Below are 126,587 nucleotides of genomic sequence, written 5' to 3' on the forward strand. Positions count from 1 at the left end.
TATGTCATTATTTTGTAAGTGAAACGGTCGATACAATGACCTTGTCAGCAAATACAATTTATCACTGAGTCAAATGCTGACTGACGTTTTAAAATTTCATACATGTACTTATTGTTAGTCCATTATTTATACACTGAATTGATGACGGATTTTCCCGTTATTTTCCGATCATGAGAAGGAGCACATGGCGGTTGTGACCCGTCTGTACAGGATGCTTACTCCTCTATGGTACTTGATCCAAGTTCTGATGTTTTGGAGGTCCTTGTTTGCTGTGCTTCATTTTGTATTGTTTTATGGACTTTTGATCTTGAATACTGTTCGTTATCTCAATATGTTTCATGTACAAATCTATGAAGGATTCATGTTTTCTATACATACACATCCATATATTGGAGTGTAATGTTTTAATCCAATATTTTATTTGTAAAAAGTTTACAAAACATTGCTGAAAAAATCAATTAAAACTATATTTGTGTAAAAATATCTTCTTTATCTATTGGCCTAAATAAAGAAAGTAGGCTTGAGCTTGATCTAAATTTTAAACACTATGAAAAAGTTTCTTCCACGTCATTTACTTAATTTAAATTTTCTCCAATAACACATAAAAAAGGATCTCATTGTTGGTATCTTTATACCGTTGTAATTTCGCAATAAAACTTCTCAGATGCAATGTTACGGTAAGAATCTGTTCTTGTAGAATGGATTGTATTTTCATCTAAACCATCTTTCATCGTTGGATTATACCTGCTCTCCTTGTTAGGTAGATTGTTGCAAATATGTATTACTTCTTCGGAATGAGACTGTACAAATTGTGCTTTTGTGCATACGCATACCAGGAAGTGTGTTTAATCAAAGATAGAAAAAATATATAATTGTAAAACTTTTTTTTCTGTTTAACAGAAGCTTAATTTAACTTCTAAAATGTAGATTTAAAGTAAATATCTATTTTCCTAAACAACATCAGTCCTAATCAAAGTATATTCAGATAAGAGTATCTTTTGGCATTAATTTTAGTAAAATCAACAAATTAATACAAAATTTCCCAATCTAAGCTTACAAATAGTATTTATGTAACCCTAGTGATCTGGCTAGACTACCGCAAAAGTTGAAATATAACAAACAATGTATACTGAGTGAGAATTGTCATTTATTAAATGACAATAAGTATATAACACAGATAAAGTTAAGGAGAGATCACCGGGATATTTCCTGAGTACAAAGAACAATAAATTTGGCAACGGTATCTCCCCTGTTGCAAAGAAACATTACTTTGGCAAAAATATTTTGACAAAAGTAAAAATCAACAAGACTAAAAAAAAACCAGTCAATGTCGTTATAGAATATTATAGAATGTATACTGACAGAATGGATTGGAAATTTGGATTCTCATCTATACCTTATTCCATAATTATGGTCTTCCGTTTTAAACGGAAGACCTTCTACTGATTCTGAAGATTAAGATTATTCTTATTATTCTTTTTTTGTTTTCTTCCTAGACGCCACCTTTGAGGCCTCATATCTCACTCAATTCTCAATGGATTTTGCTCAAATTTTCAGACATTATAGACGGTAACAAACTCTATCAGAATGCTGTCGATAATTTCAAAAAGTCACTTCCGGTTTTGAGTTATTTCCCTTTAAACGCAAAATTATAGGCTTTCATTTCCAGATAAAGGCTCAGAGACCACTAGAGCTGGAGCAGAAATTTTACTGGTTTTAGATAACAGAAGGATTGAAGTTGTGCACATCAGTTTTTGTTTTTCGATTTCTCTATTCAAAATGGCGCTATACAGGGGTCAAAAAATAGAACGCCTAAAAGAGCGAAAATTTACACATGTTTTCCTTTTTATCTTGAAAACTAAAAATATTTTGTTAAGACATGTTGAACAAAAGTTGTGCATAATTGCAAGGGCTTTCATATCATACTATTCAAAAGGAGCTGGTCCCTATGATTAGGGATTTAGGGAGCTTGAAAGTTTTTGCTTTATAACTCAAAAACGGTAAATATTTCGATCTGGATTATACGAACAAAATTGTTCTTTGACACCTTTTTAATCTGATGAAAATGTTATGTGTTCGATTATACCGGGGGTATTGCGTAATACGTAGTTGAAAGCAGGCCAGGTAAACAGGTAGCGTTTTTCATTCGGAAAGGAAATCAGACCTCTTCACGTGTATAATTTACACAACCTTCCTATCAGTAATAAACCCTATGGTATTTAATGTTAATTTTCTTCTAAATAGGGCTTTATACGTGCTTTACGGTTCACTATTAAATTGTTTATAACGATTATAGTCTTTCGTTTTTATTTAATATTAATTAGTTTTATAGTGAATACGTCTTCATAAACAGAATATATTAAATCTATCTTTCTACATTGATTATTATAACAATTAAAGTTATTTTAACTTTATGCATCGAATAATTCACGATCATTAGTTGCATATATTTGGCGATCTCCAAGATCGCCTAGATGTTTGCAACAGTTATGTAATCCAACACCCGAATCCTACGCTGTCGATCTAGGTCACTAGTGTACCAGCCACCTGTCGTAAACAATGCAAGTGTCTGTGATCGTGTTTAAAATCCATTGTGTACAAAGACCTATCAATTTATAGAAAATCATGTTTTTAATTTATCGAATCGATAAGAATACTTCATCGATCTTTCATTTAATCGTAATTCGAAACACTGGTGCATAAAACATTTTGAATTGTGATCGCTTTCTTTGGCCTGTTCACGCAAAAATTATTTCTCTATTCCGTGTTAATGTATTTTATTTAAATTGTAATTAAAAAGGGGCTTCGGCAAATAATTATAGTTAGTGATGGAAGTCTTGTGATACGTAATGTACTATTATGTACGTTTTATTTTTACCATCACTCTTTTGTTTCTCCATTATTTTTTTGAATATCAATAAACATTGAACGTTAAAAAATTACCTTAAAATATACTATTATTCACGTATTTGTAATAAACAGTTTACATCCAGCTTTGTCGCTTTGTGTCTAAAATTTTGTAGCCCAGTCCTCATTTACAAGCACGTGTCCGCAGATAGCAGCGGGTAGGTCGACTTGAAAATCCGTTGTGTACTCCGATAGTTACAAATGGAAAATTGGGTTTGAAATCATGATCATGTCGACTCCTTTCATATCATTCAATTTCACTCTATTTCAGCTTGTTATAATCAATCGTAATCGCTTGTGCATTTATTCATTTCAAGTTTGATGCCTTTTGATAGCCGAAAAAAAAAAAACACGAGCTAGGTTTACACCATTTTCCCCTGTATTTATCGAAGTGGTAATTGTTTTATGAATCTTAAACTACATGTACGCATGCAGGATAATTGTAAGTGGAGTTAACGTTTCTAATTCACAGGGGGAAATCCAACATGAAATTAAGCACTTTTGAGTTTGCAGTTATTGCTACTAAACTTAAAATGATATTGTACAGAATGGTATACTATTTCGTCCAATAAACAGAATATTTTACGTGCCTGTACATGTACAATGTCAGTACGAATTTAATTGATGCAAAGCATCAAATTGGCTGCAAAGCAAAACAATTCTTTCACATGCAGGAAAGCACGTCAAGATATTCAAAGCTGAAATAGTTTTTCAATTCTATTTCAGGCTGTTTTCAAAGGAAAATAAAAAATAATTTTACCGCATTTGCTCATAAATAGATTTATCGATGTTAATAAAAAATCATGTTCATTGATGTATAAGAAGAATTTATTGTCATCAAAATGAAGGTGTAGGCAATGTCCGAGCCTCGATACCCTGGATCTTGATTACGTGATAATGCTCATGGTTTCTGCAGAGCAGGCTGTGCTGCAAACCGCAGTGCAAAATTAAAAAAAAATATATCTTCATGATCTTTGTGTCATTTGTAGATGTAGAGCAAATTCAAAACAATTTTTACTAGAAGTTGAAAAACTAATTTTTTTTATTCACCATGCACTTTAACCACATCATCATTATCCGGAAAATCTAGAGATTTCTTTTCAAATTTTACACACTCTCAGGCTGGGGAGTATCTGATGTAAACTGTTTTTATTTGACCATAAATTATTGATGATCATGAGATATTAATGACAATGAAATTGAAATATATTTCAACATTTAATATTAAGTTTAAGCAAGTTTTAAAAATATTTTACGCATTATTTTTACTTGTTATAATTTACGAATTATTCTATTGAAGTAATAAAAAAAAAAACACGTCTCATTTCCCCATGTGCACTCTCTAACACAATCACATAAAGATTGGCCACTACCGCAGCCGATAATAATTACATATACATCCAGAGCTTTCAGAATACGATTTTACAAAATTAGAAAATTCGTTATTGCCTATTTATCATAAAATATAAATTAAATTCTTTCCTTAATTTTTGAATTCCTATGTATTTAACTAGGTACTTAAATTATCGATTCGCTCTGATATTTGGTTGTATAATGATTACAATGTATATGGTCAGTCATTGTTGCTTGACGACGTCTTGTTTTCTCCTCTCACATTGGTAGCGCGTATGAACAGAGGTATGAACACAAGCTTGTAAACAAAATAAACGGCAATTCACTAAAAAGGAAAACAGAAAAAAAAATTGGCTGTGTAGATGAAAAACACAACTCATTAATTTGTTTTTGAACGACCCCATAAGTTTTTTTCTTTCTCCCACACTATGCATTTCGACTATACGGAAAAAAGATCACTAGAACCTTTGGTTATATTAAAAGAAAGGTGTTGGACCTTCAAACGGCACTATATCCGAACAGCTATTATACAGCCTTTCAAATATATCACGGCGTCAATAAAAGAATTATTTAGATATTTCAAAAAATACTAATTTCATTCTAAGAAAAGCCACGCAGATGTATACAGACATTCCAAAATAATGTTTCATTGACCGACTGGTTGTTAAATTCCTCTCATCACTATAAGTACCCCATCCCTTAAACTGAATACAATGTCTTCCTTCTAAGCAGAGAATGTCAGTCGGTTGATTTGTTTTTGTACATGCATATATACATGTAGTTTAGGGGTTGAATTCCGAGACTGAAAGTTACGACCTATTTTTATGTAAACCAATAATCATACATGACATGTTATGCCCTGCCATATGCATGAATATGGCCAAGGCATTTGGTGTTTGTCGGACGTCTTCCATCCTTCCTACTTTCTGTCCTTCCGTCTCTCCTTCTGTCACACATTGCCTGTAGCTCAGTTCAAAGTTCAGTTTCAAACAAACTATCCAAGATATTTTTATCAATCTTTATATACTGATAGAAATTAATTAGAGTTATGCAATTGCATTAACATTTTTTTAAACTTGACATTATGTGATACATGTACATGTATATACCTTACTTTTCTTAAATAAGTGTTTAGCTCAGTTTTAAACATACCATTCAAAATGGTGTTATCAAACTTCAATTGTTGATGCATACTGATGACAGCTATTTAATGGCATCACCATTTTTGAGCTTGGCCTTTCTTTTGACCTTGACCTAACTCTTTTTATCTCAATTTTAGCTCTAACGATAGTTAGTTATTGCTTAGCACAAGGTCAATTAGAAAGATCAAGTTCACACGTACTAGTATTCCTTTACAGTCTTTTTCCTAGCGAAACATTGTAAGTTGCTTCTCTTACAAGGTTTTTTACTTGTATATCTTTAGTATGTGGCTTTTGACCTCGACTCAAGGTTACGTCTTCTAGTCCGTAGCTCCAACGGAAGACCTATTCGTTGCTTTGCAACGAGCTCGGCTCTAGTTGGTTTATACCTGCTCTTCTCGTTAGTTAAACTGTTGCATGTTGAAAATACTGCATCAGAACGGGACTGTACAAATTGTGCTTTAAAAAATAACCCATATTCAAGCAACGTCAAGGAATACGGGATTTTATCTCAGTGATACATGTGCATTGCCCATTTTAGACTGAGTATGTGCTTCGCGGAATAATCCGGATTGCGAATACCAGAGGTTTTTTTTTAGAAACACCACAGAGACTATATATACATGGTACGAGACGTAATTTCCTCCTTTCTAAGACAGCAGACGAGCACATGGGTAGGTTGGTTCAGGTGATAGAAAAATTTTAGTTTTGGATTGATATCTTTAAAAAACCCACCCACCCACCGCATTCTTATGCAGTTCACTGTTGAAAATTATAAGTGTGTTTTTATAATCATGATACTGCCGTGTCTTTGCATTATATATTTCAGGAAACGTCTAGACGCACGCAACACAGTGGTCATCCGTCTACAGATATCTTTCTAACAGGATTGTGCCCTGAAGATGATGTTAGTGCATTATCGTCAACCCCACCTCACTTGAACGAGTGCTGTTGTTAACTCGTATGACATCTTGTGCGCAGCACAGTTAAGGTTAAAGTAAGGAGGTGGGGCCTCATTTGTACGGGAAATGTTTATTATGATGTCACACACAATATAAGGTCTTCAAAATACCACGAAATGGTATTTTTTGCTATTTCAGATAGCTGGACAGCTATATACCACATACAAACCTACTATTACATGCAGTTTTGTCGTTTGTTAAATCCTTCACAACCGTATATAATCGATGCATCGATCGCAATGCACTTGTCAATGTGACGTCATCATGCAAAAGTGACTCAGTTTGTACACAGTGAGGAGGCTGATCAAGTCATAATTGTACAATGAAAAATGTCTTTTGTTCTCAAATAAAATATCGTTTGCAATTAAATAAAAGGCCATTAGCTTGGATGCGATGTTTATTTTAGTATTTTATTCATAAACTGTCCGTACATTCTCCAGACAAGTGATACTGTCGTGTCTTTTTATGCAGAATCAATGAAAAGTAATTGAAGGGCCCGTATAAATCGATTTATTGCAAGGGCATACCCTCGATGAATCTTGCCAAGTTTTTATCAATAAACTCAAGAAGCATAAGATATTTGAAAAGTGCTGCGAACCTCATGAATTCTTGCAAATAAATTAATCATAGCTATATTTAATGTAGTTGAGCAGCAATATATTCAACCTGTCGTCCAACAATTTAATTTTTAGCAATTAAAAAGGGAATCTATGTAGGTTTGCAGCACTTTTCACAAACAACATACGAGGGCTGTTCGATAAATAATGTCCTGAGCTCTATGACATACAATATAGAAATTATATGACATTAAGCTTGACTTTCTCTCATGAAAGAATCTTTCATGAATTGATTACAGTTTATGTGACCACTTTTCATCACGTAGTTTCATTGTGAGAAGCTGGAAAACAATGGCTATTCGAGACACTGCATTAAAAATGAATGGTAAACTATAGTGAAATTAAACGCTTCATCAAAGCTGCTGTAAAACTCGTTAAGAATTCCAAAGAACTATTTTCTCTAATACGTGAAATTTACAGCAACTAATGTATGTTTTATAAACACATAAATGGGTGGATTTCAATGAACAAAAATGATATAATTGGTATCAAAAATGGGTACCGTCCATGGCGACAAATACTTACAACAACCAATGTAATGTCTGCGAAAATTCAACAAATAATCACTGATGATATTTGATTTAATTTAAGACACATAGCAAAATTAATAGGCCTCAATTTGGGGGTAGTTTACAACATTTTAACGAAACATTTGAAAGTAAAAAATCTTAGTACCCTATGGTCACCCTATTTCTTGAAAAATGAGTGAAAACAACAGCGTGTAAGAATATATAAACAAGTATTTTTAAAAAATCAAAATTGAAGTTATCCACCTTTGTCTGAACTTCAAATAGAAAATGAAATTGATTTCATTGCCTCAAAACCCTCAAAACAAATTTACAATAAAATGCACTTGACAAAAACAACCAAGGTCTCAAAAAAGCAACGAATTTTAAAAACACAAAAATAGTTTTAAATGTCATTTTCTTAAATATTAGTAGTCTTGTCGTTCAAATTCTTATTCGGGGAGGCAGTTCAATATCTGGAGAAGTCTAGAAAGCAATTTTTTGCAAAAAAATCGAAAGGATTATGAGAGGATGGAACCAGAATCAAGAATCCACTACTTTAACTTTCGTCATGACGGCGTCCAAACCCACAGGCCGTGAAGAGTAAAGAAGTTTTGGGGATAAACAGACAGTTAATGTTTTGTCAAACCAACAATATTCGCCAGTTCTTTCATCCTTTCACTTGTTTCAATTTCCAAACTTGAAAAAAAAACACCATTGATTCAGAAAGAAGAAACAAGTCAAGGAATCATAGGATCTGCCATATTCCAGTATACGAAGGGCAATACTCAAAAACGTGTTTTAAAAATCAGAAATTGAATAAGAATGTTACGGACATGTGTTTCAATAAAAAGAAAATATTCAAGTAAAAGCATTAAGGCTAAATCCTTGAAAAGAGCTTTTAGTTGCTTTCCGAGCACTAAGGACATTTTTCATTGAACAGCCCTCGTATAGTGTTGAAAAGGATTACAAATTAAACTAAGATTTTTAACTTGGTTATGCCCTTGCAATATTGGAATTTATAGATGTCCTCTAAACTGCCAGTATAATTGCTAAACTCATGTGACGTCGACATCACGTAACAAGTCTAAATAAAAAATCTAAATGTCCCCAACATGTTGATTGAAACCACATTACATTTTTTTTTATATCAGCGAAGTTCTAAAAATAATCGCCCATCCTAATAAAGTATGTATTTTTTATCTTAAAAAAATCGCCGATATTTCCATTTGTAACCTTAACTGTGCTGCGTGGCGCTATTTGCACATTTACTTTGATTTTAAACACTGATAAATCCAATTTCAAAATTTTTATTACCTGGATATGTTGATGGGATATTGGCCCATTGAACGATATTGTATTTCACATTGCTTACATTGTTGATGGGATATTGGTCCATTGTATCATTTTGTATTGATTTGATATTATAAAATTTTTGATGGGATATTGGCCCATTCATTTGACATGGATACTATTTAAATGGGATATTGGCTCATTGTATCCATTTTGCGTGGCGTTGTGCATTCGCGAAATTTACCCATTGCACAATATTTAGCCCATTTGGGGTCGCTACATTTGTTGTTGATTGTTTGGGAGACGACCCGGCGGCTGCTCCCAAATTTGTCATATGTCACCGCGACCAACTTCAAATAATCCTATCAACAAATTAAGAGTTATTTTATATAATAACATCTGAGATAATGTGTTCTAATATGTCCAATATTTGTCCATACACAAAACATTAAGTTAATTTAATCAAAGAGAGAAAAAAGAGAAATGATTGTAAAGCATTTTTTAATGAAAAGAAGCTAAAGAGCAAGAGCCATCTTATGCATAAAATTTCCCTGTACTTATATCAATCAATTAACAATCACCCTCTTTCCCATTTCATATATCAAAATAAAATAGACACTTGGTGCTTTCATTTACTATAATAAAATTTCGTTTTGAGAATCCAGATTGGAAAACAGGTGAGAAATTGCAATGTTCTTGAAATTTGCTGAAAACATGCATATTTGACTACCTTCAGCAAAGAATTAAAATATGAGAACAGCCCACGATCCAAAAAATAAAACATTTTTTTAATCTTCAGAAACAGAGCTTTCATTATGTACTTGCATATTTTGGATCAGAGGTTAAATTGTGCTCTATATGAAATATTGAAAAAATGCTTCAACTTTTGGTCTTTTTCAGAGGAATTTACAGGATATGAGGAAAAGGACGCATTTTATGACCTCAGAATGCATTGACGAGATGGAAAATTACGTCACGATTAATAGATACGTGGTCACCAACAGTCCAAGTGATAAATACTGCATTTGCAACCTAAACTCAGCGGTTTTGATTTCTCAGAAATTCTCAGGGCCAAAAAAAGGCCCAAAATAGCTTTTTCTCTTTAACTTCTAAAATGTAGAATTAAAGCAATGTTCCAATGTTTCCGTCATTTTAAGTCTTTATGAAAGTTAAGTCATACTAGAAAACCTGTTTGTCCTAAATGAATTAAAATCCACTGAAAACAAGATTTCCAAATCCAAGCTTTTCAAAAGAAATTAGAAAAATCAAAAAGATTTTTAAAATGTTATTATCGTCTTATATTTATTATTTCTGACTATTGAAAGTGGAAATCTTCCTCCAATTCTGTAGATTATAAATCATCTGATCCAGGAACTTCATTTGAATTCATGTACATGTACAACATAACATGGAAACCATATCGTATAATGTTAAAGTTAAATGAAGGCATTCAAGACTGTCTCATAACTGTTAATGAAATCACACAACTGAGATAATGTGAAAAACAAGCAACTATTTTTTTTTTATAAAATGCAAAGTAACAAATAAAACTTCAATTGAATGCTAAAAAGTAAAATACAATTGATTATACATCATAGGTCTATCACAGGTTGTGTTATATGTTCGTAATATCTATCAGGAAACGATGTGTATTGATTTTATAATTGTCTGTTAATTATGCATAGGATTTTAATGGTTCGTCTGTAAAACACGTAATTATATTTTCCCCAAAATAGTGTGTAATTATTATTCGAAATTTCATCGATTACACTATTCTTAATAACAATGAAACAAACCATATATTTTAAATGATAAATAAGAAAGTACAAACTAATAAGTTTTATTTCTAAAATGTACCATGCCGCAGATAAAAAATCATAGAATGGGGTTTGACTGACTTCTAGTTGAAATTCAGGGAAATAGGAATAAGATATTTATAATTTTTTAAAACTATTTTCAAGCTTTTACTCTTTCCTCGCTAATGACAGAAATGGTTGGGAGAATTTTTTTCTCTTTGAGATTTTAAATAATATGTCTCTAATTTATTTGCTTTGCTTCTTGAAAATCTAAACGACTATTTTCCATTCTTACTGTAGTTACTGAACATTTTCTATATATGACGCGTTTAGTTATTTTTAAATCTTAATAGAAGGTAAATAAATCCAAATTGAATATACAATATCTAGCTTCTTATGATATATTCATTTTTACACAATTGGTGCGGATTTTTCCTGAGATCTTTAATGCTACATTGTAACTTTCTTACCTGTCAATTTTGATCTTCGGAACATAAATAGTATTGACAAATATCTAGATGACAGAGTTGGCCGTATTGTTGTCAAACCATATGTTGACATTTCAGCTTCCGTTTGAAATGTCAAAAATGTTTTGGTTGGTGTTGTAGAAATGGTTGTTATTTTTTGTGCTGTTGATGCAGTTCTTGATGCAGGAGTGGTTGTCAATTTTGTTGTTGATTTAGATGGATATATTTTAATTGATGTCTTTGAAAGGGTTGTTGTCCTAATCTTGGTAACTTTTGGTTGTGGTGTTTGTGGTGAAGCGACTAAAATAAATGAAATGTGACGGACAAAAAAGTCAATGCAGCTACATATACACAAACCTTGGGCCCGTTTCATCAAAGGTCGTACACCCAGTCGTAGCGCTACGCCGGCGTAAAGTCGGGATTAGCACGAAGATTTGCATTTCATTAAAGAGCGTATCGTTACGCCTGACTAAATATAGGCCAAAATTTTACGTCTACTCATAGTAGGCGTAAGTTTGGGCGTAAAGTTAAAATAAAGCCTTTTTATTGATTTTTAAACAATTTAGCGAGTTCTAAAGAAAAAGTACAGTTCTTAGAAGAATTTAAAATACAAACAATGCATTATTTAATTATATATACTATGAAAAGTTAGAGGGGGTACAACCGCTTGGGGACGTAGTTGGTTCGAGTTATAACGTACTTAATATTTAAATAAATTTCTGCTGAGAAGAAAATATTGTCTATTAGAGATTTCTTTCATCACCATTTCTTACGTTTTGACAACGCATTCATACACATTTGACTGTGGTATTATATGTATAAGTTATTGTAAATCAACTATATATACATATATAACTATATTTCTACACCCTGCTTGAAAAGTGGGAGGGTATATACTACAGTGTATATAGCAATCAGTATGTCCGTCCGTCCTTCTGTTACGCCTTGGGGGTACCCACACCAGAGTATTCGCAACTCCTCTCATACAAATGATTGAAATTTGATGAAACTTTCACAGATTCTTTATTACATATTTCCATTGTGCCTTATTGTACTTTTTTGATCCGACACATATTTTGTGTTTCCCATTGCAAAACATGGACACTGCCATTATAATCAAATGGGAGGCGGGGGGGGGGGGGCTACCTTTTATTGAACTCATTGCTCACGGTACCTCTAGTTTTATTTTCGGTTTCATTCACTAAAAAGAGACCCATTAAAATTGTCGATTTTGAAAGAAAATATTTCCCCAGCACAGTAATCCTCTTTCTGGTAATATTCTACATTTAAGAAAAAAATTCTAAAATTATAACCTATCTTAAAACCGAATAATTTGTTAACCATGTTTGAAGAGTCCATTTCTTGTTAACTCCTCGTCCACATGCGTGGATCTAGAGGGGGTCGGAGAGAGGTTTCAGATCAGGACGAAATTAATTAATTTTTTTAGGAATCTGGGACAAGTGAAGTTCCTGTCGAATCTAAGACGGAACCCATGGAGGGGGATCTGATTAACAATAAGAGATTTTTAAAATGGGGTAATATGTTATTGCGTTTACAATATCGATGTAAGACGGTGATAATTACACAGTTAAGTTCAAGAATGAATTACATAAAAGTCGGAACCAGGGGGTGGGGATGGGGGCTAAGGGCCCCCCCCCACTTTTTTTTTCCCAAATATATACTTAGTATAGACATTGAACATTGCTTCGTAGGTTTAGCCTCCCCCCCCCCACTTTCCACAGACACGTCGCAGTATAGGTTAAAAATGGGAAAAGTGGTGGTTTTGGCAAAAAATTTTGGTACTGAAGTTAGAACCCCTCCCCCCCCACCCCCCACCCCACCCACGAAATATGATTTTCTTTTTGGGGAAAAGGACATTTTCTTTTTTTTCTTTTTGTTTGCTTGTCAGGTTTTTTTTTTTTTGAACGTATAATTTTTTTTTTTTTTACACTTAGCCCCCTCCACTTTCAATTTGCTTCCGACGCCAATTAATTATTCCTAAAACAAATTTCTCAGACAAACATTGACATCTTTAATTTTCATGATTTTGTCTTAGGGTAAAACTTATATTATATAGTATAAGTTAATCTGAGCGCATATAAAGCACATATAAGATGAAAATATACGTTTTTGATTTCCCGCATAACTTACATTTTTAATGAAAACAAAATAAAGAGTAACTCAGTGTAACTTAATTTTAAAGACAATGACCACACAAGCAGAAGAATTTTTATAAGAATATCTTTGTAGTAACTGTCTCTCTCTCTCTCTCTCTCTCTCTCTCTCTCTCTCTCTCTCTCTCTCTCTCTCTCTCTCTCTCTCTCTCTGCGTACTTTTATTAATAATAAAACGGAACATTACATTTAATCTGCAGACAGTAAAGCATTTTTTTCTATAACTGCACGACCTAGAGTCTAGTATTTCGTAATTATATTATGAACCTTTGTGTCATTCTAATAAACAATAACAATATTATAATGAATCATTTGAAATGACAAAAATTCAATAACTTTAGAGAGGATTATTTTACATGAAAAGTGTAAAATTTATTTCTTGACTCAAAATATGTACATATGTCAGCCGTTTGCATTTTTTATTCATTATTTTTGCTTGCATATACATTTCTTATGAAAACAAATAAATAAATCAAACTTAATTATTAGTATTTATCAGTAGAATCAGTATTTATCGAATCATGAAATTTATTATCAAAGGCGAAGTCATTAACCTGTATCAATTTCTGGAAAGGGAGGGGGGGGGCTGTAATTAAAATTCCAAAATAAATAATTTAGCTTAATTCTGAAATACATGTACATGTACGGTCCTTTTATTCCTTTCAATTTATAACACTTTTTATTATTGAAATGTTGTAAAAAAAAAATTAAATAGATTTCTTATAAGATACACAGTCTCCTACATGACTATAAATCCATGCATGTTTTATATAGTGCAAGTATTCATTTATCTATAATTTGCGTCATTCTGCACTTTGACGTGCTACAATTTAAGTACGCATTGGGTAGTGTTTATGTTTTTGCGCTTGCGCAATGTAACGTTGTCAAGGACTTAGTCCTGTGACTAAGCATATCTTTTAAGACTAGACTTACGCCACTAGGTGAAACGCAAATTACACCCGACTAAATTTTGGCGTAAGCTCCGGATGTACGCCTAAGTTAAGGCTTAAATTTACGACTTTTGATGAAACGGGCCCCAGGTATCTAAAGAGTTTTATACCTGTCCAAGAAAGATTAAATCCTTTTGCATTCAGAATTCTGTCAGATATAAACGACACTCTTATCTGATTCCCTCTCGTGTAAAAGGCCATGTTCTTTAATTCACCACATCTTTTAAATACGGTAAAGCAGCATGGCTCGACCTCTTTAACCTGCAAAGACACTGGGTATGGTATTTTAATAAAAACACATAAAAATTAAAATTGCAGAGAAGGGGGAGACTTAATCGTAATTGTTACAATTTTCTTTCCTTATTATGCCTAATTCTAGGTATTCAATTTAAGATAAAAAATCAATAAATGGGGAAATTCACTTCGAGATAGTCGTCACAAGGATTTGTGTTTATAATATTCATATCATGAATTCTGAATATCACGTTAGCTGCAGTGTACCCGGTTCTTATTATCCAGGTGAAGATTGCATTGTCCGGATAGTTGCCGGGGTATCCAGGTGAGGTAAACTGACCCTTCTTTTTTTCCAAGTGAATACTTGATGTCAATCCATAATCTGAAAAATATGCATAAATATAACATGACAAAATCCAGTTGAAATTTAAGAATGATTTCTCATTTTTTTTTCCTTTACCAAAGCATAGGACAGTTATCAAGGGGATAAATAAAATATTCATCCTTCTTATTTGTTTTATTTTGTAAAGTAGATAACAGGAAAGAAATAATATTTTAAATTCATGGTCCTCGAACGGAAATTTCACAAGGAAAAACTTAATTTCCTGAAAAAATATGTGATATATTAAATCTATAAAGTTTTATCAGGAACTAGTTAAAAATATTTTTATCCATAATTGACAATGTTCGAATCCCAACATTCCAATATAGCATGCTTCCATGTATATTCCATTAGTATGCATTTCCTCCGTTCATGTAATTTACCATTGTTAACCTCCTGAGCCCTCCATCTTATACATATTCATACATGACACAGAAACAATAAGTTATGTTGCACTCTGCCACCACTGTGACTTTATTAATAACCCAAATGTTAATTACATAAAATGATAAAATGATGTAAATCTCATTAAATGGTTATGTAATCATAACCTAATTAAAATTTGATATACAATTATGAATATTTGATTATTTACCCCAATAATATTTTAATGAATATTAATTAATTATTATAATTCCCATTAATTTTCCCATTAATGATGTAAATGATTACATAATTTTAAAGCAACCTATACCTTGTGGTCTGAAACCGCCATGTACTTGATTTAATCCCATAAATCAAGTTCAGACCCCAAGGAAAAATATTTTTGTTAAAATGACAATTTTGTAATTTAATGGTTCTAAAACTCTTTTACCCGTCTGATTTCGGGAATGTGACCCAGTTATTCTATTGCAAGATGAATTTAATTTTAAATCAGACGTCTCTGTCGAGACTGAACCTATACTAGTTTGTACTTATAACAAAGGAAGAGAAAAGTAGCATTTTGTCTTGAAAATTTGCAATAGTAATAAGTAAAATAACTAGAAAAGAAACTCGTTGCGAGCAACGAGAGGTCTTCCGTCCGATTCAGAAAAAAAAACGTAAAATCAAACTGAAAAAAGTGATTTTGAAAATTGGATACAAGGGGGGTCGAACCCGGGTCGCCAGCGTGAAAATCCATTGCGGTACCCATTACACCTTTGGGAATCCGCTTCAAATTTAACATTCGAATATCGCGAGATTGGTTTTCTCTTTGATTCCAACATACATTACATTTTTTTAAAAATTCAGTTTGGAATTGTAAAATGACAGTCAGCTTGCTAAACTTTGCTCAAGATGATCACATCGGAATTTGTTACTTGAGTTTTAACAGTAATTTTTAGGATAGATATTCTATTATTGATGAACAGATGATACTGTTTTCTTTCCTTTTTTCGATATGTATTCAACTTTTTTTTCCATGCAACTCCATATACCGGCATGCCAATGTTATATATTTCTGCACTATTGTCGCCATTTGTCTACTACTTAAGTCGGGTAACGATACATTATTTCTTGCCAAACGTCACAAGTAGTTTTTAACGCTATTCCTTTGAAATGTTTGATCTATTGAATGGATGAGATAACTTCAATGAAAATTAGAAATGTATGTTCATATAACCGGAATTTCAAGCGTTAGAAAGTATATTTATCACAAATATAATATCGTATACGGCCAAATGACACTAAAGCAGTGAATTCGGTAAAATTTTCTACGAATTTTGTATCCTGTTTACAAGTTTTCCCTGGTGCAAAACCAAAGGTTGAAGTCGTCGTATTTCCACTTGTAGTCATGTTGTATTCTACTTTGAGATACAAACAAAAGCAATTTCAATAAACGTTTGAGGAAACCTGATATTAAAACTATACTCAATGCAACGTAATTGCAACGTGGCAATACAAAGAATCCTTTACGTTTCATAAATATTTTTGGTAGAAGTTTCGTTCATCTAAACGCTCAGCTGACCTTCTAGAACCCGACTTGCTTAATGGCGGAGTTCACGGAGACGCCCCGCCATCTTGGACACGCTTCAGATTTTTAAATGCGAATATCTAGTGTGTGGATTGATCAATTCTAAAATAAATTATATATTAGGCCTTTCCAGTACGATCTCCATTAACATTAATTATATCAAAGAAAAATATTGAAAAACAAAAAAAGTTGAAAAACTGCACATTTTGAATTCACTTCCTGTAGCGACCGGAAGTACTGACGACACAAACGAAGGCAAAATTGCACATCTATAACTCATGGTCTATCATCCCTTACAAGTCTCCAGTTAATATCTTGAGCCGTTTTCGAGAACATTCGAAGACAAAATTGCATTTTAAAATCAGGAAATTGCCCATAACTTGGCACTGGTAGCGAATTTTCCAACAAACGGAATTTTATATAAAATTCATATAGTGACCTATTATTCCTGAAATTTTCAATCAATTCCACCGAATAGTTTACGAGAAATCGCCTGCACAAAATTTTGTCTAAAAAAAAAAAGAATAATAATAATAATAACTAGATGAGAAACTCGTTGCGAGCAACGAGAGGTCTTCCGTCCGATTCCGAAAAGAAGACGTTAAATCGAGCTGAAAAAGTAAAAAAAAAAAAAAAGATTTGCACACAAGGGGGATTGAACCCAAGTCGTTAGCATGAAATTCCAACTCACTAAATATTACGCTATCGGGACCTCTACTCTAAATCTACTTGTATATATTAACGAATATGCTTCTCTCTTAAAATTATGAAAGGCAGGTCACTATTCAAAATTTAGCGCCAAACGCCACGAGTTAGTCTTCGCGCTTTTTCTTTAGAATGTTCTATTAAATAGGTGTGATAGCTTCAATGAAATTAAAAAAAAGAACGTTCTTGTAGCCTAAGATTCGAGATTTAGAAAGTATGTTAATTCCATATTGTATGTATGCATGTAACACTAAAGCGGTGAAACGGTTTGAATTTTTTTCAATTTCCTGTTTATCCCCAAAGTGAACTATCCCGATTAGTTAATCGAAAAAGGTTGAAACGTTTCGCGCGAAAACATGGCTCGCCCTTCGATGGTCAAAGAATCAGATATCTTTTATGCTCTGTAACTTGAATCAGCGTCTTTGAGACAAGAATGCTTAAATAAACTCCATGAAGCGATCTTTAAAAAAAATCTTTTTCTTATTTTTGTCTTCTTTATTAGTTTAATATGACACAAGTGTGCATAGGAAAAACAGTGGTTACGATTAATACTGACAATATTAATTGATATTCTTTTTTGAGAAAGTATTACTCATAAGTATGATTTAAGATCTGTTTTTCCGTGATGCACAAAAGATATTAGGTATCGAATTTCATTAGCACATTTAGTCTTTTCTTTTTCTACTTTGAAAACCAGCCAAAACTATTTACAGAAGACGTTAGTTTGACACAGAACTGTAACGAAACTACGACGTGACAATCCAAGTATTCCTTTACATTTCATTTATTCTTATGTTACTTTCGTTAAAGCAAACGCTCGGCTGCATCCGTAAACCACTATTGCGAAATGTCGGCGTTGACAGAGACAGCCGCCATATTGGACCCGCTTCAGATTTTTGAATGCTTATATCTAGATTTTAGATTTATCAACATTCAAACAAATTAAATAGTAAGCATTATAAGAAGGGTCTCTATATACATACCAAAAATAAATGAAAAATACTGAAAAACAAAAAAGTTAGAAAATACGATTATTTTAAATTTGCATATCGTTACGACCGGAAGTACTGACGACGCACGAAAAGGCGATTCTGCAAACCAGAAAGTCATGATCTATCATCTCCAATAAGTCTCCATATCATATACTTAGCCATTTTCGATAAAAGTGCGCGACAAAATCGCATTTTAAAATCAGGAAATTGTCCATAACTTGGCACCAGAAGCGAATTTTCCAAATTTCTCTTTGGATGTAACAACTTCATATAATGACACATATTTTGTGAAAGTTTCATGAGAAAGCGCTGAATAGTTTTCGAGAAATCGCCTGCACAAAATTTTGTCAAAAAAAAAAAAAATAATAATAATAATAAGAATAATAAGAAACAGTAGAATCACTGTAAGGTCTTCCGTGAAGACGTAAGACCTTAATAAGAAACAATAGAATCACTATAAGGTCTTCCGTGAAGACGGAAGACCTTAATGATCCATAACTTTGTTGTATTGAATCAGACCAAAACTGTAGGAGGGTTACTGAAAAAGTTCTTATTTTAAATTTAGAAGAAAAAGATGAAAGAGAAGTGCAATTAATCCCTTGAGATTAATTATCTAGCCTGCTGCAGGAAATTTAGTAGACTTATCTTTATCTGTCACTTTAAGATTAATGAAAACCTTTGTCTGCAACTGCTGTTTTTTTTTAAGTTAAGGTCAAGCCTTCATGATATTCTCATTCATTGAAGGCTGGCATTTTACATTACACAAGCTTCATTATTGTTTAAATATACATTCAATGTTGAGTTGTTCTTTACTGCCTAATGTAAGTACTAGGATATTATTTACAGGTTTTTGGATATTCAGGAATTACCGTACAGCGGGTGTTTTTGGCAGGTTGTAAAATTTGGCCTTTTGCTCGCTCAAAGATATGCAAATAATTTCGGAGTAATTTATTTTAGCGGACGCACGGTCTCAGCTCTTTGTAGATAGACACAAAGCGGACTATCATCAAAACGCCAAAATAAGCAAAAATTAGCACCCCGCTAAAATAACCCACTATACGGTATCTTGAAATACAGTTGCTGTTGCTCAATTATTCTTCATATATTTTTTAATCTTTCCGTAAGCTGCATCCTTATAATTCTACCCCATCGCGGGGCCCTTGCTGACTGGTCAGTTTTCCAGTTAAATTATCTAAAACATTTTTGTATCAATTTACTGCGAATTTCCAGTAATGAGGTCTGGGAAAGTATTCAATTCATCATTCTGAAACTACAGCATCCCCGTTTCTTTTTTTAATTTAATGAAAGTAAGTAGAAGATTATAATAAATGTTTTGAAAAATACATACTCATTCAGTTTTTCTGTTCAGTGATTCTGTCGTTTGAGTTATTAAATTACAGATCCCTTTAGCTATCTGTCGACACTTAATACCTTCACTGTTATTCTCGCCCCAGTGTTTCTCATGGACAATCCTCAAGTTGCCGTTGAATAATGATGTTAAGAGTTTTAAATGCTTTTAAATATGTTTCTTAACATAAACACAATTTAATGTACACGATTACACGCTTCCTTGTACGTGGATGTAATATCATTTATTATGACCAATGGAACAGGAGAATTACCTCATGATGAATAATTACTCTTGTAAGTGTTTTCATTCTGAACAATGCATAAGGTATGCTACATAAGGGGTTTTGATTTTCTAATTGAGAGGTGTATGGTTAGATAGGTCATTAATGTATTTGATAATCCTAAGTTTATTAGGTACATTTATATTAGATCATATTAGATTTTATTAGATTATATTAGACCTAGGTACAGTTTCAAATCTGGCCCTGATTTTTTCTTTTTAAATAATGAAGTGATGTAAGGAATAAAAAAAAATTCGTCCTTTCTGAATCAAAGCAAGTCCTTGCAGTATGAATATACAAATTACAGTAAAACTCGGTTATAACGAAGTCACTTGGACCTAAGAAAGTACTTCTCTATATCCGTTATTTGTTATATTGATTTCGTATAAGAAATTCATTGAATTTATAGAGTTGGGGATCCATAGTGACGTCGCTATATCCATGAATTCGCAATATCCGTGTTCGAACTAAACGAGTTTTACTGCACTTTTTTCATAGGATCTCCAAGATGGTAATCGTGACGTCATGAACTTGTACATTAATTCTTAAAAGTAATGGAAGACATCAATTTTCAGTGGAATTTGCTTTCAGATGAAAAAGCATATGTATCGCCCACAAAGATTTTGAAAAATGTGATTTCTCTGAATGGATTTTGTACAACATTGGAAAAGTGAAGTGGGTGACGGCTTCAGATACTGTATACCCCTAAAATGAGTCATTCTGAAGTTTTTTGTGAAAAATTAAAATGTACAAAGTTTAAAGCACCATATTTCCAAAACAGTCCTCCTTTAAGTAATATTTTTTCATTATTTATCAAATTCATATACTCAGTTCATATATGACCCACTTTTTGAAAACATATTTTTAGGGGCACATTAAAGACCAAACTGTACCTTCTTCCATTTGTACGTGTACATTTATCTAATTAAAATATATTTATATCAAATGAAGATAAAACAACGATAACAGATATTTAAAGCGCTTGGTTTTATGCAGGTCATTATTCTTGTAGATCGCCTTTCTGTAAACGCATTAGCGTTTTCGAATCCAGAGTCTTGGCTTCAGTATTTTAAAGGATGAAGAGGTGCTCGTATATGCATAATTACTCTAAATGTCGTCAATCAAATACTGCTTATAAAAAAAATTAATGAGTCGCTTAATTAGTTTCTATTAGAATTCAGAAAAAAATACCAAGTACATTTGTACACATCTAAGCAGGATTCATGTTCTTGCATACATGAGAATTGATATGGTGTAATGCATGCTTTAATATCCTCCAAGATTTGCTTTGTAAAAATGTTACAAAACGTTGCTTTAAGATAACAAAAAAAAATCTTTATGTAGCAATATCCTCTTTATCTCTTAGCCTTAATAAAGAAATTATAAAGTAGCTAACTCTCAATTTTAACATTATGAAGTTTCTACGACGTCATTTATTTAATGTTGTAAGTTACAAATAAAACTTCTTAGGTGATATGTGCACTTGTAGAATGGATAGGATTCTTATCTATGCCATATTCCATTGTTGGTTTATACTTGGAGTTGAATTTTTGCATGTAGGTAATACTGCATCGGAATGGAACTGTACAAATTGCACTTTGAATCATTTCTTAAAATAATTAGGTTAAATATTGGAGCAAACGCATACCATGAAGTTTATTTAATCAATGATAGATAAAAGATATGATCGTAAAGCATATTTATATCCACAAATTTTCCTGTACTGTAATGAGAGAGGACAATTCTCGCTATTCGCAGCTTGTTTTTGCTTAACCTCTTGTATAAATTATTAAAACACGATTTATTTATTTTTCTATTAAAAAGAAGCTTCGATAACTTTTAAAATGTAGATTTAAAGTAAAGTTCTTATTCTACATGTATGAGCAATTTCAGTTTTCATCAAAGTATAATAAGATTCGAATATCTTTTCGTCTGAATCATTGTAAAATCCACTTAATACATGATTTTCAAATGTAAGCTTAAAGAAAGTATTCAGTAGATATCAAACAGACTTTTAAAAAGTTATTGTCGTTCTAGATCTATTATGTGTTAAATGTAATATCTTAAAGGATAATTATGATATGCATTGTTTTTCATAATTATATGTTTATTATGCAATGTTGCAACCACTTTTGAAATAATGATCACAACTGAAATACTAGGAATTATTTTAATAGTGGTTGAGTGTGCATTTCAATAAAAAAACATAGGTTACAACCACTATTGAAATACGACCACTATTGAAATAATTATTTCAATAGTAATTGAGTGTGCATTTCAATAACAAGCATAGGTTGCAACCACTATTTGAATACGACCACTATTGAAATGAGTATTTCAATAGTGGTTGAGAGTACATTTCAGTAACAAACAAAGGTTGCAACCACTATTGAAATAAGTATTTCAATAGTGGTTGAGTGCATTTCAATACCAACAATAGGTTGTAACCACTATTGAAATAATGTTAACTTTTGAAATATCAAAATGATTATTTTTATAGTTGATGGCAATGACCTCAATACCAAAACCACATTGCAGGCTTTATAAAAGTATGCCGACTATTGAAACAAATATAAGGATAAATTACGCATTCTGTTCTCTAACACATTAAACTAATTTATTGAGTTTAAAATATGATAACAAAAGTTGCTTTATGTTTATCTTTTTTGTAGAAATTTTAGTACAGGGACAGTTTTTATTGAATTGCCTTACCTATAATTCCAATATGTATGCAAATGTTATAATCAAGTTCCCGCTGAATTTCGCTGAATCGGCGAAAAACAACAGACAATCAATTAATAATATGCAATTTTGAAATACTTTTGTTATATAAAGTATATTTTTGTCATTGATTTTGAATGGAAAGGATCATTAAAATAATTAGATGTAGAAATTAGAATATCTAGATAACATTGAAAAGAAAATAATTTTGTATACAAACTTCCTGATGTAAATATGGTTATTTTTAACAAAAAGTGTATATAGAAGAGAACTAAATTGTCGCTCATATTCATGGGATTACCTACACTACAAATATGGATAGTAAATCCAATGTCTACTCGTCAATACATTAAAAGCTAAATTTCTAGGGAAATTAGTATTATGTAAATTACAATGGGACGAGCTATTTCAATAGTGATTCAGTGTGAAAATGACATTTGAATTTCACAAAAAGTGTATAATTATTCTTCTAAGTTTCATCGCCTGCACTTCTTTAATAAAATGGAAACGTGCTATGTTTTCCACAATCGGAAATCCTCCGCTACGCCCCATTCAAACCTCGCATGTGATAGGTGGAGGAATGCGCACCAGGTCGATACATTTCTATGCCGGAAATTGCCTTGTTAATCATTTCATGTTTCGCTCTCCATAATATACTTCGAAGAGTTTTTTTTTTTTTTTTTTACATTTGTCTAAATCATCATTGTAAATAGGTGTGCATGATTACACCCTTATGTTAGTTCCGAATTCTGGTGTTAAATTTATACCAGTTTCAGGAAGAGTTTTGAAAATATCTTTTGTTCCTACTTACTTTGGCCTGTTATAATAGTTGCATAGGATTACTCATACAATATCCTCCCTTCATTGAAATATGGTTATATTGATTTATTTATTTTCTCTATGTTTTGAATATACTAGTATTTTAAATTTTGTTTTATTCATAATGAATATTTCCTGGGTTTAGGTTTATTATAATTTATTGACGCTTTTTTTAATTTTTTTAATATGTATCTCTTTCTTTCTTTTTAACAAGTGGGCTCCAATCAATGGGCCTTTGCCTTATTTATATAATGGGCTTTCTGTAATGAAAGTTAATCCTTGTTTAAATTTTCCCCAAATATTTATTTCATTAACTTCTTTCAAATTTAAAGGATTGGTTTTCATTTCCAATGAACATTTTCTTGATATGCCCTGTTGAGTTATTCTTAATTCCGAAAAGAAGGTCAATAAATCAAAATTTAATACAATGCATAATTCTATTATTTCCAAGCTCTATGACAAACATGATGACTTTAATTTTTCAATCGTCAAATTCCCTTATCTGTGCAGCAATATAACTTTATTATACCTTCATACGGAGTTTATATTTCTGAACTTTGATTCGATAAGCAAGAGCATGCTCTACAAATGAAAAAAAATCTACAACAAGGTAAATTGTTGACAAACAAATTGATGAAACAAAAATATCAACAGTCTCGTTGAAGTCACCATTTCGTAAGTTCTTTCGTCGATACAAAGACCTTGTCAGCAAATACAATTTATCATTGAGTCAAATGCTGACTGACGTTTTTAATACTTATTTCTAGTCCTTTATTTATACACTGCATTGACGACGAATTTTTCATTATAACCCGATCATGATAAGGAGCACACGGCGGGTGTGACCGGTTGGCAGGGGATGCTTACTCCTCTATGGCACCTGATCCCACCTCTGACGTTTTGGAGGTCCGTGCTTGCTCTGCTCCTATTTGCATTGTTTCATGGTCTTTTGATCTTGAATACTGTGCGTTATCTCCATATGTTTTATTATATATTTTATATATATTCCTTTTTACACATTTGGTGAGGTTTATTTTTCTTAAATAGAAATGTTGCTCTATTTTAACGTTCTTACCTGGTAGTTTTGAGCTTCCTGACATAAATGTTGCTGACAAATGTCTCTGTGACAGAGTTGGCCTTATTGTTGACATATCATATGTTTTCATTTTTGCTTCTGTTAGGGATGTTGTCAAATTTGTTGTGATTGTCATAATTATTTGTTGTTGTTGAAGTTGTTGTTGTAGAAGTTCTTGGAGTTGTTGACAAAACTTTTATTGCTTTGAAAATGATTGTCAAATCTTGTGCTGATGAAGCAGTTCTTGATGTAGTAGTAGTTGTCAATTTTGTTGATTTAGAGTGATATACTCTTACTGACGTCTTTACAGGGGCAATTGTCGTAATCTTTGTACCTTCTGGGTGTGTAGTTGGTGGTAAAGTGACTAAAAGAAATGAAAAATGATCAAGTGTCTGAAAAAAAGTCAATGTTACATGTACACACATGGTACGTTAAGAATTTTACCTGTCCAAGAAAGATTAAATCCTTTTGCATTCAGAATTATGTCCGAAATAAATGATACTCTTATTTCATTCCCTCTTATGTTAACGTCAAAATTATTTAATTCACCACATCTATTAAATGCATTCAAGCAGCATGGCTCGACCCTTTTAATCTGCAAAGGAACAAGTAAGAAATATGGGATTTTAATAAACAACACATAAAAATTCCAAAGAGAGATAAAGAGAGGGAAGGAAGGAAAATTTTAAACGTAATTGTTATATCTATTATATCATTCTTATTTTTAATCATTTTTATTACAGGTATGCCACTTTTGAGTAATCAATTTCAGATAAAAATTAAATAAAAGGTGAATTTTACCTCGAGATAGTCGTCACAGGCATATGTGTGCTTAATAGCCATGTCATGAGTTCTAAATTTTATATTAGCTGCAGTGTGCCCAGTCCTTATTATCCAAGTATAGTTTGCATTGTTTGGGTAGTTTCCGGGGTATCCAGGTGAGGTAAACTGTCCTTTGTTTGTGTTAATTATTTCCATGTGAATATATGATTCCAATCCATATTCTAAAAAATACGCTAAAATATAACATTGCAAATTCAAGTGGAAATAAACAAATTATTTTTCAAAGTTTTATCCTTTACCAAAATATAGGACAATTATCAATAGGGTCAATAGAATGTGCATCATTCTCTTTCAGTCAATGTTTCAAAGTGACTTGCACTAAAGGAATAATACTATTTTTTCTGTCCTGGAAAGGAAATCATATACTGTACAAGGAAAGACATTTTCCTGACTAATACGAGGGTTGTCCCAGAAAAACATGAACATTTTCAACATTGTTTGTTTCACTAATATCATAAAGCTTAAAATTAGTATACATCATAATCAACATTTGTTACATAATTCACAGAAATTTCAATAATAATTTTTTTTTTTCTCTGACCAATGAATCATTCAAAAAAGCAGTAGGTGCAAGACCGACGACTTCAAAACGTCACTCGTGGAGTTTTTGAATTTGTTCAGGAAAACAAATTTAAAAAATTGTTCGAAGCATAAATTCGATGCAGCATTTGATTTTCTTTCAGTTATCGAGTTATCCATTTCACAAATGTTACAGTTCAAAATAAATCAAGGAATTAATTCTTTTAATAAACAATTTTCCAATCATAAATCTAACTGCTCGCATAGTTAGCGGCGATCTCCACTTATGACGTCCAGCTCTACATCTTTTAGTTGTCATTATTTGTAGGTCTACTAAAGGCTTCTTTGAAACTCTTTTACAAACCAGTTTTCGATACATCTATTGTGTCGTTCCCTAGTCCTTTCTAGTATGAACAGGGGCCATACCCCCCGCTTCACATAACACTGAATCATTATGATAATTTGGTGTGTCGCATTATTACCCGACGTCGCCGTTTTTGACAATATCTAATAGTGTTAGTGCATATAACGTCATATGTTTCTTATTTATGATGTTATGATCAAATCAAGAGTATTTATTTTTTCCACACAAGAACTCTAGATTATACAGTTTCTAAGGATTTAATTTTAATAACATTATATTTCTAAGGAAAACTTCATTATTGCAAAATTTTCAAGAATTTAACATTATATTTAACACCGTTTAAATGTTGTAAACAATAAAATGCTTTCTTTGTTTGTTGTTCGGATAATGCAGAAAAAAACATAACCCGCGTAACGGGTTATGTAAATCAATTGTCAATGCAAAGAAACATTTTATTGTTTATATTTATATTGTTTAAATAATCAATTAAAGTGGGATTAAAAAGATTAATTATTGTATTAATTGCGAACGTCTTTATACGTTTCATTGATGGAACAGCCACTGATTCAGAAATCTGTACAGGCGACCTGCCTACTTTAAGAAATAAAGGAGAAAATATTCAGTGGATGTAAATATAAATGCATATTAGATCACAACCTTTTATTATTTAACAAATTATTTAACCAAAATAACGAAAATATCATTTTCCAACACTGTGCCAAAATTGAATAATTTTGGTCCGATAGTTTTTGAAATATTTCCTGGGACAACCCTCGTAAATGATACATGATTATATCTATAAAGTCGTATCAGGAAGTGGTTTCATTAACTGTTGTAGAAGACACTAGTTGTAATAAAATTTGTAATAAAAAGGATTAATTTATTTTTTTATTACAGAAATGAACACAGGTATTTTTTAATGTGTATGTGTATTTACATCTAGATAAATGAAATCATATGAAATCAAATCTCCTACCTCTTTATGAATTTTAGCTATCGATTTGTAGCACATTATTTTACAATATACCATCCAGAAAAAATATCTCCGCTCTATAAAATTTTGGAAAATTTTGAGCTAAACTTTAATTTTCTTTTAAATACACTGTTTAAAGGAGCTTAAAAAAGTCCATAGTAATACGTTCTACAGAATAGAAGCTACGGAGTTTGTAATTATAAATTTTGTCCAGCACGGGCTTTCCAAGATCATATTTATATCGGAAAAATAGATGATTCTGACTCAACCCCTCGGTTTCTTAAACTAAAAATTACTAACTCAGGGATTAATAAATTCTTGGAACATTAAAGTAAAATTCTTGATCTTAAAAATGATCAGTTTTGAAATCCACGATTTGTTTCGGCCTCCCACGTGACGCAGTAGTAAGAGCGTCTGCTCTAGAGTCGCAAAGTAAGGAGTTGATCCTTACGTCACGGGTTCCAATTCCACTGTGGAACATGGATACCAGTCCTTCGGATGAGACCGTACATGTATAAAATGAGATCCCGTGTCGCAGTAGCTGCTGGCACGAAAAGATCCCTCACTCTCAATGGCTCTTAGTGCCGAGTACAGGACAAAATTTGAAGCTCTCCACCGGCAAGTGGTGGCGTCTCCATATGAGTGAAAAATTCTCTCGAGGGACGTTAAACAATATACAATCAATCAATCTCAATTTTGTTTTGCATTCCCAAATTGGTCTAGATCGTTCATTTACAAGAGTTATTTTTTAAACTGTTAATTCTTACATTTTTCATTTTAAACATACCGTAACGTGCATATATATTGAATATCTAAATCAAATCCTCTTTATTCTTCTTTAAACTACACTTCTGTTCGTCACGTCATCCCTGATGTTAAAACACGTGAACATAAAGATCTGAAAGCTATAATGAAAAACATATACTAAGATAACAAACAGTACTCAAGCTAATAGGCAATTACAAAATAGAAGCAGAGCAAACACGAACCTTAAAAACATCAGAGGTGGGATCGGTTGCCTTTGAGGAGTGAGCATCAACTGTCGACCTGACGGACCTGCCATATGCTTCTTGTCATGATCGGGAAATAACGAATATCCATCGTTGATTCAGTGTTTGTTTAAGGTTTTAATTACTTAAGTCTTAGCTACAGAACTGTAGTTCTCTGGTAGAGAAAATTCGGACATATGAAGCTGAGATCTGTCCGAATTTTCTCAAGCAGAGAGCTACAGTTCTACACTACTGAAATCTCAGATCTCTCAGTTGACACCTTTATAAGAATCGATCAGGTATTTGACATGTACATTCAAAAACCGTATGGAGTAAAAGACAACATGCAAATCTTTTATTTATATGACATGTCATTCGTTGCAATATTCAATCTTTTCCATTTGTACTTTATACTAGTAACTTTTATTTGTATTCTATAATTTTCCATTTGCATTGTAAAGTTTTCCATTTATATTTGTATGTATAGAACAGAGATAAAAAAAATTATACATATAATTCAAATGGAAAATTAAAGAATATAAATAGAAACTTAGAGAATACAAATAAAAAATATACAATACAAAAGAAAAACTATTCAATACAAATGAAAAATTGTACATTACAAATGGAAAATTGATATTACAAATGGAAAAGATCAATTTTTGCATCGTTTGAAATGCCTTTTATCCTATTGTTTTCAATACATTAGAGGTTAAAAAAATTAAATGAGTACGATTGTATAGTTTTCCAGCAAACAAGGCTTTTAACAATATTATTTTCAGTATAACCGTATTTTTAGAACTTCAAATCTACGTCCAAGGAGCATTAAGTCAAGTTCAATTTTTAAGGAAGAAAGTCTTCAAATCGCATTTAGGGTTTTACTTTATTCATCCCAGTAAATGTTGAGAAGTTGTGTTCTTCTTACACTGAATTCGATGTCAAGCTTCATACGAAAGTATATTGCTGGGTTCAGTTACATGTAATCCTTTACAAGTCCCTATCTTTAATTTTTACTTAGTTACAACTTAGTTGATGCATAGGCGTCGGGTGGGAGTGGGGGAGTGGGCTCGGGGGAGGGAGCATATATAGTCTCCACAACTTTTTTGCAATGATAGATATATAGAGGATATCTATATTGTGTGATCTGATATTGGCTTTATCCAACGAGTTGAAATGGTGTATATATTCGCGAGGCTTGCCAAGCGGATATACACCATTTCAACTCGTTGGCCAATATCAAATCACACAATTATAGATGTTCTATTTATCACACACGAATTTTGTTTTAACAAAACTTTGATACTTCTCCTGCAAAACTACATGAATTATTGCTAATTCAAATTGATGACGTATAACTTAATGACGTAGCACCGTTGATGTTGACATGCCTAGAAAGAAAGTATATCGTGTTCAAAATTTAGAATTTTTGCTATCTGCGTCTTTGAAAACATTATGTGACAATTGCTGGAGCTTTACATCAAACGAACAACTGACTGAAAGTTGTAAGGACCATGGGATCGTGAAAAAGAACTCTTAGGACGATTGCAGTACAAAACGTGTTACATGTAGGCAAGGCTAGGGGCCTACTTGTAGATTAATTGTTGATCCATGGTAAGTTGCACCTACATTACTAGGTAGGCATACGTAGTATACTATAAGAAAGCATTATTGAAGATGTTAAAGAAATCTTATAACAACAACTTAACTGCTGTGCTTTACTTAATATTTCTCCGAAAACGATTTAAAGGGGGGAGGGGGGGGTAACATCCGTCTTCAAGTAGCCAATACAGGTTCCTTAATAAAATAAGACACTTTTTTGACATATACGAGTCTTCTTCTTGCTTTAAACGATATCATTTGCTTTTTATCGTTCATTTTATCAGGTCAATAATTTTCACAAATAACAATTTCTATAGAATGAAATCTTAAAACAAGGGATCGTGTCAAAACCGGAAGTGGTATTGATAAAGCATCTACCCGTGGATAAAGCAAAAGTTTATCTAATGGGCTGTATCACCAACACGTATGAGATGAAATAATGGCATTGAAGATTGGGGCGAAGGTTTAAACCCCCCCCCTCCACTTTCAACAGGTACATGTACGTTGCAGTGTAGTCAAAGAAGGGTAGGTGGTAGTGTTTTGGGAAAAAAATTGGTATTTTAAAAAGTTCGAACTAATCCCCCCCCCCCCCAAAAAAAATGATTTTTCAGGTTTGGACAATGGTCAAATTTTCCCTTTCCTTTTTTTTTTTCTTGTCAAGGTTTTTATCAGGTTTGAAATGTCTTTCTTTTTGAATTACCCCCCCCCCCCTTCCAATTTGCTACAGCGCCAATGTAATGTAAAGGAGAAACTTCAGTCGTTCTGTGATATACTAGTAGCAAATTCTAGAGGTGATATAATTAATTAAATGTGGATAAATTATTGATATTAATTAACTGTGGATGAATTATTGACATTAATTAAATGTGGATAAATTATTGATATTAATTAAATGTGGTTTCAAAAAATAGGTTAATCTTAATCTTGCAGGTTATGTTCATATTTTCACGATGTCAAAAAACACAATTCATTGTAAAAGGTACGTAACAAGTCATACACCTGTTGGAACCTATGAACAAGCTATCTTGTTTTTATTCATGACATAACCTTTGGATGAGTATATATTGGACTTTCGTGTTGAGAGTCCGTGTTTGCTCTGCTCCTGATTTGTGTTGTTTAATGGACGTCTGAGCTTGAATACTGATTGTTATCTCCATATATATTTTAACGTACATGTATTCAATGTATAATGAAGGGATTCTGAATGATTTTAAATAATATTAAATGAGTTAAAAACATATTGCTAGATAACGATACAAGTGAAATGAACCAAATTCACAAGACTGATAAACATGTACGGAGACGGTGATTTTGCACATTAAAAGTTTTTAAAAAGTTATCTGCCCTTGATGAATAGAGGAAAATTCTTGATTTCTCAAAATTTCTGCAGAAAATAATTCATTTTATTTCATACTTTAATAAAGAGGGAATTTATGCATATTATTGTCAAGAGATTTGCATGTGCTGCCCATAGACTTCAATGTAAAATTCAAGGTGAAATTAATTGGACAATAATCATAATTTTGTAAATTCCTTTGGTGGAGCATTTTTATTTGATAACATCTTCAAAATGCTACCCTGATTAAAAATACTGGACCATTCATTTATCAGGTACAAAATATGGTCATTATACATTGAATACCTTAAAATTGACAATTTCTCTCCAAATTTGCTCTGATTATTGACACCTTAGTAATGCAAAACTTTTCTTCCAAAATTTAAACATTGAAAATATATTAAGAATGAAAGAAAAGTGTGTTCAATTTTGCCATATCTTTAACATGACCCATCCAAATGTACAAATGACTATTGATCTGTAACCTTGATCTTGAAGTTTGAATAAAAAAAATCAGAGAAATTTTATATTGGTTTACAAATTTTAAAATTTTATGACTGAATGACAGAAAGTAAGACAGGAAAATTAGTATCAATGTCATCTCACATAAGTGTATGGGTGGGCAGTATTTGAACCAGTAACGAAAAGTATTATGTGCCTTACCAGTGACATATTTTGGGATACAGGATCTGCGAAAGATGTTAAAATCAAAAAAAGCGTAAGATTAGGGTATTTAAGAGTATATTAGGTAAATAACAAACATTGATTTATGTGATCAACCAAAGGCAGGCCCCGATGTGGTCGCAGTCAAGCTATGACTGTAATCAGCAACTGTCATATCTGTCAAACAATAAGACAAATATACAATTGAATTAATTTTCAAAAAATTAAGAACACTAATGTCAAGAGAAAGAAAGAATAATATAGATAACTATTTTTAACTAGTACCTTTTTAATCATAAATTATACTTCTAGTCTAATGTAATTGTTCGATGGCCATTCAAAAATATTTACTAATCGAATTAACGAGGCCCAATCTAATTTGAAATTACGAAAACGGAATGATAAAAAAATTAATTCTTGGAAATATATTCGTATGTATTATGCTAAGAAAAATTAGAATGAAATTTTGTTACCTTGCCTTTATTGGAGTTAAATTGGGGCACTTTCAAGATATGGACCATTTTTCGTGCTTTTATACATAATTACATTCTAAAACTCTCAAATAAACAAAGGAATTGACAAATCAAAAAAAATAAATGATGAAATGTTTTGTTTTTCATATATATCATACAATTTTCGTTCCTCTTTTGAAAAATAAAAGGAGAATTGGAGGTAGCCTTTATTGTAGTGAAAAGGGGGCATATCAAAACACAAAAAGAAGTTTTATTTTATCCAACTAGATATTTTATAGGTCGCAATGAGTTTACATTTTATCAAAAAAACGATTGTAACACTGTATTAAGTTCTAAAAATTAAATAATTCTTACATTATGAAATGATTTTCTCTCGATGCTTTATTTTTACTTAACAGACGTTGTTTTACATGGGAAAAGGGGGATCGGGGGAGGGGTTAAAGGCGTCAAAATTACGAATTTTACTAATATCATGTAATATATAGAATAACAAAATATTTTGGGGGTTGCATTTAAATGATTCATAGACTTTTTTTTTAACTCGAGCTAATCCATGCATATTTAAGTCCTAAATACAAAAGGGTGTGTATAAACAGTTCCACATGTTTAAGGAGAAAGACAAAAATCGTTTACTTTAATTTCTGTTGCAGTGTTTGTTTAATTTTTTTCTAACTCACAAACTGAAATAAAATAAGATAAAAGCAATGAATGTGTACCAAGAAATTGATACCTCAAAATAAATTATGTTCAAGAGTCGTTTATTATTTAAAAAAATATTTTTAAAAAAACATGTAAAGAATAGAAATAACAGAATGAACCAGCTTTCAACATGCACAGGCACAGACCAGAGAGCTAAAAGCGAAACATTATTGCGCAATTTGACGTCATTTTAATTGTGACGTCATTGTACTCAATTGTGACGGTAGTCATGGGTATTATGCCGTGCCTGAGTCGACGCTGCGTTAAAACGTATACGCAGATCAAGTAGATTGGGCCTCGTTAAATCGAGTTTATATGCATTACATTTGTAGGGGAAAAAAACCAGGTAAGTATTTATTTTTATTTTATATGAACTGTTTTAGTGTTCCCATGATTTCAATGCAAAATTACCAAAACAAACTTAAAATAACAACAGATATTCAATAAACAAGGCGGAAAAAGCCACCCATTCCAATTCTAAGTATACATGCTCATCCATGCACTCATCCACTAACCCCCATTTACATTCTCTTCATCTTTGTTGTGAGGCATCAACAATTAAAGAAGACGGTAACCAATATTTTTTTTTTTCAAACTTGTGACACCTACTTTTCCTGAGGTCAAAACAGTCAGCAGCATTACACCTGTCTCCCTTACAACAAGCATCACATATTCGCGTTCCTATATCACCATAAATAACTCTTCCACGTCTTCCGTGAATGGTCGAATGTGCCATCTCATTTTCTACCATGGCAAGACACGCCTTCACAAAATTAAAAAAATATATATTTTAATTTTCATATCTCTGAGTTTCAAAATTTACAAATGTAAGTATAAACTTATATTTCATCCTTTAAAATTTTCAATTCATTCGAAAGAAAAAGATTAAATTACTAAGAAAGGGCTGGAGACAGATAATTTTTTTTTTTTTGATAATTCTTCATTTTTAGGTTTGAAAAAAAATTCAATAATATGAATCAAATAAGCTTTAAATTTCTTAAAGTCAACAACAACATTCTTTAATGCATAACAAAAAACATCAGTTGTGTTTCTAAACATCGACCCGAGCTTTGTTAATGTTTCGGTTTTATTTGGAATTGTTTAATTTGTTCATTGAGCGCAAAATGAAATATATGGAGGTAACAAAGAGTATTTGAGCCAAAATTTCCATTAAACAATGTAGAATAGAATTGATTGTATGTTGTTTAAAATCCCTCTCGAGAATTCTTCACTCATGTGGAGACGCCACCACTTGCAGGTGGAGAGCTAAAAAATTTGGCCTATTCTCAGCATTCGGGGTCATTGAGCAGGAAAGGTTTTTTTCTTCGTGCCAATACCTACTAATTACACAGGGCCTCGGTTTATAGTTCCATCCAGAGGACCGGTCTCCATGTCCCACAGTAAGATTCAACTCCTTCCTTCGCGACTCCAGAGCAGATGCCCTAACCATTTCGCCGCGCGCTGTAGAATAGGGGAGAGACACCAAACAAAGACACTCCAAAACATCAGAGGTGAGATTAGGTGCCAAGGGGGAGTGAGCATCCCTGCGGACCTTGCCATGCTCTCTTTGTCGTGATCTGAAAACTGGAAATTAAGGGAAAATTCGTCGACAATTAATTCAGTATATATAATTGCGTAACAAATAGTATGAAAAACGTCAGTCAGTATTTGACTACATGATCAATTGTATTTGTTATTAAGGTCATTGATTCGATCATACTTACGAAAATTAATGATGACTTTAAAAGAGACTGTTTATATTCTTGTTTCACCAACTTGTGTGTCAATAACTTACCTCGTTATAAATATTTTTAAAACGTAGAGCAGACTCTTGCGTATCGAATCAAGTGAAAGATATAAACCCCGTATCTAGATGACGATGGGTACATGTATATTGCTGCATAAGTAATGGAAGTTGACGATTGAGAAGTTAAATCATTTTGTTTGTCATGAAGCTTGGTTGTATGATTACCTTTCATGTCTTTTTCAAGTCAAATATTTAAACATGAAAGAGATGTGTCAAAATTTAAAAACTAGTACTGGTGAGTTGGTGTGCTTTTGCACATTTCTAAACTGAATTCTTTAATTCCCAATTTGATGTTTTTCGTTTATTAATCTCAAAATACAGCCTCAACCTAACACCAGAACCCTTAATCTAGGGGCGTAAAAATTCAGAATTTTAGAAGATACATGCTTGCTCAACATTACTATGTATCCAGATTATCGGCTTAACGATCTAGTTTGAAATTACGAAAACGGAATGAAAAAAAAATTAGTTCTTGGAAATATATGAGGGGTTATCAAAAAGTTCGTGGACTGAGGCTATAGAATTAGTACTATGATGTCTGGGCTTATAAAAGTTATAAGAAATATAAAACAACAAAAAATAAAGAAATGTTGATAATTTTAGCTTGATACGTTCTTTATTTCCCAAATTATTATAAAATAAAAACGACATTATATGATCACCCGGCGCCGTCGCCGCTTTGTTTCATGATGTCCGACAACGTCATTACTTTTCAATACCCGCGTCTTCTACCTCGTACACTTATTTTGATGAGATTCCCTAGAGCTGAGTAAGTACTTCAACCCGTCTTGTCTTCAAGAAGCTTTAAATACATATATTATTGCAAATGGATTTATACATTGCGAGAGATCCTCGCTTGATTTTGCCAGCATATTTTGTTTTTTTGAAATTTAATATAGCTAAAATACATGATCAACGTCATTATTTGACGTAATAGACTTTTCAAACCTTGACTACAAATCAACATTAACTTTGCATCCCTTTTCTCTCTGAATCTATTTTGGCATTAAAAAACAAGAAATCTGGATGCATATTATTTCTCTGTGGCCAGTTTAAACATTTCCTAGGTGTATACCAGTTTTTCCAGGGGCAATACTTTATAGAGTGTTGAAAAATGAAACCCCTCCCCCCTTTTGACGTCATTTTCAAGGCAATGTTTGTTTCGATACTCCATGTAAAGTTTACAATAAAATTTCACAGAACATCCAGAATTAGGTAAAAATTCCATATTTTATGGAACAATAGTGTCCCAACAAATACCTGAATTAACGGGATTTTGGATGTCAAATGTTCATATCAAAATAGTTTATCTAATAGTTACACTGACGTCATCATTTGAATTGTGACGTTATTGTAGTCAGTTGTGACGGCAGTCAAGGGTACTGTGATGTAACTGAGTCGACGTTGCGTTAAAACGCATGCGCAGATCAAATAGATCGGTCCTCCTTAATAACCAAGGAACAGAGAAGATTTTCGAGGAAAAAATGTATTTTCACTATACTGCAGCTGTATAACCATTAGAGCCCCGCAAAAACACCAGAACCCTGACCCAGATCCAATAGTAACTATGTACCTAGATCATTGGTTTAGTTACCCATGAACATTCCACTTTTCGGAAAAGAAATGCATTTTCATTATACATGTATAATCAATAGCGTCCCGCCTTAAAACCAGAACCCCTTGGCCTGAAGCAGGGGCCATAAAATCTACAATTTTGAAAGAGGCAGTTTGCACATCATGACTCTGCGTCTAGTTTCATAGGCAAAGAAGAGGATTTTTAAGTGAAATAATGCATTTTTACTATATATTCAACAAAGGCCAATCCTAGCATCAGAAACCCTGACCCTGAGGACATGAATTACAGATTTAATTGTACATTTTAGAGATAAATATGTAAAAGTTACAGATCAAAGTGTGAAATTTACAGATTATGGAAAATGAAATTTAAAAAAAATGAAAGTAACAGCATAATGTGTAATACTCTGAAGTCAAAATCAGGCATTAAAGTGTATTATATACTTTTGAACGTGTATAATTTACAGATAAAGGATTTAAGTGCAAAATGAAAATGAAATTTAATTTTACAAAAAAAATTACAAGTGTGAAATTTACAACAAAAAAATAATGTGTAATTCTCTGAAGTCGACATCAAAAAGATGCTTGGGTTTCTTATTGGCAATATCTATGTTGTTTTGGAGACAAGGTCTTCCAACAATCTGTTGGAATTCTCATGGGTAATAACTGCATCCCGTTATTAGCAGACCTGTTTTTGTATTCATATGAAGCAGAATTTGTACAAAATCTTATGCATGAAAAGAAGAAAACACTTGCTGTGGCCTTCAGCTCTACATTTACATATATCGACGACGTATTGTCAATTAACAATTGTAGTTTCCATTCCTATGTCGATACGATATATGCTGGTGAACTTGAGATACAAGATACCACAGAGTCTGACACATCTGTTTCATACTTGGATATTTTACTTGAAAAAGACGTTAATGATAATCTAACAACCAAGCTATATATATATGATAAATGTGATGACTTTAACTTTTCTATCGTCAACTTTCCTTACTTATGCAGCAATATACCTTCATCAACTTCAAACGGAGTTAATGTATCACAGTTGATTCGATATGCAAGAGCATGCTCCATGTATGAACAATTTCTAAAACGAGGTATATTATTGAAAAACACGTTGATGAAACAAGAATATATACGGTCTCATTTAAAGTCATCATTTCATAAGTTCTATGGTCGATACAATGACCTTGTCAGCAAATATAATTTATCATTGAGTCAAATGCTGCCTGACGTTTTTCATACTTATTATTAGTCCATTATTTACACACTTATTGACGACAGATTTTTCCGTTATTTCCCGATCATGACAAGGACCACATGGCGGGTGTGATCGGTCGGCAGGGAAAGTTCACTCATCCATGGCACCTGATCCCACCTCTGATGTTTTGGAGGTCCGTGTTTGCTCTGCTCCTGTTGTGTATTTTTTTTTATGAACTTTTGATCTTGAATACTGTTCGTTATATCCATGTTTCACGTAACCGCTTCCGTAGCAATGGTATTTTTTTTTAATATCAAGCATTACAAAATAACCAACTTACACGTTCATCATAGCAACCAAAAACATATCGAATAGCCGTGCCAACAATGCGGATTCCAGTAAAACAAACCTGTAATGATAATTTAAATCTATCGGAATTAACATTACTGTTTGTATTATAATGATATAAGTAGGATTTACCTGTATGTGTAGTTTTTCCACTCATATTTTATTATTTTATTTTTCAGGTATTGATGAAAAAAGATTATATATAATGGTCCTTCTTTCCCGGACTTCTTCGAAATTATTATCCCTGAATGCACAGATCTAGAAGGGGGGGGGGGGTCAGGACCCCCCCCCCCCCCCCCCTGGAATTTACCAGGTTAAAAAATGTATATACTAAAACAAGAAAAAAATTACCATGGAAACCCCCCTTTTTTTTTATTTGCTTGTCAAGAAATTTCTGGGATTGGATTTTTTTTTTTGACTGGAAAAAATTTCTGGATCCGCGCCTGCCCTGCCTTGTTTATTTTTTATTACATACTAGACATTCTAGACTAATTACTATGCTAACGAAAGAGTAGGGTTTTTCTTGTTTTAAACCAAAAATAAATGGTTATATGGTTATAAATGATTCAAAAGTAAATCGACCCGCTTCTATTTGAGTTTCCGTCATTCCACTTATAAACTTTCTAGACATGATATCTTAAGCTTATAAACTTTCTAGACTTACCTCATTGGGAGGACAGAGAGCAACGGAAGAACAAGCACCAACGCTACTGTGTACTCCTTGACAGACAATACAACCATAGTTCTCCCTTGTAGGAGCTAAGATAAAATAAAATACTGTAAAATTACAGATTTTCTTGGGGGGGGGGGGGGCGATTTTAAAGGCTTGAGTAAAATATGATTGACATGTTGGTCCTGTAAATGTATTATAATTGGCGTGTACGATATTTGGCGGAAATTAAATCTTCAACCAGTTAGCGTAGATTTGATATAGCGTTATCTGAATGTGCTAGATATACCTGTATGATTTACAATGCATTTAGCGATGTACTTGATTTAGCGGACTCTGCTTACCGCCAAAATCGCTCATTAGAATACACCGCTAAATGTAATACGTTTACAGTATTTCATGGTTGACGAAGTGTTCAGTGAATTTTAAATTTTATGTTTTGTGGTGGTCATAAATTTGTGGGTCTCTCTTCATAAACAACGAAAATTAGACAAACACGAAATATGTGATTTCACAGTACATTTTATCGCCTTATTTATTTAATCCATCGGATATTATGCAAAGTCAGCACATTACTTAGAAACTTCTTATAATATAGTAAACTATAGAAAACATGCCTACAGTACTTTATATTGTGTCCCTATATAGATTTTTTTTTTTAGAAAAATTATTGCTTTGCTGGTTTTCTTGTTCATCAAGGAATTTTTTTTTGATTGTGCCCAGTCATCCCCACAACAGTTAACTGGAAATATTTCGTTGCTCCCCTATTCAATCTGAAAAATTATATTTCTAGTAAACCAAGTACCATTGTACAAATACTGAATTACTTAATATTATTGTATGATTTTGCGAATTAAGGAACCTTCATCGAAGAAAAATGTCATTCAAAAGGACAGACTGGAGATATTCCCAAATATTAAAGCACTGTTATTGCCCAGGTCTCACTGCAAATGTTTCATCTGTCAGATGTTGAGCATATTTATCAATATATATTTATAATATATAACAAATCAGTTTGAATGAAGGAAAGTCATGTCAACCTTACTACAAAGTTAACATTTTTTCTATTTTCAATATTTGATGGTAATATCTTTTGCTCTAAATAATTATATTAGACAAGAGTGGAACGTTTCAAATTTCTAATATGGTCATTGTAAATTTTTAACATGCAGTTTTATTCATTGTATTATTCATAAATGACAATACCACTGTCTAATAAACTGAACAAAACGCTGGGTTTGTGGGTCTTTTCCCGTTGCTTTTGTTGCTTTTATATCTAAACATTATTTCACTTTTGAGCGTTTACTACATGTAATTCAAGAATTATGTCAATTTTACACCGAATGTTAAAATGACTCTTGACTGTGATATGATAAAATAATTCCATGTTTTTTGTCCTTACTACATTCCAAATACATGTATAGAGAATTTAAACTTTTCAGCTCTCGGTTAAACATTATGTATGCTTAGAGGTGGAGCTAACATCGTAAGAATATTAGACTACATAAACAATAATGTCATCTATAAAAGCACGAGATTACGCTTTCCCATCACTCTTTTATTAATAGCACAAGTACACTATTAACAAAAGATTCAAATCTAAATTAACAGTATAAGCACGTCCATTTAAGTAAAGCATATTTGTCGATGCCTGACAAACTTACGACTTTTTGACATTACATATATACAAGTAATCACACGAAAAATTCAAGGACTAGCTATAGGCTTTTTGACACCATTGATAGTTGCTTGTTAAATAAAAATGGAACTCGTCTGTTTACTTACCTTGTAATTGGTCATTTGCAAAATTACTTTGTTAAAATAACAATCTCATTGTACACACAAGTACTCTAAAGTTGATATAAAAAGACGCTCGAGTTTCTGATTGACAATATTTATGTGGCTTTTGGGTACCAGATCTTCGAACAATATACCGGGTATTCGAATTCCAATGGGTAGCAATTGTGCCCCCTAATTAGCAGATCTATTTTTGTAATCATTTGAAACAGAATTTGTTTAAAATCCTTTACGTTAAAAGAAAACACCACCATAGGTGTTCAATTCGACATTGAGAATTATCGACGACGTATTTTCAATTAACATACTAATTTCGATTTTTATGTCGAAAAAAACATATCCCAGTAAGCTTGAAATAAAATATACCACAGAATGTTTCACACATCTGTTTCACATTTTGGATATTTTTCTAGATGCTATTGGTTACATGTACCTAACAACAAATCTTTATGATAAACATGATTTTTCAATCGTCAACTTCCCTTACTCATGCAGCAAGTACCTTTGTCACCTTCATACGAAGTATATATCTCTCAATTGATTCGATGTTCTACATACGAAAAACTTCTAAAACGATGTAGGTTATTTACAAACAAATTGATGAAGCAAAAATATGAACTGTAACAAAATGAAAATTCAGTTAAACTGGCCTTGAAAGGGTCATTCCATGACCTTTATAATGATCTTGTCAGCAAATACACTTTTTAAAGTCATACTGATAAATAAAAGACTATTATTTATAATTACAGACTGAGTTGTCGTCGGATTTTTTCGAGTTTTTTTTTTCGAACATGACAATGAGCACACGGCGGGTGTGACCGATTGGCAGGGGATGCTCAATCCTCAATGGCACCTGATCCCAACTTTGATTTATTAGATGTCCGTATTTGCTCTGCTTCAATTTTGTATTGTTAGATGGACGTTGAGCTTAAATACTGTTCGTTATATCCATATTTTAATTAGCGCAAAACATGCTACGTTACACGTCACGTGGCGTAGTATTCACAAAGTTAACAAAGTTAACTGAGGTAAGAAATCACATTGTAAATTATGATATTAAGCATGCCACAACCACAGGGGCATCTTATACACTCTGTTTTCTACATCACATGTGTATTTTTTGTATATGTGAAGTAGAGAACAGATTGGATCAGATGCCCCTGTGCCACAACCCTTGATTACAAGAGAGAGAGCGAATGTTAGAAGAAGCAGTTTTTCCTCTTTTAAACCATGAGCGCATCATTGTTTGTTAATCTCCTTTTGATACAAGATTATTAATGCAAATATACAACTATTGTTACATGAAATCGGAGAACAAAAGACAAACATGCGCTAACTATGTGTGAAGTCAATGAAAAAGTGGGCATCCTCATTATCGCACAGAAAATGAAGAAATTGTGATGTTAGTTGTGATGATCCCCGCTTTTAATCATAGCTTCTTACCTCGTTAATAAATACTAGTACTTTCATTTCATGTAATTATGTAAAGTTTAGACTATGTTGACCATGTCTGCAATTTAATGAAAAAACATTGTTTTAAAAGTTTATTTTGTCGCAATTTTTACAGGTTCTTATGTGCAATCAACCTTTAAATTCCTATCTTTGTGGGTATTGTAACACTGTCAAAACTTTTGCATCTTTCTTCTTAGTGAGACATGACATGTTGGGATATTTAAAAATAAAGTTATAAAATAACAAAATAATTAATTTTTATACAGTGTAAACCGTCTAATCTGACAGTAGTTCAATCCTTTATACTGTGAATACCGACGTTCAATTTCTTTAACATTTCACTATTTTTCATGTGTTATACACTGTCAAAACCGACATCCTGTCCATTCTGACACAAAATTTGTCATCCAAGATTAGACCTATTTCATATATTCATGAGAAAGCAATTTTAAAAACAAAATGCAGGTCATCAAGAATCTATTTCAATGGAAATGAATAAGGCTGTCTCCTTCTTCATGTTCTTTTTTATCTTATATTTTAACAAGATATGTGCAATATGTCTCTGACATATTCAACTGAACTTGATTAAATTAAACTGGAAATCTTTAAACTTTATGATATAACCACAATGGCAAAAATAAAATTATTCCGTCTCTTGTGTAAGGTACTTAGAAATGCAACGTTCGTATTGTTCTCTCGCCTACCTCCAAGTCAATTTCTAAAACTTAACGTATTTCAATAGGTTTTATCAGAGATGTTTATATAAATTAATTTTCATAAAACAGTACTTATTTGGGAAAACAAAGAGAGCTGAGGACAAAGTTACATTATGGTTACATTATGGTAAAATTAATCTTGTGTTAAATACGCAAAAAAAATCCCTCCCCCCCGGTAAAACGAAAAAAAACTATTTACAGGAAATATGGGTTCTTGTTGCACAATTTCATACCAACACTTTTTGTGTTTCATAAGGGGAACATCACTTAATCACTTAATCACTACTAATATCTACATGTTCGTTATACTTACTAAGACCACACAGTTTAGAATTACATGGACCATAAATGTCCGGAGCATCAGAGCAACAATCGGTACAGATAACTAGTTGTCGTCTTCTCCTAGCATGACTACCACCACACACCTACAACGATAGTCTCATACTTAAGAGAGGTCTGAAACAGGCTAGCTTATCATTTACTGAACACATAAAACTAAACTCCAAAATTACCATTACCATTTGTTTTTAATTGTTTTGAACTGGAAGTGCACAAGTGCGTACAGAGATACATATATTCATGACTCTAAAAGGACAGCAATTCATGTACAAACCTGTTTCGAACGACAGCCTGCATCATATCTTGTAATCATATCGACCCCCAGGTATTTATCCAAATAACAATCCTAAATAAGATAAACAAAAATATATTTTTCAATTATGACATAATTTCACTGCTTATATCAAGGGATATGCATTGAAAAGAAAATCAAGCTTTAAGAAGTGAGATAGAAGTAAAATAATGCTTCATGTAATTATTTAGTCCCAACTCTATAAATCTTACCTCGTTAACACCACAAACGGCACGTTTCGTACATTCTGATATATCTGTTGCTCCAATACAATGCGTACATGTTTTAGCGTAGAGTGATCCTATTGTAAAAACTAGAGGTAATGTGAGCAATGAGCTCACTAAATGATACCCCACCCCCCCGCCTTCTATATGGCTATAATGGCAAAGTCCATGTTTTGCTGTGGCTGGGAAACCCAAAATATGTGTCGGGTCGTACAGTAAAATAGGAGGTGCACAATGGCAATATGTAATAAAGATTCTGTGAAAATTTCATCAAATTTCACTCAGTGGTATAAGAGGAGTTGCGGATAAGAGATAGGTACCCCAAAGCGTAACAGACAGACGGACGGACGGACGTACAGAAAGACGGACTGACGGACTTACCGATTACAGTATACCCTCCCACTTTTCAAGCGGGGGGTATAATAATTGTTAATAGTGTCGTGTATGTGTCTCTTTTCAAAATTGCAAAGGATGTGAATTTAATGTCGGCAAAAAATATAAAGTTATACACAACTTACCAAATATGGAAACGAAACAAAGGAAAACTAAAAGTCAAAAATATAAGAAACTATATGAATGTAAAAAGGATTCAAATTTGATTCTAAAAATTGAATACTAAAAATTGATAAAGTTAATTACTCACATATTGGTGATGTCATATCGTGAAAAATATCTGATATAAAAAAAAAAGAGGAAATACATGTAAATGGCACTTCATTCATCACGATTTCTTCCTGATTTTGCAGATTTATAAAAAAAATTTATAAACTCATACGCTTGAGATTGATGATTTCAACATTTTTATTGTCAACTTTGCAAAATCATTTTAGGCAGTCTCTGACAGCAAATTTCAAATTTTCAGATGCTTATTTAAATGTCGACTTCTCAATGTTTATCTCTACTTGTTAAAATTTTATTTTAGCGCAAAAATAATTTCGACTGTGTCACATGAAAATAATTCGGACTAGGCACTCAAGCAAGTTTATGCTAAATCGGACATCTACTTATCACCAAAACATCTGACAAGTAGGTATATTAAATACAAGTATAATTATCTAACAAGTCGACAAATTTGACTGACATGAAGAGATGATTTTCTGAAAATTCTGCATATTATTTTTCTGGATATCAACATAATTATCTGACAAGCTGACACATTCATCTGGCAAGTCGTTGTCTGACCTGTCAAATGCTATGCTACCTGTCAGTTAATGATGTGGACTTGTAATAAGCTATCATAATGTGGACCTGTCAAATGATATGTCGACTTGTTACATGTAGATAATTAGAAAAGCTTGACTATGTCAGATAATTTTGTCGATTTGTCAAGCTTTAAAAGGCTTACCGCATTCAGATTAGCAAGCAACAAATATCTTCAGAAGTATGCAGTAAAAAATGAAAATTAAATAAGAAAGTTCAATCTTCGCAACAATTAAATGCAGCTTTCGTTTTACTCTTGCTCTTACTGTTCCTGGAGAGATATGTCTATATTCATTGTTGTAAATCACCAATTTTTGCTTTTTATTTCCGATTTATTTTCCCTTGGAGTGGAGCATGTTTCCTCGTTTGAAAACATGATAATAATGTTGTGGATATCTTCCATGAAAATTAAGGAAAACAGACTGAAAATGTCTTACTTGAACTATATTCCTTTTATCGGCTAACTAGTAGTGTTTGATTTATTTCGGCTGTCACATTAAATGCCTCGTGGAATATTATCTGAATGAAAATGTTATCTCAAACGTCCATCGAAGGACCGAAAGGTGTGTATCAAAACAATTTGGAGATCTACACTGTTTGTGGTTCCAACTTTCATCTCTATCATAATTATGTCAAAATAAAATGACAACTCAGATCATATTTTGCGCACCTGTTTCATATTTTTCATTTTATAAAATATACTAAAATTACACTGTAATGGCATACCAAAAAGTAACTGATAATTTTAACTTTTTTTCATGTAAAATTGACTTGTTTATGTAACAATATTTCGATCCCATAAACCATGGGGTCGGAGGTCCCATACATTAAAAATGGTTTACTACAAATCACATTTACCATTGATAAAATATTGATTTTCAAAGGTTATTCACACTTTCTGACAAAATTTTTAGTGACTACATGTATTACATGTTTTTCAAATGTGTTAACGAGAGAAACAGCTTAAAATATTATTGTAAGAAATAAGAACTTAGGTTCTGCTGTCTCTTGATGGAGTGATACATCTTTAAAAAATTGCTCAAAGGTTGTAGTAGTTTCCGCCGGTAATAAATCATTGGTTAAACAGTGTGCATGTATTTATTATTATCCTTAAATCCACCAAAAACTATATGAACGTGATTTTACATGTGTAAAGTGAAAAAAATGACCATAAGGTTAATCTTTTAAGAAAAATTACATACTGTAAAATCACACATTTTCGTGGAGTCAAATTTTCGTGGTTTGAGGAAAAACTCTTGGTTCGTGGGGATTTGATTTCGTGGATGTAGAATTGTTGAGTAGTTTATATGTCACATTTTACATTTCGTGGTGGACATGAATTCGTGAGTCTCTTCACACCTCGAAAACAACAAAAATTAAACCCCCATGAAAATTTGTGATTAAGTTCTAAACAAAAATATAAATATGAACATTTTTAACAGTTTAATATGTAAGTTTTTAAATAAATACAGAATTAAAAAAAGGTAAAGGCATAAAAATATTGATTACATAACATAACATCCATCATATAAACAATCATAGCTATGTTGGAAAAATCAGCAATGTATACATTAAATACTTGGTTAGCCAATATATGTAGTAAATCTGGAACAATTTTTACGACATTTAATTTGAATTTCCAAAGAAACCGAGTCCCTTCACATCTGTGAAATTGGCTTCAATTCAATTTCAACAATTATTGCTTATAAAAAAAACTGTAACTGGTATACATGTAGATTTCAATCTCTGAAAAGCTAACATAACGGAATAAAATATAACGCATTTGAAATTAAAGTATCTTGATGAAAACTGAAATCTCAAATACAATGGATATGTTGAAATGATTTGAAATTCTCAAAAGCTTAATCTTTAAATAATTTTTCCTGGATATCTCAAATCCTCAGATATCTGTAAGTATTTTCTTCTCAGTTCCATCCAGTTTTACAAATAAAGGTTCAACTGTATAATAGTTTGAACCCTTTCTTCAAGTGTTCTGCCATGCATGCAAGGACCCGTCCGTCGCAGCTGATAAAATTACATCCTCTATTGGGTGACTTAGATGAGTTACAACCTTAACAACCAAAGGGTCATCACTACAATTTCTAACATGTCCTTCATGAACAAATATTGGGGATGATGATTCTTTTGAATACAGGTAAACATTTCCATCAAACCCTGTAAATATTGGAATTGTATGTCTTTATTTGTAACACTTTGAAAAAAAAATGAATTATTTGGAGAGACTTTTGAAAAGTGTATATATATTCCAAAGAAAGTTAAATTTTAGAAGATAAAGCAAAACAAACTCTTTTCTTTAAAAGGGACTTTTCCTAAGAATAATTATACATTGTATTTGTTTATCTAGTTGAACTCTCACAAAGGATTTCTGATACAGATATTCTGTATGTTCACATTTTTGATGGACTGAAGAAAAAGTTTATGATATCTGATGGTTTTGGGTATAGAAGTTGAATAATATATAAAGGAGAACTAAAAGTTTGAAAAATCTGATGGTTTGGGCATAGATGTTGAATAATAATAAATATAAATGACTCTCTAAAACTTTGAGGTATCCTTTGATTGCAGATATACAGTAAAATACATTCAGTGAATTTACTCTTACAGTGAAGTATTTTCACTCCGCTAATGATTTTACCAAATTATGTTTATAATGAAGATTTATCTATCCTGGAACCTTATTATAAACGTGTATTACTTCAAATCTGCATGAGCTTTGAAGGACTGATTAAAACGTTCAGACATCAATTGGTTCAATTAGTTAAAAATTTTCAGTTTGTATTATAGATATCATTCATTCAATAAATATTTACTGCCAAATTAAAATCTGCTTATGAACTTTGAAGGTAGCCCAATTGCAAATTTAAATAAGATTTTTTGATAAAATAAAAGTTGTAAATGCAAGTTGAATATTTCCACTATTTACATGTTTTATAGACATCATTCATTTTCTTCCAGTTTAGTACTTAAACATCACTGCGGTAGCCATTTTTTAATGAGACTTGACGTTTTAAAATCAAAGATCTATAATGCCTACAATGCCCACACATGGATTATCCATATATAAATCAAACCTTTTGATCAGATAAGAAAGTTTGGGAAATATATCTATATACAAAGGATTTTTAACATTATTTTATAGAAAATTCCAGTTTTAACAAAATTGCTTCCCTTATCTACTTTATAACCAATAAAATGATTATAAAAAAGAGCCTCCCAACCGCATTTTTGTTGGAGAAAATTTATCTGAGAACCAGAGAAGTGAATTTATGCATTGTAGCCTTACCTGAAACTGAGTACTGCATAAGGTGATCATTCTCCTTCTGAGAAGAGATAAATTCACAAATATACATGTTATTAAAAATTGTCAGTTTTCTACGCACTCAAAAGTCTTATTTACAATTTGCTTTAAAATAGAACTGGAGCTGCATTAATATGAACATATAATACATAAGATATATCATATGTTATATAAAATAAAAATGAAGTTCCATATAATACATAACTCGATATATCATATGTTATATAAAATAAAAATTTTATTCAGGGCGCATACATCTGGTTATATTATTTGAACTATGAAAAAACAGTTTTTACAACTCAGTGTGCCTTATTTTTGTAATGATTTATACATGAATTTCTTAGATTTGAAATACAAATTATTGCACCGAAAGTCATTGATAAATCTAAATTTGACTAACAGTTGTTTCCCCAAAAAAGTATGAAGGAACTTGCAATTAACTTACCTTTAAACAAATTCTGAGGTTCTCTACATCTATAGATGTTAAGCCAATATTACTGGAGCTTATCTTCTGGTCAGGTTTCCTGACATCAAGGAAATGAACACGACCCATACATGATAACTGAACTACATCATTCCCTTTAAGATCTAGAGTCCAGTTAGAAGACTGTTCAGAACTAGTGTCAAGAACAACTGGTAATTTCTCCCTCCTGTCCCATTTAAGTAATTTTCCATTTATAAGACAACAAAACACAGTATGTGAGTCCGATTTTCTGATGCTTGTAATTTTGCCAGCATTTGAAAATTCTGGAGAAAAAATTAAATAAAAAAATTCTATTTTCAAAATGTAAAGGTGCCAAAAAGTAACCTGCTCTGTGAGCCATATTTAGCTGTATACTATTATAAGATCATCAGAAACAACCACATCTCTGCAGATTTATTGGAAAATATGTATATTTTTTAACATGCAGAGTTTACTGATTTCATGCAAATAGTGCAAAAAATTAGACCAGGATTAGAACTAAGAGACACCCCATGCAGATGTACTTTGTCATGACTGGACTCCTACTAGACTAGTATAATAAGGACTAAGTACAGCAAGAAAGAATAAAATTATGAAGAAAAAAAATTATTTTTTCAATGGAGTGAAATAAAAGTTATACATACCACTAGTGCCTTGTACAATAGAATGGGCTATGATGTCTGTGCAACAAAGGTTATCTCCATGAGAACCAAAAGTCACATGATCCTGATTTTGTACTGCTATTAATGACCATGATCTGTAATTAATCATTAGCTGACCAATTAATTTATAGCTGCATGAAGTCATAGATATTCATACTTATATGAATGCAAGTTTTTGTCATTTTTATTTTTCGTAAGAACTTCATTTTGAGTAATTATCAAGAGTCTGCCTGCTTGTAAAAACATTTTCTCACATATCTCTGTTTCATTAATGATTATATACAAAAATGACCACAGCTTGAATGTGAAAAATTTTGTCTTGCTCATAAATGCGATATAGCTACCTCGCAAAATTTAAGTGTTGCAAATTCTAGTGATCTACAGTATATTAAAAATCCATGCATCTTTGAGATGACATGGCAAAGGTAGGTGTATTAGATTAAGGCATATAATGAATTTGAAATCAGAAATCTAATAAATTTACAGTTTAATAATACTCACCCTCTTGGTTTTATGTTCTTCAACTTTCTGTCTACTTTAATCAGATCTGAAATATCAGCAATATCAATATAAATGTACCTTCCAATGTAATTTCCAAAAAAATAATCATTTTTTTCAGTTTTTTACTGAAACATGAGGAACAATATTAATAATTGTAAGACATTAATAAATACCAGCAATCATTAGAAAAAAAATAACAGTGATATATAAATTTTTTATTGCTTTATAAATGATAAACATTATGAATAAAGGACTATAGTGTGAAAATATGCAATAGACGGGTGAACTTTAAATAATTCATAGTCTAAACTTTTTCAAGCAAACATTATCTCAAAAGCTATGTACAGATGAATCTCATTACACAAGATTTGTATTTCATACATTATTGCAGTACAAATTAATTTTATCAAAAAAAATTTACCCCAGTAATACATACCTGTATCATGAGATCCTAAATTCCATATAACCAGCTGACCTTCGGCATTGACAGCACTTGTGCAAATTAATCTGTCAGTACAAATTACAGTTTGATATTATCAGAAGGAATCAAAAAATCTAAACCTTATTCAAAAGTACCGGGTATTAAAGTGCAGTATTATTCATTTTTGATCATTTATGAAACATGAATACATAGATCCTCTTTCCATCCAAAAAAACCTATTTTTTCAGAACAATGTTAGATATTGTAAAAGTTGTAAGGGTGTACTTGAATGCTAACCTTGTTCCCAGGATGTGCTTGATATCCCTGATCTCTGTGGAACTGAACCCACCCGTAAGAACCTGGAAATCTCTGTTCTTTGACAATGCCTATAACATTCATCATGAAAATAAAATCTTATCAGCTCACAGCTCTTGTATTAACATGATTAAGGTTCATAAATCCTCTGCTCACTCATATAAAATGTTACTTGAACCTTAATGATTTTCCAAAAGAAATGTATTTTATAAGTAAAATACCGACAAGTGTAGCAAAGCTTGCGGTGCAAATTTGGACAAAAAAGACACTTCATCTTGGCAAATCTATAAAGGAATAATAGACATCTATGTCATTATATAAATGGTGCCTGTTTTGGAGGGTAACAGTTGAAACTGACACCCCAAGGAAAACCATTGTCAACCGACGCGTCAGCGGAGGTTGACAATGGTTTTCCGAGGGGTGTCAATTTCAACTGTTACCCTCCAAAACAGGCACCATTCATTTTATTATACTGAATGTATTGTTGATTTAGGATGTCAGCAAAAAAATCATCGATCGTCTTTACGTTCACGTTTAGAAAACTTTGAAACTCCCTGCTACTTCGAAAAAGATTTACTGACCTCTTTATTGTTTGTTTGATACCCTAAAAGTCCTTTATCATCTAAAGTTTCGTTATTTCTGCACTTGCAAGCATGTTTCGTCTGTCGTTTGTTGTTTTCAAGTAAGCTACATCGGACGCAAGCTTTTATTGACATTAGGTTTATTCCGGTTCTTTCAAACGCGCAACTGACGCTTTTAGAATTCTACGGTGAACCGCATGTGGCATTACCGTTGTGTTACCCGTTGTCACGTGTGTTGCTATGGCTGAGGGTAATAGAACGGATTGTTAACTGCGTCTAAACCAATCAGATTTTAGTATTTAACATGAAAGTATAATAATAAGAGTTATCTCTCTTATCAGAGTATCAATGACCCTTAAGAAATCCAAAGGTTTGAATTAACTTGCTTTTGCATTATTTGTATTTTTTTAACTTCATAATCATTTTTCTTGGGGAAGGGGAGGTCGAGTTGCTTTGTAAGCTTTGAAAGTAATGATTAACTCGTACTTTATAGTATATATATTTTTATTTTTTTAAATTATCATATGAGTACACATCAACTGCATACTTCAATACTTTAAAATATTGCTTTCTTTGGTTCTAAAAATTGTCAGATATTTTAAATTTAATTTAAACTTGATAAAAAAAAATCTTACCATATCTTCAGCTGAACATAGTTTATCTGGAAGGCTAAGTTCAGTTACTTCATGTTTATACATCCCTCTTGTTGCAACACAGCTACCTATTAGTTAAACATGTACATAAAACAGCCTGGAAATTTTCATATCATTATGGAAATTACGTTTTGTACATGAACTAAAATAGAGAAAATGTGATGAAGCAGATCAGTTCTCAAGAATCCTTGACAAACAATTCTACATCAATCTGCCAGTCTTTCACAGATTGAATTTAATTAAAAAAAATTACTCTACTAATTATGATAATGATAAATGTTTAAATGTACACAGGGGCTCGTTATGATTTATTTGTCTCTTTTAATTTGACCACTCCTTTAATTTAGGGGTGGGCAATAAAATCGAGAGGTTGACAAATAAATCGCGACAAGCCTCTGTGATCTGTGTACAAACCGTTTGTGTCAATCCATTCTAATGCTGTCACTGGATATTGTAGATCGTACATGTGCAGATGTTTGTATCTACAAAAAGGAATTTAAGAATCAAATTATTAGAAAGCTATATACAAACAGCATTTACTTATTTAAATAAATAATAACAATATTAAAGTAAGCAGGTAAGTACTCATGTCAGCTGTTGCTGCTGAAAGTAAGGTGCCGTTGAAAACAGTAGAGTCGCTTTGTTTCACACAAAGTTACAAAAAGTATTTTACCTTGTAACCGAATCAAATAGCCAATCGTCATCCTCAGTACCAGTATCTGTCATTTTTCAGCACAAGTATAACAACACGTGTGTGTGGTGCTCTTACTTTCACTTTCGTATAATAAACGAACCCGATCGAAATGAAAAATGGTATTCAATATACAAAGAGCCCGCCATACAATATTTAAAGGCATTCTATTGCGTTATGAAAGGGAAAATACAGTACGTATTTCTACACGTCAGTCATCCTGAAACAAGACAAGAAATTTTGTCATTTACTGAACCTTATACCCTGTTAAACAAATACCAGCCTGATAACAAATACTGACGTACACCCAGTTCTTGGCCATACAGGTAAGAAATTTATATATACATATGTCTGTATTCAAGCATGCAGTATTTCGTTATTAGTGAACTACTTTTCAGTTATATTCCATAACTGCACCGCCGAGCATTATTGGTGTACATACTGCAGGCCCTACATGGTTATGATATTTGACATTTCTCAGATTATCCAGCCGCTTGTATGGCGGCCTATACGTTTTGAAATTCTCGGTCAGAATTTTTTTCTTCATATTCTGCATTATAGGCCCTTGGATCGCTTACAAAAAATAATGGTGGTGTTAAAAAAAAGTGTGGAAATCTTTACATAGGCCGGGTGCCCACTTTGGCCAATAAAATTCTTTTAGATCAATTGCTTTAATTCTACAATTTTACTTTCTATCCATATCAATATATATTTTATAAACAATCTTCATTCGCCTGCTAACAAAATTCATTCCGAAATTCCGTATACTTCCCGATATATTCTGAAACAAAGTCCAAACTTGGCCTTAGTTTTTTGTTTTTTTTTTATTTTTTTTTTTTTTTTTTTTTTTTTTTTTTTTTTTTTTTTTTTAAATCAACATCAGCTTGGGCTGATTGTTGAATTGTTCATTGCAGTTTTCTAATTATTTTTTCGCGAAAGGAATTATTACAGACTTAACCTTACGATCTTCTATTTATATATAAGTAGAAGGACAAAAATAAGAATTTATAACAGTTGCGTACTATCTGTCCTACTCTATGGGTCACAATGCTGGAGAATGACAGAAGGAGACATATGCAAACTCTCTAGTTTCCACAATGGATGCCTCAGAAAGATCATGAGGATTTTCTGGCCAAACAAAATTACAAATTTGGAACTACATGAGAAGGCCAGCACAGACAACATGCGAACTTTGTTGACTAAACGGAGATGGCGATGGATAGGGCATGTGTTGACAACATCACCCAAGTAGCCCTTAGATGGACACCGGAAAGGAAGAAGAAACCTGGTCGGCCAAAGACCACCTGGCGAAGGACAGTTGAAAAAGAAATGAGGGACCACAAGCTAACATGGGGAGAGCTAGAAAGAAATGCTTAAGATAGAGAGAAGTGGAGAAATCTAGTCCTTGCCCTATGTGCCCACGGACATAACAAGGACTAGGTAGGTAGGTAGGTAACCTTACGATCTGGAGTAAGAAATCAACTGTTGAAAGATTGTGCAAATACATGTACTATGCATCTCTTCACTGCATTTCAAACAATGGCTGTGAATGATCAGGGGCCCAAACTATAATTTCGATTTTAAAAAAGTAGGTCAGTTTTGTAATTGATTTCAGAATATCTCAGGAAGTACAGTATCTGGAATTTCGCAATGAATTTTGATAGTAGTGAAGATTGTTTATGTATATGTAAGGAGTTCTATACTTTTATCTTTTTTATACATCTCATTTTTTTTTTTTTTTTTTTTTTTTTTGGTTTGAACATATTATATTTTATTGAAGAATCAAATGGATTAGAAACAAGTTCTTACAACTTCTTACAACTTACTGGTTCCTCTCCATAAACAATAACATAGCAATATGTCATGCAAATAATACATTGAAATGTAATATTTATAATATTTTCAAGTGATATAAGTTAATAACAATTCAATTTAAAATTTATACGTTTCAGTAATAAACAATGGACAGCAGCAAAAATATTATTTTTAGTTGAATACTTGAAACAGGCAAACCTCTATCACCCCATAATAACAGATTAGTGTCCAGCCAATTCTTCAGTCATGAACAGGTGGTTAAAAAGATTGTTTCTAGCATTTGCATACTTTCTACAAGCAAAAAAATAATGATAAACATCTTCATACTTTCCACATGAACAATAAGAGGACTTTTGATTATATTGCGTTTATAAAGATCATAATTAGGTAATCAGTTGTGTCTTAGTTTAGTATAAAGTATACGGATTTCAGCGATCTAAAGGTCTGTGTTCTGCATCAATGATAAGTGACATGCGTATAATCAAACAATTATATAGTTCCGAAATTTCTCACGTTTTCCACGCCTTTTTATGATTTTAATGGATATATTTTTAGTGCTTATCACATAAATTTCAAAATTCTAAAAACGTCAGACATTTCGGACCATAATAATTATCGTGCACATTTCATTATATTATAAAAAAGTATTATTTATGATATTTTTTTATATAGACAGATACAGTACATTAAAGACCACCGGGAGAATTCTTCGTACAATTCAATATGGCCTGCCTTTTCGAGGGAAGTCTCGTATTTGGCGTTGGAATTTTAGCAATTCTGACGTACAGGTTTTTCATTATTCCAATGCCACCACCAGCGGAGGAAATAATGAAGAGGCGGATTTTACTGCTCATGTGGTGGATCATGGGAAGAGTGGTAAGATATTTAGACAGTATTAACAGTTCTTTTGCAGGTATACTTATCTTTTAATTTTTTGTAAAGTTATAAATAATCTATTTTTTTCGTACGTTTAAAAATCATTTAATTTGTTTGTTCCATTTTTAAGTAGATTGTTATTTGCCGACTTTTGCGTTCGTTTTCTCATTTTATTTCCAAGGGTTTGGCTAAATGTCTAAATACTTACTAAAAACGATGTCTGCAAGGTCAATACGGCTTTTTATTTCTGCATTTATAATTTGGGTTTATTCCCCGAACGTCTAAAACCTATATAAACAGTATAATTATCACACTCAATTAAGAGGCCCTCTGAGGGGCACAGGTAGAGTTTACCTGTGTTATCTTGATTTAATATTCTAAATCAAATATATCTATTTTTCTGAGAAAGTTATCTTGATTTAATATTCTAAATCAAATATATTTATTTTTCTGAGAAAGAATATGAACCAAACCATAATTTATTTGATTAAATAACTATATTTCAAGACACCAAACAAGTGTTTTTTCATATGAATATTTTTATTTCAGTACATTTCTTTACAAGCACTATGACACAATGTATGTAAAGTGATGACAAGTTTATTATTTACAAATATTTAATTTTTAAAATTCATGAAACACTTTGAGCACTCTTCATTAAAATCACATTTTAAGTACTATTTAATATGCTTTTCATATCTTATATTAATATGGGAAGCAGAGTTTATATCACTTCAGTTCTATACATTTATTAGCACTTTTTTCACATTTATTGGGTTTAATCTCTCATCTCATAAGCTCAGATTTTGAGGCTGGGACAGGTGTAAAATGAGCCATCACAGAAAAAGTCTTATCTAACTTTCAAAGTGAACTGATCTAACCAGTCTCAATACCAATTATTCATAATTTATGTTGTTAGTTGAAATTATATTCAAAATTCACAGTAGTGATTTGTTTTCAAATTATTGAATGCTACATGTATGCTTCTTTGTACATTTTCACAAATGCATAAAATAAAATTAATAGTCTTAAGATTTAAGTTTTATCATGGAGACTTAAAACGATTTTGAAAATGATAAATTGTTATTACATTAAATGTATTCAGAGTAAATGCTTACAACTTAAGCTAAAAACGGACATGAAAATTATTAAGTACTATAAAAAAATAAAAGAATTCAACGGATGTATTGAAAAAAATTAAATAAAATATATCTACAATGTCAAGATCAATTAGCACAATAAAATAAACTTTTTTCTAATTTAAATGAAGGTAGTTTTATGCTACAAAATTAAAATAAATACTTTAAAAATTTGAGTAGAAAAATATTTTTAACATTTGAAAAACATTTAATTCAATTTATAGGAATTATTGGTAAGATTTTTGAAACATTGATTAATATAGATTGACTAAAATACCTAGTAAATACTTTGAACATTTGAGTAAAAAATATTTAAAAAATTGAACAACATTTAATTCATTTTATAGGACTTATCGCTAAGATTTTACCAATATAACTTACAAGTCTTTGAAACAGTCATATAAATGCAGGTAGTTTATTCATACAGTTTAAGACACAGGTAACACAGGTAAACTCTACCTGTGCCCCTCAGAGGGCCTCTTAACGTTCGGGGAACACACCATAATTTGACTGGTTCATCGATAGGCGCGGTTTAAAAAATCACGTGCGGGGCGGGACAAATAGAGACAGAAGCGGGGCTTAGAGCACGTTGGTTTGCGGAATCGAGAGCATGTACATGTAAATATAAGGAATAACTGTCAGATTTTTTTGATTTCATGACCGTCACGATGATCAATCGATTGGCTTGCGCAATTATTTTATGCATAAACGCCTTTATGCAAGTTATCAAGCAAGCCAATCGATTGATCACATCATGAAACCAAAAAACTAGACAGTTATTCCTTAAATATTTACATTTCCAATGTCTGTTCGAGATAAAATTACAAATAGTTAATGTACTTTATTCCTCCATCGATGTATTGGTTCATCGATAGGCGCGGTTTAAAAAAATCACGTGCAGGGCGGGACAAATAGAGACAAGAAGCGGGGCTTGTAGCACGTGGATTGGTGGAATCAATAGCATGTAAATATAAGGAATAACTGTCAGATTTTTCGATTTCATGACGATGATCAATCGATTGGCTTGCGTGATAATTTTACGCATGCAAATTATCACGCAAGTCAATCGATTGATCACATCATGAAATCGAAAAATTAGACAGTTATTCCATAATTCTGTAACTAGTAAAGTATAAAACATTATTTTTACGGCAGACTAAGTTAAGAATGTGGTTAGGAAGAGGCCATGAAGTCGTGTTACTTCGACTAGAACCCCCACCCAAACAACACACGGGGGACACTGTAATAGTAAGTTTTATAATTATACTTTTATGTATAGAACCTAAAAAATATGCACATATACATGTAATATGAACTTCAAATTATGAGCATGCTTTTTATTATTGTTCAAAACCTAAAACTCTAGATATTTTTTAAGTGTAAATTTTTATATATATATATATATATATATATATATATATATATATATATATATATATATATATATATATATATATATATATATATATACATTTGATTAGTACAAGTTAAAAGATTATTACACAGATTCCTTCATATTTCTCCCTTTGTAAGTCTAGAATATATAAATTATGCATTTTTTGTCTTGTTTGAGTATCCCGAAGCTTATATATTGAATATTCGCATATCCGTCACTGTTTTTAAAGTGTAGATCAAGACATTGATCTAAGAACATTTTAACATATTTTCATTATAAGTTTATTTCGTTAATTCGGTGAGAAATTATGTAAAAATAAATAACAAAGTAAACATATCTTACACCCAGACAGAAAACACGGTATTAGGAGGCATTCCTGTCCGGATATTTCGCCCGGTAGGAACAAATACCAGTGACGAGAAACTCCCCGGAGTGATATATTTTCACGGAGGAGGGTGGTGCTGGGAAGTGTGGGGTGAGTTATATCAGTAATAAAATACGACGAAAGTTGAAAAAAAACTAAATGAAAATCAGTTTTTGGGTGTTTCCATGATTATTACATGATAGGAATGTCATAAATGAATTAAAAATTTTATTCTTCGAATCTGCAATTTTCCAGCCATTTTTTCACAATTTTATACTTTGCATGTTCTTTCAGCATTATCTTTTCTTTACATCTACCATTTTGTAAAGAATAAAAGAGAAAAAAAGATTGCGATTTGTGGAAAATTATTTAATGTACTTCTTCATTTTTATTTTTCGTAGAGGGATATGACTCGGTGCTTAGAATTTTGGTACGATTGAGGAAAATGGTTATTGTATCAGTTCGGTAAGTAAACAAAAGATAAGGCGAAGATCTTTTTTTTCTCTCTTTCTTTTTTAAATTATGAGACCTCAGTTAAGATTTTTGATTTGTCCGTTTATTTCCTGTCACGACCTCTTGAATACATATGTATGTGTCGAACTTTCAAACATTTCAAGATCGTAGAAAAACAGCATTTTAAATATATTTCTTAATTGTAAACAAACAGTTTTGAGTCATTGGTAACATTTCTAACCTTAGCATCACAGGCATCACTAAATGTCTGTATTGAATAATGAAGACTGAATAAACAGTTGAAAAATTTACGGAGTGTTTACTGCATTACAGTACATAAAACTTTTAAAATATCTTTTCTTATCAAGAGATATAAGAAAAATGACACTTTGATCATTGAGAATAATTCGTCAGTTCAAAATTTCTAATCTTAGATTGCTACCACTTCAGTTTTACATTTGATATGTATTACCACAAAGCCTTCAGACAACTTTTTTGAAATCATATAGATTAATTAATTTTTCATGATGCCTTCAACTCCACAAGATAACATTTAATAAGTACAATTTTGAGGTTTTGCCATATTTATGTCTAAAATAATTATTTAAAAAATTATTTAATTATCTGATTATTAAAAAAAAGCGAAATAGACCAATGATTGTTTTAACATCCATCATTTCAATAAAAATATTCAAAATCTTCAACATTACAGTTATCGCCTCGCTCCAGAAAACCCATTTCCGGCTGCACCGGACGATTGTTTTGCCGTTACTCGTTATGTTTTAGAAAACAGAGAATCTCTTGGAATAGACCAGAACAATGTCACATTGATGGGTATGTTTCCACAGTAATGTTAATAAACACAGAAAAGTGCCATTTTTTTTTCTTTTGTATTTACATTTATGCAAGTCATGCTTAGAAATTTCTTTTTCCACATCGAGTGTCCGAAACCATTGTTATCAGAGAAGTATGATGTCTGTAGATTGAAAACTGAATTCTTCGCAAAACTCGGACTTTTACTTCGAGGATACTTGTTATGTTTTGTTTATACCTCTTAAAGGGACATGGATACCGTTTCAGCTTAAAATTTTCAATTTTTCCATTTTTGCAAATATTCAACTAAGAACTTTCTTTTGATCATAAAAAAACTTCAGTTGTCGGGTACAAAGCAGATTAAGAGTTCCAAACCTTTGTTATGTAAACAGAGTGTTGTCATGTTTTTGTTTACAATATATGTTCATTCAAAGCAGATAATTTCAATTAAGAAGTTAGTTCTAAATACGATTAGACAGTTTCTAGTGATTTGCTGAAAGTCATTTTGTTATAAATATGACATTTTCTATACTTGAACAAAAACAAGGAACGAGCCTTGTTTACATTGTGAAGAACTTCAACTTTATGTTCCGTATCTTGTTTGTTTATCAACAAATGATGTTCAAATTTTGCTGATCATGCATTAGAATTGCCTTAATTAGAAATTGTAAACAATAAAATTGGTTAAAAAAAATTCACTTGAAACTGTGTCCATGTCCATTTAACTTGTAGAATACTAGAAACTAATTTCTATTTATATTTTTAAAAGGAGATAGTGCTGGTGGAAATTTAGCCATGGCTATGATGACAAAGTTACTGTCTCCCTCAGTAGTAAGAGAAAACCTTCCAAAAATTAGGAACTTGGTTCTCATATATCCTGCATTACAAGCAGTGAATTTCCGCACGCCATCTTACCAAAAATACAGAGGATCAAATGTTCCAACTATTCTTTCTTCTGAACTAATGATGAAATTTTACGTAGCTTATGCTTTAGGAATGGAAATTGTAAATATTGATGAACTTCTAGAGAATAGTCACTGGACAAAAGAGGTAGAAGAAAAGGCTATTTGGTTAGAGAATGACAACTTGCCAGCCCAGATTCGTGAGGGCGCGAATAATTCATCCAAACCTAGACTAGAAAATCCAACTTTAGCGAAGAAATTGAACAAATACCTTCTTGATCCGCTGTTTTCTCCTCTACTAGCAGACGACAGTGTTTTGAAGAGGTTTCCTGAAACATACATTTTGTCTGCAGAAATGGATCCCCTTAGGGATGATAGTTTCTTATTAGTAAACAGACTTGACCGACTTGGAATTAATGTTAGACATCGCCACTGGAAGGGCATGGATCATGCCTTTGTTGGTATTCCAGATCTCTATTCAAACTCCCAGAAAGCTCTAGTAGAGATCGTAGAATATCTTAAGGAACATTCTTAGAAAAGTATTATGACGATGTACGATTTCTGAGAAAACCAACTTACAAATCATTTGACCCCAAAAGGTTGTTTGATTATGCTTTTTTGTATATTTAGGTATCAATGTCATATACGTATACATGTATATAAGTATAATTACGAGTATGTTCAATAATTTATTTGTTTACAAATAGTTTTCTTTTTTAGTGAACATAAAAAAGTTACATATATAAATAATTCCATACGCTATTAACCCAGAGAATATTTTTTCCTTGGTTTTTCAAATGTTATCAAGATTTGTTACAAAGAGTGCATTATTCCTGTGGCAATCAATGCCCATTGGTTTCTTTTTCAATATAATTGCAATTAAGTGAACAATTATTATAAAACTGAAAAGCGTTGTTGTGAATTACATGTTAATATTCATGTAGATGCATGTTGCAGTGATTAAACCTTTGTCTAAAAGTTTCCTTTGAAAAGAACTTGCCTTTAGTTCTACGTATTCTGGAAATCCAAATTATACTCTTAGTGTACTTTTAAGAATTACATTCTTCAAAATCATGCTTCAGTGTTGAATACTTTTAACTTCCAAATCAATCAAAGTGTGTTCCATCTATCATACCTACATATACATGTATATTGGACAAGTTAACTTTCTAAGAATCTTTACTCCTTTCAAAATTATTAACTGCTGTTACGGAGAAACTACAGACGGACGTCACTACAGACTTCACTACAGTGTATTCTTAGTGAATAAATAATTTGTTGAACTGCACAACAATAAAAATATTCTATCAATATGAAAAAAATTCTTTAACGTAATTTCATTAAACATATAAGAAATAAATTGATTTTTCATAATTTGCTTATAATTATATGAAATTCAACTAAATTGTCACTCTTTTGAATTTTCGTGTTTTGTGCTACAATACATGTAAAGTTTTATCACAAATTGCATATATTAAACGTTTGAGAAATACAAAAATTCAAATTGATTAATTACATAGAATGCAGTAATGTAAATTCAATCATAATATAAATGCAATTGAACGAGGGTTTTATTTTTTAAATTTTGGATTCGGTGCATCTTTTTTCCTCTGGTATTGCATACTGAGAGAAGAGAATTTCCTTAACATTTTCGTTGCGCTCCTTTGCCAGAACCAGTCTTCTTTGAAGCGAGAGTTCTGGATTATTTACAAGAGTGAAGGCGAGCAGCCATTTCCATTTCGCCTTCCGTCGTTTCTGATCTTTCATTTCCTCTTTCTCATCTACAAAGATATTTAACGAATCTTTGTACAAAAAAAGGTTATATACCTTCTTTATGCGGGAAGTGTTTTATTAACCTCACTGAAATTTAATCGTCACCATTTTTATATGCATTAATATTTTTTTTATGTTCAATCCTTAAGTAAACATTTATTAATTTGTACCTTTTAAGGATGAGATCATTATTTCTGTATACATTTAGTTTAGGAAGGGCTAGTGTACATTTATGACATGAGGTTGGATGTCAAGGTGTTCAAACTGTTAATAAAGTTAGATGAACATTGCTTTGAACTTTTAAAAGTGAAACATATTTTAAAGTTTTAAAATATATTTTAAATACTCTTTTGTGCTTTTTATTATATCAGCAACATACCTATATCTGAAAGTTAAAAAAATATGTAAATGAATATTCATTTTGAACTCTTCGTTATTAAAAAGGAAAGAGGGTGGAAAATGTTAGATGCTGTTTTCTCTAAATAGCGTTTTTCAATGTCGTTTAATATACATTATAGTATATTTTACTTTTTCTACTAACTTGATCATGTTGATGGATATTTGATAAAAAAAAAAAAAGATAAGTTAAATATTTGGGTGTTTTTATTATTTGAAGGATAAAACTATTTAAACAAATTCATAGTTGATGGAGTTTGCGTGATACATCGCAGATGATTTAGTATATTCAACTTACCCATTGGGGTACAATCAACATCATTTAATTTGTTTCTTTTCAAGGTAGTCAATGATTCTGCTTGTAAAATACTGATGAAAACCATAGCAACAGGGTTCGTATGTGTACTTTCCACGTGAATAAAACCACAATATGCATCAAAACCTGTGTATAAAAAAATAAATTTAAGGTATGTCACTCGTCAGCTTTTTAGAAAAGTTCACGTAGAACCTCTTACTTCAAAACTATTTATCAAAATTCAATTTTTATAACATATTTAATTTCAACAATGTTAATGTTTTAACATTCAACAAAAAACTTGTAAAAAAAAGCTACAAAGAAGCAAGATTTATGGGGGACTATTTTTTGTGGTGGAAGGATATTTAGCAGATAATTCTGCAAATCTGCACATTTATTAAATTAAATATCTTGGACTTTCAGCCTCACATACTTTTACTCGGAGAATATTTTCCATGATATTGATTTAAAGCAATTGCTAGGAAATATTTAATATAGGCAATTTCTTTAATATATAATTTTAGAAGAAATATTTTTCAACCGAATATACCATTATTTGAACAAACAATTTTGCTTCAATCAAAAAATAACATTTTCAGCAAATATGAACAACAGAAGTTTATAAATGATTTATTTTTCTGTCATTAAATTAGTTAATTACAAAATTACATGCAGCTCATTTTAATTGTCTTAATTTATGAAAATCACCTTCCTCGAACAAACTTTGCCAAAAAATGAAGATATGTCAAATAAGTCAATATAAAATTAACACCATTTTTTGCCTGAAAATCACATATTTTGACCATTACTTCAAAAATAACATCACTGACCCCAACTTTTTCTTTCATTATTTTAAAGTACTCGATACTTGTGACTGATCAACACTTCAATCTTAAAAAGCTTGATTTAAGAAAACGTTTTATTGCCTTTTTAGTTTTTTTAATACCCCAAAATATGTTACTTTTTAGTGCAGAAAGGTCACACAATAATTTACGCGCATTAATTTGCAAGATTTTTTTCAATGATAAATATTATTCAAAATATTTTACGTAAAATAAGATATTTTTTGCCATGGTTACATCTGATAAAATGAAATAAAGGTTTAAGTAATTTACCAAAGAGTTAAAATTTAAGTGCAGAAAGGTCAACTTCATTGTACCGTAGATCAGTAAGTTGAACACTGACCCCCTATTTTCTCTACGATTTTGAGTCACTCTATATGAGTATTATCTAAAATATACTTCTCAACAAATCCTTGATTTAACAAATTTCACGAGTGACATACCATAAAATAGTAAAATAACTACGATGTATGTTCAGAACGCTCAAGAAACATAATTATTTCAAAGAAATCTTAAAAATCCAAATACATTATTGGACTCTTATTTAAAATATAAACAACAAAATAAGATGTTTTGGTTGTTCAACTTGTTAAATTAATAATAGATGTAGTGTTCATGAATGCAATTAATAACTACGAATTACTGTAGTACTAGTGCATTTACGAATTTGGAGGGTTTACACCAAGGTCTAGTTATAATTACCTGGGTCAAATTGTTGGAATTTTCTGGGCAGCACGCTATGGTCCAGACGAGGAAGGAATAGTGATCCTAGAATTATGGACTTCAGAATCCTCATCAGACACGAGAATATACCAATGAAGATGTTGTAGAAGAATAAAAAGTAGGTCACAACGAAGAACAATCGTCTACAAAAAAAGAATTAGCGTTCTTTTAACCCCAAAGACATGTGTTATTCATTATATACACTACATGTTATGTTTTGCAAATTATCAAGTATTGTTCATTATTGCAAACATACAATGTCATGTATCTATAATAAAATAGAAAGTCGCATGAAATTGAATTAATGTATTTGATATGAAGATAAGTAACAACAATAAATTTTTGACATCGTGGTACCTATTATCCATAGCTAATATATCTCCTTTCTCCTGCAGAAATAAGAATTTGGCCAACAACAGCTGTCCGATGTTTAACAGTATAGAAGTCAGTAGCACAGGCCTGGAATAGTAAATTAACAGATTGCTCATTTTACATATATAAAAAAAGAACTTTTAAGATTATATTAGTTAACATGAAATATAATTGCCTGGCTAAATAAACAACAGCATCTAGGGCATGTACGAGGGTTGATCCAAAAGTTCGTGGAATTTCTTCATATTTTATTTATTTTAAAGTGGAATTGGTTGAAAATTACACACTTGAGGAATATTTCAAATTAAAATATATATTGAATATCTTTGATTGTAACTCTATGGCAGTTGCCATAGAAACGGTTGTTTGGAAACCAAGGATTATCATTTTCATATAATACGTGAAATGTTAAACCGCCCAGTGTGGTATATAAAACAAAAATTATTTCATTGTTACAATCTTTTAAAAGCAGAGTTTTACTGGTATTACTGGATATTTTGTTTATAAGTTGATGATTTATTCCTTTAAAAATAAAAAATAATTTAAGTTTTGTGAAAATCGGGATAACATATTCCAATGTTATGACAAATTGGGGAAATGCATTTAATTACTGGTTTTTCAATGGCATAAGAAGAAACATAGAACTTCCATGACGTTGATTAAAGGTGTGGTCGTTTTTTGGAAGCTCTGTTTTAAGTGCATATTAGACAAATTTCATATATTGACATCGCTTCTGAAAAAACATGCATTTTTAAAACTTGAAAAAAAACAAGGCTTTTCTTGAGAAAAGAAATGGAGAAAAGGCCAGCATTTTTAATTTTCATTGGGGTGAGATGTAAACGTGACGTGACATATCTAACTAGACAAAATTTTCTATCCATTTTCAGAACGCAGAAGGTAATGGAAACTGATGAAACATATAAGATTATGACTCTATATTATGAATATGCCTGTTGTTTGCTTTCATCAAATCAAGATAAAATTTTAGAAAGAAATTCCACGAACTTTTGGATCAACCCTCGTACACATTAAGAATACACACCAAATCCTCATAACCTGTGATACTAGGAAGTCACCAAGGATGTCCCATATAATTATTGTTGTTGCTATTCCAAAAGACACAATCAAAAGCAAGAGCAGCTGGATGAAAAATCCTTTAAAAATAAAAAATAATTTACTGCTCTAACATATTCCAAATATTGTGCATGTGTAATCATGAAGCAATATTGAATGAATGCATTAATTTCATATAAGCAAAAAAACATGCATTTTTAAAACTTAAGAAAATAATTACGAATAAACAATTTAATTTGCAAGTCAGTAAATTTAGTCTACAGAAATTTTCTCTATGCAGAAAATTTTCCTAAAAGAGGGAGATGCAATATACCCTACTTGATAACCGGCATATCGCATGCTTCCGACCTGAAAATAATAATTATCAAAAGTAGATCAAACTCTATTCCTTTAATGTAATTGCAATAAAATTTACTTATATGAAGTATTCCCAGTAAATTTTCCTAAAAGAGAGAGAGGGGGAGGAAAGAGAGAGAGGGGAGGGAAAGGAGAGAGAGGGGGGAAGGGAGAGAAGGAGAGAGAGGGAAATCGAGAGAGGGGGAAGGAGTGAAAGAGGGAGGGGGAAGGAGAAAGAGAGGGAGGGAAGGAGAGAGAGAGGGAGAGATCTGTACACACCATCAGGCTTGAATTGGATTTTTCGGCCCTAGGAGTGAGATGTCTGGACTGCCCTTTATATAGTGAAAGTAAATTTTGTCTACAAAATAAACATAATTTTCTGACTAAACATCGTTTTTATTTTTTAGCACTTTTTATTGTATATGATCCTTGGAAAAACTTTTTTTAATTTTTAAAATACAAATTAGAGACACTTATGAAAGAAAGAAATAAGTTATAATATTACCTGTAAGATGTCAAATAATGAAACAGAAAGACAAAGTTTATGAGGAAAGCAAATGACAAGGAGGTCACTGTACAACCTGAAACAGAATGAAGGTATTCTTATTAATATTAAATGACACACCGGAAATGAGAAAAAACAATTGTTCTCTTTAATAAATAATTAAAAAGCATGATGTTCAACTACATATGTATATTTTATTTCAAATACATCATGGCTCCTTCTCCATTGGTTCCTGATGGAACATAAAACCTAGTTCACAGTACAAGTACATGGTTCAGGACAATGTTTAAAGTGATATAAAAGAGGCTGGGTGGTCGTTGCCATTTTTAGACTATTTCGATCTCCTTTAGAAGAAGAACTCCATATAAAGATATACAAAAATGATCAAATTTTAAAACTAAAATGTATGAAATTTTTCTTTGTCAAATGATAGTTGACAGCTAAAGATATCATATCTAAAAATTTAAGTTATATCTGGTGGTTAATTTCTTGTTAATTTGTTGACCCCCAACCTCCTTAAAGGGTTGCAGGGAAAAACTATTGAAATTCATTTTCATTGTGTTTTGTTTAATCAGCATAGATTTTTCAAAGTTTTGTTAATGCAAACCAATCATTTTCTAATTGTTCGGCGTTTAAGTACGATGGATCCTCATGTACATGTCAAAAAATAACAACATTCTAATATGTTTCATGAGTATAATTTTCATGACATACATGTACTTTAGAAAAATTGTCATTTCAGCATGATTATTTCGTCTCTGACTCACCTCTGAAAGATCTGACAAAGTAATAAGCTATATATAATCCTTCTCTTATTGTTTCTATAGAGGCTGCTTCTCCTGGTTGAGCGGTCCATCCAATGGATTCAAACTGTGCGATCAGACCATTCTCCAAATAATCAAAAACCTCGTACACTATAACTAAGGACTCCAAAGAAATCTATGTGAACAAAAACCAATTTGCTTTAACAGACGCTCAAGACTATATTTCAAATACAGTATAGAAAATGTTACTTTTACATATGATGTCTCTGACATTTTCTACCGGGTATTTATCAATAAGATATGCCTTAAGACTACTTTCATAATGTATATTTTTATTGATAAATAGAAAATATGTCAGAAAGACTATAGGTGTGTTTCAATTTAATTTAATATTGAACATTGATAAAAAATGAAAAATAAAGTGAACACCTGGCTAACTTTTTATGTTGATGAAACAAAATTTACCTTATACAGCAGAACGAATCCTACAGCCATTAAAGATATCATTCTAGCTGAATATCTGAATCCTGAAAAAAATTATATTAAAAGTATCTTAATTCAAGAAAACATGAAAAACATTTCTTTTAAACACTTGAAATAAATATTTTTAGATAGTGAATCACATAATAATAAGGATTAAAACAGTGACATCTACATTGTTTACCTAAACGATATAAAATATACAATTGAATAAAGAACATTATTTTAACAACACACACTTTCAATGCATACTATGCATACTAACCTTTCTCCCTTCTGTAGAATATTTTTTCGGAGAGAGATTTCAAACGCAAAATGATTTTATTCTTCATACCCTCAGGGGGCCTGCATTTGAAAATAAAATATATATATATATATATATATATATTCGACGCTACTTATATACATATCCTGTTAATAATGTATTCATTTGAAAACATATGAAAACATTCTCAAATAGGGGGAAAATGAAGATTTTTTCATCTATTAGAAAAAATTAATCTTTACAAAGGAGACGTTCAAAATCCATTGAAAATTGTTAATTAAGAAAAATTACTTGAACAAAAGAAACTCCTTATATTTATCAAGAAATAAGGTCATCAATCAAGTAAAAACCAAAACAAACAAAGAAAAGAAAAATTATCAAAACTCACGGTGGAGGGGGATCTGGTTTAATGAACAGTTTCCTAACATGATTGCCCTGATACGATTTCCTTATGGATTCATAAAGATCATCACTGCTTTCAAAGTCAACAGCAAGTTTTATTTTTTTCCTCGGTTTGACGATGGAAATAATAAATCTGGCGGGTAGGCTAAAGGTAAGGTACAGATAGCAGATAATTTCCGGCAGCAGCCCGATAATTAGGACCAAATAGGAAATCTGAAAAGGAAGATTTTAATATGCATTTACGTACATCTATCAAGATAATAACACTAATTTTACTATCTAAAAGATTTATGAATATATATATTAGCATACAAGTTTTCATATTTGAAATTCCTTTCTTAAATAAAAAAAAAAAGGTAATTTACTGTGAATGGTTGTTTACAAAAGGAAGTGATGAAGAAATCAGCCGTGAAAACCCATGCAAATATTGTAGCAATGAAGTATCCTATTGGACGCTCTGCAGTAATTCCAGCAAACAACGGATAGTAGCCAAGACCGTATATAAACATCGAGGTAAGTGCAACAAACACTGAAAAAGAAAAGTACAGCATGCTTCTATACTGCAGATTTTAAAAAGACATGCATCAGATATGCAATTGAATGAACAGGTAATTGTGGGCTTCTTTCAATTCAACCATGGGGCTGGTTAAACTTCTTTTCACAAATTATATTTATTAATGTTATTTATCATAATATGTAACATAGGAATAAATTGGTAAAACCTCAAAACAATCGTTCCACTTAAAAATTACCCCACTGCATGATATGTGAAGAGATTATTTGAGGGTTTTACCGATTTTTTATTCCATAGTACACATGATAATATGAATAAGTGTAATAAATATATGATTAATGAAAACAAAACAAGCCCCGGGGTAGAATATCGTGGAGGAGGGTTGATTGTATTTGGTTGAGAAATCAATTATTATTTTGTATAAACATTGCGTTTAATTACATTGTAATTTGCATGTAAGCATAAATTCGACTTTTCTGCACATTAGCAACTACATTTTATAATGTTCAAAATCATTGGTGATTCTAATATAATGTCTTTAATATTCAACTGAAAAATACATAAATTGAGTAAAGCAACGTATTATTCATGTTATGTGATGACAACTTCTACCATTTGATTAAATATGAACGGTGTATGTTTTTAATATTTATCTTCAAAAGCTCTTTTCATCGTTAACCGTAAAGTGTGACTATGAGAGAACTCGACAAAGTCATGAGAAAGATTTTGGTGTTCAGTAATGGTTATGAAGATTTCTTTATTCCCCACTCAAACTTGATTTTATACGTTCCCAAAATTTTGGATATCAAATGTATTTTTAAAAAGATTTAGAAAAAGAGCATAATTATAATTGATTGATTGCTTGTATGTTGTTTAACGTCCCTCTCGGGAATGTTTCGCTCATATGGAGAAGCCATCACTTGCCGGTGGAGAGCTGCAAATTTTGTCTTATACTCGGCACTTAGGGCCATTGAGCAGGAAGGGATCTTTTTCGTGCCAGCACCTACTGCGACACGGGACCTCAATTTATACGGCCTCATCCGAAGAACCGATATCCATGTGCCACAGTGCGATGCAAAACCACGACATGAGAATCAACTCCTTACTTGGCGACTCTAGAGCAAACGCTCTAACCACTGCGCCACGCAGACGACAAATAAAAGTAAAATGTTATCTAACAAACCTTTAAGGTATATTGGACCGTTATAGTTGAATGCATATTTAGCACTGAATACAATATCGGAACAGAGACGTGCGAGGGTTCCAAATGCAGCAGCATAGGAAAATCTGTGAGATCTCTTGAGAATGTCCATAGGGCTGAAAAAAAGAAACTTTAGGAAATCAGTTTGGCTGCGTTAGGATTTCAAACGTGTTGCTTTATATTTTTATTATTTACATTTGTACGTTTGGGGTATAAAAAAAACACCACCTTTCACCAATGGTATAAAAAAGGATAAAGATCGATAAACTGTCAAAATAATAAGTTTACACCGTTGTTTGTATTTTATTTGATGTACTTACAATACAATTCCAGGTCGTCCATTTAACACGTGCAGTTTGTGTTTGGTTCTATGTGTTAAAAATGCCAACACTAATGTGGCAATAGCCTGCAATCGAAATATGTAAAGCAATGACATATTCATGAAAAACATGTTAGACATCTTTAACAATTTTTTCCATAACCAAATTGATTTGTTCAGAGAACAATCTAAGATTACAAATTGATAAATTTATTCATATATAATCCTATTATTATCGTATTTCATATACATATTTCTGAATTATGATTTTTTTTCTTCCTGAAAAAGTAATAGTTACCGCTGGAAGAAGTAAGGCTACCCTGAAATTTTGATGGGAATAAAGCACCGGACATATTTCCCTAAAAATAAGTAAATATTTGTTTTAAAAAGAAGCATACAGTTACAAGCAAAGTCACTAGGAAACTACATGTAATGGTTAAGTCTTGCAAATAGTTATTTTTAATAAAATTATATGAATCACAAAATAAATCACAAAATTCACATATTGCTATTGATAAAATATCATACAGTGTATACTTACACATAGGATACGTCATTTGTAAAATTTCAAACGGGGCGAATTCAAAGAATAGCATTGATATAATTTCTTAAACAAAACTTATTGGTTCTATATTTGTATGTTGCGAATTAAAAGAATTGGGGCAAAATTGACAAAATATATCAATAAGTGTGAAAATCTTTGAATTTTAAAAACAATTGAAAAGTTGATTTAAAGCGAAAATAACCCTGTATACAGTATTGCTATTGATAAAATAACATACAGTGTAATACAATTTTACACAAATAATTAAATTTGTTTGGCCATCCCACTAAATAAAAACACTCTAATGCTAAGATCACGTCTCACATACATGTATATACGAAATACAGATTAAACCATTGAGACCAAGGCCTCTGTGTCCATTTAATGAAAATTGATCATGAAAAGGGGATAGCATTGATGCCATGGTAGCTTTCTGAAACCAGAAATAATGATTAAACAATTTTATTAAAAGGTTGAACTTTAAAAGTTATATTTGTATGTTGTTATCTGTTTGGTGCATGGTTGAAGATTTAGCATTCATTAAAATGACAAAAAATATCATTAGCTCATACATCTAATTATTGACTTTGAATTTTAAAAATAATTGAAAAGTTGATTTAAAGAGTATGAAGACATACTCACCGTTGGAATATAGTATCTATAACGTGTGTTTCAGTTTCAAGATCACGACATTTAAACCAATGCGTCGAACAAATAAGCAATTTTAATCTACAAATTATTAAATTTGTTTGGTCATCTCACTAAATAAAAGAGTCTAATGCTAAGATCACGTCCCACATATATACGAATTACAGATTAAACCATTGAGACCAAGGCCTCTGTGTCCATTTAATGAAAATGGATCATGAAAAGGGTTTAAGAAGATTATTGCAATTTGATTCGCCCGAATGGTTAGTTTACTACAGTACATTCAGAGACGCGTGACAGAATAATTAATTACACAGTTTCATTTAAAGGTCAAACTTTCAAACTTAGTTTGAAATTTGCCTGTCTGTCTGTCTAGCTGTGTTTCAGGGTATCAAATTTAAGCACTCTGTAGCCCCAATGAAGACTCAATATTGTATGTGTATTTAAATGTCGAAAAAGCATGTTTTAAAACTTACATTCCAAGAGCAGGTTCATTTAATTAGTTGCTATGATTATATGTACATGTAGTGAATACTTGTATCCGATTTATGCTCTGTCGTATGCATGGATTCATCTAATTATAGCATACATAAGGAGTGATTGTAACTGATGGACACAAACACTTTTGTTTTTCTGAAGTTCCTTTATTCAAAAAAGAAATGGTCTTATAATTTTGTGTAGATCTGTGCTTTTGGCATATCTGGCTTTTTTTCCCTATACCAAAATAATACATATAATTTGATTTAAAGTAAAAGATAGGTAGAAGTATAAATATATATATTGTTAAATACTGAATATTTTTATCGCAGAAAAAGTGTTTTAAGAAATAATTTGTTAAACTGTAGTAATTAAAAATGAAATATCTTTAAGTATTAATTGTATATGTACATAAAAAACGACAGAACAATAGACAATTTGAAATTTTTATTGGTCAAATAAATGTATGATAAAATACAAATAAAAGAAAATAAATGTAAAATAAAATACAAATAAAAGGGGGAAAATCTACTTAAGGGTTTTGTAAAAGGTGTTCTTAAGATACTTTAAATAAAAAAAGTGAAAACATTCAAATAAATTGTCTATAATTTGATATGCAACGATAGTTGATTTTTCTATTATCGTGACAAAGTTTAATTTATAAATTTGGTACTTTCTATTACAGTTAAATATAAACTTATTACGTGAAAATAAATCAAAATGGTACGTTTGTTCTGACATGGAAAGCTCTAAAAAAAATCAGATCTTATTCCTTTTGTTAAAAATTAAAGCATACCAAGATAAAACACTCCGTGGATATCACAGGAAATTGTATAAATCACTGTTTAATTCACTGGTTGTAAAGTGGCATTCAAAAAAATAATAAAAACAAAAACTTGAAATAAAATCATTATAAAATCGGTAGAATGAAATTTTCATTCTTCAGAATAAAAATAGAATAACAGATATCCTAAAATGATTGCAAATGCTCTTTTCGATGAAAAGTACAATACTGATTATAAATACGTACATAAATGTTTAAAGAAACATGTAATACATATTGCATATTTTTAATGCCAGAATCGAATTTTTCATAAATAAATTGCAGGAAATCTACAAGTACGTAGTTTACCCTGTTACTACTTTCAAAGAGTACCTGAGACACAATTGAATATCTAAGTATCAAGATAAATGTTCATCAGATCAATGTATTTCTGTTTTTGAGATACGTACGTACATGTATACATGTATACAAGGGAAAAAATTAACAAGCCCATTATTTTCTTTTAAAATTTAGTTTCAATACCTCCGCTATCAACGCTATCAACGGGTATTGCATACGTGGAAAAGAGAATTTCCTTGACATTTTCGTTGCGCTCCTTTGCAAGGACCAGTCTTCGTTGTAGCGAGAGTTCTGGATTGTTTACAAGAGTGAAAGCAAGTAACCACTTCCACCTTGCCTTACGTCGTTTTTTGTCTATCATTTCCTGTTTTTCGTCTGTAAAAATAATAATAAACAAGAATGTTACATCAATAAAAATTTTTGATCTTTTAAGCAAAATAAAGTTCTTTTACAGACACAGGGGAAATTAATTCAATATATTACATGAAAAGAATTAGTTAATAATTGATTTTGATACATCAGATTTGTTTAACATTTTGTTTCATTAGATATAGCTATATATCTACTTATTTTTAGAATTTTTCATAAAACACTTCATATTTGGAAAAGCAAACGAGAGATAATATTACGATTTTGGTGAAATTTGTGGTATCATGTTAGATACCCCCTGTGAAAAAAAGTCCTTTTTACAGGTAATATGGATTGTTATTTCAAAAAGCATACAATGCATTTTTCTGTTTAATGGAGGGCCACATATGTTTATAGACAAAACAGTAAAAAATTATTATTTCATAAATCAATTTCGAATGACAATGCAAATTTAAAAAAAATGTATTTTATTATAAATGTATTACTTTGAATTTTTATATAATGTTGACAGAAGGTAAGATTTAAATGTCAATCATTCATCTATGTGCATATTTGCAATGTTGATGATGTTTCAAAATCTGGTTGTAATGAATAAATTTTCTACCACGCTAATGAAAAAACATAGCGATTTCCTTTTTTGACGCTATTTTACAAATTATAAATCATTTTCTTATGATTTCCTTTTTACATTCAAAACATTTAAATGGTCAAAATATATATTCATACTGAAGGTGGGGGTGAAATGTAGGCGGGAATCGAGAACTAGTGTGCATAGTTCTTTGAATTACCTTGCAGGTGGTGTAATTCTATCATCCACTACATATTTGCTACTACTATGATTATATGACCTATATAACATACATTTATAATGTCACTAATATATACTTTCACTAAATAATAGGTTTAACATACACGAAGTTCAGACCAACTATTGTTGTTCTATAGAAAAATCTCTATTTATTTATATATATTAAGACCTGACATGGATACGTGGTGTCGATACAAACAAACAGTCATTACACATGTTGCTGTTTTTCTAGCAACTAAATGATATATTCTATTACACTATTGTACATTCACGACAGGATCAAGATAAACTAATTACTGCGTTGTTCAAAGCTGGGAGAGAGCTAGCCAAACTAGAGGCGTCAGAATATATGAAATCTTATACATAGACTGCACTCACCTTTTACTGCAATTAAGATATAAAGGAATGAAATACAATGTTTAATTTTAAACATGTAACTATATTTTCAGGAGCGAACTGGAGAAAATCGCAAACACATGCGCACTGCTGTAAAATTAGGGGTATAAAATATAAAATCACTAATAATTTGATTTACGTAAAAATATTAAACAAATATTGTATTGCAACTGTATGCAATTTTTGTAAACATATAAGTATGAATTGTTTGTACAAAGTGTGCTAAAGTATGACAAATATTAACATGTATGTTAAACCTTTTACACATGTCACCATTAATACTTAGTTCAGGTTTTAAACATGTGGGACTTACCGAAAGGTATGGCATCGATGTCATTCATTTTCTTTCTTTTTAAAGCCGTCAGCGATTCCGCTTGCAAAATACTGATGAAAACCATAGCAACCGGATTTGTGTGTGTACTCTCAATATGCATAAAACCACAGTATGCATCAAAACCTGCAAAATAATAACAATTTGAAATTGAAAAAGAAAATATTAGAGAAGAATATGCAAGCTACCCAATTATAATATAACACGATGTCTTCTATGCAGTATTTCTCCAGCTGCGATTGACAAAAGTCAATAAAAGGAGTTACAACTGTTCCTTTGCCAAACGCTCGACACTCTAAGTTAAAGTTGCAGATCTTTCAGATGAGACGTTTAATACCAAGACCCCAGGTCAGGCAAGGTGTTGGCACGATAAAGATCCCACCTGCTTAATACCCCTGAGTGTCGAGTAAAGGACTTAATTCACCCTCTTATATGTGATGTTTCTATATTTGTCAAAATTTCGCAAATGGGACGTGGAATAATGTACAATAAATTAAACATTTTCCTTATAATGAGAAGGACTGTGATTTTTACCTGGGTCAAATTGCTGAAACTTTCTAGGCAGCACGCTGTGGTCTAGGCGTGGGAGGAAGAGGGCGCCTAGAATAATGGACTTTATGATCCTCATCAGACAGGAAATAAGTCCAATGAAAACGTTGTAGAAGAACATGAAGTAGGTAAAAATGAAGAATAGTCGTCTGCAAATATAAATACACACAGTTTGTATAAAATTTTCAAAGGTTACAAAGTCTTAAAACACGAAATATATAGTCATAGTGAACAGTTTTCAAGTTCAAAAGTTCATTAAACAATATAAAATAAATGCAGAGTAAACACGATATTATTAAACATTATATGTGGCATCAGGTGCCATGGAGAAGTAAGCATCTCTCATCAGTTATAAAATGATCCATGATTTGAACTTGTACTTTTTGTTTTTAAAAACTCATTTACTAGTATTCTTGCAAAAAAAGTGGACATCAGGAATTACTGGTATTGCTTTATAACAACATTAAAATACCAAGTAATTAGCATTCAATTACCTTCTTGTAACTGGAGTTTTAAATAACTTTTCATCAAATTTAAATATTGTTGTTTTGTTTATATGCATATTCTTGTGTATTACAAAATATAAGGAAAGTCCAAATTTATAAATGTGAAAACTATTTCACTTTCGAGCAGTATTTCATTAACAATTGTCATATTATTTGCTTCAATTTACCTATTTTCCATAGCTAAAATATTGCCATTTTCTTGTAGAAAAACAAACTTGGATAATAAAAGCTGGGCGAAGTTTAAAACCAATGACGTCAGTAAAACAGGCCTGAAAGACAATTTATCAACTGAAAGCATAAAATTTTTTATTGAAATTTCCATTTTCCTTTAATCTTGTCCAAAAAAAACAATTTTAGAGAATATATTTTATCTTTTTTATGACAAATCGAATATATTGTAGTCAGAGCAAATCTCTCGAACAATAAATTGGTAACTGCTTACCAAAGTCTCATGATAGTTGATATGATGAAGTCCTTAAGAAATTCCCATAAAGTAATTACTGTTGCTATCGATATTGATACGAGCAAAAGCACGAGAAACTGGATGAAAAACCCTGAAAAAATGAAGAAAAAATAATTAAACTGTGATAAAATATAGTTCGGCGTCTTTCAGACTCGATTTTATTTCTTTGGTTTGAGAAGGTTGGAATAATTGATATTTTGACCCGTTACGGAATGTCCATATGATATATATGGATTTTAGTGTCAAAACTAATTTCAAAAATTGTTTTATTATTCTGTACACCATATTTTTTTAAAATAATACCAGAAGGACGTACCCCATCCTATGTATCCCACCTGATAGCCAGCATATCGTACACTCCCAACCTGAAATTACACATCACAGTAAGAGTGTGGGTCTAAAGTGAAATGCAAGTTCTGGAAAAGGGCAAAGTAATCAAAAGAAATAGAAATAGAGAAAGTCATGATAAATATTTGTAAAAATCATTAATATTGTGTTTAATTGGCCATTGTACAGCTTTAATGTTAAAAGATTTGAATAACAATACTTTGATGAAGATTGACAATATAATAATAAATTCACACATATGTTGTCCCACTCTGATTTTGTGTTTATGTGTATTCAGTATCCATGAAAATAAGGAGCAATATCGCTAATAGAGATGAGATACGGTGTCTGAGAGATTGATAAAAAGAGTTGAAAAAGCATTAAACACACCATAAGACTCGCATTGGATTTTTCATTCCTAGGTGTAAGATGTTTAGGTTTTCCTTTGTACAAATTCATTAAACACCTCCTACAAAATTCATATTATACTTTGAAAATTTAAGATCCAAAGTTTTTGCATTTCGAATCAATAAAATTAGTTCAATCTATTTTATTTTAGTTTTAGTTTTTAAATTCGAAATTTGAAATTAATTCGAAATCTTTTCTGAGATTTTACACAGAAAAATCTTCTTTATAAGCAATTTATCATAAAAGATATCTATTTAATCAGTAAATTATATGTCAAATACCGATAAGATGTCAAATAATGAAACAGAAAGACTGCGTTGATGAGAAAAGCAACCGTTAGAGACGCCAGAAAGCAACCTAAAACAGAATTAAAAAAAAAAATCATTATCACAAGTTAATAAATAGTAAAAAAAAGTTATGCGTTTTATCTAATAACTTTCTTATTGCTTTGTTAATCCATTATCACATTTGTTCAGCGAGGAAATGTGCAAACGTGAATTCAAGTAAGATAATACTCACCTCCAAAAGATATTACGAAATAATAACCAAAGTATAGTCCTTCTCGAATCGCTGTTATAGCAGGTGATTCCCCTGGCTGCTCATCATATCCTATCACATCAAACTGAGCGATTATTCCATCTTCCAAATATTCGAAGACTTGGTAGAGACCCAGAAATAAATCTAGAAAAACCTTTTTTCAAAAAATTTAAAAGGAGAATATTAATAGGCTTCCAAAATAAAATAGCTATACTATAAATGGAAGGAATTACACGTATTGATGAATCAAAAACTGACTGACTTTTAATATGCTTTGAAGCTTTGGCAAACGTTGAAGAAAAGAAAGAGAAAGGAGGTGAGTGGATAATTCTAGACTTACTGTGTAGAGTAAGACAAATCCTACGGCGACAACTGTAACCATTCTAGCTGAGTATCGAAATCCTAAAAATTTAACATTAAAAAATGATATAGATGACACACACAAAGAGAGCTTGTTTTCTATTTTGGGGCTAACGTATATGCATAAAATTATCAAAGCATTTTTTAATGCAAAATCAAATTTCTTTTTCTTTTCCTTTTTTTATTTGAAAATAAAATTCCTCTGCATATTGCGGGGGACTGTTGAAAACCATGTTTTTCATATTACAAATGAAACATATTCTAAAATTTGAAGATACAAAATCAGACTGCAAAAAAGGGGGATCCAGCATTCATCTGTTACGTTAATTATATCCTTTCCACATTTTTTTTTTTACTTTTCAAGTCGACTTACCTTTAGATCTTATTAATATCCGTATCTGTTTGCAGTTTGTTTCAATCTTCATTGGTTAAAGTATAAAATATGTTTGTAAAAGTCCTTAATTACAGTGAAGAGTAAATATACCTTTTTTACGTCTGTAGAATATTTTCTGAGACAGAGATTTCAGAAGAAAAATTATTTTGTCCTTTTTTCCTTCGGGTGGTCTGCATTCGAAAATAAAAGTAGAGAGAAAATTTTGTTTAGGAGGAGGAGGAGGAAAAAGTTGTCTTAAACTCGTCATACAAATACAATTTCTAAATAAAACTCTGAATTGGAAAATGTTAATTGGGGACATCTTTGTCTACTTGTTTACATATATTTTCTACTTGCCATATTCTTTCCCCTAAAAATTATGCAAAAAAATGATCTTTCGTAAAAATCTTTAACGTTTTTACTGAATGATTATGGTAAGTACTTAAAAAAATTAAATATATAGAAATATATATGAACTCACGGTGGTGGGGATTCTGGTTTTGTGAACAACTTTCTAACATGATTGCCCTGGTATGATTTTCTGATTGATTCATACAGATCATCGCTGCTTTCAAAGTCAACAGCAAATTTGTTCTTTTTCCTTGGTTTAACAATAGAAAGGATAAATCTAGCCGGAAGACTGAAGGTAAGATAGAGGTAGCAGACGATTTCCGGTAACAACTTGACAATTAAAATCAAATAGGAAACCTGAAACAAATTAGTAATAATATAGCATTAGGTAAGAAAGAACTCTTTCAACATGATCATTTAATTAGGTACCATAATGCATGAAAAAGGTTTTATGCGAAAAGACTGATATAATAGTGTCATAATTATTTTTAAATTTTAGATGAATAATCAAATATAAAATACATACGTTCATATTTTGTTCACAGAAGGAGTTGGCGAAGAAATTCGCTGTGAAGGCCCAGGCAAACAGAGTAGCAATAAGATAACCTATAGGACTCTCTGTGGTGATTCCAGCAAACAACGGATAGTAACCAAGGCCGTATATGAACATCGATGCAAGTGCAATGAACACTGAAAGCAACAAAAAAATTTTCTACACGATACATTAATTTAAAATCTATAAAAATCATAGGAATATGCTAAGATCGTGCATTATTTGATTAACATGACTTAAAATTTCAAAAATGATAAGTGTATCTAGAACTAGCGTCATTTAGAAATTCAAATTTGGCCTTCTAATATTTTTCTATTAAAAAGGTGAGGTAAATAGGTTTTTGAATTTGTTTCCCCACTACCCTAATCTTGTTCATGTGGCTTCAAAACCAAAAACTGTAGACTTCAATCTAGTTTTCAAATCAGTATAACTTTTGATAACTTAACAAATTTTTATTGTGTTTTTGTATTTGAATAACGCACAAAACTTTACATGTTTGAACACACGTGTGATTAAATCAAGATTGTCAATTTCACAATTTTGACTTCTATCCTCCTTTTATGGTCTTGAGACCTAATTTTGATACAATGCTCCGTAACTTGTCCTTACATAAAAAATTGAAAAGTGAAATAAAATCCTTTTTTTTTTTGCAATATGATGAATTTTCATTTGGCTTCATGTAATACTTAAAAAAGACTTGGTTTCTTAGACTTCATAATTTTTTCGCATGTGTTCTTTAAAATGTGTCAAATCAACTTTGTTCGAGTAATTTCTTAAAAAATGGAATATTACACAAATCTTGATAGAATAATTGTCAATACGGAATACCGAATCCGAAGTTGTCTTTTTGATATATACGAGACTGAAAAACTGTGAAGAAAACTGTGAACAAAAATTTAAGAATAAAGTTTTATAAAGATATCATAGAGAATATTAATTCATTAACCAACACACCTTTAAAGTATGTGGGACCGTCATAGTTGAATGCATATTTAGCTTCAAACACTATATCGGAGCAGAGACGGGCGAGGGTTCCAAATGCTGCAGCATAGGAAAATCTATGAGACCGCTTGAGAATGTCCATTGGGCTGAAAAGAAATATTTCCATCATTTTCTTAGACAATATCTAATAAGCGGTGTTTAAGTCTAAATCACCTGTCAAAGTTAAATTTCTTAGTCCAAAGGCATTTCTTTTTTAAATTGTACAGGTATGCATTTTTCCGAATGCATTATCAACAATTAATCAAGACCCAATTACCAAAATGTAAGTCAACCTTCAAATTTAAATCTAAAATTCGGAAACACTTTTTTTCCATATTCCTATAATAAAAGGTTTTATAGGACAAATTTTTAATGCCTCTTGCTAAACAGACAGTGAGAATATTGAGAAAAATCATATTAAGAAACATGTTTTTAAACTCGAGAGAAAAACGACGTTGGTCTTTTTAATTAGTGGAATAGTGTTCAATCACACAATTATGTTTTAATATTGTTGAAAGGATGTCAGAGAAAAAAAACATTTATTCAAACAAATTGATTTTATTGAAATTAATTAATTAAATATTATGATTTGATGTGAATTTGGTGTGTATAATTTTTCAACGGTTTTTACAATTTCTGAAGAAACTACGAGAAATTGAAAACCACAGTGTAATTTATTGAAAGTAGATATATAAAAAAATATTTTTCTTAAAATCTTGTTTAAGGCAACTTAAGTTACTTCAACTTTTTTTAGAGATTGCAGATCTTTTATCGTGTTTTTATTTTTTCTTCAATTCAGTGCAATTTGTAAAAGAAACCACGATGTTTAAAATATTTTGTTTCTAATTGATTCTGGAAACAAGTCTCTCCTTAAATTGGCCAACCTATTCTAAAATCTTATTAGCTGACTTTATTCAAGATTTCTGGGTGAAATTAAGGTATTGCTGTGGCCTTTGATATGACACAAGATATTTCTACCATGTTTTATCCATTATCATGTGGACTCAATATAGCCAGTGAGCTCAATATGCTGTCCTTCCTTCCGTCTGTCTGTACGTCTGTCTGTTACGCTTTGGGGTACCCATCTCTTACCCGCAACTCCTCTCATACTACTGAATGAAATTTGATGAAACTTTCGGAGAATCTTTATTACATATTGCCATTGTGCACCTCCTATTTTACTTTTTGATCCGACACATATTTTGGGTTTATAAAAGGTAGCAAAACATGGACACTGCCATCATATACATATGGGAGGAGGGGGTATCATTTAGTGAGCTCATTGCTCAAAGTACCTCTAGTTTCATACCAGTTTTAGGTTACTGTTTTCTTACGAATTCTAATTTTAGTTTAATTTGTGCTCCGTTGATCTGATCAACCTCGCTTGAAATATATTTCATATTTTTAAAAGAATATCGGGTAATTGCAATGACAGAGGGATGGATGGGTAGCGTGGGGATTGGGTGCTAGGTCAATCCCACGGCACTGTACTATTCAAGGCTTTGTTGAGAACTACACAGCTTCCTAGCATTATAATAAATGTTGACTTGATTTTCCTCTCAATTTATGGTCTTTGTGGACTATTCTTCATTTTGTATTGCTCTTGGAATTTACAGTGTATGATATTTTTTTAAATTGTCTTTGCTATTTAGATTCCTTGAACTTTGGGGTAAAATATCTGTAAATACACATATACATCTAAATTGTATTTCTTCTGATTCTCAAGCTTCACAAAAGTATGTTGTTTTCTTCAATGCAAAGTATACTCACAATATAAGTCCCGGTCTTCCATTTAACAGATGTAGTTTTTGCTTCGTTCGTCGGGTTAAAAATGACAAAATCAATGTGCAAATAGCCTGAAATGTAAAGTGTAAATAAAAACAGCTGCTTTGGCGGTATTATTTTCATACCAAGTTTAAGATTGCTCACTTTGTTAGACACTTATGTTTGAACTTTGTAAATGTTTCAAGATTAATCTAATGAATAAATAAAGTTTCAAAAGAATTTTAGTGCAGAAAAAGTGAAGTCAGGGCAACTTACAACTGTACTTTACACGAGTATGTCTTTTATAGGTATTTGGAAACAATAAATCGCAGGAGTTCTTTCAAAAGAAACACTTGTTTGTAACGGTTTTCTAAACCAATAAATAAATCAACTTTTAAGTCAATGTAGCAAACGAATGATATTATAATATTTATTTCAGAAATATTTGGTATCAGAGTAACTTTTCTACCGTTGCATTCTGCGACTCTGGGGCCATAAAACTTCGACGAGTTCATTTTTGATCTCAGTCTTACTTTTCCAATGTTTATTCCTTTACGAAAGTGAGCTTGTCTAAGGTTTATGGCCCCGTCAACGGTGGCATATTTTTGTTCCCTATCTGCAAGTTATTTTGGTTACGTGGACATGTAAAGTAGCTTTGTCTTAACATTACATAATATGTAATCGACCAAAACTAGATAACCCTCAGGCTGGTAATTAGGTCGTTTGATTAAATTATAGCGCTTGACTTTTCATATAAAAAGTCCACCTTTGCACAATATGCACAAATTGAATTATATATCTTTTTAAATTCTATTTTCATCTTAACAAAGCTATTTTACATATCAACATTATACATAATATTAACTTTGTTTCTTTTTGTGTTTGCATTTTAACTTATGATGCATGTTCATGTAATGTATGCATGTTTAAACAGAAAAAGAGCTAGTGTCTCGTACATTGAATTTCGTTATTGTTTACTAGTATTTGTAATAATATTGTTCAATTCGTTATTATAGTCACACATATGTCATGTTCTAAATTTTTGAATTTCTAAATTTTGTATTTACTCCCACACAGTAAATTCAAAATTTAGAACATGACACATAGATTAGGAATATGAAAAGCGAAAACAAAATCTGCTAAATGAACAAAATAAGGTTTACCGCCGGGAGGAGCAAGGAGAGCCTGAATTCTTGATGTGGTATAACTGTAGGACAATCTTCTCTAAATGAAAACAAAAATATTAAAATTAACATTGTTGTTTTTGTTTTTCAAATTAATAATATTGTCAAGAGAAACCAGTCCCCAGTAACACGGGGCATTCTGAAGTCAATGTTTTCAGTTTCTAACTATTATGTATTTTATGATAACTGAAATTTTCTCCAAGTCTAGGCATTTTCGTGATTTTTGAGGGGTAGTTCTTTACTAAGTGCTTCGTCAACGAATATTTCAATCATGATTTCTTTATTTTTATAGGATTACTGTCCATTGCATACATAGTGCTCCTGCCATGTCAGATAACAAATTCCCTTGATACAATGACCTTGTCAGCAAATACAAATGAATTTATTATTGTTTCAAATTTTGACTGGCTTTTTTCATACTTTTTGTTAGTCCATTATTTATACACTGAATTGACGACGAATTTTTCCGTTATTTCCCGATCATAGTAAGGAGCATATAGTGGGTGCAGTCGGCAGGGGATGCTAACTTCTCCATGGCAGCTGATCATACTTCTGATGTTTTGGAGGTCCGTGTTTGCTCTGCTCCTATTTTGATTTGTTTTATTGACTTTTGATCTTGAATACATGTATCGTTCGTTATCTCCGTATGATTCATTATTAACTATCTAAATTACTTGGGATTACTAGGATAATTTTTTCAGTATTTGTTAATAATCTTGTTACATGTACCGGTACATGTAAGAATTACTAGTATTTAATCTGAGTTAGAAAGTTTTAAAATAGTGTCTCGAGTAAATTTTTCTTCTGTAGCTTAGACTTTGCTGTACTCAGAGTCTTGGTTAATATTTATAGAGCTCTAATAACTGTAACATTAAGTTTTCACCTAGGCTGGTGACAAAAAATAGACAATGTAAAAAGACAATGAATGATATCTTCTGTTTTTAACTTTGGTAAAACTATATATACAATGACATGTACCTTATTCACAGTAGCAAAAGAAAATCTAAAATTATTTGGTTTGAACCCTAATTAATTATATTAGAATATTTTTAGAACGGGTACTATATACTCATGAAACTTTTTAGTTTTAACTTTGCTTCGTTTATTTACTGACAAATCGCTTAAACCATTCTGCAAACACAGCGGATTGTGTTTATTTATTCAAAATATTTTCTAAAGGCGGTTTAAACTCTAACCGAAAATTTGTTGTATATATTGATCATTGAATGACACTATAATAAGCTTTTGTTTGCAATTTATTTTTACCCATTAAGATAATAATAAATTTTAAAAATGTGTTTAACATTTAAACCATAAAAGCATTCATTTAACATACGATACTCGAGATTTATGTTATTTAAAATTGTAAAAGAGTCTGAAAGGTTTAGTTATTGCTAAATCAGATATCACAGTTTTCTAATCAAGCTATCCTTATTTTTGCATAAATCCAAAATCAATTTTTAGTATCTATATTAAAACTCGTAGCTAATACATGAAGAAATTTAAATTTTCCCAAAGCTGATAAGCAATTATTATATTTCACCATGTAAGTGACAAATAAATCTAAAAAAAAAATAATAATGAAACCCACAATAAATAAAACAAAAACTATGATAAATACTTTGCAAGCGCTCGCCAAATTCCATAATATACCTTCAATACAAATGTTCTCGGGCGCTTGTTCTGTTGAACAGGCCTCTTATTCGGGGAATCGAAATTCACAATTATCGAGATGACTCAGTAAAAAACAATTAAATCATGTGTCTCAAATAAAGAGATAAAATCGAACTGCTTAATACTTAAAATTCATTTTTTATGTATATGAAATATATTTAAAAATAGGGAAAATGTGAATATAGAATTGTAAAACATATATAACTAAAAATAAATAAATAAAAACATTTTTGCAGCAAATGTGGTACTGACATATTATAATTGTTTAAAAATAATTATTATATACTCATTATCGTTGGCATCTGGTACAGTGTAGATAATCATACGTCATCAAGGGAATTTGTAATCTGGCATGACAGGGACACTATGTATGCAACGGCTAGTGTTTAATCTATTTAGCTTTATCCAGTCAGAATTAAGTACTCTTGTACTGAAATCTTATCTTGACTATAGAACTTTGTATTATTAGCGGTCGGGCGAAGAACTTGTTCCGTTTTTAGCTCACCTCGACGGCATTAGAGTCGGTGTCTCGGTTAATGTTTTAGGAGCAGGTCCATTCCCAAGTAACTATATGCCCTACCCAGACCAAACTTGCACGAATGATGCATCTACGGATGGACATTACCAGACTTGCTTCGGATGCTGCATCTGACCTACACTTTCCAGATGAGTGACTAGGTTAAAGTTTTGGGAGCAGGTCCATTCCCAAGTAACTATAGGCCCTACCCGGACTAAACTTGCATGGATGATGCATCTAGGGATGGACACTACCAGACTTTGTTCGGATGCTGGATCTGACCTACAATTTCCAGATGAGTGACCAGGTTAAAGTTTTTGGAGCAGGTCCATTCCCAAGTAACTATAGGCCCTATCTGGACTAAACTTCTATGGATGATGCATCTAGGGTTGGACATTACCAGACTTGCTTCAGATGCAGGATCTGACCTACAATTTTCAGATGAGTGACTAGGTTAAAATTTTTGGAGTAGGTCCTTTCCCAAGTAACTATAAGCCTTACCCAGACCAAACTTGCATGGATGATGCATCTAGGGATGGACACTACCAAACTTGCTTCGGATGCTGGATCTGACCTACATTTTCCAGATGAGTAACCAGGTTAACGTTTTTGGAGCAGGTCCATTCCCAAGTAACTATATGCTCTACCAAGACCAAACTTGCATGGATGATGCATCTAGAGATGGACACTAGCAGACTTGCTTCGGATGCTGGATCTGACCTACATTTTATCCAGTCAGAATTAAGTACTCTTGTACTGAAATCTTATCTTGACTATATAACTTTGTATTATTAGCGGTCGGGCGAAGAACTTGTTCCGTTTTTAGCTCACCTCGACGGCGTTAGAGTCGGTGTCTCGGTTAAAGTTTTAGGAGCAGGTTCATTCCCAAGTAACTGTAAGCCCTACCTGGACCAAAATTGCATGGATAATGCATCTAGGGATGGACACTACCAGACTTACTTCGGATGCTGGATCTGACCTATTTTCCAGATTAGTGACCAGGTTATTCCCAATAAACTATAAACCCCAACTGGACCAAACTTGCATGGATGATGCATCTAAGGATGGACAATCTAAACTTGCTTTGGATGCTTGATCTGACCTACATTTTCCAGACAAGGGACAAGGTTAACCTTTTTGGAACAGGTTAATCCCCAAAGAACTTTAAGACCAGTTTAAACAGAACTTGTTTGAATATTGTTGTCAGAATAAGTACAAACTGTTAAGAAAAAAATTATGATGTGAGACTTACATCTTTGCATTACTTAAACTGACAACATTCGTCGAGGTGAGCTTCGTAATCTTTGATTACCTATGTTTTAAATTGCAAAAGAAGTCAGGCTCAATGGAGAACAAAACAGGCTGTTGACAAGTATTAAACAGTTTGTGTGACAAAAATGAATATTCTTTCCTGATTAAAAATTCAAAGGTACATAGTTATTGTATGAAATGATGTGATATGATGTTAAATATAATGTTTATAAAATTGAAATAAAAAAAAAATAAAGGAATATATCTAATATGTTATACTATACTTACAGAAAAGCTACATAAGTAAAATTGGTTCCAATACTGATATCCCCCACAGATATCAAGATATCAGTGAGGAAAGTTCTTATCGACGTCATAACATCAATCTGTAACCAAAAAAAAAAAAAAAAGAAAGTCAAGAAAATGATGCCATAATTGTTACATGAATTTAATGTTGTCAGAATTGCGCATGCAATGTATAAATTCTCCAAGTCATAAAAGGCATAGAAAATACCCCTTGGTATAAAAATGAAAATACAAATTTTTTTTCATTTACCCTTTAAATGTTTTGAACATTCAATTTGACTAGGTAATCATAAATTATATTATTAAATGTAATTTTTGTTCTCGTCTTGATAAAATTGATGTGTTGTTATACCGGCAATTGTATATTCAATTAATATTGGATCTGCACTAAGAAGGTCTACGTACATTTTTCTACCCAATCGCAGCCACTCTTATCATATACTTAGATGTAAACAAGGACTTTTCACCCACCTACACACTTGTAGAACGCGGAATGTGTTCATCACGACCAGCTAGTATTTTCTACCATGGATCCAAAAAGTGTGAAAACGACGCACAATTAACTGGCCTAGATTAACTACACAAGTTTTATCCGATGAGGATAATAATGAATAATCTTACCGAATACTTGTTAACCAATTCTTCACATAGTTTAAAAAAACGGAATCCCTTAAGATCACAGGCTTTTTAGATCGCATTAATTTGACTTACAAAAAAAATGAGGTAGTTTTTGTTATAAGTCAGATTAGAGTGACCTTAAGCCCTCTGGTCAAGAAACCGTTTATGTCTTACTAAACTAAATTTCGAGCTGAATATTATTGATTGTCAACTGCATGAACTACTTCTGTGAGGAAATCAATGAAATATTTTCTCAATCTGTACAAAAATTTATAAGAGATTCTGGAGGTTCAATTAATTTTTATAGCCTAACACTCTAATACTAAAACTCTAGTTCATATTTAGTACGTGAGGAATGTATATATGTATAACAATTACTAAACATATATATGAATTTGTATACTGAAGTTTACATGTTTTTTATGCCCCCGTAATCAAAGGTTCGGGTTTTTTTTCTATAGAAAATGATAGTTGTAACCATTTTCTATAGAAATTGATAGTTGTAACCATTTATGGTAAGATAGAAAACCATTTCTTTACTCTTTATACATACATGCAGGGCTGTAAGTGCGAGAAGAGGCTGAGTATTTACGCCGAGCTGTCGGATCGAATTTGAAATGTTATATTTCCATTGGTCAATCTCTGCCATTCCATAGAATGACGCAATCAAAATCCTAATTTACTTAAGATGATCACCTTGTACAAACCTCAACATGCTTATAATTCAAACTAAAACATTCAAGGATACCTTTTTCTTTCTTTAAAACAAATATTCAGTTAACACGTGGTAAACATTCATATTTTCAAATGTCTGGATTTCTTTGTTCAAATATTTTTAACATAAGACATTAAAAAATCAATAGTATAATGATGAATACAAATTTCAACAAACATATCTTAACCTATTAAAATGTGCTAGTTGATAACACACATAAAGAAAAACTTTAATACCCACTGTATGTCTTTTAAGTTAATCCCTCAACATTCCCTTTCCTATTGAGTCAATCGCTCGCAAAAAAAGTTGAATGACCAGTTTCCATAAATATAGATTTCGCAATGTCGCCCTCGATTCTCAGGGCCGTTTCCTGACTTTCAGAATACCCAGAGTGGATGTATCACGTACAAACGGATGGATCGCACCCTCTTTGTTATGGATTGAAGAACCCACATGGCTAGTTTGACCTAGTAAACACAGATCTGTGGGTAGATTGGGGCCTTTAAGGGTTATAGGTCGAGTACAGCGTGTGATTTGTAGCATTAAAAATGTACCCTTACAAGGTATTGATTGATGTGGAATTCGCGTTGATTTTTTTTTCTTTTACCTTCTTTGAAACGATGAAACGATGCGAGATGTATTTAATTCCCCGACCATGAAGTGCTCAGCTATTACGTCACCCTGACCAGAGGAAAGTGTGTAAACGATAACTGAAGTGGTTTGATGAAGACCTATCTTGGACAAAATCAGAAAACTCTATCTTGGACATACGAAGAACATTTCGTGAACATGATATTAAAGATCACTTTCATTAGAGAAAGCTGTAGAGATTTAACCACAAGGTATCTAATACAAACAGAGATAATATTAAAGGACCAACCAAATGACCTCACTTGACCTAAGGTTAAACATGAAGAATAAACGTTTTTGTGTCGCATTAAATTTGGTTTTAGAACCCATGTTGATTTTGTAAACAATGCATGATTTGCTCTATGGTCTAGATTTATTTTATGTGCCAAATACATTTTAAGTAACCGTGCTTATATAATTTATACTTTAATTCATATTTAGATTTTATTTTCCTAAGGGTACTTAACACAAACAAAAATTTGATGCATGGATTGATATATATTTTTTTTGACTGATTTTGATTTGAAATGACATAAATAATAACTCCGTGAAATATAAAGAAATCGTAGGTTTTCCTTGGTGCTTAGATATGAGACTTTGTTTTGCTGTCTATATAATTCCATACAAATTTAAATTTTGCACCACTTTTTAACCTTATGACAAAATCTTACAAAATTCTGCCACTATACTTGGTAAAAATTGTTAAGATTACCAATCTAAATGTAAATCTATGAGAAAAATTGATTTCTGAAAAAAAAGAAAACTTTGTGTTATTTTATTTATCCTTAAGTCTCATTCGTCTGTCAGTCTGTAGTTCTGTCCGTCCGTCACAAAAAAACTTTAACCTTGGTCATTTCTTTTGAATGAGATGAGATATGGTTTTAATATTAAACTTGTATATTACTTGTGACAAAACCTTTCTAAATACAGTTATGATTTTTGACCCTGTGATCTCGACCTTGAAGTTTGACATACTTTAAAAATTTAAACCTAACATTAAATTGGCTATAACTTTTGAATGAGAAGAGATAGGGTTTTCACACAACATGTGTATTACCATTACCTGTGACATTAGACCTTTCTAATAACACTATGAGTTTCGACCCCGTGATCGTGTACAATCTATTTTTCAAATATTTTTAAAAGTTTTAGATTGAATTTCGATGGATTTCAAGATTTCAATTATTTTTCGAAATTTCGTAACATCTTAATTATAACTTTTCTCCACTTTTTATTTAACGTTTATATTTAATTTTCTTTATCTTAATTCTCCTCGAGCAACAGTTAATCTAGACATTTAATATTTGTTCATTTGAAATATCTGTTGCCATGTTTCTTTACGAGTCATGAGTTGTTCATTTAATTGTTACGATGGTTTAAGTAAATAATTATACATCTGGAACATATACGGTTCATGTATTCGCTAGTCTATCCTGCATTTTCATTATTGCGTTTTATTCATTGTCTAAATATTATGGAAAGCCATAGAGGACCTCCATGTCAAGTTCTATATATTTCATTGAAAATCAATAACTGGCCTGTCATATATATGAAACGCAATTGATTTAATGTACTTTACTAACATGTACTTATCGTTTCGTGAGGAATATAGGCTATCGACGACAGTCCTCCAACGACCTCGATTCTGAGCTGCTTTAGCTTCATCCTGCCAGGTCCTTTTCTGTGTCTTTAACTCTGTCTCCGAGTCACACCTCCAGGTGTTTTTAGGACGTCCACTCTTTCCTTTTGCCCTGTGGGTTCCATGTCAGGGCCTGATGTGTGATGCTAGATGGTGACTTCCTTTATGTGTATCCAGCCCCACTTCCTCTGTCTTACTGTCCTGCACTCTTCCATAGTTCTTCTTTGGAGATCCTTTCAGACCACCAGATGTTGAAGATGCGCTTAAGGCAGGTGTTGTAAAATGTCTGGATCTTCTGCAGGGTAGCTTTAGTCATCCTCCACGTCTCTGCACCACACAATAGGACGGACTTTACATTAGAGTTGAGGATCCGCAGTTTGGTGGTAATACGGATGTTCTTTGAGGCCCAGATGTTCTTTAACATGATAAAAGTAGTTCTTGCATTGCCATTGACTTGATGTCACGGTCTGTGCCACCCTGTCTGTCCACCACACTTCCCAGGTAGACGAAGGACTCAACTTCTTTAATGGGTTTGGACAGTGATGTTTATCTTCATCAATTCTGTTTTCTTCAAGTTGATTTTGAGGCCCGTTCCTGCTGATGTTGTTGCAAGGTGAGTTTTATCCTGCTTCTGACATTGGTTGTGTGAAAGGAGAGCCAGGTCATCGGAAAATCAAGATCTTTCAGTTCCGTCATTAGTGTCTTGACCTCGAAACTCCCAGACATCTGCCCAGCATGGGCAACCCTGCATATCATGCCTTGATTGGTGTTTCGAATCAGGGGGACTAGCTTCTCTGGTACTCCACAGTGCCTCAGTATCTTCCACAATGTCTCTCGGTCCACGCTGTCGATTGCTTTCTCATAGTAGATGAAGTTGACATATAGGGAGGACTTCCACTCCAGTGATTGTTCTATAATGATGCACAGACTGGCTACCTGGTCAGCACATAATCTGCTGGCTCTAAAACCAGCCTGTTGGTCATGGAGCTTTGGCTCCACTGCTTCTTTCATTCTCTCGAGAAGTATCCTGTTGAGGACATAGTCAGGCACTGACAGGAGCATGATTCCCCTGTAATTACTGCATTCCCTCAAATCTCGCATCTTTGGCAGCTTAATAAGGATGTCTTCTTTCCATTCCTTCGGAATGTTCTTTTCTTCCCAGATCTTGTTGAAGAGTTGTATAGGATATTAATGGCTGTCTCTGCATCAGCTTTGATGGCTTCTGCTGGTATCTCATCAGGCCCTCCCGCTTTTCCATTTTTAATTATTAAATTGTTTATTAATTGCTCTCTGTCCTTGTTGGCTTGTCGAAGTTGATCGAGAGGTCTGTATTGGCCGGTTGTATGTCCGGAGGTGTTACTGGTGTTGGACTTTTTAATAGCTTCCCGAAGTGTTCTACCCATCTCTTCAATTGCTCTTCTGTTGTTGTAAGAGTTTTCCCGTTTTTTTCCTTCACTGGCTTGTCTGTTTGCTGGAACTTGTTGGAGAACTTCTTTGTAATCATATATAGTTCTTTCAAGTTTCCTAGTCCTGCTGCTTCTCCAGCTTGTTTGGACAGGTTGTTGATGTTATCCCATTTATCTTTCCTGATGCTTTTCGTAACTTCCTTATCTGTGGCTGTGTAGTCCTCGTGAGCTTTTGCCTTTGTTGATCTTGTCCTGCTTGTATTCAGCATCGCTTTCTTTTCCTTCTTCTCATCCAGTTTATTCATGGTATCACCACAGATCCACTCCTTGTGCTGAGTCTTTCTTCTGCCTAGGACTTCCTCGCATGTGCCTTGCCACATTTCATTGATATACTGCCATTGAGTCTCGATGTTGGTAACATTGTTTAATTTCTAGCTTGTCTTTTAGTAGCTGGAATCTATTTGACAAGCTGGGATGGGATGCCATCTTCCCTTCCTTTGTTTTGAGGGCACTCACGTTGTACCTTGTCCTCCTGTTGGTAATGTTTTTGAACTTCTTGAGGCGCAGTCTTAATGCCGTCATTAGCAGATTGTGGTCTGATGAAATGTCTGCTCATCTCATCACCCTGACATCTTTCCATGTTCTTCAAAATTTCTTGATGATGCAGATATGGTCAATCTGGTTCCCTGTAACATGGTCAGAGGATCTCCATGTGGCCTTGTGAATTCTTTTATGAGGAAAGATGCTTCCTCTTATTACCAGCTGGTTAAGGGAGCATAGGTCTGCAAATCTCTCACCTCACCGTTTTCATTGATGTACTCCAGTCCTTGGGTGTCCATGACTTCACTGCAGCCAGTGTTGTCAGCTTTTTAATGTGATTTACAGAAAATCCCTATCTTTATATAAAGTTATGAAAGAAATAGACTTTGGTTTACTGAACTTTGCAAAATTACGCCATAGTTAGCCTTAGAACTTTGAGGTTTTTTTTTCAGATGTTAGACAAAATATTAAAAGTTCATGTTTAATTTGATATATTAATATCCAAATGTTACAAGGCATACATCTGTGAAATATGAAAGCCCTATAGTCTTTACCGTTTAAAAGATACGGCAAAGTTAGTGGGTAAAACTTTAAGGCCAAGGTCAAGAAGATCAAAAGCATTTACATTCATTAAAAGGTCTATTTAGAAATGCTTATAATTATAGTATGAAAGACCCAGAAACAATTTTTCAAAATTTCTTGTCATGGCTAATATTTGATAATTTTTGCAAACCAATAATGTCATGTCGTTGACACCATAAGAAAGGTCTTGACACAAGGAATACACATAGAAAATATGAAACCCTTAAATCCAACCAATCAAAAGTTATTGACAAGGTGAAACTTTTGCAGACAGACTGCTAAACAGTCAGATAGAAAGACAACGGACGGAGAGGGCAAAGACCATTATACCTCATTATGATTATTCTACACAACGCGAAATATCTGAATATCTGATTGAATCAAGAAGACTTGGGGTAATGCTAATTGTAATGGTAATTCATTGCAATGCATTACATGAACTCCAAGTAATGCTAGTAATGTGTAATACCCAAAACTGCATTACATGTAATGGTAATGTAATGCATTACTTCATAAAATCCATTGTAATGCCGGTGTAAAGACGAATAATGACCCCCATCGAATAATGACCGGGGGTCATTTTTCAACGACAAAAAATGACCCCCTACCCGTAGAAAAAGATCATTTTTTGTAGAAAAAGTGTCCTAGGGGTCAATATTTTATATGTTAGTCCTATAAAAAAATTGACCCCCATTGAAAAATGACCCCCTTTAAAGTGAAAAGAGATTCTTTGATTGTCAAGTAAATAAAATTTCTTTTTAATATTCCTCCCAATAGTGTTTGCTTAAAGAATGATATTCCACTTGTTTTTAGAAATCAAACCATGCAAAAATCAGGTTCCAATAACACTAACTAGAAAAATTAATTTTTCCTTCATTTCAACTTTTAGCTTGTATAAGTTTGGCAAATCCTATTTGACAATGAAAGAGGAGGAAATTTTTACCCATCCCCCCCCCAAAAAAAATAAATTATGTTAAATCAAAACAAAAAATAAATAAATGAAAAGCAAAAAATATAAATAAAACTCCATACCTTTCAATAATACTGAAAGAGGCTCTAGATAAAATATTGAAATGAAGTTAAGCCTTCACACAAGTTCTATCATATCATAATTTACTTCGCCATGATTAAAGTATACTTTAAATGTAGGCGAGGGTATCCTTGAAAGTATTGTGGCAAAGTAACAGTTGAAAATTAGTAGAATAGTAGATTATTTTAAGCTTATTTTTAGTCCCTCCTTATAGAAAAATAAAGGTAGGGTAGTTTTTTGTTGTTGCTTTCGTTGATAATCGACTTCCTCCTAAATAAGTAAGGGAGTGGGGTGGGTAAAACACTTGAGAATATGCTCTGAAAAGCTATAGGCTAGTGTAAAATACACATTCTAATGCAAAAACTATACATGTTGACATAACCTTTTGATTTAGCACACAGTATTCATTACATTTCTTAATTCTTGTTTTACTCCACGATTTTACCCAGTTCTGAGTATATTTTTCAGAGAATTTAATATGAAAATCAGAACAAACATTTTCATTTTTGTAACGCCTTCTTTATACTGTGTCATAATATGAAAATTTAATTGAAGACCATTTCTTTTTATGTCCCTGTAATCGAAGATCGGGGTATATAGTTTTATTGTGTCCGTCTGTATGTCTGTCTGTCTATCTGGCGGTCTGTTTCTCCGCAAAAATTTTAACCTTTACCATAACTTTTCATTTATTGTAGCTATGCCTTTCATATTCAATATGTGTACATTCCTTGTGACAAGACCTTACTTTGGGTACCACCAAATTTGACCTTTACCTTGGAGTTTGTCCCATTTTACACAAAAATGCCAAATTTTTAATTTACTCTGGCTATAACTTTTAAACGGTAGATACTAGTACTCTCATACTTCACAAATGTAATCCTTGTTGCATTAAACCTATCTTAAGAAACCATCAACTTTGACCCTTTGACCTTTGAGTTTGACCTACCTTTCAAACACTTATCCTTAGCAATTAATTTTGAACAAGTGGTGCTAGGGCTTTCCTATTTTGCAATTGTATTTCTTGTGAGAAGACCCTACTTTGGGTACCATTATTTTTAAATTGCCTTTAAGAAAAGTTTAATCTTCGCTATGTTGCCATACAGGGGCATAGCTGTTTTACAAATACATGTACATCTTTATATATAATAGAAGAGTTGCGGATAACAAATGGATACCTCAAAGCGTAACAGGCGGACGGACATCCCAATCACTATATACCCTCCCGCTTTTCAAACGGAGGATATAATAATATATTATACTGCTGATTTTTTCTGTCAGTACGATGATTTCCACCATTGAAAAACAATGTTTACCTAACCATTGAGGCTCGATAAATCTTTACTCCTTTAGATTCTGAATCATTGCATTGACCTTAAGGTCAAAAAAAATATATAATTTTTCCTAAGAATTTGTCATTGAAGTACGTTTCCTCACAAAAACTTAAGGTACCTTACCAGGCATTTGGACAAAATACCCTAGGGTCATTTCTTATATAACCCTTATAGGTAATCTTCTGAATGGCCTATATCACAATTTTTGGTGTACTTCTATTATTTAAAAACATTTTGAAAACAATGTAGAAATCAGAGGAGACAAATATGAATTATTTTTTATATAATACCAACATGACCATGAGATACAAAATATATTTTCGAGGAACGTGTCGTCTGACCTTAAAATATAGCTATAATCGTATGTTATGAGATCAACATATCATCAATTTATTCCAAATAAGCTTAGGTGAGCATTTTGGCCAATATGCTTCTTTATCTAATTTTGTTTTGCCCCCTAAAAATTTCAGCTTTAATCAAGAGGGAGTCATTTTTCTACGGGGGTCACTTTTCTTCACGTGGGTTCTGCAAATTTTTAGGGTGGTGACACTTTTTCTACGGGCAGAAGGGTCATTTTTCTACGTCGAATAATGACCGGGGGTCATTTTTCGCTGTCGAAAAATGACCCCCGGTCATTATTTGATGGTGGTCATTATTCGTCTTTACACCGGCATTACATACATGTAGCATCACAAAGCATTATTATGCATGTACCTATTTCAAGAAATTAAAATGAACATGAAAATTACCGCTCAGGTAATTTTTATTTTTATTTTTTTTTTATTATTATTTTTTTGCAAAGGATAAAATTGAATGAAAAAAGTTAACCTTATATTTAAATTAAAATTCTGTATCTATTTAAATACGTTTTCAAAATTCTATTTATAAGCTTTGATTTCAAAGAATTATTTAAATAGTTATTTTTTTTTATCATGTATGAGGTACACTAATTAATGTACACTGTAAACTGATAATTGCCACCTTTTGAATAACTAGAGTGTCATCAAAACACACTATGCCTTGGGGTTAAATAACCGTTAAAACAATGCATTGTTTGAAGAAGTGCTCCAAATTACCAGACCAGTTTTTCTCCTAACTGTGTTTATAAAACATTAATTGAGCTGGTCTAGCTTGAACTGACCATAACAAATCCATTGTACCAAAAAAAATAAAAGACATTCAGACATTCTATGTTTAGCAGAGCAAAATGTACTGTAACATACCTAGTACCTTTTTTTCACAAGTGTTTCAATGCACTTCTTTTTTTCATAAGGTACACTACTAGTTCAGAATAGCCTATTCTTTATCATTAGATGTTTTGGGCAGAGGTTAAAGTACCCCAAAAGTTTAATTGCTTCATGAAATTTCATAGTTACACAAAAATTGCATATTGTACATGTTTCAATTACTAAGTGACAATTTAAAATTTTGAACTTTCTATGAATGTAATTTATTGACTGTGTAATATATACAAGTACTTGAATATATTACACAGTAAATAAATTACATTCAAAGAAAGTTCAAAATTTTAAATTGTCACTTAGTAATTGAAAGATATTTTCTCCAATTTGGAATTTTTCTCCCCGAAATTTGTTCAAATGGAATTCATTCCACGGATCTTGAGAATGAGACGTTTTCTTCCATACATTGTTAAACACATGATATAATCTAGATTCCAGGTTTGGGGCGAATTACATTGAAAAGTAATGCATTACATTACCATTACTTCAACACTTTGGGCATTAAATTACCATTACTCTATTTTCTTAGAGTAATAAATTACATTACCATTACTTTAGTAAAGTAATGCATTACTATTACCATTACATTTTTAGGTTTTTAGGAATAGAAATACAAAACTTTGCAATTTTTTTTTTCATAAGCATGCATCCATCCCCTTCAAAACTAAACCTGATAAATGATAATTCAATGTAATTCGCCCCAAACCTGGAATCTAGATTATCACGTGTTTAACAATGTATGGAAGAAAACGTCTCATTCTCAAGATCCGTGGAATGAATCCCATTTGAACAAATCTCGGGGAGGAAAATTCCAAATTGGAGAAAATATTTCATCTGACACATTTTTTCCCTTCGGAGAAAGGTGGGCTAAAATTCTACCATTCTCCCATGGGATTCTGACTTTCATGACTTCATACCTTTAAAAATAGAAGACTCCGAGATACTGCTAAGAAATCCCACCTAGTGCTTTTTTGGACATCACAATTAAAAGTCTGGACAATGTTCTATCCGAAGTTAAATGAAGCAGTCTGTTTATATATGAATAGCTTGATTCGATACGCAAGAGCATGCTCTACGTATGAACATTTTCTAAAACGAGGTAAATTATTGACAAACAAGTGGTTGAAACAAGAATAGCAGCAGCCTCGTTTAAATTCGTCATTTCGTAAGTTCTGTGGTCGATACAATGACATAGTCAGCAAAATTTAATACAATTTATCATTGCGTCAAATGCTCACTGACGTTTTTCATACTATTTGTTATTCCATTATTTATACGTACACTGAATTGACTGATGTATCCGTTATTTCCTGGACATGACAAGGAGCACACGGCGGATGTGACCGGTCGGCAGGGGATGCTCACTCCTCCATGACACCTGATCCCACATCTGATGTTTTAATTTGGAGATCTGTGTTTGCTCCTCTCCTAATTTGTATTGTTTTGTGGACTTTGATATTGAATACTGTTCGTTATCTCCATATCTTTCATTGACGAAAAATGACATAATTGTTATTAATAATCTAAAACTGCTGGAAGTGAGACCTAATAAAATATTTGAAATACAATGTATAATGAAAAATAGAAAAATACAAAGCACAAGTTTAATGCATTTTCTCACAAGAGTTATCGTCCGTCGAACGAAAATTTCCCAAAAGAAACTGGGGGAAAAAAAATTCTACTGAAACTTCAAAATGTGTTTGATTTGAACCGTTGAAATTTATTTTTAAAGAGTAATTTAAAAGCTTCATTTGGTTCGAAACACAATTCAATATTGCATGACAAAGCCTTCGGGGATGTGATTTTCCTCCCTGATTATCTTACTGACAAACGTGTGTCTCAGGACATAAAAATCCCTGTGTGTGTCTTAAATATGTAATTTAATGCGGTGCTTTTACATAATCCGAATTATGGAATAAATTCGAAATGACAAAATTAGAACACTGTAAAAATAGGCAGAATTATCGGTTTATCCTATTGCTTCAAGTTTCATCTGTTCACTGCAAGAAATATGGTTCTGTTCCTTGGTAAGACGTTATCATCCTAATACTGTTATACATCTATACATGTACTTTAGAGTCTGCCTTTCACTGACCAATGTCACTTTGATTTAGAACATCCCTGGATGGTCAATTAAAAACTTTGACCAGCAGATTCCCTGGACACTTCCGGATATGAGCACTATACACATACCTTGCAATTGAACAGAAATGTAAAAGATACAAAAAAGAGGGGATAAACAATAGCGGACTCAGATTAAGATGTGAGGCTAGATCTCCGGTGTATCACCTACCTTGAGCTGGATAAGTTACTTTATCTTTTCGGACTGTTTTGATAGTATACGAGGACCGTTCAAAAATTACGCGGACTCTGCTTTTATTTACTCTTACAGACGTCATATAGTTTTGAAATTTCACAGAAATATGTATCTTAAGGATTCCAATAAATTTTGGGCAAAGTTTCTGTATTTTAAAAATTTCTCCTAAAATTATCGCTGAGTTGATATCGTTGATGGAGATGTACGGAGCACAACAAATAATTTAAAACAAAAGTATGTGGAGTCCAAAATTTACTAGTAACTCATTCATTTTCTATAATTCGCGATATTTATCTTTATATAATTGTTCTATTACTTGTTTGTAGATTTCTGAGGTGATATTTGAAGTATTGACAGAAATATAGTGCGGATGCAATTCCTGTGAAAACGACTGTGAAAATGACGTCTCCTGAATTGACGGAGTACCACACTTTTATTAAATTATGCGTAATGCTCAAGATATCGCCAACATAGATTCAAAATGTGCATAATAAAAGATGTAATAAACTTGGGTATTAGTGACATTTGTCTACAAATAGCAAATTGGAATTTTAGACCGTTATACCTCTGTAAAAAAGGCTATACGGGAGGGCGAGACGAATCTTATCGACGAAAACTTTATCCGGACTGTTAAGAACGTGATTGAGAGTGATCCAATGTCACACTGTATCTCATAAGTACCAGCAGTCTGTGGTTTTAAAACAAAAAGGAGTATGTTTTACATGTTTTAAAGATTTTAAGCTTGCCAAGAAATTGTGTATGGATGTTGAAAAGAGAGAATAGGTAACTCAAACTGTACGTACAGGAACTCTTGGGAAAATGTTGAGAAAATAAAAGCTCTTTTTTTTATAATGTCCGTGACGACGAAGATTTTGCTGCTCCGTGACTTAATGATATGTCCTGATAAATCACCCAAAATTGATATCAATTTACAACATTTTGATATAAAATTTTGAAGACTATATACATGTAAGTAAAGATTCTTTTATATTATTTGTGACAATTTGCCCGAATATGTCGTCAAATATTTTTTCTGTGCAACAAGTCCGCGTAATTTTTGAACGGCCCTCGTATTTTTATATAACAAATCTGTACTATCATTTCATTTGGGATTTTAACTGCCGTGTTATTCTTGTGACTTATTGTGACATGACTTGGATATCCTACTGCAAAACATTTTTTTGAAATGTAGAAAACAAGTGGTCGTTACAAACTAGAGTTTTCTTCCAGGATCTGTGGCCACTAATTGTGCTTCCGTCATTGTCATTAACCCTCTACATCATATATACTATTAAAAAAAAGGTCGATGAAGACCATTGTGTGTGAATTCATTCCTGATCATTGATCTTTGCATCTATTGAAGAATTGAACAGTAATTGATCATTGTATATATTCATTGTATTGTATCATTGGACATTTTGATTCTTGCATGCATTGTATGACTGTATTTCTCAATTCATCTTAAAGTAAAGCCATGACAAAAAATTGCCAAATCATAGTTGCTTTATTCTATCGAAATAATTTGCTGATCAAATTGACGGTTTATTAAATATAAAATCCAGTGTACAAAGCTGGATTCACCCCTTTATGTATGTATACGATAAATCAAATCAGCGAACTTAACAGGCGAACGCATATAGTAACAAGATTATTTTTGAGCACATCTGAAATTTGGATTCTTCAAAGGGTTAAAAGTAGTTTAGAGTAGAAAAAAAATTGTCATGATACTTTAAAAATCATTAATGGAAATTTTAAATTAAAACAAAGCACAAAACATAGAAGATATTGTAAAAGATTTTATTTTATACATGTTTGAGAAAAGACAACTGGGAAATCCTACCAGTAGACAGCTTTTGAAAAGTACAAAAAACATGGTTGTTACAAACTATAAGTTTAAATGTGTGAATATCAAGTGTTAATTCGTTTGAATATCACGTGTTAATTCATCTGTCTCAAGATCATGCTCAACTTTAGAATGCTGCACGCCTATGCTTTAAATACATATTCTGCATTCAAATTATATTCTAAAGTAATAATTTGAACTATTTTTTTAACTTTGTTTTTTTAAATACCCTGGTATATCTGCTATATGCCATTTAGAGCTCGTTTACTTCTTTTTTGCATGAAAATAATTTTGTATTCAAAACAATGATTAGTTTTCAAAAAATCCTAACAAACATAGATACATTGAGGATTCCAGTTTCTGATCTACCAAGCCTCTTTCTTTTCTCCTCGCTAAAATATTAACAATAGCAAAGGAACAACTTCGAAGATTACATCTCAGTTTGAGAAGTGGTGTAACTCAGATGTGGACACTTAAAAACTCCAAAGAACTTTTGGAAAAATTGAAATCATAAAATTTTACAAAAATAAACAATATAAAACTAACGACTTTTTAACTTTATATACAATCATTCCTCAAGATAAATCTAAGACCAGGCCTATGTTGACCATGCTAGGTATAATTCTGTGACAAGAAAATTTATCTTTTGCAGGACATAAGAATTGGCTTGTATTTAAAGTGAATCATCACTTGTCATGTACATAAACTGACTACTAGTATCCAGTCTGTACCACAAGTATTGTCTTATCAATGATGCCTACTGCTTTGTCTGTGATTTTCTCATTCCTTGTGTAGTGGTCATGCATGATTTTCTTTCTTCTCATATTTATATTAAAATATTGCCAATCAGATTGATGATGTCAGCCGTTGTGTTAAGTGCATAAGGATTTTTTAAATCTCATTTTATAAACATTATCTGGTTCTTAAATGGCGAGCGAAGCGAGCCAAAAATTCGGTATTGAAGATGTCGAGGTTAAATTACACTAAAATAAGAAAGGTATTTTTCACAATATTTAAATAACAATCAGTCAAGGTCAGATTATTTGTTTTCTTTGCAGTGGAGGACAGATTATTTATTTTCAACATTTTCAAAGACAGATTATTTATTTCCAAAATCTGCCAGCACCCCCCCCCCCCTTCAGAATCAAATGGTCGTCCCCTTAGTATATACAAGAGCATCTTCTATGTATGAACAAATTCTAAAACAAAATACTAGGCTATTGACAAACAAGTTGATGAAACAAGACTATCAGCTGTCTCGTATAAAGTCATCATTTTGTAGGTACTATTGTCAGTACAATGACCTTATCAGCAAATACAATATAATGCTAAACAACGTTTTTTTCATAGTAATTGTTAGACAATTCTATCAACACTGAATTGTTGACGGATTTTTTCGTTGTCTCCCGATCATGACATGGAGTACACTGCAGTATGACCGGTCGGCCGGATTTCTTACTTTCCCATGGCACCTTTTCCCACCTCTGCTGTTATAGAGCTCCGTGCTTGTTCGGTTCCTGATATTTTTGTTTTGTTAAATGCACTTTTGAGCTCGAATACAGTTCGTTATCTTCTTAAATTAATTGATTTCTTTAAATTTTCAAATTATTAGATTAGTTTTCAAATGGACATTATCTGTACGAAATTTTATGATTTAAGCAAATATCAATTAAAGATTTATTGTTTAAGTTAATTATCTTCAAGGCGGAAGATTACGTACTACTGTAAAAGTGGGATATATTGCAATGATTTTCCATGTAGTTTCATAATGTTTGCGGTCAAATAAATTTCGTGTAATACATGTCCTTTTATTCATATCAATCAAGCATTATAATTCTGTAATTGTAAATCAAAGAAATTCATTAGAAAACCCGAGGATAGTAACAAAGCGGGTGCGTTTGTTAAAAAGTAATCTAGTTTTGTTATTTTAAAAGAATAATCTTTTAAGTTGCTTATATTATCACAGGAAATAAATGATCCCAAAACTAAGCCCAACCTTCTCTATTGTAATATAGTAAAAGAGAAAAATACAAATGAAATAGAAAGATGATAAGTAATCAAGCTTCAAAGTCCATTAAAAAAAATCAGAACCAGAGCAGACATGAACCATCAAGGCGGGATCAGGTGCCATGGATGAGTAAATATCCCCTGTCCACCCGCCACACCTACCGTGTGCTCCTTGTTGAGATAGGGAAAACAGAGAAAACCGTGGACAATTCTGTGTAAAATGGTATTTCAATTTGTATTAGAAACATCAGTCATCGTTCGACTTAACGATACAATTAGATGCTGACAACGTCCATACATGTACATCCACCATAGAATTTACGAAATGTTTACTAGAAACGAGTTTGCTGTCTTGTTTCATCAACTTATTTGTCAGTGACTTTCAGAAGTTGTTCGTAGGAAGAAAATAATTTTATAAACTCTACATGCAGATGATAATTGTATATTGCCTCATAATTAAAACAAGTTGACGTGGGAAATTTTTTTTTAGCATTCATTATGTTTATCTTAAAGTTTCGTTGTTATGTTAATATTAACATCTCTTTCTTGTTAAATATCCATGTTTGTTTGAAACAGATATTTAAGACTCCGTGGTATCGTTTTTTTCGAGTTCAAACTGATATATTGAATCAACAGGGGAATGAAACTAAATTTTTGTTTTTGCCTATAGGACGCCGCTTACATATCAAAATGTTGAAGTGAAGGCAACATCGAAAGACATATTAATCTTTTCAAGAAGAAGTTTTTGAATGACATTATATTAATAACGTTTACAGTATTTAAGCACTTTTATTTTAAACTCATTTTTTATACTAGTAATGCAGTATTATCTTATTCGTCATATAACATAGGACTGCTCACGTAAGAACGAGGAGGAAGGGAAAAACCTGTAAAATTGTTTTTTAATAATGTGTTAGAAAACAACAACGTCGCAAACCACGCCTTTTTTAGAGAATGGACGTGAATCATCCGAAGACTAGCGACGATGAGAAAACAAGTCATTGTTTCGTTATTGGATGATTTATCCATTCTTTGTTTTCTGGAAAACACACGAATCATGTTGATTCACGAAACATGGGAGTTCCTTTAACGTGTTAATTAGTTATCTTTTTAATTAAAAAATGATAATAATAATTATCAATAAATTATAAAAATAAAACACTGAAGTAAGAAATCTTATTAAAGAATTTCGTTTATTAACAAAGTGTTGTGTATATTAACCAACAAGAAAAAAACACGTCTGGAAAGGCACAGCTCCTCTCATCAAATGATCATGCAGGCTTAGAATTTGAAACAGAACGTCCATATCTACAAATATGTTTTTAAAGATTTATTTCATAAACTAGAAAGGTAAATGTTACTCTCTATTTGAAGACGAAATTTCATATGTATATTTTAAACCAGGAAGATTTTGCTTTCTCCTTTTAACGTTAAAAAATTGCATATAAATAGGTCTCTAAAAAGATGTCATGTACTATATATCCAATACAGTGTTTAATCAATTTCAGATTTCTGGTAGCATATCTTTGTATCTGATGTAAATTGCATTGAAATAAATGAGTTTTGAAGTATAAATTATAAAATAGGAAATATATACCTCGGTCGAGCCAGTATCAGATAATACATATTCAATTCCTGAATGTATCGCCTTAGTTCTTCAATACTAGAAATAGATGTGGGTCTCTCTGGAGGGGCTAGTAATTCTGTTGTTTCAAATTTTGCAGCGGTAACTATACCAAATCCACAGGCGACCAAGACAAATAATAACGCAGTCTGTGATGTTATCCTGGAAAAAGAAATGATATATAGTAATGATTCTGGTTTTTTTCCGAATGAAGACAAGAAGATCTTCGCAGATTGATGTTTTACTGGACTTTTGCGGGAAGCACTGACTTTCACAGTTGATGGTCTTTGGCAATTAAACCTGTATCATGTACGGAGATACAAAATTGAGAATAGATAAGAAAACCTTTCTAGTGGTGATAGGTATGGTGTTAGTTGCACTAACATGAGAAGGCCGGGTGTTCAGGATAGGATGGTTGTCATTTCCTTGTATGTGTATTGAGATAACCCATTATTTACGTTGAATTTAATGTTTAGTTAAATATGTATATCGTTAAAGAGCTTCCTTACATTTTTCTAGTGTTATATTGTAATTTTTGAAATTACCGGCTGGTAGTAAATACAAAAATTACATTGTCATATTGTAATTTTTGTATTTACTACCTCATGGTAAATACAAAAATTACAATATGAAACTAGTGTAAAAGTAAGCCGTCAACTGTAAAAGTCAGCGCTGCTCGCAAAAGTCCATCACTTAACCTTTGAAAAAGGGTGTTAACAAGGCCTACCTCCAAATCAATATAAATCTGTATAAATATACATGTGTCTCGAATAAAATAAAATAAGTACAACCAATTACATGTTTTAAAAAAAGTTACAGCGAGGTCAAACGGAATTAAGAACTGGGCCTATCTGATAGAAGTTTATCTCAGTTGCTGGAATAGACAGTTTGCGTATTTTAATTATTCCAGAAAGTGATTTTGGATAATAATATCATTGTATTTATGTATTGGATACAGATTTTTTGAAAAATAATTGAATAATATAATAATATATTTTTAAATGCATTTTACCTAAGCTTCATAAGGGTAAAATTGTTATTTCAATCAACTTAGATAGGTATTTTTCTTGGAAAATTGATTTTCATTTTTTAAAAAAAAGTATAGACAATCTTATATAATCGCTTTCTTATAAAGGTACAGATAAAAATATCAAATATAAAGTTCATTTTTCTTTGTAAAAAATAAAATAAATACAATGTAGATTGATAAAAAATAGGGATGTGCGATTTTATCGGTATACCGGTATATCGCGATTTTTTGTTGCGTGATACATATCGTGATACGGAGAACTAAATACCGGTATTTGGGTACATATTATGAAGTCCAGAAATTATTCATTTATTTGTTCAATCATTTAAATTACAATTATAGTAAGTCTAAAAAATGTTGTAAAAGGTGAAAAGAACAGCATCTTACCATCCAAACATGATCAATTGTATGTACATAAAAATTTCAAAAAAATGAAATTTTGTTTTTCTAGCACATTTTTAAGAAAAATAATGACAGTTCATTATAAATCATTGTAAAACTGATTGTAAAAATATCATGATATTATCGTGATATTTTTGGGGGGAAATCGTGATATATCGCGATACGTAATTTTTGGCGATACCCATCCCTAATAAAAAAGATAATATGGAAAGTGTCAGTGACATATTTTGTCACGATTTCTTATAAAATTGGGTTTTTTATGGAAGTTAACAACTTTAAATATAAAAAAAAGCAATATCAGCTGCATTTTTTGAGAATATTATTTTTCCCATTAAAATATTTCAGTATGATAAATTTGTAAGTAGTTTAACCTTTATGAACGACTAAAATAACGTATTAAATTATTTCAAAAGAAAGACATATGTAGAATTATTAAAGAAAACAATATTGTACTTACAGGATGACAATAATAATGTAATTTGCATCATTAAGAGCTTGTAAATAGTTTTTGTATTACAAATTTGACCACAGAAGTTTGTAAATTTTCTTTTTCTCTGTTTTGAAAGAAGGTTATGACAAATTTGCAACAGAAAATTTGACGTCAATACAGCTCATATTGCATTGAATAACCTTCATTCTACAATTAATACATAATGTTTCAAAGAAATCACACAAGGTGATAAGCCATTCTAGATACACTTCACCACAGGGCAGTGTTCGCGTGAACTGGTTCAATTAGGACGAATGGTGAACGTGATGAAATGAAATCTGAGAATACAAAAAATCTAGTTCATTTTTTCGTCACAATTGTTTAAACTTTCATTATACAATGAAGTATGAATCCTAATGCCCTTTGTCGTATACACAAGTGTGCGTCAGTAAATGTGGAAATATCAAAGAGGAGCTCTTAACAATTCAATTAATTATACTGATGGAATGAAACATGATTCTTAAGAAAGCTCTTTCTCTTATTTTTTTCTTATTCTAATTTTAGGTAAAGTATAGTTTTATTTATAAAGCAACCCAAAGAAAATTATAAGAGCAAAGTATGTGAAACGATTTTTGAAATGAAAGATTTAAGAAAAAAAAATGATGTCAGAAATTGCATAATATCATAACATTTACATATAAAAGATGTTTTAATAAAACTTTTTAAAAACATACTGGATTAAAATATCAAGTTTCAAAACATTGTTGAAATAATGCATATGCACAATTGAAGATTTGATTTTAATGGTGACACTCATTTTCATGAAAATTTTAAGATGCAATTATCAGTTAAGAACAGAGAATACAAGCTCTTTTGTAAATATCAAAAATAACAATAATACCCATTTAAAAAAAAAGATTAAGCAGTGTAAACCTTTGTGTTTGCTTCAAGTTTCTCAATATTACATTATAGAAAATGAGTTATAAAGATGATGGTAAAAGGTGAAAAATACTAAAATAAAAGAAAATGTACATTTTTATAATGTTTTATCTACAATCAAAATAATTTCAAAATTATGTACTGATCCATGCATCCAATTTTGTGTATCATTTACCCCGAAGATAAATGACAATAAAACAGCATAAGTTAATGAAAGTTGCCCATTCCTTTAAACTTAACGAGGCAGAGTCTAATTATTTCTACGCCAGAGACTTTGATAAATTTTCTTGAATGAATTTTACTACTATATTTTTTTTGTTTTAAGATAATAAAAAAAAATCGAATGTTCTTACGGGAGCATCTCAAAATTGTCAAATTTTACAACTGGACCCTATTGTTTGTTGGAAAAGCAGCGAATTATCACATTTTTTCATATTTTTTTGTATTTCTACGCTAGAGATTTCTTTTTCAGCGAAGAACATGAAAGTTATTATAAAAAGCGAATACACTATGAAATTTGAGGAAAAAAATGACCATCTAGATTGTTTTAGGAAGACATTGCAAAGTTTTTCAAAGCCAAATACGTGTAAAATTGTCATATTGCAGTATACATATATATGGTGCATGTGAATTATTGGCGAAGATGAATCATTTTGGTAATATACATAACAATATTTAGATTGCTTATACGATTCTTTTGATGTTCTTTCAACAGTTTTAGTATAATCTCCATAGACATCTTGAACACACAAGCAAATCATGTGCCATTTTTCAGCGTCATGCATTGCTTACAAAATCGGAAACAGTGTTATTTTTTTTTCAAAGTATTGTTGTATAAGCACTTTTTCAGACCAAAAGGCGTTACAAAGAATGTTAATTTTGTATTAAAATCTCAATTTTTGAGACAGGAGTACTGTCTCACATATGGCAACATGGAATTAAAAATCTGCACAGTCATGGGCACTTGAATTCATCTTCGCTAGCCAAGGGTTTCTGATACGCTTCTCTCCTCATGATTATGAGGAGAGAAGCGTATCAGAACCCCTTGGCTACCGAAGATGACTTGAATTAGACTCGGCTTCTTTACGTCTGCAGGAGGTTATAAAAGGTGTATTCTGTTATTTGACGAACGATAAAACAATTATCACTTCATATAGTCTATAATCAGATATTAGATAACTTTACCTTGGATCTATTATATCAATTGTTATTTTCATTACAAGCAATGGTCTATGACAGTGTTTAAAGGTACACAGATACAGATTTGAAGTTAATATTTTCCGTATAATATCACGACTTATATATTGTAACAGCATTTCACACGAAAATATATTACAAATCTTATTTCATCTAAAAGTTATTGAAACTTCAAATTTTTGGACGGGTTTGATTGACACATCCTTGCACTCTCACAAATTTTACTTTTATTCTTAATACTTAGGAAAAGTGGCAATCTTGTTTTGTATTAATGAAAATATTATAACTTTAATCCAGAAAAAAAATGTTCGGAGTAGAAATGTTCGAAAGCAAAACCCCTTCACAAGTATCGTCATTCCGCGCTTAGTGTTGTGCAAAATATAATGTGTGTATGGTTTCCTTTCGAACATTTCCACTCTGAATTTTCCTTGTGAAAGTGCAAGGATGTGTCAGTCAAACCGAACCAAAAATTTGAATTTTCAATAAAACTTTAAAATGAAAAGAGCTTTTTAATATATTTTCGTGTGAAATGCTATTCCAATATATAAGTCGTGATATTATACAGAAAATATTAACTTCAAATCTGTGTCTATGCACTTTTACAGAAACGGTGCTTATACGGGAGAAATTAGAGAGAAAATAAAGTAGATCAAATTTAAATATGCTTAAAACGAAAATTAAATAACTTCAGTGTAAAAACACTGATCCCTAAAAATCAACAGTGGTGGGATCAGGTGCCATAGAGGTGCAAGCATCCCTCTGTCAACCGACCAACCACGCATTCAAACTTCTGCATTAGTAAAGTAAATGGAGCAATTTCACATTTACTTCATAGACCAGTTTGTATAAAACAAGTCAGTCGACAGAACGAATAACATACAACATAGCATTTCTGAAGGGGGAGAGAACCCTGCTAAAACTGGTTTAAAAATTGACTGTTTCTAAAAACATACTCTTGGGCACTGAATCAGTTGGGTGACATAAAATTATATGCGGATGATAGTAATATATTAACAACTTCAAAAATATATTACTTTTTTTAGTAGAGTACAAATGTTAATCCTTCATCTTTTTGTTTTTGTTTTAAATAAAATGCGTGAAGTAGATGGTAGATATTATAGATAAACATTTTAGAAAAATAGTATTTCGTTTTGCAAAGTTTGACATGGGTATTTCAGTGCTTTAAACTTTACTGTTAAATGCAAGTGTCTTTAGATTTCATTTACGATGTGAATATTCATTTCTAAAAATATGTAGATGAATAAACTTAAAATTTTACAATAAACAGTCAATATCATTCATATTACTTAAGTATGATCTCTCATAGGCTTTATTATTTGGAATAACGATCACAGGATCTGGGGCATTCTAAGACTAAAACTATAATATATATGTACTAAATATTCATTAAATATTTTTCATACTAATCTTAAAAATAAAATGAAGGGGATTTTTTTTTATATTTTGAAAAACATTTCAGATCTTTTGTTTTCTAGAACAAAATTTTTAAAAAAATAAATTGTATATATATGTTAGAATAACGTTTCAGAGTCTAAATGTATGCAGATAGTTTTGCATGAATTTATATGGTGTAATAAATTTGAATCACTGTTAAAAGACACTAATGTTATGGTTTAATTGTATTAATTGTTATCAAAACAATAAAAAATTAAAATTAAAAACTAAAGCGAGGGAGAAAAATGTAACCCATTCCTATAGAAATCTTAAAACTGATAAGAATCAATTCCTAAGATTTTTTTTTTCTTTCAAGAAATAAATAGAATATCAGAAATCCTAACTTGTGCATAAGAAAAAAAGTGAAAACTTTTCATTACTACATGTAACATTTTTTAAAACGGATACATATATTCAAAATTAATCTATGAGTGAATCTAAAACTACTCACATGACTGAAGTTATCTAAGTAACTGAACTGTCGCCAACTCCCTGGATGGACTACGGATTCTTGTGGCGATACCTGCAATATATATATACTTAACTGCTACCCGATAATGTATCACGATGTAGACACGTTTTTTCAGAGTTATGAAGAGCCTGTAAATAATCATCTTTATTAGCCCTGATCTTTTTTTTTTCGAAATTCAATATTGATTTATAAAAATGATAGATAACATAAAACAATTATCCTTTTACCTATTCCTATTTATAGAATTGTCTTATTAAAAAAACAAATACTATTGATTTAGCGCTAGTACTATATATGTATTTTCATCCCATTGAGATTTTTTAATTGAAGATAATTTTTGTATGGATTTATTCACAGAATGTATTGGAGAGCCCTCAAATTCCACTGCGGTACCCGGGGACTGGTCCTTTTAAACCGTATACTGTGGTTTCTTCATTATTCGCTGGGCACCAATTTTCGAGGATTATGTTGTTGAACAGATTCATGAAGTTAAGGAGGCTGGGGGTCAACAAATTATCAACAAATTAACCACCAGATATAACTTAAATTTTTCGATATTATATCTTGACAAAGAAACATTTCATACATATTAGTTTTAATACCGGTATTTAATTGTTTTTGTATATCTTTATATGAAGCTTTTCTTCTAAAGGAGATCGAAATAGTCTAAAATGGCCACGACCACCCAGCCCCTTTAAATGTTCATTGATTTAAGAGATGTGTTACTCATTTGCGCAGGAAATGCTTTTGTCCACAGAATTTGGTGTTCTTGAAAACTTCTGTTTCACAAAATACAGGGAAATTGATGCCAAAGAAAATTGACGAAACCGCAATATACAGAGGTACCGTGTCTCAGTAGCTGCTGTTACGATAAAGATCCCTAACTGCCCAAATGACATTAGTGCCGACTACAAGTGAGGAGAAATTCTTGGAGAAAGCATATACTAGTATAGACAATCTTAATGAAACTTAAGAGAAAAAATAATCAATGACACATGAATATTTGCTTGGGAAACAGAAAATATTACTAATTCTAATTATCTAAGATTTCCCAGTTACTGCCAATTTAATCCGTTATTTGAATCATTTAAAGATTATACATTGCCTCAAATCAAAAGACTTCACTTGTAAACGCTTGGACAAACTGTTTTCTCAATTGCCTTTAAAGGATTACTTTGCTCTTTTTTTACCTTAAAGTGAATTCAAACATATACGAGAGTAATGTGTGACTTAGACTATTAAAGTCTAAATCTCCTAATGACTGCTGGATCCATAGAAACAAAAAAGGGTAATATGTTAAAATTTTTAAAGCTTAAAGTTAGCCATTTAGTGTCAGCATAGGATGTCATACGAAACTTTTTGCTCAAGTGTACGTCCGTAGATTTCTTTTTTTTTAAATTTCACTCGGTATAAACGATATATTATTTGATCATATTTCCTGACGGGAAATGAGGAATAAAAAGAAAAAAAAAGTATCGTGTCCTGGAATTTAAAAAAAAATTTGAGTCGGACCTTTTTGAGTCAGTCAGTCAGTAGGGAGAGCGCAACTAAACACTTTTTAAAAGATGGCCTAAAATATTTTTTCATTAAAATATACAAATTAATTTCATTATTTTTTTCTTTTAGAGAGAATTTTTGGAGACCCGAGAAAGTTCAAATTTGAATATTAAAACTCTTGTCAGGATTCGTGGTTGAAGAAGGTTGATTTGTTGTATGTTAAAAATTAAACATTTTATGGAGGATTTGAATTTGTGGTTCTCTTCATACCACTAACACCAACGAAAATTAAATCTTAACCAAATTAGTGATTTCACAGCATTTTAAACTGCATTATCTCCACCACTGCAAATGTACATAATCAGCAATCTACAAGTGTTATCCACCCTCACCATAGCTATTAAAATAGCAATATTGCTTACATTTATATCAGCTTTACATAACAGTGGAAATATATTTAATACGTCAAAGTCTTCAAAAGGTACGAATTCACAAATTACAGTGCCAAAAATTCATCTCAATACAATTAATATACTTTGATCAATTTCAGACTGTATTACATTAATACGATATGATGAACAACTATTGCTCTAATAGTGATGTTCTACATACAAGACACATGGCCTTCGCAATGCAGCTAACTCACTGAACAGCCAAATGTCTTAAAAAGAAGAACGTGGACATAAAACTATATTCTCTTAAGATGAGATAATTAAGATATATTTTGCGATATATTCACGTAAATATAGCCTTTTGAATTCACACGAAACCGTCTCAGTATATAATGCTCAAGTGTCTTATGTAAAACTTGGTGCACGCTCCAAGATACCTAGAGAAACAGAATTTTCCACAGCATGTTAAAGTCACATGAAACCGTCTAAGTACGTTGTATATAAATGTTCACGTGCCTGGTGTAAAATTGGACGTTCGCTCTAAGCTACCTAGAAACAAAGCCTTTCACAACATGAAACCATCTAAACTTACGGACATTGTATATAAAAGTCTGAGAAAGAACTACATGAAGATGACACTCTAAGATATCTAGTAACAGAGCCTTTCAAAACTCTTCTGTGTGTTTTGGATGAAAACTGAAAAATTCGAGGACCTTCTCAGAGCATGCGTTGGTACGATAAAGAATTGAACCTTTTTTGCATAGACCCTGGGTGGCAAACTTAGGACTGGATTCTTATCAACCTTTTAATTCCCCTAGAAACGGAGTATGTATTGTTTTCTTTTTTCCTTGATTAAATTTTAAAGAGCTAGGTTCACTTTATGCATAATATGGCCCTGTACTTATATCAATTAATTATCACCCTCTTTTCCATGTCATATATCAAGATAAAGTAGACACATGGTGCTTTCATTTCCTGTAATAAAATTTCTTTTTGAGAATCCAGATATTGGAAAACAGGCTTTGAAAAATTGCAATGTTCTTGAAATTTTCAAAACAAAAAACATGCGTATTTGACTACCTTCAGCAAAGAATTAAAATATGAACACAGCCGATGGTCCAAATATCAAAAAATAGATAATGTTTTTTGATCTTCAGAAAGAGATCTTTCATTATGTATTTGCATATTTTGGATCAAAAGTTGTGCTCTATATGAAATATTGATAAAATACGTCAACTTTAGGCCATTTTTAAAGGATATGAGGAAAATGAAGCATTTTATGACGTCATAATTCATTGACTAGAGAGAAAATTACGTCATGATTAATAGATACGTAGTCACCAACACTCCAAGCGATAAACTCTGCATTTGCAGCCTAAACTGAGCGGTTTTGATTTTTCAGAAATTCTCATGGTCTTATAAGGCCCAAAGTGGCTCTTGCTCTTTCTTATTGTTTTGATAATAATTTATAAAATTAAACAATAAACATTAATGTCTTATAACAATTCTAAAAATTTATTACACCACATACAATTAAATATATGGAAAAACGAACAGTATTTAATTAAGCCCACAAGTCTATAATACAATACAAAATAGGAGCGGAGCAAACACGGACATCCAAAAACATTAGAAGTGGGATCGGATGCCATGTCGTATTCTCCTTGCAATGTTCGGGAAATAACGAAAAAAAAAATTTCGTCAAATACCTGCAAAAATAATTCTTAACAATTAGTATGAAAAACATCAGTCATCATTTGACTTAGTGATAAATTGTATTTGCTGACAAGTTCATTGTATCGACCATAGAACTTACTAAATTATTACTTTAAACATGACTGCTGATATTCTTGTTTCATCAACTCGTTTTCAATAATTTACCTTGTTTTAGAAGTTGTACATGAAACATATGGGGGTAACGAACAGTATTCAAGGTCAAAAATCTATAAAGCGAAACCTTGACTTTAATTCATGCAGAAATAAATATTTTACTTTACACATTACAGTGTGAAAACACAGCTTATACATCTAACATTGTTGCTGATCACGTGGACGCACTGTTACTATTCGTTAAACACCGCAAGATCCCTAAAAGCTGACACAATCAATTTATGAAATAAAATTTGAGTTGTTTGCAAAGCCTATGTTAATTCATATCACACAATAAACAGAAAGCTAAATTCTAAACATAAAAATGCAAATATACATACATATGTTTGCTCTGCCCCTATTTTGTATTGTTTTATGGACTTTTGATATTTGGATACTGTTCGTTATCTCCATATCCTACATGCGTAAAATGTAGGGGATGCTTACTCCTCCATGGCACCTGATCCCACCTCTAAATTATAATTTATTAAACTTAGACATTTATACATTTTCCGAAAAGAATAACGGCTTCGAAAATTATATCAAGAGACTCTAAACAGTATAGTTGTAAGCACTAATATTGTATGGCTATCATTTACAAGTTGAATCGACGGGAGTAACCGACAGGGTTTATAGGAGATGCTTACTCTCCCATGGCACAAGATCGCACATCTGATATTTATAGATGATTATTTTTGCTCTGCAACCAGCAAAGAAATTGATGTAATAAGAGAATCAACAATTTCGTTTAAACAATTCAAAATTAAGCTTTTAAAAGAAAATTGTTTAATTACAACCTATTATAATTTGGTATATATACTGATGTTTTAATTAAAAATTCTTGGCTTCTATCATTAAGGAATACCTTAATTTCTTGAAGACAAGTTGCTTATGGCGTGTGTGATCTGTTAACAGATGTAGTTCTTCCTGTGGAACTCTCCAATGTCTAATGCTTCTATATGCTTTTTAAAAAAAATTTATGTTTGATTTGGCTTGTATATTGTTTGCTATTATCTCAAATCTCTTCGTTGACCTTCGCTGAAGATTCAACCTGAAAATGCTGTTTTAAGGGATGTACAGTACCAGAAGTACCTCAAATACTTCATTTGACATGTGTTTTCTAGGTGAGTAAGTTTTTGTAGTTTGTCCTCTACAAAGTACTGAAAATTTCTATAAAGTCCAAACTTTCGGTTGTTTTGCATCTATGTAAACACCCTACATATTATTTATTTTGTGGGTGTAATACTTCTATAACATTGAAAAAACCAGCCAGTTGTGTTTTGCTTTAACAAATAATTGTGCATCAGGGTGACTGTCCTTTAAGATATATATCACGAGTCAATGCTGAGATACGAGAGATATATTTTCAACATAATGTATCACATTAAATAAATGAAAATATGAATTCCTTCATCATTAAGTTCTAGCCAGTCATGATATTTCACTTTCATTTTCTATAAGCTTAATACACTCCTTGTAATGTAATACTTAATGTATACAACAACTTAAATGAAATATATTCCCTGTAAAGTTATGGATCGGAAATGGAATGATTTTCAATCTTACATCAACCTGTAAAAACTCTATTTAGGACCATTTCTTACCTTTGTTCCATTTGTTTCAACCAACAAAATAAAAATATAAATGTATATTTTTAAAAGTGATGAGAAAGATTGCAGTTGCAGGAAATGTTTGTTTGTTTTTCAAAGTCCCTCTTAAGAATTTTTCACTCAAATGCAGAAGCCACCTCTTGCCGGTGGAGGGCTGCAATTTTTTAAATACATATACCTGACACTCTATTTATAGCACTGAGGGATCTCTTAAGTGTCAACACCTGCTGTGCCACAAAACTTCAGTATATTTGGTCTCATCCGAAGGATCGGTGTCCACGTCCCACAGTGGTACGTGTATTCGAACCCCGAGGTATGCATCACCTCCTTACTCCGCGAGACTAGCGCATATCTAGACGCTCTAAGCACTGCGACACACTCTTCTACTTTCTACTTCCCCACGATAAATTAAAGTCCAGGCTTTTCGATATCATTGACAGCTGCTTTTTCAGTACAAATGTATCTCGTAAATGTACTTAACTTGTCATTAGTCATTTGCAAAATTATTTTGTTAAAAACATTCTGCTTGTTCACACAAGTTACTGAAGTTAACATCGAAAAGATGCTTGAGTTTCTGATTGGCAATACATGTATCTATGTTGTTTTTGGTGACCAGATCTTCCATCAATCTATTGGAATTCCCATGGATACCAATTGCATCCCATTATTAGCAAACCTATTTTTGTATTCAGAATTCATGCAAGATCTTATGCTTGGAAAGAAGAAAACATTTTCTGTGGCCCTCAACTCGACATTATGATATATATACGACATATTGTCAATTAACAATTGTAATTTCCATTCTGTTGTCAATACGATATATCCTAATGAGCTTGAGATAAAAGATACTATAGAGGCTGATACATCTGTATCATATTTGGATATTCTACTCGAAAAAGACGTGAATGGTAATCTAACAACCAAGCACTATGATAAACGTGATGACTTTTAACTTTTCTATCGTCAACTTCCCTTACTTATGCAGCTTCATCGCCTGCTTACGGAGTTTATGTATCTCAGTTGATTCGATACGCAAGAGCATGCTATACGTATGAACAATATCTAAAACGATGTAAAATATTGACAATCACGTTGATGAAACGAGAATATCCGCAGTTTCGTATAAAGTCATCATTTCGTTAGTTCTATGGTCGATACAATAACCTTGTAAGCAAATACAATTTATCCTTGAGTCAAATTCTGACTGACGTTCATTCTACCAATTTTTAATCCATTATTGATACACTGAATTGACGACGGATTTTTTCGTTATTTCCCGATCATGACAAGGAGCACTCGTCGGGTGTGACCGGTCGGTAGGAAATGTTCACTCCTCCATGGCACCTGATCCCACCTCTGATGTTTGGAGGTCCGTGTTTGCTCTGCTCCCATTTTGTATTGTTTACTGGGCTTTTGAATTTGAATACTGTTCGTTATCTCCATATGTTTCATTCCATCTATTCACAATGTAGCAAATTAAAGACTGGTTTTAATTAAGAAAAGTCCAGAGAGTTTCGAAGGTAAACATGGCGTGTAAATTTGAAGAGAAAAAATAGTGAGAAAATTAGTTGAATTTTCTTTTTTCTTTGGATTTTTTATGTTTCAAGGCATATAAAACCTCGTCGCTTGTGTGGCGCAGTGGTCTGCTCTAGAGTCGCGAAGTAAGGAATGGATCCTTACATCGAGGTTTTGAATCCCACTATGGGGCGTGGACACCGATCCTTCTGATGAGATCGTATGAACTGAGGGCCTGTGTCGCAGGAGGTGCTGACACGAAAAAGACCCCCCCCGTGCTCAATGGCCCTGAGTGCCGAGTATAGGAAAAAAAAATTGCAGCTGTCCACCGGCAAGACAATTCACACACAACAATTACAATTAAACTTCTCAATTTCAAAACAAATTAATTCATTATTCCAAAAGTTTAAACTATATAATTATTAACTCTTTGATACACATTTTAAAAATTAATCTTTTTTCTCAGAATTTATTGAGTCGTGTTAAAATGCAATAAGGATAATTTAAAAACAAAACAGATATATGAATTCTTAAGAAAGTATGTACATATTTTGTCCAAATAATGACACGCACTCTTCATTACACCTTTTGTCAACTCTTTCAATAAAAATTTTTGAATAAAAAGCTTTGATGAAAAGTCAATTAGATAATTTAAGCCTTTTGATATATATAGTTGTGTCTAAATCATACACTGTGGTTGCAGGCGCGTAGCCAGGCGTACGTTTGTACGCACAAACGTCCACATCATTTTCCAAAAAAAAAAGGAAGAGAGAGGAGAGCGAGACGGGCCTAAATTTTTAAAGCGTACTCTGTCATTTTTGCAAAATATTAGTAGGCCAAAGTAATTTTAAAAAATTAGAAACAATTTAGAATTAACGCGATAAAAAAATAAATGAAAATCAACAGAATCAGTTTCACGGAAATCAAAAGATATTCCAGGGTTTTGGTTTACTATCGAATAGTGCTGAGTTTTTTTTCTAAGTGTAGTTACATTCTTAAAGAGTTTCTCAATTGTAGATTTCATACAATAAAACCCCAGTCGGCTCCCTTAAAACAAACGATAATTTTATTTAATGCCAAAAATGTCAATTTCTATTACTGGAAATATTACTTCCAACTTCTGTAACGATAACACCCCCCCCCATATTACTTCCAACTTCTGTAACGATAACACCCCCCCCCCCCCCAAAAAAAAAGAAAACTAATATCGGATACATGCAAGACTTCAAAAATCACAGTTCAGCTTTATATATGATTATCAAGAATCGAAAAATTGGTAAAATTCAGTTTAACCTTTAAAAAACATAATGATAAAGCCTGTTCAAGTATTGACATCCGTAACACTACCTTAAAACCAATATAATTGTTGGAAAAAGTTAAAGCTACCAGATTTTTGAATATTTATGAAAATTCATTATAAAATTATATAATTTACACATGTAATGTGCAAGAAAATGAGTGAAAAGAATTCTTCTGTATTTGTTATTTTCAATCTTTATAGATGTATTTTTATCAGTCAATTACGTGGTTTGTCTAAGCCAGTCAACCACTCTAATCAAAGTTGAAACTACCGTATTTTGTCGAGCTTCAAAAGTCTAAAATGGTTTTAGTGGGTTCGTCAAACAACGCTATTAGACATATCCTTTCTAATTTTTGTGTGACTATCCGCATTTTGTACAAGGAAAAAAATAAACATCAAATGAGGCTGCGTAACAAACTGAAAAGTGTAAGAAAAATGCTATTAGAAGGATCAAATATGCACATCGAAATCGTAGAAAATTCACCAGCTTCCTTTTCAGGCGTCCACATCAAAAGTACCCTGGCTACGCCCCTGGGTTGTTACTGACACTCTTATTCTAAACCTTGTTGACCTGATTTCAAACAAACTTTTTTGTTCCAAACTTAAATTCGATGTGAATAATATGTAAGAGTGCAGCAATTATTTTTATAAGATATGTACACAATTAATTTCGCAAAAACCTGAACTTTGAAATATAAGAAAATCGTGCTTTCCCATTATCTATATATGGTGAGCCATTAAAGAAAAGACAAGTTTTCACTTCCGGTGATTGGTTGTTTTGGCTTCTGGGTAATTATTTGGCTATACGTCAGAGTGGAGTGTACAGCGTTAGTAAGTTGTTCGGGTTTAATTGTTCATTTCAAATTGATCTTAGATGAAAGTGTTTATTGATCATACGGATCACTTGTTGAATGAAGAATTTTTACGCTTTATTTTATATCGACTGAAATTTACATGAAACTGTACTGTTAAACTAGGTAGGGTATACACGTATTTGCTTTAATGTCGTATTATTTTTATACCCTTGTGTTTTGTCTATGTTTGAAGGCTTCATTTACACACTTCTAATACGTAAATATTGTAATGATTAATTAATAGCTTATATAAAGAATTAACTCGACCCTTTTATCTACCATGTCAAGAAAAACAAGATCATTAAATTTTGTTCTATTAAAGATGTTATAAATATTAAAATCAGATGACATTGTTTCAGGAAAATAGGTGGGAATATCAAAAAGATTGGGAGGAATATCATGCAACAAAAATTAAAAAGTAACAGCTTTTTCAATTAGAAATGATCGTTTAAACCCGTCTGTCGAATCAAAGTATAAAGATTAACCTGATTTTAATTATTTTAGCTATTATTAACCGAATATGTAAGAACTCTTTCATTCAACTAGATGACTGATTCAGCTAAATAGGACTTCGGGAAATAAGGAATTAACTTCATTTAAACACAGACTTTACAAAAGACCTTATAATTAGATAATGAATAAAAATAACAATCAGTGATCGATATCAAAAAAATCTATTATCTAAAAACAATGCAAATCTGTGAACAAAGCATAAATAGGGACACTTGGAAATTCCAGAAGTGGTGTCAGGTGCCTGGGGGGCTCAAAATATGACATATCGATAGACAGTGTTGACTTTGACTTATTTGTGAGAAGCCTGTCTTTGTTTACAAATTGATCGAACTCTGGGCATGCTTTTGGGTGTAGCGAATATGTTAGAAGATACATAATATGCAGATTGCAGCTAAAAAGTACTACAAAATAGGAAATTTGATTGAAATGAAATATATGAAGATAAAGAGCAGTATTCAAACTCAAAATTCCATAAAACAATAAAATAAAAAGGAGCAGAGCAAACACGGACCTCCAAAACATCAGAGGTGGGAACAGGTGCCATGGAGAAGTGAGCATCCTCTACCGAGCGGTCACACCCGCCATGTGCTCCTTGTCATGATCGGGAAATAATGGGAAAGACCGTCATTAATTCAATGTGTAAATAATGGACTAACGATAAGTATAAAAATCGCCAGTTAGCATTTAATAAATGGTATTTGCTGAAAAGCTGAAGTCATGTTTGTCATACATCGTTCATGTATAAAGTCAGTAAAACATCCAGACCTGAAACAGATATGACAGGCTCTAGTTGTCTTCAATTTCAAATTCATTGAGATATATTGGATCGAAATAAATGGGAACCGATATATATAAATGTTGATTTGAAAAGCACAGCAAATGTTTTTGAAGAAGTTTTTTGAATAAATCCTGCCTCATAGTAATATAAAAAAAAACAAGTCAACAAACATTATTGGTACCCATTGAAATTCAGGGCCATAAAACTGATATCAGCTCACTTTTGATCTCAGTCTTACTTTTACAAAAGGAATTATTGGTGTCCATAAGGAAAGTTAGGCTAAGATCAAACGTGAGCTCGACTAAGTTTAATGACCCCAAAAGCCAGGTCTATACGACTACATGTATGGTGTCATTGAGGAACTGCAACATTCTGCTAATATCAATTTTGAATTAGAAATAGAACCTCTCCAGAACATATTGAGACATATTCATAAACCAGATTGTCTCTGATTATTATGTATTATTCAAAAGAGTAGATTTTTTGTTAAAATATAAACGCATGAACTGTAAACTTTATTCACACATTAATTTTGCAATATGTATGTATACTGAGCAGTCTTTAATCCAGCAGGAAAATTATTAGTTATTTGATGTCAATAATAAGTAAGTGGAAAAATATCAATTCTAATAAATTAAGATACATCATACATGTAACCATGGTTGTAAATTGCAACTAAACGTTGAAACTTTTACATTTTTGAATTGAAATACAACAAATGAAAATATAAAATTGAAAACATTTTTTTTTTCTAATTTGAAATGAATGAACATATTCATAAACGTAACTTTCTAAAGCTTTAATTGATGACATTTAGGGGTTGGGGGTCTTACTACCACCAGCATTATATCCAAAGAAAGAAAAAATTGAATTCTTAAAATTGTTTAGTAATTTATTCATCCCATCATATGTACGTTTCTATTCCAATCAAAATCGTAAGTACGAGTACATTCTCCATATCATGATGGTTTCAACATTTCCAGGTGCATCCCCAACACACACTTGAATGGCTTCCTTAATGAATGAAATGTGACATGTTCATTCAAACAAGGTTGATGAATTGCATCATCATCTTGTTTGTCAGTAGCCTGTGTTGTGAGGTGTGTTTTAACGTAATATGTTTGAATTGTTTCATTATGTTTATATTAAGTAACAGAATGACATTTCTGGAACATTCCAGAGTGGTCAACATGATGGTCATTTTTTTTCTAGAACATTATTGAATTTCGAGTATGTCCAGAATGCTTCTGTAATGATATTTCGGATATACTAGTAAATGAAACTAATTATTGTTGATTGATAAAAAGGGTTTCTCAGTAGATTTTATCACGTACCAACTAAAAGTTCATTTCCCAGTGAACTTTTTAACATTGTTGTTTATTACTTATATTTACATTTGAGACGAATAAATTTCTAGTAAAATTGCATTATTACACGAACGGACCGTCGTATATTGCTATGTTGTGACGCGCAATGACCTAGAAGTTGTTTGGTCAAAGTTAGTTTACCTCGCTCCAACATTTGAATGTTTACATTCATGTTTAGCAGTCCAGTTCAGGAAATATCTGTATATAGTGAAAGAACAATGATCGCTGCTGAGAATAATCTAACTATTTCATAAGTTCTTACAATATTTGAAGTCAAAAGCGGTGGTATCGCCTGTTTTATCTTACATAAAACCAAAGGAATTTCGGGTTAAAAAAGGAAAGTGTGGTTTTAGGCTAATTATAGTATTCAAAACGTACCCTATTCACATCGAAAGAAGATTTATAGTGCATATCGTGATTGAAAAATATCCATATTGTTTATCATTTTATCTTTTTCATAGTTATTAACTTAGAAATATTCCAAAACAAGACGCAACGTGACAGAAATATGTAGACAAAATATCACTTCGCCAGAAGTGATTCGGTCGCGCTATGACCTCTCTGACCCCCAAATAACATTCACACAGAATTGAAGATATTTTCTCTTCAATAGGTTCATCTAAGAAAGATATTTGCAAATGTAAATAAAAGGATTTAGATTAATTTGAATATTTTAATAAAGCAAATTATACCACGTTTCCAACTGTTGTTAATGACTTTGTATATCAAAACATTTAGACAGTGATTCATTACTACAGCAATTTTTTGTTGTGTTTCTAAATAAAGAGTATTTCCTTATATTTTTTCAATTCCTTTGTATATTCTTATATTTCCTTAATCTAATTTTTTGGTAATCAGTCTTAAAGGAATCTGAATACAGATTTGAACAACTACGCTCTTCATGAATATACCGATCTCATAGTCCATGTTATCTTGACACCCGATGAACGTTAATGAACGTTAACTGTGAACTGTTTGTTATTGTTACTGTTTACTAGTCACCAAATGAGTTCATTTTGTTAAACTATGCACACATCACTGAGCACGGACTGACAATACAGTTGCGTTCGATCGTTTTTCTTTTTCACATTTCTACAATGAATTATTTGGATGATGGTTTTGATATCTTTCATCAATATACAACAAAATCTCTACTTTCCTTTATAGGATGTTTGATCCTGAGCTTTTGAGCGGATTTTGGTCATAAAATTCTGCATCAAATCTTAATTCTACAATGCGGATAGAACTATATTCAATGAAAAAACGCAATTAAATTCCATTCAAGTAGAATAACTGTAAGCTAGGAACTATATTTCGTGGCGGAAGTTTTTTTTTTAAAGAAGAAAATGATCAGTTTTTTCCCCTTTTGAATATAGCAGTACTGTTAATGTTAGATTCCCATTTTCCCATGCTGGTTGCACACATAGCTGTTTTTTGCAGTGATATTTGTTAGGCTGGTTCTAAAATATTTGTTACATTATTTCTTATGAATTCATTCAACGAAGTGTGACAAATAGTAAATATATTCTGAAAATCCGAGGAAAAATTTGAGAAATTTAACGTAAAATTAACATTTTTTTCAACTTTGACCCATTTGCTTAAATTCAGAAAAAGTTTAAGACTTTAAAATAATTTTCTTGCTTATTAAATTTTCAATGTCAGAAAAATTTTATTAGTGTAGAAAGGTCAAATAATTGATTATGCGATGCAATTTGAAACTTTTTCTAAGTCACAATTTTAAAGTTTTTTTGAAATAGACATAGAAAACATTTTGTTCCATGCTTTAATTGGATAAAAACATTAGAACATTGGAGGGAAAACGTCGAAGATGTAATTTTCAATTAAGACACAAATTTCAGTGCTAAAAGGTCATATTAAATGTACTGTAGCGCCAAAAGAAGCATTGACCGCCATTTTTTATTTCAATTTTGATTAAGGATATCCGATCCTCAACCAGGAAGGATAACTCCAAAAATCAATATTTAATTTGAAATACATCAAAATGAAGCTTGGAAATGAAATTTTTTCATGCAATAATTTTCATTTTTCACCTTTATAGGTCTTATAAAAGTTGACATTTGTACCCCATAAAAGGGGAAAAAATAATACAGTTTTAGAGAAATAAGATTTTCTTGAATCCAGGCGTAGATACCAATGATTATTAGCATGTTATGAAATACGAAGGGATTTGTGGTGTCTTGCAATGATAGCAAAGGCCTGTTACACTATATACTATAGAATATATGATGGAAATAGCAGACAAAAAATACCAAATAAGTATAAAAATCATGACAATTTCTCCAAATGCCTGGACACCTATTATTTTTTAACCTAAAATATAATTGTTGATCAATTTGCAATCAGAAAATGCATTGCAGATATTCCAATTTGCTTTTTCTGCAAAAATATTGGAGATTTGGCAATTTTCCCTATATAATATGATTAACTTTAATCTTTAACTTTAAAGAAATACTGTGGACAAATTTACATAACTTTGTGGATTCAGAGATACTTTTATGAGTATTTTTGATTACTTAACTGCTAATTTTATAAACCTGAGGATCGGACTACCTTAAGCTATGCACGTAGAAACTAAAATTATACTTGACAAAAAACATATCAAAATCCAAAGTCGTTAAGTATTTGGGATAAAGTTTACTTTGTGAAAATGCAAGGATGTGTCAATAAACTCTTCCCAAAATTCGTAGTATAAGTAATTTCTATATGAAATATGATATTTTTAAATTATGTTTCCTTGTGAAGTTCTATTAATAGCAACAGTTTATTATGCCGATAATTTGAGAAAATATTAATCTCAAATCTGTGGCCAGACCCCTTTAAGCAACAAAGAAGAAAAAGATCTTAGTACCGAGCATCCATGACAAAATTTAAACAAGGCTGAATCATTATGTTGATATTTATCGATTTTCAAAAGTGTATCGTGTTGTTGAATATTAAATGTAAAATTCATATGAATATAAATAGACATTTTCAATCCTTAAAACATTTTGATTTAAGATAATCATGCATATGCATTTTGAATAAACATTAAGCAAATATTGCTTAGCTAAAATTGGATCCTTTTACTTTTATTTGGTGTGACATTTAAAAGAGAAGCACGCGATAGGCATAAGAATACTAAATACTCTTAAAAAATCTATTATTTACATCAGATGGTATGTCAAGTCTGATTTGTTTGTACTATATCAAACAACGCGTGTTATTGAATCATCCTTTTCTCTTGCTCAATAAAAAGTTTCAACAAAGAAAGTCCATTCGTCAATTATTTTCATTGAAAAGCCACACAATTCTTAGAACTATTAATTGATTTTCACACATTTTTTATCACCAATGTTAATTATCGAGTGTTATCGAATGAGCTCACACCAGTCAATGAATTAAAAGGAACGCCACATCACTTGTTCTTCGCAATCATGACGACACTAGACCAGAAACGTGGTATTATCATTAACAAGGAGGCTGGGGTCAACAAATTATCCACCAGATTTAACTTATTTTTTTAAGATATGGTATCTTAAGCTGTCAACTATCATTTGGCAAAGAAAAAATTCATACATTTTAGTTTTAAAAATTGATCATTTTTGTATATCTTTATGTGGAGCTCTTCTTTTAAAGGAGATCTGAAAATGGCTGCCACCCCTAGCCTCTTTAAGACTGGTGTTTTTAATTTATGAAAATATGTGCATGTACTTCTTATTTTTGAAATAAAGTTGACATTTTCTAATAGTAATTTGACATTATCTCTCTGTACCAAAATTATATTGGTATATTTTTGTGTCTGTATAGATTTAAAAAATATCTTTAATTAGAATGGCTTCTTCTGAGAATTTGAAACAACATGTTAAATGTCACAAAATTATCAAGTCACTTCTTTTACCAGGTTTTTTTTTTTACTTATAATGAAGGAAGATAAAACATGTCATTTTAGTGATAAGAGGATTATGGGAAGATAAAAGCGATCAAATGAGAAACTGGGCTATCAAATATACTTATTGCATCAATATATTGACATTTTTAAATTCTTTATACATGTATGCCCTTGTTTAGCTGTATGCATGTACCAGAGACAAATTAATTTATATTCTCATATTTTCCTGTTATGAGAGAGGACAACTCTGGTTATTCTCAGCTTGATTTTGCTTAACCTAGTGTATAAATTATAAAGAAAATATTGAGTGAAACTGTCAATTATTATTATTTAAACATATATATATTAAATGGCTTAAGCTAAAACTA

At 31.7% G+C, this 126,587-nt stretch overlaps 8 protein-coding genes and 1 long non-coding RNA gene across 10 annotated transcripts; 1 reads left to right on the forward strand and 8 right to left on the reverse strand.

The window, feature by feature from the left end:
- Window positions 1–10,966: 10,966 nt before the first annotated feature.
- On the reverse strand, window positions 10,967–24,750 carry LOC134277226 (protein SpAN-like). The gene is made up of 4 exons (XM_062759543.1): window positions 24,675–24,750; window positions 14,587–14,780; window positions 14,275–14,425; window positions 10,967–11,340 (listed from the first exon to the last, which is right to left on the reverse strand). Exons 1-4 carry the CDS (start codon window positions 24,748–24,750, stop codon window positions 11,024–11,026), a joined length of 738 nt encoding a protein of 245 aa, XP_062615527.1. The 3' UTR covers window positions 10,967–11,023.
- Window positions 24,661–25,678, reverse strand: LOC134277221 (protein SpAN-like). The gene is made up of 3 exons (XM_062759537.1): window positions 25,476–25,678; window positions 25,119–25,269; window positions 24,661–25,038 (listed from the first exon to the last, which is right to left on the reverse strand). The coding sequence occupies exons 1-3, from the start codon at window positions 25,650–25,652 to the stop codon at window positions 24,752–24,754; spliced, it is 615 nt and encodes a 204-aa protein (XP_062615521.1). The 5' UTR covers window positions 25,653–25,678; the 3' UTR covers window positions 24,661–24,751.
- A 6,394-nt stretch (window positions 25,679–32,072) lies between these two features.
- Window positions 32,073–43,667, reverse strand: LOC134277227 (uncharacterized). Its single transcript, XM_062759544.1, has 7 exons — window positions 43,551–43,667; window positions 43,321–43,392; window positions 43,021–43,132; window positions 38,737–38,831; window positions 38,065–38,133; window positions 33,742–33,895; window positions 32,073–32,137 (listed from the first exon to the last, which is right to left on the reverse strand). Exons 2-7 carry the CDS (start codon window positions 43,357–43,359, stop codon window positions 32,073–32,075), a joined length of 534 nt encoding a protein of 177 aa, XP_062615528.1. The 5' UTR covers window positions 43,360–43,392; window positions 43,551–43,667.
- Window positions 43,668–46,541: 2,874 nt separating this feature from the next.
- On the reverse strand, window positions 46,542–52,555 carry LOC134277235 (WD repeat-containing protein 73-like). The gene is made up of 10 exons (XM_062759552.1): window positions 52,351–52,555; window positions 52,088–52,159; window positions 51,660–51,741; window positions 50,426–50,514; window positions 50,144–50,214; window positions 49,708–49,753; window positions 49,189–49,301; window positions 48,527–48,828; window positions 48,067–48,103; window positions 46,542–46,937 (listed from the first exon to the last, which is right to left on the reverse strand). Exons 1-10 carry the CDS (start codon window positions 52,401–52,403, stop codon window positions 46,747–46,749), a joined length of 1,056 nt encoding a protein of 351 aa, XP_062615536.1. The 5' UTR covers window positions 52,404–52,555; the 3' UTR covers window positions 46,542–46,746.
- A 13-nt stretch (window positions 52,556–52,568) lies between these two features.
- LOC134277237 (arylacetamide deacetylase-like) lies at window positions 52,569–60,888 on the forward strand. The gene is made up of 7 exons (XM_062759555.1): window positions 52,569–52,694; window positions 54,856–55,059; window positions 57,354–57,446; window positions 57,943–58,069; window positions 58,360–58,423; window positions 59,124–59,245; window positions 59,994–60,888. Exons 2-7 carry the CDS (start codon window positions 54,907–54,909, stop codon window positions 60,659–60,661), a joined length of 1,227 nt encoding a protein of 408 aa, XP_062615539.1. The 5' UTR covers window positions 52,569–52,694; window positions 54,856–54,906; the 3' UTR covers window positions 60,662–60,888.
- Window positions 60,889–61,654: 766 nt separating this feature from the next.
- On the reverse strand, window positions 61,655–70,944 carry LOC134277229 (receptor for retinol uptake stra6-like). The gene is made up of 17 exons (XM_062759545.1): window positions 70,940–70,944; window positions 70,686–70,746; window positions 70,389–70,474; window positions 70,051–70,184; window positions 68,719–68,882; window positions 68,340–68,566; window positions 67,952–68,031; window positions 67,672–67,733; window positions 67,210–67,381; window positions 66,443–66,518; window positions 66,217–66,295; window positions 65,906–65,949; window positions 65,570–65,686; window positions 64,513–64,614; window positions 64,135–64,298; window positions 62,594–62,737; window positions 61,655–61,907 (listed from the first exon to the last, which is right to left on the reverse strand). The coding sequence occupies exons 1-17, from the start codon at window positions 70,942–70,944 to the stop codon at window positions 61,705–61,707; spliced, it is 1,920 nt and encodes a 639-aa protein (XP_062615529.1). The 3' UTR covers window positions 61,655–61,704.
- A 2,201-nt stretch (window positions 70,945–73,145) lies between these two features.
- Window positions 73,146–89,020, reverse strand: LOC134277236 (stimulated by retinoic acid gene 6 protein-like). Of its 2 annotated transcripts, none has more exons than XM_062759554.1 (18): window positions 88,761–89,020; window positions 87,170–87,267; window positions 83,419–83,479; window positions 82,262–82,347; window positions 80,465–80,598; window positions 79,484–79,647; window positions 79,088–79,314; window positions 78,718–78,797; window positions 78,214–78,275; window positions 77,856–78,027; window positions 77,618–77,693; window positions 77,319–77,397; window positions 76,918–76,966; window positions 76,581–76,692; window positions 76,306–76,407; window positions 75,618–75,781; window positions 75,066–75,209; window positions 73,146–73,554 (listed from the first exon to the last, which is right to left on the reverse strand). In XM_062759554.1, the coding sequence occupies exons 2-18, from the start codon at window positions 87,256–87,258 to the stop codon at window positions 73,343–73,345; spliced, it is 2,013 nt and encodes a 670-aa protein (XP_062615538.1). In that variant the 5' UTR covers window positions 87,259–87,267; window positions 88,761–89,020; the 3' UTR covers window positions 73,146–73,342. The 2 variants fall into 2 exon arrangements, with proteins under 2 accessions (XP_062615538.1, XP_062615537.1); XM_062759553.1 differs by having other exon boundaries at window positions 88,757–89,020.
- Window positions 89,021–91,359: 2,339 nt separating this feature from the next.
- On the reverse strand, window positions 91,360–91,890 carry LOC134277230 (uncharacterized). The gene has a single exon (XM_062759546.1). The coding sequence runs from the start codon at window positions 91,888–91,890 to the stop codon at window positions 91,360–91,362; it is 531 nt and encodes a 176-aa protein (XP_062615530.1).
- A 12,434-nt stretch (window positions 91,891–104,324) lies between these two features.
- LOC134277222 (uncharacterized) lies at window positions 104,325–110,684 on the reverse strand. The gene is made up of 3 exons (XR_009994216.1): window positions 110,615–110,684; window positions 104,684–104,872; window positions 104,325–104,394 (listed from the first exon to the last, which is right to left on the reverse strand). It is a non-coding gene; the product is annotated as an uncharacterized LOC134277222 (long non-coding RNA).
- Between the last annotated feature and the right edge of the window lie 15,903 nt (window positions 110,685–126,587).

The sequence above is a fragment of the Saccostrea cucullata genome, unplaced genomic scaffold (assembly GCF_032062105.1).
Source record: "Saccostrea cucullata isolate Sc308-1 unplaced genomic scaffold, CSIRO_AGI_Scuc_v1 ctg1221, whole genome shotgun sequence".
Lineage (NCBI taxonomy): Eukaryota > Metazoa > Mollusca > Bivalvia > Ostreida > Ostreidae > Saccostrea > Saccostrea cuccullata.

Coding starts and splice junctions, on each gene's coding strand:
- LOC134277227 (XM_062759544.1), bottom strand. CDS start 43,359: ATGATTACAAGATATGATGCAGGCTGTCGTTCGAAACAG. Junction 38,134..38,736: donor CTCTCTGTCCTCCCAATGAG/GTAAGTCTAGAA, acceptor TTATCATTACAG/GTTTGTTTTACTGGAATCCG. Junction 32,138..33,741: donor CTGTTTTGACCTCAGGAAAA/GTAGGTGTCACA, acceptor ATTGTTTGACAG/ATATGACAGTTGCTGATTAC.
- LOC134277226 (XM_062759543.1), bottom strand. CDS start 24,750: ATGTCAACAATAAGGCCAACTCTGTCACAGAGACATTTGTCAGCAACA. Junction 14,426..14,586: donor CTTGTGACGACTATCTCGAA/GTGAATTTCCCC, acceptor GTGTCTTTGCAG/GTTAAAGAGGTCGAGCCATG. Junction 11,341..14,274: donor ATTTAATCTTTCTTGGACAG/GTATAAAACTCT, acceptor CATTTATTTTAG/TCGCTTCACCACAAACACCA.
- LOC134277230 (XM_062759546.1), bottom strand. CDS start 91,890: ATGCGAGATTTGAGGGAATGCAGTAATTACAGGGGAATCATGCTCCTG.
- LOC134277235 (XM_062759552.1), bottom strand. CDS start 52,403: ATGACAGATACTGGTACTGAGGATGACGATTGGCTATTTGATTCGGTT. Junction 52,160..52,350: donor CTATTTGATTCGGTTACAAG/GTAAAATACTTT, acceptor TCCTTTTTGTAG/ATACAAACATCTGCACATGT. Junction 51,742..52,087: donor TGGATTGACACAAACGGTTT/GTACACAGATCA, acceptor ACTAATAGGTAG/CTGTGTTGCAACAAGAGGGA.
- LOC134277221 (XM_062759537.1), bottom strand. CDS start 25,652: ATGGAAATAATTAACACAAACAAAGGACAGTTTACCTCACCTGGATAC. Junction 25,270..25,475: donor CCTGTGACGACTATCTCGAG/GTAAAATTCACC, acceptor GTTCCTTTGCAG/ATTAAAAGGGTCGAGCCATG. Junction 25,039..25,118: donor ATTTAATCTTTCTTGGACAG/GTAAAATTCTTA, acceptor CATTTCTTTTAG/TCACTTTACCACCAACTACA.
- LOC134277237 (XM_062759555.1), top strand. CDS start 54,907: ATGGCCTGCCTTTTCGAGGGAAGTCTCGTATTTGGCGTTGGAATTTTA. Junction 57,447..57,942: donor ACACGGGGGACACTGTAATA/GTAAGTTTTATA, acceptor TCTTACACCCAG/ACAGAAAACACGGTATTAGG. Junction 59,246..59,993: donor GAACAATGTCACATTGATGG/GTATGTTTCCAC, acceptor TATTTTTAAAAG/GAGATAGTGCTGGTGGAAAT.
- LOC134277229 (XM_062759545.1), bottom strand. Junction 66,296..66,442: donor CATTATTTGACATCTTACAG/GTAATATTATAA, acceptor TTTATTTTGTAG/ACAAAATTTACTTTCACTAT. Junction 62,738..64,134: donor ATTCCAACAATTTGACCCAG/GTAATTATAACT, acceptor TTTTATACACAG/GTTTTGATGCATATTGTGGT.
- LOC134277236 (XM_062759554.1), bottom strand. CDS start 87,258: ATGACGTCGATAAGAACTTTCCTCACTGATATCTTGATATCTGTGGGG. Junction 80,599..82,261: donor GGAAGACCGGGACTTATATT/GTGAGTATACTT, acceptor ATTTCTTTTCAG/CCCAATGGACATTCTCAAGC. Junction 76,693..76,917: donor GGTGGGATACATAGGATGGG/GTACGTCCTTCT, acceptor TCATTTTTTCAG/GGTTTTTCATCCAGTTTCTC.